We start from the raw sequence: 126744 nt of genomic DNA on the forward strand, positions 1-126744 counted from the left end.
TGAGACCTTGCCCTTGGAGGAAGTGTTGCTGAGCTGTGGGTAAACTCCATCTTGGCAACTTCCAGCATGACGAGCTTGTAATTAGCATGTGGGTCTCAGCATTTACATTTCTCAGAGATAAGTATCCCTGCATTTCGTGTTTGGGAGCTTTGTAAAAATGAAGGTCAACTCTGGAGTTGCTGGGTTTAGAGTCACATTTGTTTAGTCCCCAGGGAAAGGCCCAAGAAGAAAGACCTCCCAGCAGAAGCACTTCCACAAATGTGAACCTTTAGAACACAGAATTGCTTAAGATGAGGGAAATCACATTCCCGACCCTTCCCATTTCAGATTTCTTCCCTTTTGCCCGCTTTGTTCCCCTTTGCTCGGGGACTTTTGACCAAGCCAAGCCTAGCCACTCCCTCTGGGGAAAATCCTACAGGGAAGTACTACCAGTCCTCTACCCCCTTGTCCTATCTCTAAGTTGAAAAGAAAAAAAGAAAAATTGCAGCTTTTTTTTTTTTTCTTTTTTTTTCCCAATGCCCTAAAAACTATTTCCAAGCAAAAGCACTGTCCCAGGTTAGCTCCTTGTGAGCTCCAAGGATGAGCTGTCTCCCTGCAGGTCTGCAGGCTCTGACACTTCCTGTGCAGGTAATCAAAGCACAGAAACAGAGATGTGCTCCCGTCTTCCCAAACCTGGCATCCCATCCCTGTGTCCTTCCATCTTCTGGTTCCCCACTTATCCAAAGCAGCAACTGGTTCTACGGCTTGCCAGCTTTCCCACCCTGCTGATCTGTTCGCTACTTCCCCAGTCCAGGAACTCTGACCCATGCAGTGTTCTCTCCTTAATTGCCATATCTGGTCATACTCAGAATTATCCTGAACGATATCATGAAATTAACGTCATTAATAACTTCCAGTTTTACTCTGCTGGTTGATTTGGGTTTTTTGTTGTTTGTTTGTTTTTGGTTTGTTTCTTTTTCTTTTTAATAGGCTTCATAAGACTAAAGTGAAATTTCCTTTCTGCACATTATCATGGGTCTATTCATCAAGCAGTTCCCTGCCTGAGCTCAGAGAATGTTATGGGATTTCAGTATTGCCAGTGTTCTGTTGGGTTCTAGAGATAACCACAGCCTAAGTTGAAAAGCAGATCCTATTCCACTGCTGGAACACAGAAAATGGGAAGGACCAACCTCTGTTTCCAGTTCCTGGATTTGTTATACAGAGATTATGATTATAAGGTTTTGAGGGGGCCCAGTATGCACATTTAAAAGCTGGGGTTCCTCTTGCTTATCAGGCTGTTTTAGAAAGGTATTGCTTTGTTTTTATTTAGGTTTTCTTTTTCCACCAGAATTTGCTCAAAGGAGAGAAATTCCCATTTCATCTAAGCCCACAGGCTGGGTAACTTTCATAATAAAATGAGACCCAGACAAAATAAACATCTCTGAGTAAGTATTGAAAGCTCAGTGTATGTTTTTCATCTGAAAAAGATTAAATACAAGGTTTTTATCAGAAATGTTAAACATTGATGTTTTGGGAGAAAAGTCAGTAAAATATTCAGAAGGTATTTGAGTTCAAAGGAGATTAATTGAAGTCTAATGGTATGATTAGTCAAAAGTAACATAATTCCAATCCAATGCAGCAAAAAATCGATTAAATGCTACTAAATGATAGATTTCCCTACACAGCCATCAATGGGAAATCCTTACAAAAGGTATTTCTCTTTCAGTTCTTCAACCCTTCCGTGAAGCAATTGTTTACTGAAGTTTCCAGCTGCAGAACTAGGCTGGGACACTCCTTTGCTCCACAGACTTTATGCAAAGCAGATCAAGCCTTAGTTTATGGACAAAGCCCTGGCACAGGAAGAGAGGAGGCTAGTCACACATGCCAAAGGAGCTTCGAAAAGCAGCCCAAAACTGCCCAGGGCTTTATATTTGCCTGACTTAGCTAATTTGGATGGGCCCAGCTCACCACACTCTTCAGGATGATTATGCCTGTCCTCCCTCTAATTTACCTCTTCAGTCATCTTTTTGTATTTGTAAATTAGATCAAGTAATTCTGTCTTTATTTCATTACTGCTAAGGAAAATATTGTGACAAATGCTGCAGCTCCAGCCAAAGCATCTTCTTAAATAATTTTCTGTTCAATTTGGGGCATTTTTTTCATCCACTTTAGTGTATCATGGCCGTTTAAAGGAGAGTATCATGAGGCTGTAAGTCAAATTTAGGCTGATCATAGTCTGAATGTCTTGTATCTTTAATTCTGGAGAACATCTACAGAGGTTGTAATCCCAAACTTGTAATCACCTCAGAAAATACTACTTTTTTTTTTTTTTTTGGTCTCAAAGAGACATGCTGTGTAACTATGGAGTAAAAAAATGGCTCTTACTGAAAGGATATTCAACCCAGTGCTGAAATGTATCATGAAAATAAATAATTGAAAGGCAAAGATGCTGCCAAGAGCCAGGCTTTACAGTAGATGGAATGGGTAACATGAGGCTCATGACATGCCTAATACCAACTTTTTACCTTTATTTCTATGAATAGAATAATTATATCTTTATTTCTATAAAGATGACTCTTTCTATAAATGGAGGTACTTCTTGACAAATAAGCAGATCTAATGCCTGACCTCTTACACCTTGTCCCCAGGAAATTTGTGCCTGAGGCCTTCATCTCTTCAGCTGATTTGGTCTGAGACTGTCATTAGAAAAACAGTGGGTTTTGCTAATTATATTCATAATTTATTTGTCGCTGTAGGACACGCGATGACTCACACAGACACAGCTCCCGTATAACAAGGAAAAAACTGGTTTTATTTTACAACCTCAGTATTTATAGATTTTCAGCAATGACCAGGGATTGGATAGTTAAGTTACCACCTTTCCAATCACACTGGTTGTGCGAGACGTCCATCAAAAGACATGTATCAGAAAGAATGTATACATATCTATGTTTACAGTCACTGTCCTGGGAAAGTTTTTAGAAACTATGTCAACAAGGTCGAAAAACTGAGTTTGCAGGGTGACATTTATTCATGCTCACAACACGTGAAAGTTGCCAATTAAGCCTCACACTCCCCAAGGGACACGCCAGAATCTTCCTGCACATCACATACATAAGAAAGGTAAAGGTGGACTGAAATTGGAAGTAACTTGATGTGAAGGGTGACTGGCTATTTTATGGAATCCATAATGTTGATACAGGACAAATTTCTTGCTTGATACCTCCTTTCCTTTTGACAGGGAATGACTGGAAATTATTCTTTACATAGACAGGCTTTGCACCCACTTTACTGTGGTTTTCATTTGAGTCATGATTTCTTAGGCTGCTTCTGAGTTGTGGGAGAGAGTATCAGAAACCTCAATAAAGTAAGGAGATCTTCCCCTTATTTTCCTCTGCTTCTCCTCTGTCCATCTGCAGAAGGAAATGAAATATCCTGTCACAGTTTGGTTGTGGCAAATTCATGTTGGCGGTTACCTCCTTTTTTTCCCAATCACTTGGCATGTTTAATGAATAAAGGTAGAGCATCTCTAATTTAATTTAGGAAGACCTAAGTACACAGCTTAATTTGCAGGTTGATTTACATCAACTTAATTTTGTTTCCCAGTTGAAAAACTCTAATTTAGAGCTTTCAAATAGTAAAGTTTCTCCCAGAAGCAGCTGAGGTGAGGGGATGCCTCTGCAGTCTGAGTCCTGTGCTTGTTTGTACTGACCTGCTTAGCTCTGGCTGTATTATATAATTTACATTTCTTAACCCAATATCTGTTTGACGGGTCAGAAGAGGACAAGAAATACTTAAAATCTCTTCTACAAAATACTCTTGTGTGGAGAATAAAAGTATTCTTAGTGAGCATGGCTGAAAGAGCTGGAAGTAAACAACTCTTAACAAAGGGCAGGTACAGGTTGTATCTTCCAGTTCCACTGTGCAATCTTTGTAATGTAACCATGGAGCAAAAGAGAAGAAAATCACAGGATGTTTTACCATTTTCTTTTCATCCTATTTAAGCCCAAATCTCCTGTCTTTTGGAGGTGCTGAGGATTTCTCCTGTAAGTCAGGTGTATTTTAAGGTTGATAATATATTGACTGTATTTGAGTATTTTTCTGCCTATCTGTGAGATGGTAGAGTCTACCCATCAGCCTGTTTAGCAGAGAAAGTGATAACAGAGATATCATTTCCTCACAGTGAACAGAATTGCATCTCACAATAAACACTGGCATGAGGAATGCAGAAAGCCTTTACCCCTGCAGGATGAAAGACCTCCAGCCCAGAGGAGAGCAAGGAAGAGCTGGCAATTCTCACACTCCAGTCAGTACTGGAGGCTCAGCTGGGCTATTTTGTGGAAGACTGATCCCAGACCCAATGCTAAAGAACAATTAATCGTTCTTTTAAACAAGTATTTCCAAATCTGTTGGTGTAACTGCCTTTCCACATGTGCTGGCTCCAGGAGTGCCCACTGGCACTGCAGCCTTTTTCCTTCCTGTGTGCTCAGCACTCTCAGAGAAATATATTTGTGTGTTTCACAAGGCAATATCCATCCCAGGGAAGCTGAACTAAAGAATTCTTCCACTAAAACTTCCACCAAAGAATTGCAAATGCTTCAACATGAAAAAAGCCCCAAACAGACAAAAAAAAAAAAAAAAAAAAAAAAAGCCAAACAAAGCACAACCCCCCAAGCCATAAAAATAATGTGAAAACAGGTGAGAAGATCACCTACATAAATTTGGATTTATTCCTAATCTTTGCCTCTGGTTCAATAGTTTTTTACTTGGAGTCCAAACTCTTCAAGTCCGCTGGGCAATTCTATTCCCCAGCACCCGAGTGATGAATGGATATAAATGTGTTTCAGAAGCTCTAGAATTATTTACCAGGTATGTGCAAACACATAGGGTAAGACCCTGCTGCAGCAGAGGAAATGAGAAATTTGAGAACAGCTGTCCCTGAGGAAGCTGGAGCACACCTTGCTGAGGAGCAATGAAAGATTTAAAGTTAAAAAAAAAAAAACAAAACAATGTGTAATTTTGATTCACTGGCATTAGTAACTAAAACATTGCAGTAATAACACGTTACACTCTGAGAACTGCAGTGGCAGAACAATTATCTAATTGGAAAGTAAAATTAATTACACTATATTTTAATGACTTAATAAGCAAGAAATTGTCATCAGTCTGGGAAATGTCATGAAAAATTAGCAGGGAGTGCAATTTGCTGGCTAACAGAAAGTTTTCCTGGCAAACATGAAGTCTGGGAGCTGCTTTGCATCAGCTGATCACAGAGCCACCACTGAGCTTTGTTTTATGTCTTTACATCTGTCTGGACCACAAGAAGGCTTGGTGGACATGAAGAGCTGAAAAATGTAGGATTTGGAATTAATATTGGGGATACAATCCTTACAAACCCAGGATTTTTTTGTGAAGGATTCTTACTGGATGGATTTCCCAATCTATTTGGAAAGCATCCTGATGTTTAAAGTGATGATGATGAAGAAAGCAGCCATGAGGAGAAAGGCAGTCAAACAAGAAGGCACAGCCTTAAAATAAACAACATACAAAAATAAAATATGCATTCAAATAACGTGTGTGTGTGAAGCAGGATATTTGTTTTTGTGGACAGGTTGCAATTAAACTGTGAAAAGGGATGTAAATAATACTCTTTGCAAATATTTCCATGAATATTCAGGAATATCACAGGGAATATCACACGGACATTCCAACCCAACACAAAGATTTTGTCATCACTGTCTGTGGCATGTTCCTTGCTTTAATCTGTCCTTTGGTCTGGGAGCTGCCAGATTTCCGTAACTGGGTCACCCAGTTCTTTCTCAACTTTTTTTTTCTGCTGTGAAATGAAAAATTAGCATTTTTCTGTGACATATATTCAGGGCTTCTGTGAAGACCTTGAGTGGCCACTCCGGAAATCAGGAATCCTGAAATAGGTGGGGAAATAGACAGGAAAATATTCATAGCTGTGGATAAGATGAATTTTCAGTGAGCAATCACAGTTTGGATGAAAGTTGTTGGTAGTTCAAAAAGTGTATATTTTGTTATATTTGTATTTGTATGTTTGTTGTGTATAATTACAACAATAATTATAACCTTAATTTTAAAATATTTTTATCTCTGAGATGCATGAGGCACAGCGAGTGATTTATTAATTAAAATTGAGAAGACGGAAGGTGTCATTAGCAATAGTTGCTCTTTAACCACTAGAGAGCGTTCAAGAACTGCTATAAAGCTCCGTTTTCAGCTCATCCCTTGAGCTCCAGGATTTATCTGAGGGACACGGGACAGTCACGGTGGTTTGAAGGAGATACAGGGAGACGTCTCAGTTCTGGCTTCTGCTGGTGATGAAGAGTGTGATGAAGGAAAGGAGTCAATCCTCGATTATTTGGCGTTTTTCTGTGATTATTCCCGGGTGTATCCATCTCTAGTGACCAACAGCATATCAGAGATGGCTGCTTGGAAAAAATAATCTTGGAAGTGTTAGAGAAAGTGAAGTTTTTGTTTCAGTTTTATTAGGGGAAGGTCTGGATTGCATATTCCAAGGACGAGTAAGCAGTACCATTGTATTAACTCAGTGCTGATAAAATTTTTAATTATTTTTAAAATTCATCATCCTATGAAGATTTTTGGCTAAAACTGGAGCAGGATGCCCAGAGAAGCTGTGGCTGCCCCATCTCTGGAAGTGTCCAAGGCCAGGCTGGACAGAGCTTGAAGCCACCTGGGATAGTGGGAGGTGTCCCTGCTCAGGGCAAGAGGCTGGAACAAGATGTTCTTTAAGATCCCTTCAAACCAAACCATTCCATAATCCTAAGATTACTACTGGGACCTCCACAGAGAATTAAAAAAATCCATGGAGTCCTTCAGTCCCATGTCTGCTGCGCTTTGTCCTTCCTCTTCAGATGCAGTTTCCAAAGGTGTTTGTACTTTATAATCTGTGGAGTTAGGGTGAGAAGTGAACACAACAGTCATTTTGACAAGTAAAAAACCGCAAGATTTCTGCTGGAGTCTTGTTAATAATGGTGTTGAGGAACCCAAAGCTAATTTTCCATTCAGGAATTCTCATTCCTGCACTGCTTTCCTGTCTTTTCCCCGCTAGAAGGCAGAAGAGAGGCTTCAAGAACATATTACCAAAAAACCAAATTGCCCAGCAGGAAAATTTTACAGCAAACTGACTGCTGATGGTTTTCTATGGTTTCATCACCTTCACACTTCCCATTTTCCAGCGTGCCAGGGCCTCCCCAGTTCCAACCCAACACCCGGGCTCTGTGCAGCACCCGTGGTATCCATCGGTGGCTCTGTGGTGGGCTCTGCCTCCTCCAGCCTCACAGGGCATGCATGGAAGGATGCTGAAATTTCCTGCAGAAACTTCAGGGGGAATGTTAAAAGGAGGATTGTAATTAATTGAGTTGGAATTTGGCCAGGGCAGAGACTTTAATATGTCTTCTTTCCTGGCTCTTTTTTTTTTTTTCCTTTTTATTTTTTATTTTTTTTTTTCTGCAGGCACAGGAGTTGTATAACACCCTTGTCTAGAGCTTTGACAAATTCCTGGCAGTCTTATTCCCGGCAGGAAGGTCCAGCCATGGGGCTGGGGGATCCATTCAGCCCTGTGGGTGTAGGAATGTCTTTGCTGTTCCCTCATCCAGGTCCCTTAAAGATAAAATTGATGTGTACAGCATGTATTTAGTAAGAGCCTATAGAGTGCTAGTTCTCCCTTTCAGCACATTGATGCTTTCATGTTTTAAGCTCTTGGCTAAGCAAATCTTTGTACTTCTTTCTTCCTTTTCCTTAGCACCAATTAAACTCCCCAGGCATATTTATACAAAAATCCCTGTTCTTTCCCAGGCAGAAACACTTTCTCTTTCTTTCCAACAGATTTTAAACCTCAAGATGACTGCAGCAATTTTTCCTGTTAGCAAAGAGAACCAATGTTACCTCATTTCTCTGGCAATTCTGCAATGCCATTTGCATAATGGAAATTTAAATCTTCTACTGTCACATGCTCCCACTCATTTACCACCCTAATGTCCATTGGAAGTGCACGATGGAAGTGCTGGAACATTCCTATTTCTTTGTTTCATATCAGACTTGGATTGAACCAGTTGCTTAATTTTCCCCAATTCCTGCAGCACTGCAGGAGTTCCCAACATTTGTCCTCCCAATGTGCTTATCTGAATTGCTGTATTGTTTTTGCTGTGTTCTCTAATGGCTCCCTCTAAATAAAATGCCTTTATAGCATCAAGGAAAATAACTAAAAGCACTTTTAAACCCCATTCTTCCCTACTCCCCCCCCCCCCAATAAACTGTAAAAATCTGCATATCTGATTGATGCAACTTCATCCTGATCTGAAGCCACGCTGCTTTTCTCTCACCACTCCCTCTAAAGCTGTCTCTGATCTGCTGGCTATGATTTCTGCAGAGTTACTTTTTTTTCCTCTGTACTGACAATAAACTTTCACCTCCATAATTATTTTGATCAGCAGAGTCACCTTTTGCCAGGATTGAGGCAAGGATTGCCTTCAGCCAGGCAGCTGCGAGTCTCTCACTCCCACAACTGTTTGTAGTGGTGTTATTTTTGTACGTGTTCCACAGCCTTTCTCATTTTTAACTGATTCGCTGCCCTGGTGTTCCTATGATCCCGGCTAAATATGGATTCAACACTGCCTCACAACCTGACGAGTCTGTTCTTGCAAAGTGTTGCGGAGTCTTTCATACACAAAAATGTGCTGGGTCTGATCCTTCATGTTTAGTATGGAACCACAGGGTCACAGAATAACAGGAGGGTTTAGTTTGGAAGGGACCTTAAAAATCATCCACCCCCTGCCATGAGCAGGGCCACCTCCCACTATCCCAGGTTGCTCCAAGTCCCATCCAGCCTGCCCTTGAACACTTCCAGGGATCCACAGCTTCTCTGGGTAACCTGTGCCAGGATCTCACCACCCTCATAGGGAAGAATTTCTGCCCAATATCCAATGTAAACACTGACATTGTCACATGCCTTTTATGGGAAAAAAAAATTAACATTAATTTTTAATTGATAGATATGTTAGATATTTAAAACTTGAGTTTTAAAGTCCTTTTGTTTATTGTTTCTATAAGCAGGGTTGATGACAAAAGCAAATGTGCTCAATTCCTCCTGTAATGGATATGAAACCATGTGGCTTCTTTGTGTTCCAGCTACGTTTTGGACTTTAACTATATATAGCATCTCATTTCTTGGCTTTTCTCTCCACTGTGGCCCTTCACATACTTTCATTCTTATTTTCCCTTTGTCTTCCCCCAGCCATATTTTCATTTTTAGAGCTCTCCCTCCTTTGAACCCCTCATTTATTATATCTGTGTGTGCGCCTTGAGTGAACTCTGAGCCCCTGCAGCTCACACAGCACTGAGGTGGATGTGGTCAGCACTTGCTGAGCAAGGATTTGGGTTTCCCAGAGCTCAGGACATTTCTGTACACTTCCTTTTTCTCTTGTCAGTGTGAAATATATGTGACAGATAATGTGATGTGTGATGGGAGGGTGTATGAAAAAAACAGATACCCTCAGAGGTACCTTCAGGATGGTTCTAAGGAAAAAAAAAAAAAAAACGGCAGCAGTAAATAAATAAAGTCCTGAATTTTTTGTTTTTAATTCTTTTCACAGGCTATTTCTCTGTTGGTGCCGTTGCTATCGCTTTGAAGGGTGTTTTACACGCCCCTGTGAAAGGGGTGTCTGTGCCTCTGGGGACGCCGATAAGGGCGGCTCGGGGGCGGTGGGCTCGCCCTGACCACACAGCCTTTCCCTTCCCTTTCCTCCTGCTCCGAGGGGCCGCGCCGTGCGGCAGGAGGGATGGCCGTGCTCTCATTATCACCCCTGTGCAGAGGAGCACCGGCAGCATCTGCCGGGCTGCGCTGCCTCTGTTTGTCCCGCGCCTTTCCAGCCCCGTCGTTAAGTGGCTTTATCAGCTCCTTCAGGGACACGGGGAGTGCCCGCCCAGGACACGGTTTGGGCAGCCCAGATCTCCAAAAGGGGGTGCTGGGTCTGGGCCAGCAGAATTGCTCATTTCTAGGGATTTCTATCACTACGTCTTCAGGAGACCAGGTTTCCTTCCAGCAGTTTCCTTCAGCACTCAGGGGTGTGCCAGAAATATCTTTTCATCCTCCCACCATCCCTCTTCAAAAGCTTTTTCCCTTCCGAGGAAGGACCTCAAGGGAATACCATACACAGAGCTGATTTCCTCCCAGCTTTGCACAGCTGGGATCCAGTGGGAACAACAACCTCCGTCCTCAGGGAGTCCCCACCCTCCCAGGTATCCACAGCCTTAAATGGGGGGCTGCTTTGGATGGCTGGTGAGCAGGCAGCCATCCCATATTCCCAGGGACACGGCCCAGTCCCTCTGTGCTAATCCACAACAACATATTTTACCTGGCTTAAATATCCCACCATGGAAATTCTCTGAAGTAGCAGTTTTGAATACAGAAACTGATGTTCTGCTTATCAGCATGCTGCTGACCTGGAACCATTCAGGAACATAAACATCCAAGAGATTTTACACAGTCCTGTTGAGTTCCATCCAAATTTTTGCACATTTTTGTGAGTTCTTTAGGACTAGGTTTTCATCTGCACAAGTTTTAGGCCAGCAGCTGTTTTTTGCAGTGTGGCTGGTATGATAGGTGAACACCTGAGAGCTGAAGCCTGTGCAGACTGCTGTGATGGTATATCATAAAATCATGGATGATTATAGATGTATGAAGAAATTCAGGGAATAAGGGAGGAGTTGGATCGTGGTTCAGGTGACAAATTTCACCCAAATCCCTTCCCTGCTGTGTCACAGACCACGGGGAGGAGATTTGTTTTACTGGATGCATGTACATGGTATCAGCCTGCATTGGAAAACTTTTTATTTTATTCTCAGTTTTATCTCCCAGTAATCTTTCAAGTATTTCTACAATTGAGCAGATGTTTAATACCCAGGGACAAGTCTAGAATTGAAGGAAAGGTATTTTCCAAGTAATTTGGGGGAACCTGACAAGAATCCCTTAGTGCTGGCTGCTAACTGTGTTTTCTTCCTCTTTTGATAGATCTGGTTGTGTCAAGGAAAGTCTCCATGGACTTGGTCTAACAAAGGCATGATGGATCTGACCCTTTGTAATCTTTGCCAATAAAGCTGGAAAAATGTTATTTTTTTCCTCTGTTGCTACCCTGCCAAGCATCATTTTGCTCCCAGAAAAGACTGGCTTTGTATCATACTCAGTGCAATAGTTACCCACCTGGGCTTGTATCTTTTACCCAAGCATGCCAACTATTTTTTTTTCCTGTTTGTATTGCCAAGTTTTTTTTTTTTTATTTATTGTGCCTCTGTGCTTTCTGAGGTAACATTATTAACTTGAAAGAAGATTTTCCTGATCAGTTGCCATAATAAACAAAGCAAATCTGCCTTGGGTGATTGCAGACATTAAGCATGCTTGGATCCCTGTTGCTCAGGATTTATTATGGACCATAATGTATCTATGGGATGCATGGATAGGAAACTCAGAGAGGAAAAAGGGCTCCTATCCCAATTAGGCTGGTGAAACTAAGTATGGGAGAATGGTGAGAGATGCAGAAATAAGGGTGTTACTTCTGATACTCTAATGAAGAAGGAGAATCTGCTCAAGCAGCTCTTCCAAAATGTCACTGTTCACTTAAAATGTGCTTGCTGCTTGTTTGGAACAACCTCCCAGGTCTGCTGGCACTTTGTTAATTACTGACTCAGAAGCTGTGTGAAGGAGGTTGAGGATTTAGATTCTTTGGACAATACAGAAATTCTGCCTAGAAATGCGGGATGTGCCGCACAAGTTTATGGCTAATGGAGGCATAGACTGCAATGGGTTGGAAGGGACCTTAAAGCTCATCCTATTCTCACCTCCTGCCTTGGGCAGGGACACCTTCCACTAGACCAGGATGCTCCAAGCCTCTTCCAACCTGGCCTTGGACACTTCCAGGGGTGGGGCAGCCACAGCTTCTCTGGGCACCCTGTGCCAGGACCTCACCACCTCACAGGGAACAATTCCTTCCTAACTTGTGACCGAAATCTCTTCTCTTTCAGTTTGATTTGTCTCTTATTTTTTATCTCCAGCACAGCAAATGAGCCCAAAATGACACAAAGATTTAAAATTACATCTTAGTGCAGTATTTCTAAAATATTCTAATGCTTTTGTCTGGTTGAGCTGCTCATTTTATAAATAACATTTCCTAATTTATGTTCTTCCCCACCAGATCATTCATTCCAGTGTCCTTCTTTGTGAGCCCACCTTCAGCTGGGACCGCAGTGTGACAGATGCTATGCAAACACAGGTCTGGGATGGATCCTATAGTTCCCAAGGATGAGGCAGGGAGCAGGTGCTGGGAAGGGAGCAGCATCATTTGATTGTGCAAGTGAAAAACTTCCAGAGGCACACAAGGCAGTCTTCCCAAGAATACCTTGGGAACCTCTAGCATAGCCAAGAGCTGAATTAACATCTCCTGAGCCCTTCAAAGATGATCCCTTCTCCCCACATCAGTTTTATTTTCTAACAGAAAACCAGTGGATAGAACCCTTTGATTTCAGTGATTTAGGCAGAGTCCCAAATGCTCCCAAAAATCCACTGCTGCTCTCCCAAGCCACCTTATCCAATGCAGAGAAGAATTTTAACCTCTGTTTCTGTTGAGTTCTGACTCAAAGTCAGGGTAAGGGTGGTGGCTCAGCAGGAGCTCTGGCCTCTCGCTGGCAGTTCTATGAAAATGATTTATTTTTGTCACTTCTTGTGATTAGTCATGTCTCACATGGGGTATGTTGGTACCATATCTCTCTCTCTCTCTATTTGCTCTGCAGTTTGAACTCAGACATGGAGTCAGGTTTTTTTGCTCAGCACACATCTTGTATACAGAATACTTCAAGGAAAGCCTTTTTCTGACCAATCCTTGTGATGAGAAGACCCAGTGTTCAATCTTTATCATTCCTAATAACCAGAAACCAGTGGAGGCAGATGCTAAAGTTTGTAGCCCACATTTCCAAGAAAAGCAAATAGCCCACGTTCTCTTCCTCTGCTCTATCCTTATTCTAATCCTTGTGCATTTGCAAAGGCTTAAAAGCAAAGCATGTGGGAATGCCCATGCTGAGCCTGTTTGGTTATCAGCTAATTCATTCTCAGGAGTAAAGCCCACACTGGTGAAGTCATCCCGGGTAACTGGGCATCCTGAATCTTTCTTTTTTATTCAAATCAGTCACTGAGTGATATATATTAATTTTTTTTTTTGCATTGTCAGAAAAAAAAAAAAAGCAGCAGCTTTCATGTGTCACTCAGTAGGTTTTTCACGTCAGTGGTGATTCCCTTACATATTTGAAAATTCCCACACGCAAATTAACTCATGCAAGCGTGCTTTTCATTCATGTTTTTCAGAGAGAGACTTCGAGCAAAGGCATGGAGTGATGGGAGAAGGGGGAATGGTTTTAAAATGAGAGAGGGTGAGTTTCAATTGGATGTTGGGAAGAAATTCTTCCCTGTGAGGGTGGAGAGGCCCTGGCACAGGTTACCCAGAGAAGGTGTGGATGCCCCATTCCTGGAAGTGTCTAAGGCCAGGTTGTAAGGGGCTTGGAGCAACCTGGGAAAGCAGGAGGTGTCCCTGCCCTGGAACTTGGTGATCTTTAAGGTCCCTTCCCAGCTGAACCCTTCTGGGATTGAGTGGAAGTTGGCCTCAAGGCCCCATGTGCTCAGGTGCAGTGGTGACTGATGGCCAGAGCTGGCGAGGGCAGAGCAGGTCACAGGTGGCCTTTCCTTGTCACACCATGAGCTGCTCTCCTGTCAAACCCAAGGAGAACAAAAGGCTCTGTTTGTTGCTGAGCTGCTGCCCAGCTGTGGCTGTGTCTAATCAGAGTTAATTACAGCAAGTGAAGGCTCTGTAGTGCTCCTGGTCCCCGAGCTCCCAAGGACCCACCGCTTCATTCTGGTGACTCCACTGCCAATTTTGGGAGCTGCCTATTATCAAGCACCAAAAGGTAGAGATTGCACAGGATCCCTGGCAAGCAGCACAAAGTATCCCAGCTTAATACTAAAGCAATGACTAATCAGGGCATCCCAGGAGGAAGCTTTGCAGTAGCTCTTGCAAGGGTAATGAGGACAATTTCCATAGCTATGACACTTTCAGCCAAGTAAAATGCCACAAATCTTGTTTATTCTTATTTATTCTCTCCTGGAGTGGCAGGTAACACAGAGCCAAAAGAAAAGGACTTTTCCTGGGGGAGGGATTGCACCAAACATTTTGCAGGATGAACAGCCAGGCTTGTTGTTTTATCATGGCAGCACTAATAGCTAAATTCTATTAATTGCTGAATGTTATTTTGTTTGGCAAATACAGGAAGCAGTTTACATGGCTACGCTAGTGCTCTGGTTCCCAGTCCTTCTGAAATGGTATTATTGTAATGGGATAATTCTGATTAAGGACAGTTCCCTGAGGAAGGAGGGCCTTTTGATGACTGAGTCATTTCCTCTCCCTGCTCAACTCCAGGGTGATAGTGCTTCTCTGCCACAGGCACACACCCTTTGTAGCCAGGGACTTCTCCACAGAGGAGGTCCAAAGCACAGCCACAGCCTTAGGTGGAAATGCCAAGGCCATGAGTCCCAAAGAAAGCACTGGAGCACTAGAAATATGCCACAAGTCCAAGCAGAAGCTACTTTTTCCCCCCCAAATATTTTGCTTGCCAGTCCCTTTTCAAAACCACTGTCTTTGGCTACAGTGCTGGAATTACTCTGCTGGAATAACCTGTCAATCCCTTAAAACTTCGATTTTTGTTCCCATAGAGATTTGTCAAATTAATTTCCTAAAAGGCAATAACACCTCTGTAAACCATGGCATTTCAGCCTTCACCTTCTGGATGTGGTCACCTGCCACCAGTGACCACCAGAGCAAGGCCAGTAATAGCAAAACTGTTCACTCCTGAACTAGTGAAAATTCAGAGTAAGGGCCTAGAAGGAAAAGATTCCATGTCCTCTCACAACCAATGGTCATCAACGCTTCCCAACCATGTGAGCACCAGGGGATCTGATCCTAGTGCAACATGGTAGACAAGAACAGCCCTCAGCCTCTCCTTTCTCTTTGATTTTTGTCACGTATTGTCATGGGAGATGCTCGAATGAGCTCAAGTCTAACCACGGCATAGCAAGAAAATGTTCCTTTTATCACTTCCGAGCTCAACCCGGGCCCTTCTCAACGTTTTCTCTTTTGAGGTACAGTAATTGCTCTCCGATTAGGCAGGAAACTGTACCAGGGTTATTGCTCTAAAGGAGCCAGTGTTATCAAAAAACAACACATCAGGGCCTGTCCTCACAGGAAGGGAATCATAAGTAATCAGCAGTGCTATAACGCAATTGGCTGCTGCTCCCTCCCCGCCGAGCACAGAAAAAAAGCAGCATAGGACTTTTTTTTTTTTTATATAGCCAAAGTGTTTTAAAAGAGCCCTGGTTCCTCTTTGCCTCCCTGTTTGGCTTCTCTAAACATTGCTGTGTTTCCTCAACAGGACATAAAAAACCCTTGGTGTGTGCAGGGATGGGGCAGGGGGGCCTTCCTCCCAAATTTTGCAGACTGGTACCATCCCTACCCTGAGTGCTGCCCCAGTTTGGGAGCAATGTTAATCGAGGGGAAAGAACTGCCCTAGAGCAGAAACATGATGAAAATCCTTGGGTGACGCCCTTCCTGCGCTTTATTCCCATTCAGGTTACCCTTGGAATTTCCCTTGGAAATTCTTTCTAAAAATAGGTGTTCCCCAACACATATGAATATACACACAGGAGCAGTGGTGGGTGTAACACTGGTTCTCTTACACAACTACTCGCCATAATGGCCTTTTAACCCTGTCCAAAGTGGCAAGATGAATTCATTTCATCCATCAGGAGCTGCATCAATATAATTTCATTGAGCAGGACCTCCATCCATCCATCCATCCATCCATCCATCCATCCATCCATCCATCCATTCATAATACACCCAGAGTGTGCACAGGACTTACACCTGGGTTACAGAGCTCAGCATGTGCTACGAAAGGAAACAGAAATATTGAATTTAGTAATAATACAAAATCCAATTGGAACAGGTGGCCAGGGAGCAAAGGGGAGGCAGGTCAGAAAGGATTTCCCGTATTGCTGGATGACAGGTGAGGATTTCAGGGTCCCACCCTGGTCAGGTGGTCAGGGGACATAGGGTGGTGGTGGTGGAGGAGAAGCTGTGAAATATGTGTGAGAACAAATTCTTCTGGAGGAGCATTTTAACAGCTCTTCCTGCTCAGCTGAGTCTGCCCTCAGCACAGAGCTTCTAACAATCCCTGATGGATGAGGAAAGGAAGGAATAAAGCAGAAAACAAAAAATTCTGTCAATAGACCATTTTGGAATGTTTCAAGATTTTGCTGTTTGGTGAGTTTAACCATGGGTAATGAAAAGGAGAATACATGAACCTTGAGCTGGCAGAGAAGAGGCTGGAAAATCAGTTGTTATCAGCAAGAAAGGTCCCAATGTTTTGTGTTTATCATGTGTCCCCAGAAATAGAAATATTTGTCCTTTGGTTTCTGCTTTTCCTGTCTTTTTTCCCCCCCTCTAATAAACATGGAAGTCCTCACTGCTTAATCAAACCCCTGGATGAGTTGGAGTCTGGACACATCCCCCCCACAACCTCCCAACCCTCCTGGCAGGAGCCTGGGCTGCACAGATCTCACAGACAAAAGTCTGAAGAGCCCAAGTAGGAACATCTGCTTTGCCAGGAGTCACAATTTCCCCATTTGGTCTGATCCAGGGGTCATGGTCCTTCAGACCTCAGCAGAGAGCTTTTACCTCAAGGGGTACTTCGAGTCCTGACTGCTTTTACATCTCAGCTGCTCTCCCTGAAATGACTTTTGTCAGTTTTGTTGTTTGTTTTAGTGGTGATGTTTTTAAACTAAAGCCCGTGTGCTCAGGAGGCACATAAAATAAGAGGCTTTTAAAAGCCAGAGGATAAATAAAACACAACCTTGAATAAACAACAAGCTTTTGTCCTAATTTCCTCCCATTCCTTAATGGATGCTGATAAACTATCTGAATTTCTCTGTGTATTAATGCCACAATGACAGCAACACCAAACCCACAACTTCACAATGGCAATGATTTGACCAAATCATTGCCTTTGAGAAAAGCAAGCGTTTCATTCCAAGCAGGTTATAGGATATCATGGCCTTACCAGGTTGCTCCTTTCTCTACCCCATCACAGATGGTTTCAGTGAGAGGCATTTGTCAAGGGAAATCTACTCGGGGCTAATTCATTCCATGGAAAAAAAATATCTTGTTTGCTCAGGTAAGACCATGCACATCATGCTTCGTTACTAATTTTATGTCCAGCACTCTTACAAAGTGATACTGTTAAATTTCACCTGTGCTGGTGTGCCTGCTAAAGTGCCACAATGGCTCCAGTACTGCCTGGTGTCCTCCATGGTGACTCTCATCAGGAAGAACTTGCTTTGCTGTTTCTGGTCATATGTTAATTCCTCCCCTTACCCAGGTTTGTGTATTATGGACTTTTCCCCGTGAGGGTGGTGAGGTACCCGCACAGGTTGCCCAGAGAGGTGGTGGATGCCCCATCCCTGGAAAAACTCAAGGCAAGGTTGGATGGGACTCTGAACAGTAAGGCTGGATGGTCTAGTTGAAGATGTCCCTGCTCATTGCAGGCGGTTGGACAAGATGAGTTTTAAGGTCCTTTCCAACCCAAACCATTCCAGGATTACAGATCCATGACCTGTGTTTAAACACAAGAACTTCTGCACTGTAAATAACAATGAGCCTTCTTATCCCTTCAGCCCAGTGGGGATCAGAGCCTGAGCCCAGGATTTCTGCTCCTAACAGCTTCCATCCATAAGCCCACTCACAAAGTGATCTCGACTTTGCACCAAGGGCAAGTCAAAACAGCCTGAACACCCACTCAGCACTTTGTTTGGATAACATTCCCAGGACATGTCACGCCCAATCCATTTTTCCTTCTGAAAGTCTCGGAACAAAGCGGGCGATGCTCGGTAACATAAACACATACGCACCAAACACAGCCAGAAATAGGCAGCAAGCAAAAACAAAAGTTACAAGCAAAACAAATTTACAGAAAAATACAGCTTTGGGCATGTCTAGACACAGCACTAATTTGGTGAGTGTATGCCCTTAATCTTTATTACTTGGTTAGAGAAATTGTTCCTCCTCTGTATCAACCCATTACCTTTTGTTTTTTATTTCAGGACATGTATATTTTTTACTGAAGGTGGGGGGTGGGATAATTTTCACAACCAGATTTAATTTTGCTTCAGAAGCAAGCAAAATGTTAAAATGGGCCAATTCATAAAAATGCACTAAAATATTTCGTGTAAAATGACCTCACCACCAGGGATGAAAGCTGAGAATTCACATGGCAAGCACAATGATTTGTTACAAGGGGAGCAGATGGACATCATCCTAAAGAGCAGGAATATTTCTCCATTCACTGTTTCTTTCCTAAAGGATTATTTTCTCATATAGCAAGAAGAGAAGCTAGGCCTTACATCATCAGAAACAATCTCTGGGCATCCATGTCAGAATTGAGAAGAGCATGGATTCAAGTATTAGAAGGAATATTGGGTGGTTCTTCAACTCTGATTTTAGAGTGAAAAAGGGCTGAAAAAATATATTTTTAATTTATAATTAATAGGCATTCCAATCTCCAAGGGAAATTAAAGTCCTCCTATGTGCAGGATTATCCCAAACCCAAAAGAAATGGAAGCTGAGCATTCCCCTTCTAGTCACAAGCCTTTTCTTCTTGATTCCCTAAAAGCATCCTGGACATCACAGCGTGTTCTCAGTCCATCCCTGGGAGCTGATAGCCTGGCACAGGAGCAGGGCTGGGAGCACCAGGCCTGGCTGTGTTATGGTGAATTCTCTGTTTTAATGATTTGGAGGAAAATATTGTTCATGAACTGCATAAACAATTTTAATTGGCTCAGGCGTCCAAAATGTGCTTTTTTTGTTTGGCTGCCAAGGTTGCTTTCTCGCTTGCTAATTATGTTTCGCTTTAGCTTTCAGCAAAAACAGGAAATAAAGCATCCATTACTCGAATGACAACTTTTCAACAAGCCAACATTTCAACATCCATTGTGTAATTTCCGACCCGGAGCCAGCTAGGAGCTAAGTGCCTTTAGAGCCATATATCCCCTCTCGCAAGGGCCTTTTGGGCCCCTCGTGCTCCTAAATAATGTTTGTGTGTCTGAAACAAGCCAGACACATTTGCTGCTGCTACTCACTGCCCAAGGATCCTGAAGATCATCTTTTTTTGCAAGGTCATGGAGTGATGGGAGATGGGGGGAATGATTTTAAAATGAGAGAGGGTGAGTTTAGATAGGAGGAAGAAATTCTTTCCTGTGAGTGTGGTGAGGCCCTGGCACAGGGTGCCCAGAGAAGCTGTGTTTTCCCCATCCCTGGAAGTGTCCAAGGCCAGGCTGGACAAGGCTTGGACCAATCTGGGATAGTAGAAGGTGTTCCATGGCGGGGAGATAGGGATTTGATGGTCTTTAAGGTCCCTTCAAAGCTAAACCATTCTATTATTCTGTGATTCCAGGTGTCAGGCCATAGGCTGCCTGCATGTCTGGAGATCAAACCGCAGAGATTTCATGGAAAGATTAAATGATGGTTTCTCCTCCCTCAGGTGAAAACATGGTGGTCCCAAGCCCCAGCACCACAGAGGAGGACTGGACTGATGTGTGTGTCTGTTTTTACATCCCTGTTCCTGTAGTGCTGGTATTGATTCTAAGCTCTGATTTGTCAGGGTTTTTTTAACAAGTCTTGCAAGTTAGGCTTTTTTTTCCCCTCCTGAGATGCCCTGTCTTTTGTGGTTTTAAAACACACTTTCAAAAGCATCCAGAATGGATACTCTGTGCCATTTCCCAGCTCAGCTGTTGAGGAGAAGCTCTTCTTCTTTGTGTTCAGCCAACTGAACTGTTCTTGGCAAAGCAAGCAATAGGTACCTACCACATGGTGGGGGTGAGTGAGGATGCCCTTTAAATTACCTATAAAACCCTTTGATTCAAACTGCTGATGTTGCCATAGGCAATTTGCTAAGCTTATTGATCATCTTCTGTTTAAATTAAAGTTTGATGTCCTGGAACAGGCTATTCAGCACCGAGAGCTAATGGGATGGGATGAGATACAGGGAGCCAGGGAAACATGTACATGGGGGAAATGGATTGTGGTCAAAAAGAAAAAAAGAGGGTTATATGCTGAATAGGTTCCATGGGTCAGTTAGCAATAAATATTGTAAAAGAGTCCAGTGTGGATGTTGGAGGTTTGTCTGTGTAATTAAAGGCAAATGAGCAGCTTGTTAGAAAACTAAAAATTTCAGGGAAAGAAAGTGAAAAAATTAGTGATATAATTTATTATTAATGTGTGCTTTGTGCTATCTGCTGGAAATTCCAGCTGCCCCAAGTTTTTGGTAAGTTGGGAAAGAGTTGAGCCAGTACAGGCAAGAGGTGATTGAGGTAAACATTGGCCAAGGAGATTGGGAGAGGTTGTCCCTGGTAGAAGTGTGTCTGTCTCTCCATCTCTCAATCAGTCATACGATCAGTCATACTCACAGAAAATAAAGCTTTAGAACGAAGAAAAATCAGGCTTTCATGAAGAATTAAATATTCCTTGCCAGAGCCCTATCCAGCAAGACTGAGGCTTTTTTTTCTCCCCCATGAAAATCAAGGTTGAGTTACTGGTTTTAGATTAGTTTTCAAGCTTTTCAGTATTTTCATTACACACCACCATGTTTATCCTAAAGTTAATGGCGCATGTACTTGCTGAAGGAATATCAGTATAAATTCTATGGCCAAGTTACCAGAGGAGTAACTGAGAGAACAGTGAAACTTTTCCAGCCTAGGCACTAAACTTTGCCCACGCTGACCTAGGGAGCAGTTTCATAACCCCCCAAACTTATTAAAGCTGAAATAGTATTGTAAATAGTGATCCTGCCTGATGTTCACCAGCAACTGGAGCAACCAGGGCTATGGAAGGTGTCCCTGCCCATGGCAGCAGGTTGGGATGAGGTAGACTTGAAGGTCCTTTCCAACCCAAAGCATTCCAGGATTCTATGAACATCTTGAGATAAGCTGACTGCTGATGCTGCTGATTCGGGCAGGAAACCATCAGACATTCTTCTTTATCTCCAATATTGGTGTAAATCTGTAAGCCCATGAATCCTTTAAAAAGGAAAGGCTTGTAAGATATGGACTTATGAGCCATCTAAGCATCCAGAATTTTTGTTTCTGAGCCCACCTGCTTGGCATCCACAGCTTCCCTGGGCAACCTGTGCCAGGGCCTCAGCACCCTCAGAGGGAAGGATTTCTGCCCAATATTCCACCTAACCCTGTCCTCTGTCAGTGTGAAGTCATTCCCCCTTGTCCAGCACTCTAGGAGCCCTCTTAGGCACTGGAAGGGGCTCTAAGGTCTCCCCAGAACCTTCTTGTCTCCAGAAGAGAAGAATCCAGGAAGCCTCCAGAGCTTCATGTGCCAGGGGGACCCAGCGGGCCGTGGTGGCCGGGAGGAGCTATCACAGGAAGCCATCTGTGCACAGGCAGCTCTGCAGGAAACCCCACCAGCCCAGCACCCATCTTTTATTATTATTATTTCCCTCTCTGACAGTTTTTCTCCTTGACACGTTCCCCAAACAACACCGGGGAGGAACTGAGTTGTCAATTGAACATCATCGCTTGTTCCTAGCCGTGGAATGCAAAGTGCTTTAATTAAGAGCCAGTGCCTATTTATTGGGCACTTGTTTCCTGTAGGCACAGCTAACAGGAAGTCTATTGGAAACAGAAATAGTTAGAAAGCTACAGTAGGTGCTTTCAGAATCATAAAAATCATGGAATCATGGAGAAGACCTTTAGGATTGTCAAGTCCAACCACCCAAGATTTCCTGAGATGGGTGTTTTTTTTCTGGCCAGAAATTCATGCTCATTGTTTTGGTGAGTTCCCAAAAACACAGAAAGTTGTGAAACGGGGAAAAAAATCAATTAGTGGGCAAAGCCTGATAAAAACTTCCAGCAGATTGGAGAAAAGCAATAGTGCAGAATGTACCTAGCATAAGCAATAGTGCAGAATGTAGGATCTCAGTGGACACTCCCCTCCAGAAGCCAGTCCCTCCTTTCAAACTGAAGTTATATCTTTTCCACCGATAAATAATGACATAAATAAACTTTAATTCTACAAGAATGGCCATTCATTCTGTAAAAGCCACAGGGTAGTGGGAAGAAAACACAGGAAATGTTGCTGAGATTGCAAACCATCCTATTGATCATATTGTCAGTGCAATATTAGGGCACCAATCCCACCTGGAAAATATTTTTTCCTCTGCCCAGGCCACTGGTTATGCAATTATTAATTACATCTCACATTACATAAAACAACAAAAATATCTTTAGAATATTCTCTGAACAATTGATAAAAATCTTCATCAATTGAAACTGCAAATCTAAAATCTAAAAAAATCCCTAAGCAAGGTTTATCAATTCAGTGTAGATAACATTATTCTAGGAGTCTGGTGATTCTGCTTGTGCTATCTTTAAAAAAAAAGGTCATAATTCAGCCTTTCCCCTAACATAAGCTTAGAGTAAGCTTAAAGCCTGTCATTTCTGCTGTACTCTGCTGTGGGGAGCACCGCTGAATTTTGTTTCACCCGAAGAAGGCAGCACAAAACTCCTCAAGAAGATGCTCCAGAACAGGCTGCCCAGGGCAGAGCTGAAATTTCCATACCTGGAGGGATTTAAAAGCCATGTAGATGTGGCACTTGGAGACACGGTTTAGTGGGGGCCTTGGCAGTGCTGGGAAAAGGTCTTAGAGGTTTTTCCAACCTAAATTATTCCAAGATCTAAGCTGTGGCTGCACAGTCAGGATTTTGCTGGGGCCATGTAACAGGCAAATATTCCCCATTTAGGTCTGTCCCAAGTTTCCTACTCAGCAGGTAGTAAAGGAAATAGGAAATCAGACCTCAGGAAGGCCAAGAAGACATTTCTGAGCCTGAAGGAGAAATTTCCAAAGCAGAAATCTCTCCGGTCAACAGCGATGTTGGGGACGGTCCTGCCCTGCAGCAGCCCTGCAGCTGCAGCATAACCCAGCTGCAGGGGCAGGAAGGGCAGAAATTGTGCAAGAAGCTCAATCGGCGCTGAAATGAGGAAGGAAATAATGTGTTAAATGATTTAATTCTCTGAGCTCACTTTGTTCCTTACAGATAGACCCAGAATCGGGGCTGATTACAGTGCCTTGTTTTGATTAACGGAGGGAGATCTGAGACGGAGACATTTCTATCAGTTTCAAAGAGTTCCCACATCTTGTATTTCATTTTCACAGTGGGGTCAGGAATTCAAAGAACATTTATCTTTCATTCTTTGTAGCTAAAAAATTATTTTCAACGATGCCAGTTTAATGCTAGTCAACCCCACTGACCTTATTATACTTCAGTGGAATTACTCCAGATTTACACCAGTGGAAGTAGGTGGACTTTATATGATGCTAAATGAATTTGTGGTCTTTGAGTACTCTCTATATCCTTGTTCCACTTCTTGGGGAGTTTGATGGGATTTAGGGGTGATTAATTATTTTAGTTGTGTTTCAGCTGTACATATTCCATCAGTCAGGTAATGCAGCCAGAATTTGGAAGTTAATGGGCCAAGTGCAGCCTCAGATGCAGCCTGGGATGCTGTTGAGGCCAGGTTCCCCATCAGACCATCACTCCTGCTGCCAGCAGCTGACAAATACGAGCTCCTCTGTGCTGCTGCAGGAGATTAAAGCAACATTTCTTTTGTACTGCCCAGTTATCTTTATGTTGGGTGGTAAAGTTAATGTACGGGATTGTCACTCAACCCATTTCACACCAAAGAGCCCAGAGCAGCTCTGAGCCAGCAGTCTGGAGGTGAGAGCATCACCCACTCATTCCTCAATTTCAGAGGATGTGTGGAGCCGCTAAATGAATCATTAAAAAGAATTGAGAATTCCTGAACTGTTGTAACTACTGAAAACACCTCCACTCTCACGAGTCTCCAGCTCCCAGGAATGGCAACTCTCTCTCGGCTTGGTGGGAGAAATGTGTTTTAAACAACTCAGTTCTTTAGTGTGTTCCTGTTCACAAGGAAGGGGAGACAGGCTTGCAGAGCCCATTAGCTGTTCCACATGCACATCCATTGGCAAGGGGAATTAGTTTCTGGCCGGCACACAGCCGCTGGGTAACACAAAGGACAGACTCCTTTAATCTTCGGCAGCAGCATAGTGGTGTTCAGGCTGCAGGAGGAGTGATGGCCGTGCTGCTGACAGCCTTCTAATTGGGTAGTAGAAAGCAGCTCTAAAGGATGTGTTTGTGCCAACAAGTGTGGCTTGACATCAAGAGAGATCTGCCGAGGAGCCGAGGGGGGAGCGTGGCAGCGCTGGATGTGCTCCGAGCCCAGTGGGGCTGGGGTCTCGCAGCCAGAAGAACTGAGCTTGGCTGTGGTGCTGGAAAGCTCCAGCAGGGAACACATTGCTTGAGTGCAATCAGGAGTGGTTGGCCTGGATGCTCTGCCAAAACAAGCTGTCTGTGTCCTTGAGCTCCAGAAAATCAGGGAAGAGTTTGGCTTGGGAGGGACATTAAAGACCATCTCGTTCCATCCCCTGACACAGCACAGAAGATGGCAGGTGTGAGAGCCACAAGCACTGGAAACCATTTGCCCACCATGGGTTTGCCCACTGATCCTCCCATACCCCTCGCTCCATACCCCACAGCCACCAGAACTGCCAGTGCTGCCTGCTGCACTGCTGGGATCCAGCAGCCAAGACCTCCTGTCCCAGCCCCTGCTTCTCCAAATCCACTGCAAAGCAGCACCAGAGCTGACAGAAACTTCATGCTGGAAAACACAGGTGGCTGTGTAACACTGCCTTGGCTTAAATATTAATAGGGGATGCTGAATAATTCCACCTTTGGATGTCGCTGGAAGGCTGGCTGATAGGGAATGTGTGATAGGAGCTGCTGCTCCTACCTGTCACTGTGCTTAGGTGACTCTCCAGCTCAGTCAAAGGGGAATTGAAACCACAGATTAATCTGAGAGCTCTCAGTGCCTGTGGTTTTGGAATTAAATGCCTGCTCTAAATATAAATAAAGGCTGAGGGACTCGCTGCCTAAAATATCTGGGAGAGAGCTGTAGCACAGGCAGGGCAAGAGGCACCTGGCCTCAGGTGCAGGCTCTGGCTGGGACAGAAAATGCAGCCATGCTTCCCAAGGCTTTGTTGTTACTGCTGATGACCAGGAAGAGAAGCTGAAACTCCTGGGTGCTTACATCAGTGAAAAGGTCCCCAAAGGGTCTTAGAAACCAGAAAGGAGAGCTCCAGGGAAGGATTCACTCCAAAGTGGATCTTTTTCTTCTTCTGGGCTTATCTCCACCTGAGAGTGGCCCAGTGGCACCTGGTCCATACAGGGGAGAAGAAAACTCATCAGTGGGTAGATAGTGGTAACCAGATGGGGTGGGACAGGACAGGATGCTCTGCCAGCAAACTTCTCAGCATCCCAGCTCTCCTGCTTTGGCACACACCTGCCCTCCCCACATCCTGCCAGAGCGGGGACATGGCACTGCTGGCAGCTGTGCAGGTGCTCCAGAGGCGAGCCAGGGGCTCCAGAGGTGACTGGTGTAGAGAGAAGAGGCATGAAAATTGCAGCAAGAGGACTTCACTGAGACTGTCTGTTTAAAAAATGTGTCAGGATTGATGAATACTTCATGATTTTGATAGGATCACTGTAAAGAGATGCAGGAACAGCGTGGAGAGACCCCAATTGTGCTGGAACCAATGCTCTTTTCTCTCTGAAATGACACTTCTCCACAGACTTGCGTGTGTGGGGAGGGAGCCAGACAACTCATACTCATGGCATCCAGAGGCAGATAATAATTCCCTCAGTGGTGGAGTGCAGCATGTTCCACTAATATCTGCAGTAACTGGAAATTTACCCACCCAATTTTCTCCTCTCCCCCAGTCACAAAGGGAGACCACTCCAATTATTTTTCAGACAGAATTAAGGCTGATGTTTACCATTATCTCCCTGGTAACCCTCTCCTCATGACTACATTATGCAGCATAATTGTAAAGCTGCCTCAGCTCACTGGGGTTGTTATTAAATGCACTCTGCTGCTTTTATTTTTTTTTTTCTCCAAGGTCAAGGTTAGTAATTAGGTGGCTGGTATGCTTGGGACAGAGCCTTGTTAGGTAAGGGGAAAATTAGAAGGAATTTAAAAGATGCATCAGGCATTCCCAAGTAATGAAATTTCATCAGCAGAAGGTAGGCCAGTGGAGGAAGGGGAATTAGGGGATGTGAAGTGGTCCAGCATACAGGTCTGCAGATGAAACTTGGACAGACTCAGGGCATGAAATGTGTCGGATGAATTTCCATAGGGAATGCGGGAAAGCAAGCCCTGATATTGCAAGCTGAGGTGAGCGTGGCTCCTCTGGGCTGCAGCTTTAATTGGAGCTGGTGGAACAATAGTGAATCGAGCTGTTTGTTTTTCTTCTGGCTGGTTTTTCTCCAAAGGTCCATGGTGCTTGCACATGAAGTGTCAGCACCTTATTGTGCACGGCAGGGGGGTTGGAACAAGAGGGTCCTTCAAAGTCCCTTCCAAGCCAAACCACTCCGTGATTCTATGATTGTACAGTCCCAAGGCCATCTATTCTTGGGGATTTGCCTGTGCAATGGGATGGGGCAGCCACTCAGCAGGAGTTCTTGCTGTTTCCCTGGTCCATGTGAACTAGGTGACATCAGACTTCCTCATTAAATCCACCTCCTAATACACTTAATTAGGGAATATTGCTTCATTGCATGTTGAACCCTAGAAGGAACTAAGAGCAGAAATAACAACATTCCATGGGGGAACAAGAGGACTGATGGGTTCCAGGAATGATGTCAGATTTCCTGGTGATATTGCTGGTTAGTGCCAAGGTTGTTGAATCTACCTGGTGACTCTTCCTGGTGGTAACATGAAGGAGTTTGTTAACTAGAGTCTGTAATCTGGAAAAGCTGATTTTGTTGGGAGACAGCTTGGAAAGGAGCACAAGATGAAGACCTGCAAGTCTGCAAGTGTCTCTGTTTTCACAAATACATAATTATATATATACTACATAGAAATATGTAATAAAAATCTAACAACAAAAATATATAAATATATGCATATGTGTGTTTGTAGATACACACAGGAGAGCCTGAGCTACAGCCTCCAGTTTTCTATGACTCCCTCTGAAATTTTCCCTGAGGGAATTGCATTCCCAAGTCACCGTTTATTTTCTAAACTGGAAGTATTTGTGGGTCCAGCTCAAAGCACATTTTGGTTCAGATGTGTCTCTCCCTTGACATGAATGGGTTGGGATGAGATGTTTAATGCCAAAGTCAAAACTCTCCCCAGTGCCCTACAGCGGTCATTCCCATGCATGAGCATAGGAGAGAGTACTTACCATGGAAAAAGGGAATTACTTGAAAGAACTGTACTGTAGAGCAGTAACCTTATGAAAACCATGACACAGTAATTGGATCTGGCTTGTGTACAAGGCAGCAAGAGAAATCAATAAAAGAAGAGGGAGGAAATGGGGAAGGGGAACCTTTCACGTTTTTGCAGTGAAATATCCCTTCATCTGACTGCCTGTAACTAACTTTTCATCATCCCTGATATGATCTGTAGCTGAAGATTTCTCTGGGCTATAACCACAGTTGCTGGGCTGGGTGTTTTTTTTTTTTTTTTTTCTCTTGTCTTTGCTGCTTGTGGGAGAAAATAAGGTAAAACAAAACAAAACTTCGTAACTGCCCAGACCTCTTTATGCACCAGGATCCTTATCTAACGTCTGGACCTCACAGTTCAGGGCAAACCTCACCCTGAGTGTGGTTTTTATTGTTCTGGTTTGTTTTCTTCCAGTTCAAAGGAAGGGTTAAGCCCCAAAAAGAGAAGTGTGTCCTTGGTCAGAAGTCTGTAAGTTCTCTGAGTCACAGTTCACCAAAAGCCTCCAAAGTGTGTTCAGTCAGTGCATGTGGCCATCACTCAGTGACAACTCCTTATCCTTTCTATTCACCTCTGTCCTTGGGGAGGTTAGGAAATGTGCTAATTAGGAGAATGATGAGGAGGGTTTGATAGGAAAAAAAAAGAATACCAAGAAATGGAAACAGCACTTGTGGAGAGCACACAGACCAGACCAGAACTTACTGGTTGAAACAACATTTCCAGATTCATGAGAAGGGAATAAATAAAATTTTTTTTTTTGTCTTTGAATTATGTGGTATCTTTCATGCCATTAATATGACACTGTGCTGATATGAGTAACTATTGATGCAGCATTGGTTCTCCAGTCCCATCTCCTTGGCAGCAGCTGGTTTGTATAGAATCATGGAATCACAGAATGGTTTGGCTTGGAAGTTCCAGTTCCAGCCTCCAAATTCCTCCTCAAATATTCTGTATACTCTCAAATGTTCTCCAAGAGAGATCAAGGTTCTTGTTCTGTGGTGTGAAATTTGGGTTCAAAAAACTCAAACCAACCCAAAATTTACATTACTTCAGAGCCTTATCCCAGGGGCTGGCAGGTCAAGGCTTCAGTCTAGTGTGTGGTGGGAAAGAGGATTCTTGCAAATACGTGGATTGGAGTAGTGATTCTAACACCAAATGGTGACTCAGCAGCAGAAGATAGCCCAAATTACGGAAATCCTGATTCCTTTATGCCATTTTTTTGTGTTAATTGTTCACCTTTAGTCATGGTCCTGACTTTTCTCTCCCACAGAAAGCATTAACAGAAAATCTAGGCCACCATCACCGAGATTTAATTCTTCCATCTATGCAGAGACTTCAGTCTTCATAAACTGCATTTTTAGGCAACCAGCATTACTGGCTGTTGAGGGCAGCAAAGTTAATCTTACTGAACACAGACTTCCCTAAATGAGGGTGAGCTGAAATAGCTCAATAGTATCCATAAACTATAGGGGGGATAAAGCTGGGATATACCAAGGGAATAAAGGTAGGAACAACCTGAGGCTGAGTGCTGATGATGGTATTTTGGCCTTCCAAAACCAAGCTGAAAATACTCACTGAGTGCAAGAGAGGATGTTTCTTTGGAAACAGACACATTGAGCTATTTCTTTAGATTACACCACTCATAGAAATTACGCAGTTTTACATTAAATTCTTATGGAGAAACATCTAGAAAAATCCAACTGACTTATTCATGGCACATTATTCCAAGCCCACAATGCTAAATGTAGTCTCTAACAGCAGATTTGACCTCAGCCATACTCCAATAATTAGTGTGTAGCATGATCTTTATTAATAAAAGTTAATTGAAACCAAAGCTCATCCCTCAGGATTTTCAATCAATGAACATGCACATGCACATGCACACACACACACTAGAAAAAGGAAAAAAAAAAAAAAAGCCACACTAAAGAGCACTGGAAAATCCAGCTTCACAGAGAAAGAAACAATGGAAAGAAAAGCCCTCACTAAAAATAGTGCTGGTCTTTTTGTGCCTGGGCAGGAAATGTCGGCACCACCAATTCCAGCGCTGAATAATGCTTTGTCTTTGGGAACGTTATTCAGCGGGAGGCAAAAGTAAATCAACAGCCAATTCTGCTGAGGAAAGTAAACATTTGCAGATGGGAAAATTGAGGCAAAGAGGTATTAAGGGACTTGCTCAAGGTGAAGAAAAAAAGAAATCCTTCTTGATTACTGGTCATCTGTTCTGGTGGGACAGAAAGTGTTCAGCTGGAAAGGCCAAATTTCACTGTCCAGAGCAAGAGTTTATTATATATAAACCAAATAAATGAAAATGGAATTGTCCCAAAAAGGTGTATGTCTTTGTTCCTCAGAGATATTTGAAGATGCAGCTCTTGGTCAGCATTTTGAAGACCTTCTTGATGAGCTTTTCACTGCAAATCCAGCTTTTTATCACTTTTCTTTGCTCACGACTTTGCCTGGCATCTCTCCTTCACAGGACTGAGAGAAGACAAGAAATAATCTCACAGTTTTAATTACAATTACTTTAGATGAGAAGACAGATGGTGCTTGCAGGCCCATGGAGTGATCCCAGCACTATCACGAGTTCTGAGCTTAAAGATCTGACTTCATCTAGGAAAGTTTGTTCTTGATCTGACTGAAAAAATGAAGCACATACAAATTGTCCTCCAGCTTCTAGAGTGCACATTGCTCCACTAACTTTATGCAGAAAAGCTTTCTGCAGGTGAAGGGATTGATCTGGCAATGCAGAGAATGTTCCTGGTCCGTCCATCAGGTCTGCACATGCTCAACTACAAATATGAGTAATATCTCATTATCTGCCAGACCTGAGGTGGTCTGAGCAAAGCAAGGAACTGCAAAACCTTAAATACTGTTTTTCTCCCAGTAATCGCTGGCCACTGTGTATTGTAAGTCCTCATTTTGATGTTATTTTGCTAAGGAGTTAAGTAATTCCTTATGTGCCAATGTTGACACTCTTGTCCCTCACCAAAACTTTTGAACTCTTTTAGATACACAAAGGCACAGGGGTCTTAAATATATTAATTTCCTGTGAATTTTGGGAAAATAAATAGAAGGGGGGCAGCAGGCCAGTGAGTCTGCAATGTGTGCACAGCTTCTGAGACCAGAATATTTACTGGCATTATGGAGTTGCTCACATTATTCCATCAGGGGTTTATCAGAATATGAGTACCCCAATCATCAGGGAAATTTTGCCTTTTACATTTTAAGAGTTTATATTTTATTAAACCTTCAGACAGGAGAAACCAAACTCATAAAAATGTCTTGGGTTTTTAAAAACACATTTGATGTCCATCTGTGTGTTTTTGAGCCACCTTTAATTCAATTTCTGATTACTTTTTCAACCATGTGAAGTTCCTGGTCATTTTTTTTTTTTTTTGGTGTAGTCCTGCAAAAGTTTAGTTATTCAGTCTTCTGGCAAGATTTACATTTGTTTTAGTTTTCTGATCACAGGGTAAACACGCCAGAAATTGAATAGTCATCATATAATTCAGTCCTGTCTGCGAAAACCTAACAAAAGAGCCTTTTCCTTCAACAGACATGAGAGCGACTGTCCTGCTGTAATAATTAAAATAAAAATTAAAATACACTGGAGATAATGTGTTTAAAGAATAAGAAAGATGTGTTCTAATGACAAGTGATAGCTCTAAAGTATTTCAAGACCTTGGTTCAAAGCCCCTTGAAAGAAATAACAGTCCTTCTGCTGACATTACTAATCTTTGGATCAGGCTCATTAATGTATTGCAGATATTATATCCCCAGCTGCCAAAAAGCTGAAAAAAAGGGGAATGTAGTCATAAAAATAGACATCAAATACATTTCTCTTCTGGGAATTAATATAGAAGCGAAATATTGCTGCTACTACTACTCTCCGGGGCTTTATTGCAGATATTTCTTTACTGTTTTTAAAGGAATTAACAGGGCAAGCAGTTCATCTCATCCAGACCTCTGCCTCCAGCAAGGGCTGGTGTCTAATGCCACAAAGCCCGGCAAGGCTTGGATTGCTGCAATAGTTTTCACTCCGGAGCTGTAAATCAGTCCTTTTTGGGATGTGCTGTGCTGATGGAGAGGAGGAAGTGTGGGAGGTAAAATAGACATATTCAGGCAAGACTTTCCCCATCTTTGGCCTCTCTTGGCTTAATTACAGATAGATACTTAGAACTCGCCGGCTTTCATACCTCATTAACATCACACGGTGCCAGGGTGTAAATTTATTACACAGCTTGCCAAGAATCTGGGGTGTCTGTACGCAAACGTTCACTCGGGGCTATAAATGAGACACAACTGAGCTGACCAGTTTGAACTCTGGGTGGACAAATAATGCTCGGGATCTTTACCTGCGGCTCTCCAAGTGCCGTACAAACCCATGTGTGCTTGTGGGCATGTGCATGTTCGTGTCAGAGAGGGAGAGGGCGAGGAGAGGGATGGTGAGTGCCGCTCCTCTGTGCGGCTGAGAAGGCGGCACAATCCGGAACCAGGCGCTTGTATTTTTTTAGCTCTTGGGATCATTCTCAGGTCGCCCACCTGCCTTCCCACAGAGACAGCGTTAGTAAGGGAATAATAACGTGAGAACGCCTCGGCAGCCCCCAGCCCTGGCTCTGGGGAGCCCCGTTCTGTCTCTTTAAGGATCCCAGCGAGTCGTGATGCTGCTGTTTGTATTGCCGAATCCCCAGGAGTGCAGTTAAGAAACGGGCAGCTGTCTCTTTAAGTGTGATTTCCTTCTATTGTATTTGAATCGTGATCAGGAAAAAGGAAATGAAACCAGAGAGCCGGGGCTGAGCCACGGAGTAATAATAATCCCGGGGATGCGGCTGCCGCCGCTCGCAGCGCTGCCGCCCGGGCGCGGAGCGTGTGCGGAGCTGCCCGCGCGGGGCCGCTGAGCGCCGGGCGCGGGGCCGCGGTGGGCGCCCCGGCCGCCGCCCCCCGCCCGCCGCGGGAGCGGCCCCGCCGGCCGGGGCGCGGGGGGAGCGCGGCGGGGATGGGAGGTCAGCGCCGGGGGGGCCGTGCGGGGCCGGGGGGGGGAGCCGTGTGGGGCCGGAGCGCAGCCCCAGCCCCTGTCTCTCTCTCTCTGTCTCGGTGCTGCAGGAGGAAATCCTGTGAATGTCATCGCGGGGCGGCGGGGCAGCGCGGCTGGCGACAAGGCTCCGCGAGCAGACAGCCTCTGCGGGGGCGGCGGGGGCAGAGCCCACCACCGGCACGCCACAAAGGAACCGGCCCTGCCAATGTCATCGGCCATCGAGAGGAAAAGCCTCGATCCTTCCGAGTAAGTGCGCGCTTTTTCTGCCCGGTCCCCCCGCTCGCCATCGTCCCCGCTCGCCTCCCGGTGCCACCCGTCCTCCCCGACGGAGCCGCCGCCGGCATTGTGTGCCCGGCTGCCCTGGAGGGCTTCGGCGGCAGCCCCCGCCGCTCCGACCCCCCTTCCCCCTCACTGGACACCGGGCTGCCCCGGTCCCGTGGGGCTGACGGTGTGGGGGAGCTTGGGGAGAGCCCCCCAAATTGTGGGAAGGAGCAGCCGGGAGCAGGGAGGTGCAATTCCCCCCGGGCAGGGCATCTCCTACTCGCTCATCCCAGCGCGGGGTGGTGGGGAGGCTCGGCGAGAGAGACAGCATCCCGCTTCCCAAGCTTTCAGGTTTTCCATCCCGAGGGACCCTTTCTGCCCCATCCCCGATCTGCCCAACTCGCTGCAGCCCATCAGTGAAAGGTCAGGGCTGTTATCTGCGGGTGCCCAACTTCCACGTTTTCATAATGCAACTTCCAAGAGCTCGTAGAAAGCTTCGGTGGGGGCTGGGTGTTCTGCTAAGGGCATGTAGACAGACTTGATGGACGGGATGTAGGGAGATGAGAATTTCCCTCCCTGGATTTCCCACTCAGGGAAGGGACCAGCTGCAGTGTCCGGATCCAAGCTTTCTCCCGGGCTGTGCTCACGCCGTCCCGTCCCTGCTGCACACCTAGGGATGGTAACTCAGCACAGACCCAGGTCACTTCAACCCTGAACGTGCTAATTAACTTCACTTAGGCTTGTCTGGGATCGCGATAAGAGAGAAGAAAAAAAGAAATAAATTATAAAATCTCCGTTTCCATGTAATGCTTAAAACATTGCACTCAGTAAATTGAGTCATTTGTGGTTTGTTTCCTGTGAGATACTAAAATTGCCATTTCTTGGAGCCCAGAGCAAGCACATGAGAACCACTGCTTTTGGGGATTAAATCACTTCATTCCATGATGTTTTACATGTTACATTTTCTTTTATGATGTTTTTTTAAGAAACACTAGTCCCAGCTCCTAACGATGTCCAGTTTTCAATCAAAGATTTTTTTAATCTTTATTTATTTACCTGCCTTGTGTTCTGGTGGCTTAAGTGCTGGCTTAGAAATTCATGGACATCAAAAGCCTAATGTGTAAACCAGGAATGCTGTTCTGCATAAACATCCGTGTTCCGGAGCTTAGGGCTCTCAGAGAAACCTGGCTTGGGATTCCCAAGCACCCCTCAGGATGAAATATTTTGGGGTACACTCCAAAGTTTCAAATAAAGGATAATGATGTGTGCTTCCTTCTATTGGAAAGCTCTCCAAAGTTGTCAGCATGGAGCCCACGTGTTAGGAGAGGGAGTATGTGGGCAAAAAGGAAAAATTTGGAAAATGTAGGGCCTAATCATGAGTTCCCTATGAAATGAAATTAAATGAAAACTCACAGGACGGAGAGCTAGCAGGAGAGGGGTGTTACAACACAGCTTGCAGGGCATAGCAGTTTAAACTTAGAAGGGAGAAACCAGAGCAGAATAGAACCAGATAATATCTCAGGGCTCAGCTTGCCTAAATAAAAACTGCAGGATCACTTTCTCAGCCCAGAAGTTCTTGACCAGAGGTCGTTCCTCCCTGCTGAAGAAAGTAATTTTTGCCCAGAAAACTGCTGACCCAGTAAATAAGGAGTAATACAATTTTTTTTCCTGTTGCGTGCTGAAACTGGGAGAAGTGCTTCTTCATCAGTGTAGATCTCCTCTGCCCCCACCAGCCCAGGGGAGGACAGACCAATGACAGAAGCAAATTGCTCAGGGACTCTGTGCTGGAGCACTAATCCAATAATATGAAAAAATTTGGGGTCTACTCTATTAGCCGCAGGTTTGAAATGAAACAAGTGCTTAAGGGATGGATCCAGTAGATTTTTTGATTAACTTCTCTGGCATTTGGGTGAAACCCAAAACATTAGAAAACTGAGTTCTGGCGCTGTTCTTTTAATTTTTTTGCTGATCTTTCTTTCTTTCTTTTTTTTTTTTTTTTAAAAGACGTGAAATTACCCCAAATGACACAGAAGTCCTTAAGAAAGTAGCTTTGAAGAAAATTATCACTTATTTTACCAGAATTATCCTAGATCTCCAAGTTTTTTAGAAAAAGAAAGAAGGTGCATAAAGAGTCAGTGCTAATATCACAATAAAGATTTGTGCCTCCTTTCATTCATGGATGTGTAAATCCCAGATAATTGAGGTATGTTGGCATAGCCCCATCCCAGGGGATTCATGTCCTTGGCTAAGGGAAAAAAGAAGTCCTGCAGCAACATGAGGTAAAATGCTGGCTTTATTGAAACCAGCAGTGAGACTTAAACCAGTCGGGCAACAGAATCATCTGTTGTGCTTATTAATTTTGTGCTGTTCTGAGAAGTGACACCATCAAACTTAGTCTCCAAATTTCCATTTCCCAATGAAAAGTGTAAAATCCCTTGGGTGCCTTTCTTAGTCCCAGTGAAAAGGAGCAAAATCGAGGACACCATCCTTGTCCTGACCTGTCCAAGCTTGTGATTGACTTTGCTTTTCCTTCTTCTCACATGGATGCTCTCGGAGTGGGTTTCCCTCATCCAATGTCTGTCTCGTTCCCTCAGGGAGCCGGTGGATGAGGTGCTGCAGATCCCCCCATCACTGCTGACATGTGGGGGGTGCCAGCAGAACATCGGGGACCGCTATTTCCTGAAGGCCATCGACCAGTACTGGCACGAGGACTGCCTCAGCTGCGACCTGTGCGGCTGCCGGCTTGGCGAGGTGGGCAGGCGCCTCTACTACAAACTGGGCAGGAAGCTCTGCAGGAGGGACTATCTCAGGTATGCATCCCACTCCTCACACCCTTCCTCCCTCCTTCCCATCATTCACTGAGCACAGCTGGGAATAAAGAATTCATTTGGAATGGCTCTCAAAGCCTGGCAATGGGTGTAACAGTGTCTGCAAGCTCAAGTTTGCAGTATGGGCTCCTGTTGTGGAATCCCCGAATCGTTTGGGCTGGAAAGGGACATTGCAGCTCCTCTTGTTTCGGCCCCTCTGCCACCTTCCACTAGGACAGCTTGTTCCAATTCCCCTCCAACCTGTCATTCCAGGGATGGGCCAGAGATTTGCAGCTTCTCTGGGCAACCTGTGCCAGGGCCTTACCTCAGTGAAGAATTCCCTCCCAATATCCCAACTAAACACACCCTGTCACTTTAAAGCCGTTCTCCCTTGTCCCATTCCTCTATCCCTTGTCCAAAGTCTGTCTCCAACTCTCCTGGAACCCCTTTAGGCACTGGAAGGGGCTCTAAGGTCTCCCCAGAGCCTTCTCCATAGTATACAGCCCCAGCTCCCTTGGCTGTGTTGATTAGATAGAGATTATCTGTGTTGGTTAAATAAACAACTTGCAGTTGTTTATAGTTAAATCTTTAAAAGTTTGGGGGAAAGAAGAAAAGCATTTTTAATGTTAATGAAAGCAGTACTACACATTGTGGATGAACCAGAATTATTTGATAATGTGAAGAATACAGAAAGAACTCCTAGGACTCGGAGCTGCTGGCATCTGTCATTCTGCACAGACATAACCCCATAGCTCCAGGTGAAGGGTTAGTGTGGCATTCTGGAAAGCAGACGTTGGGAAAAGGGGCTGAATTCCAGCAATCTCCCACTGAGCTGGCAATGAACTGATTCCTCTGAATGGTTTTAAGGAGTTTTCTGTTTCTCCAGTATTGCCTTGGAACTTAAAGGTGTTTAAATGCAGGTAAGAGGTGAAAGATCTTTTGGGTTTTTGGCATTCTTTGGCCTGGTGCTGAATAAGCAAGAATTTTCACAATTTGCAGAATCAGATCCTACAAATACATTTGCTATAGGTGTTTTCATGAATAACTCTCTGCCTACCTGTTTTGCTGAAATTCGTAAGTAAAGAAATTAATTTGAGACTAAGATATTTCACAAAAATTGATAACAAAGGATCTTTATATTCTTGATTAAAATGTATTGATCTTTGCTGTGCTGGTTGTGTTCCATTTCTTCTAATGGATCCCTAACATGTCTGGAGGTTTGTGGAACAGAATAATGATATTTGGTGTTTTTCCAGCTTTTTTACTGAAGGCTAATTTACCTGACAATAAAAACAAAACCAAAATCTCAGTGGACTTCCTAATGATGCTGCCCCTGGGTTTTGCTGATGGGAGTTTTGCTGAGCAGGAATTAAGGACTGAGTTTTGCTAATGGGACCACTTGTAAATCCAGCAGTGATTCAGTGTTAATTACACTTCCCAGATACTTTTCATCTTAAAATGGAAGCAACAGGAAGTATGGAAATACAATTAATGCCTTTTCTTGCAGTGAAATCCAACGTTTTTATTTATTTAATAATGCAACAGATAATATCTTCCCTCATTAATGAAAAATTTGGCAACCTTTGTGTAACCTTAGCGTTACTTTCACTGGGCAGAAGTAAACAGTGACATCTCCTGGTAGACAAAAGGAATTATGTTCTTTCTCCTTAAAGGTCTCTTAATTTACCAGACATCCTTTTTCTGGTTCAGAATATGACTTAGATCAGGCACAGCACGTGCAGGAGATGTGTAGCATTCGGCCCTTTTAAGAATAAAATATCAATATATCAAATATATAAAAATACATATCAAATATATATGAAATATCAATATAGTCATGCCTCTTTATTACTGATTTGACTCAGTAAACTCTGCAGGGTATTCATTAGAGGCTCCTTTTCATAGACAATATCATAAGGACCTCAGAGGGTTTCTCCATGAGGATGAAAAAGCAGTCCACAGATAAATAGGTATCTCATAGGTATCTCAGAGGTCCTAGAATGTGTCCTTCTGAAACCCATCAGGAGTGACTTCAAGGATCAGGAGAGCCTTCATGGATACAGAAATGTTTGACAAAATTGCTAATGTGGAGGCACAGACAAAAGGCAGGAGAGCCTCAGACCACAGCTTATCCCAACTCCTTTCTGTAAATCACAGAGCAACATCTTAAGAAAGGCAAAAATAATTAACAAAAGGTAATTTCTGTTGATCACAGAAGTGGAAGTGTTAATATTGCAGAACTTTATGCAGTGCTCTGGGCAACCTTTGCTCCTCCAATTCAGGATAAGGTCGTTGATCAGAGAAGCCAATTATATTGATAGATTTGACTAGCTTTAGATTGGATTTGGGGAAGAAATTCTTCCCTGTGAGGGTGGTGAGGCCCTGACACAGGTTGCCCAGAGAAGCTGTGGCTGCCCCACCCCTGGAAGTGTTCCAGGCCAGGTTGAATGGGCCTTGGAGCGACCTGGAATAGTGAAAGGTGTCCCTGCTCATGGCAGGGGGTGGCACAGGATGGACTTTAAATTTCTTTCCAACCCAGCACAATCTGTGATTTTATCCAAGGTGAGGACCTTGGATTTTCTGTTTCAATTTTTGGTGTTGCAAAGTTTCCAGTTCTTCAGGGCAGCTTTCCATGTGTCCTCTCTCCAAATCAGCACTGATCCTAATGGATCAAGGGTGTTTGCTCTCGTTTTGATTCGGCTGTCCCCAGCTGGCCAGCCAAGGAGCTGTGCTCACCTCTGTTCTGTGGCGTTGCAGGCTCTTTGGCCAGGATGGGCTGTGCGCCTCCTGCGAGAAGCGGATCCGGGCCTACGAGATGACCATGAGGGTGAAGGACAAGGTCTATCACCTTGAGTGCTTCAAGTGTGCAGCCTGCCAGAAGCACTTCTGTGTGGGGGACAGGTACCTCCTCATCAACTCAGACATCGTGTGCGAGCAGGACATCTACGAGTGGACTAAGATCAACGGCATGATCTAGCACAGACGTGCCTGGCGCTCTGTGACAGACACCTCCCGGGCCCAGCTGCACCCAGGAGATCATCCTTTGGTCTGTGGGCTTTGAAACAGGGGGAAACACCACGCAGTCGGCCCTTGGCAGGCAGTGCTACGTAGAATATAAACTACACCCAGTTGAAGGAGGGAGAGCAAAGCAATAGTAGCTAGACTGACTTCTGTTCACAGTACGGACAGTAACTGACATCAGCTGGCAGCCGGGGACAGACACAGCACCATAACCCATCCTCCCAGCTGGAACAGAGTAGGGACTTCTGTAAAGAGATGTTATGACGTTGTCACCTGCAGACTAGGATTGTGCAATTCAGTTTTCTTTCTGTCTTGTTTTCATTACTGAGTTTAGATGACAAGCTCTCACAGTAGGCATGATGAGGGAGGAAAGAGCCATCCCTCACATGCTCATTCCATATGGTCTTACACTTTGGGTGGGAGTTATTTTTGCATGGATTTTTTCTTTTTCCTTTGAGAATGAACAGTGCATCCTCTAGTCCCAAACTGTTCTTTTAAAAAACCCTGCTGAATAGTTGTTTTCAGGCACTGCTGTCTCAAGGCGAGATGTTCCCCAGATCATTTCTATACAAATATAAATCTAAAGAGTTGTTCAACTATTTTATTAACTTAGATTATATCAATAAAATATTTGTTGTGTGTAGTAAGACTCTGCAGCTTTAATAAAAATAATGAAATATTTGAGTGTTATTTCTTTTTTTTGGGTTTTTTTTTGAGTTGTGATGGATTTTTTTGTTTGTATTATTAATTTTATTTTTTTGTAGCAGAGTTTCTACTCTTTGTCTACAGCTGGATGCACTTCAGGTTGTGTTTCAAAGTACAAATGTGAGGACACCGAGAGCTTGGTAAATCTTGTGCTCTTCATGCTGAGAAATTAGATTGTGCTGCCAGAGAAATTAGTGTTGTGTGACACCAAGGCACTTGGTGTTTATGAGGATATTTTGAGGCTGGTTCTGGGTGTTTTGCAACAGATTGAGTCTATCTGATCTTGGAGATCATGTAAGATTTTGGTCTTTGAGAAAGGTAGCTCATCCTGGTGTTGCTCTGGATTATGTAATCCAGGATAATATCACAAGAGCCAATAAAGGTATTTAGAAATAATTAATTTCAGTCATCTTTAAGGTTCCTTCCAACCCAAACCATTCCATGATTCTATGATATCATAATGTATCCAACTTATTTTTCCTGAGGTGAATAATCTAAGTGTCTTTTTGCCTGAAACCTGTTCCATGCCTCTGATAAACTCTTATTTCTCATCTCTGGTTCTACATCATTCTTTCTGAGACTGAGACTACAACTGCATGTTGTGTTGAAAGGCACTAAAAATTAAAGCTTTTCCCACAACTGAGTAAGTCTGGCACCCACCCAGAGGGTGCTTGGCAGGTCCATTCACCATTGCTGCAGTGGTGTTAATAGTGTGGGTTTGATCCCATTCCTGTATGGGCCATTCACTAAGAGTTGTACTAGACGGTCTTTGTGGGTCCCTTCCAACTCATAATATTCCATGAATCATACTGACACGTCAGGAATAGCACCTAAACCTGTGGATATCTACTTGACTATTCTCAATAAACTTGTCAGCCAGAGGCTGTCCCAGCCACCGATCAATGACAACGTTTTGCATTTTACAATAGATATTCTGAGAGCTCTTTCTTGCTTTTGCTGTCACAAGTAGAGTTGGAGACAAATCCTTTAAATCTTGTTATCAGTGAAATTGGAAACTAAATGAGAACAACTTGGAAAGCATAGTTTGAGGGCGCTGATGTTTAGCTATTTTCCAGTGATATGCTGACCTCTGGAGGCCACAGGCAGCTAGCTATAATTATAATTATTAGCCTGAATTCCTGCCAGCAGAGGCAAGGAAAGGCAAGGAAAATAAAGCTATAGCTCTCTTCATTCACAGTGGCTCCTTGCAAATATTCTGTCCAGCTAGAAACAAAGCCTAAAGTCATTAATGAGTTCATTTACAAAGCTTGGTGGGTGTAGCCATGATGCTGAGGTAGGCTGGAGATGCACAATGGTTCTCCGTGTCATGTCACATGTACACAGAGTGTTAGTTGTAACAGGGCTGATTTTCATTATTTCACCTCACAGAAAACTTTGACTGAAAATTTAGGGCAAGTGGCCTCGTTTACATCTGGGCTGTGATCAGGGAAGAGTGTTAATAGCTCAGGGAGACCTTGTAGGTTTGCACTAAGTAGATCAAGACCTGTGTTTTGTTCTTACCTCAGAAAGTGACTTTTGGCAAGGTAGTTCCATATTTTGCTTCTCATTTACCCATTCATAGAATGGAGATTCACTTATTCCATAAAAGTTCCTAATGCAAAAGCACTCATTATTTTGTGCAAGATCTAGTTTACACAGGGAAATACATTTTTTAGACCTAAATGTATGTATTTTTAAAGGAAGGGTCCACAGCAGGTATAATTTTTTATAAGACCACCAGTTTTATTTAGTCCTTGTAATTTCAGAAAGAGCTTAAGCTGAAGTGGAAAGTGCCCAAAGAACCTCCACCTGAGCAGCAGTATAGCTCTCCCCAGATAATTATACCAATCTATTGCTGGACTTTTCCCTGACAGATTCCCAGTGCTTGCTCTCCAGGTCCAGGAGGAGAGAGAGCAGATTTCTCTTGGAATTAGTATAAGCAACACTTCACCTCATCTTGATTCTATTCCTTACAGTAAAGACTCCTTCAAAAAGAAAATAAAATGTTCCAAAAACAATGGCAAAAAGGAAAGCAAAACTGATTTAAAGTCCTAAGCAAAAAGCACAAAAATCTGAATACAACTTCATCACTGATACTCAAATGCATCGTCCTTTCTGTATTTTCACTATCAGCAGTATTTTATAAGGCGTACCATCCGTCAAGATTCCCCTTCTTTGTTCCCATTATTCAGTGTCATGGCAGGAAGATGAGAGCATTACCATCGATATCACTTTTTTAATTCCCTGCCCTTGAATAAGGGCAATAAGAGCCCTGCATAATAGAGTTTTCAGCAGAGAGAGTAAATGGGAATCGGTTGTTAATTCAATACAGGATCCAGAAGCCGTCTCTCTCCCTTCTCTTTTCTCAAGGTAATACTCTGCCTCCAATTGTCATTATAGCTGAGAATGAAATTATTTGAATTCTGGACACATCAGCACAAAACCCAAGACTCCCTGCCAATTTTGTTGCCTGCTTGGAAGAGAACATCAGAGAGCATCACTCATTTATACGACTGCCAGACTGAGACTGTAAATTCAGAAAACAAGGAGGCCTCAGGTGCTGCACTTTAACAGGTCTTTCTGCTCCTGAATCTAGCCCCCTCACACACAAGGTAACATTTTATGTCTGAAAGGCAAAGCTTTCAAGCATCTGCCAGAGCACACGCTCTGTAGGGCTTGAATCTGAATTGAAAATGAGACTATTAAGTTTATTAATTGGTATCAGTGACTTAAGGCTTTGAAGGAGATTCATGGCACTTGGGAAAATAATCTATAAAGATTTTTGTTGCTCTAAAAATACAGTGCAGCATCAGCTTATTTCACTTGCAGCAGGTTCATCTCTTTTATGGAGCACATACTGCACTGCAGGCAAAGGGAATTTTAATGGACACTGGAAAAAAAATCTATTCCTCTGTCCCACAACAACTTAAAAAACATAAAAAGACACAGAACAGAGAGATTGAGATACGCTATCACAAAACATTTAAGGCATTATAATTAAATTAAGATTCAGAAGTCTGTCAGTGAGATGAAGATTAAACTGGCAGAAAGTTGGACCATGTTTGAAGCAACTTGTTCCCTCCTGCTGAGGGTTGCTTTTAATGAGAAGGCACATCTCAGAAAGGTTCCTAACAAAGCAGCAGATCACTGATGGTAATTAACGTGGTTTGCAGGAGCGTACACCATGTGCCATTTTCAAGTGCCTTGCAAGCATTAATTAATGTGTTACCGTATTTCTTGTTCCCATTCTAAGCCACAAGCCCTGCCCCATAGCAAGCAAAGCCTGACAAATTTAGACTTTTTAATGATGTTTCGGTGAAGAGATTTTTATTTTTTTAATTTAAAATTGAGTGCACCTTTTGCTAAGTGCTCTGTGATCACCTCTGCTCTATATCTGGCATATTCTGGTTACATTTACAGCTTGGCATAAGGCAGCAAAGCCTGTAGCCAAGGGGGAATGGACTGCAAGAAGGTTGATTCCTGTGGAGGTTCTGGAACTGGAGGAGAGGCAACAAGAAACGTTGTAACAGGAAGTGATTAGGGTGATAGAAAGCTGATGCTTTGAGGTGTTGAGAGAAATAACTTCTGGAAGCCGTGACCCAGGAGAAATAACTCCTTCTGTAGTCCAGTAGCTCTGTACCAGCTACACTTTGTGTGATTCCTGAGCTGTTTCCTCTTTGGGGCTGTAACTTCTTGGGTGGATTAGCTGGTAAAAATTCATAGGGTTTTGGTTTTCTCCTTTCCTCAGATGTGTCTTGCATCTTGTCTCAGACAATTTTACCAATGTATTTTGTAACAGCTGTGAGCTGGTTTTGAGATACAGAAATGCTTTACTTATTTACTTATATTTTGAAGAAACGAAATAAAAGTGAAATTCTCCTTCAATAAGGCACATAGTCTCCAGTCTGGCATTGTGACAGCTCCCCAAACCAGCACTTATCATGTTGCTATCTCATTAAAAAGATCCAAGACCTGCAATATCAACCTAAAGGCGCTTTGCAACACCAGGAAAATCCTGGTGGACACTAAGATAAGGCCCCATCACAAGGTGGCTGTGATTTTTTGCAGCCCATGGCTGCGAGCGAGCGCTGAACGAGCGGTGATGCAGCCACCCTGGAATTCCTGGAGCTGGCCCAGCAGTGAGTGTGACCCACCATGCAGGAGAAGCATGCTGTCCAGCTGATAAGGAAGCGTGCATCAGCAAATACGGCTTGTTTATCCCATAAAAACCGCTTTGGAGGAGTGCAAGCAGAAAGAGGCCAGGTCTGCACTACACAGATAAGAGCTCTGACCAAAAGGACAACCAAAGGTCATACCAGGCCTCCTGGAAAGTCCCAAAGAGAAGCTTTCAGTGGGAATGGATGACTAAGGGAATTGCAAAGGGCTTCTGGAGGCTTTTAGCACACTGTCTGTGTGCTACCTCTCCAAATGCAGATCAGCACTTCAGTCATTTGCTGTTGCGTGCTCTGATGAATGTGTTCTGGCTTGAGGAGTTGGTAGCCAAAAAACCCCACCACTGCAGTGTGACCGACTGCCCACCTCATTAACAATCTCAGCTAATGACCTAAGGACAGTGTGTGTGCAGCTGAAAAGTGAGCTGCTATCTGGGTCATACACATGTGGGGTTTTTTCAGGTCAGGAAAGACTCAATAGCAGTTTTCTCCAGGGATGCCTCATTATTCTCTATGTTTCTCAGTAAAGGAAGATCTCCTGAGCTCCCACACAAAGCAAGCAGGGTCTCGGTACTTTCCATGGAATCATGAAATATTCCTGCAGCCCCTTTAAGTGGCGTCTTTCACACCCCCTAGGCCATGAACCACATCATGATGCTGTGAAACAGTGCAGTGAAACTGCACTTTCACATGCAGTAAAACCGCTGGAATTGTGTGAAATTAGAAATACTTCTGAGGCAAGAATCATGCCTTTCTATGCCATCCATGCTCTCTAAAGTAAATAAACTTTACTTTTTATACTTTCCCAGGCAACGTATCCATTTGCAGTAGTATCTTCTATTTGATTTATGTGAGAGGATGATATGGATTGAAAACCAACTTGGAGCTAAGCAAGGCTGTGAAAGAATAAAACTTGGCTATGCTGGTTTGTGTCAACATGGAATCTTTGATCTGAGGAAAAAAACACAGTCTATCAACATTGCTCTCCAAGTGGGATTCCAAGCTCTCCAAACATACATAAATATTTCAGACCCGTTTTGGAGCTAAGAATCTGAGACAAAAAGATTTGCTAATAACCAAAGACAAGGTTGAAGCCACCTTGATGCAGAGTGGGGAGGACCAGATACGACTGTTTGGTAATCTCAGGCAACTGATGCAGGCAAAAGCATCCATGTGGGAGATGGTTCAGAAGGATGAAAGCTGGAAGCAGACTCCAGTTGCTTTGTAAGCACCAGATGAAGTCCATTGGTTGATTCTTGGAGATTCCCTGGACTTCATTTGACTGTGGAGCTGTCAAGGCTAATTTACCACCATGTGAGGTTCAGGAGGGGTTTTGTTGGTTTATCCTGGGTCTACGTGGCTGTAACAAGGCAGGGATTTTTTTCAGATGTTGTTTCATTGTGTCAGGAGGCAACTCTAGTCTGTCTGAGATCCCATTTGTTACTAAAATGTCCAACAAGCTCCTGTGCACTACTTAACTTATTCATGTAGACATTTCCCTGAAGTTCTGGCTCTGTTCCCTCCCTGTCATCTCTCACATCTCATCAGAGATTCACTCTTGTGAAGCCTGAAGATGCAATTTGTAATCAGTTCATATGTAAATCCCCCACTATTCAAAGGACTGCTGAACTCTCTTTATGTTTGTGTGATTCACTGGAGTCACCGCAGGATCATACAGCTCCCGTTTTGAATTTTCCTACCCTGCTCTTTCCATGCTCTTTATTACAGTCACTCATTGTGTTCTGGTTAATTTTACATGATCAGATTTCCAAGCCGAGGTCACTGCCTGGTTATTCCTGTGAAGACCTGACCTTATTGCATCTTTGCTACAGCAAAGGAGAAACCCAAATTAGAACAGTAATAATAACAACACAAGTTTTCTGGACCTCAGCTTCTTTCTTGCTACCAACTCCCCAAGCTGCCTCCTCCCCTCAAAGTCTCAGTTTTGCCCATGTATTATTGTCCATTTAGAACACTAAAAAGCTGATCTTAGCACATTAGCTGAATTTCCAGAGACACTTGGCACCCGGTGGTGAAGATCCCCAGTGTGTCATTTCGTTAGACTTTCAAGGAGTAAAAATAAATGGAAGGATGCTAAAAGCCTCATCATCTCTCATAGGTTATACATGGGACACATGGAGCCATCTGAGCAGTTTTCAGCCTGATGAGTACATCTATTTGGCCATTTGGGCTACATGGTCAATGATAATGGAAGAAAAATTAGGCTCCATTATTAAAGTGGAAAAGAACCTTTATGTCTAGGCAGAGCTAGGAAAGTTCCATGATGGGACTGTTCCATGACTGGTGTCACAGTTTCTGCAGCTGTCAGTTACTTATTTGATGGACGATGCAAAGGCTGCAGTGAGTAAAACATTGAAATACTATAATTTTGAATGGGTTTACATTTGCTTTTGGTTCTACAGGTTTTGTTTGGTTGCTTGCTTTTTTGTCTATTTTTTTTCTTCAGTCTCAGCAACAGATATTTCTGTTTTACCTTTTTCTTTCTTTCTTTTTTTTTTTTTTAATAATTGTTAGGACATCCATTAGGAAAATAAGATGCCAGTCATTTCTGCACTTGAAGACCCTCTATCCTGACCAGGGGTGATAATCAATTTTTATAACTAACTCCTATAGCTCCTCCACCTCCGTCTTTACCACTGCCTAAGCCCTTGAATAACAGCTTGGATCTATGCAAGTGTTAGAAGCAAAATTATCCAGGCTTTTGGCAAAACCTGAAAGACATAAAGAATGACAGACCTTCTCTTGGCTCTGCATTATTAGATTTTCAAGGGCAACAAAGCCAAGGACAAACATAAGTAATATCATTTTATTAGCATTTAAAATATACTTTTGCTATTGTGTTCTTCTCTATGGAGAACTTTACAATAATAGAAATAATAAAGGACAAAAATCTCCCCAACAGCTAGCAATAGTGCAGTCATAAAACCACCCCCTTTTTCCCTTCCATGTCTTATTTGAGCAGTGCTGCTAGGACAATGAATTGTATCATTAAGATCCTACTGATGCCTGAAAAAGAAGAGAGAAAAGAATTTCTAGTGTAAAATCATGCAGAAGAAGTAATTCCTTCTTTCACGTAAGAATATTTAACTCACTAAAGGTGAGGGGAATAAAAAGAGTAGAATCTATTTTTTGTGCAGCTGTTCCACCCTGAGTGGTTTTTTTCCTATAAAATGTGATCCTGAAGATGCAACATTTTTGTTTTGTTTCACTTTGTTTTGTTTTTATGATATTCAATTCAATAAGTTTATTTTCCCAGTCTCTGATTTGCCCACGTATTATTGTCCATTTAGATTACTAAGCTGATTTTGTTAAAAGCAGACCATTCCCTGACCAAGACCCATTGGCACATAAACTGAATTTCAAGAGACCAAGGGCTGAGTTCTGAGGGCTCAATTCCAAGGACTGAGTTCTGAGAGACGAGTTTTGAGTTCTGAGGATTTAGGGCTGAATTCTGGTTCGGAGTTCTGAGGGCTGACTGAGGAGTTCTGAGGCTTGATTTCAGAGTTTTGAGGGCCGAGTTCTGAGTGCTGATTTCGGCGTTCTGAGGGCTGATTTGGGAGTTCCACGCGCAGATTCCGTATGTCCGAGGGCAGATTTGAGAGTTCCGAGGGCTGATTTGGCAGCTCCGAGAGTTGATTTAGCAGCTCCGAGCGCAGATTTGGGAGCTCCGAGGTCGCCGTGGAGCCACCGCCCCCGGGAGGCGCTGCGCTGGCGGCGCGAAGGGAGGCGCGATGGGCGGCGCGTCCCGAGGACGTCTGGCAAGATGGCGGCGCCCCCGGACATGGAGCTTTCCCCAAGCCTCAGCCTGGAGCTGCTCCCCACAGACCCGCTGCTGCTCATCCTCAGCTTCCTCGACTACCGGGATTTGGTGAGGTACGGGCGACCCCGGGGGATGGCACGGGCGCGGCGGGCAGAGCGCTCCCCGGGATGTGGGGGAAAAGGGTTTGCCTGCCTCCGGAGGAGGCGCTGAGGGGAGGACACAGCCTGAGCTCCCTTCCCTTGCAGCAGCAGCAGCGGGCTTTCCCCCCTTTTACCTTCATCTTTCTAACAAAAATGAAATGTTCCCTCTTACTGAGAAGGGGATGAGGCCCTGGCACAGGTTGCCCAGAGAAGCTGTGGCTGCCCCGTGCCTGGAAGTGTCCAAGGCCAGGTTGGACGGGGTTTGGAGCAACCCGATCTAGTGGAAGGTATCGCTGCCTATGGCAGGAGAACCGGTTGATCTTTAAGGTTCCTTCCAACCCAAACCATTCAATTAATGTGTTTTTCTCTCCCTCATTATGTGTTTGTACCGAAATGGAGCAATAAGTAAATTTGTGAAATCAGTATTTCCCCGATGCTTGTGTTTCTACGGGCAAAAGAAGGGTGGTCTTGTTAGTAGATGTATTCCACCGTTTGAGGAAAACCAAACGAAAAGAAATAAGGTGACTTTTCAAGGAGAAAAAGTTGAATGAAAGTGGCAGGTGCCTCTTGGGTTCGGTGGCTGAGGAGCTGTGAGTCATACAGGGAAGATGAGAGTGTGGTTTTGGGTAAAACCTCAGCATTCAAGTGTGAGGTTTGTCAAGTGATTGAAACCACAGTGTTTAATCAAAGAGGGAGGAATAAACGTAAGAAGAAAACAGAATATTACCAGAAATGCGGGGGGAGATTGTATTTTTTTATTACCCCTAATAAATATTAGCCAAGAATGATGCCAGGGAGAATTCTGTTAGGATATCAGCAAAAAAGACATTAAGCATAAGCAAGTACTGTAACAGTTGTTAAGGTGGCCCCTAGATATTTGATAATGTGCCAACTTTGCCGTTGTTTGTGTAATTAGTGAGAATGGCTTTAATTGCACTTTTATCACATTTGAAAACCACATGTTCCTGTGATGCTGTGGTGACTTACTCCCTTCCAGAAATTACCGGCTTAATTGATAAACACCAATACAATAGATTTCCACAAGGGCTTTTTCACTTTGGGATATTTCAGTTCCCCACCTCCCAAAAATATAAAAAAAATCCATGTCATTAATTTTTTGCACAGCCAGATGTCCAGATGCAAAGTGAATGTGTTTGTGGGGATGTGGATGGAAAGGGTAATGTCAGGGAATACAGGAGAATCACTTTGTTGAGGTTGATTTTGAGATACAAATACAATTCTAGTTTAAACAGTTTATAAAACCCCAGAAAGCAGTAACTGGAACCTTGTTTGGTACCCTCATTTGGGGTGAGGGTTAATTAGATGTTAATTACAGCCTTTGAAACACACACTTGGCACACTGTAAAACAAGCTACCAGAGGAAGTGATGTTGCCACATCTAAACTGATGATGTCTTTTGGAGACTTTCTTCAAAGTTTGTTATTTAAACAATTTAAAGTGGAAGGTAAGTTTGTAATATTCAAACTGTGCGGTTTCTGGAGCTTATTTCTGTGGAAAAGATAAGGCAGAGCCTGACCATCCAGATAAAAAGGGATTTAAATCATAGCTAGCCTGTGCTACTGGAATGCTTTCCACTGGTAGAGTGGAGTCATGCTGGAATCTTTCAGGCACTGTTTACTGTGGTGTAGGTCTGTAGGGTGACCTGCTTTACAAAAGTACTTAATTGCTGCCAGTTCTTTAAGTGTGTGGAAAAGTAGTTCATGACTTACCCGACTGTGATGAGGATCTTTAACTATTCTAAGCACTGCTCTAAAAGGACAGCTAAATAATTTTCAAACTCTGCATTCATTTATTTCATGAGAGTGTGATGTGTGATACAGCATTTCTCCCTGTTTGTTTTACTGCAATCACATTTAATGATTTTATATTTATAGTTGCTGCTATTTAAATCGAAGATTAAATCAGCTATCAAACCATGACCCACTGTGGAAAAGACACTGCAAAAAATACTGGCTCATTTCAGAGTAAGCGGGATTGTTTTAAGCTTTTTTTCCTATGAAAATGAATTTCTAAGAGATGTTGTTCAGACGATTTTCAGTCCATCTTACATCTGCCTCATACTCTCAGCTTCTCCATAGCTGAGAAAAGCTGAGTAATGTAGGATGTAAATTAGCTTTTCACCAGCTCTAAGGTTCACTACCAGACAGAGCTCTGTTCAGAAGGCACTTTATGTAAAGGAGTATTGTTTCTAAATTTTCCCCTAAGTACCCCAAATGTTTCCTAATTCTGTTCCAACTTGCTGTTGAATAGATGCTGGAATTAATTGAGTTTGTGTAGCTTCGCATGGCACAGAGTGTTCCTGGGTTAATGTTATGCATCCCATTCCTGCCAAATAACAAATACCAACTCCTCCAGTTTAGAAGACTTTGAAGCTGCCATTTAAACACACTTTCTTCTTGGCTCCTTAGGGAGGAAAAAAGCCAACGGAATCAAGGCTGGAGAGCCATCTTCATCAGCACCTACTCTGATTTAGGAAGATACATCCACTACTATGCCACGTTGAAAAAAGCCTGGGATGACCTGAAGCAATACTTGGGGCAGTGGTGTCCACGCATGATCAGCTCTTTGAAAGGTACCCTGGCACACCTGTGAGTAGGTTGGCTCACCCAGCCCTGCCTGGGTTATTAAGTCATATGATGCTTTCATGAAAGGTGTGTGCCTTAATTAGCAAAGTCCTGAAAGTCAGGTAGAGATGCTCTCCCTTCCTTGTAAACACAGACAGAGTCCTTGCCCAGTTCCTGCTGATCCATGGATTCCCTGAAATTAAGATGATTTTTTTTCTAGTGTCTGCTCTGTCTTTATCACACTTTTAGGTTGCTATGACCTATTGTTTGTTATTAGTGTAGTAACTCCATTCCTTCAAGGACCTGCTGGTGGGATTGTATTTGTGAGGTTTTATATGACCTCATTAAAACACTGTCACGTGGAAGCAGTCATTTTAATCTGAAGCCAAACAAAAAGGATGTTGTTGGGTTTTATTTTTTTCTGTAGGTCTTACAGTGGTCCAGTGCTGGAACAGTAGTTTTTCCTTTTTTTTACTCCCCTGCAAGATTCAATTTTCAGTTTCAGTTTGTATTTTAATACTTGAAGTACTTCCAGTGCTCTAGGTCACAGCTACAGTGAGTTTGGGCTTTTTTGGTATAGGGGACAGAAAAAGTTTCTACATTTTCAGCCACATTTCAGTTTTCTGCATGAAGTTGACTTTCAGACCATGATGTCTAATTTAACCTGATCTGTGAAATTAAGAGACAAATGATCTCTTAAGAGACAATATTAAGAGACAGATTATCTCTTTCTCATTTAAACCTTGCATTTTCTTGGTTTGCTTGGATAGTGCTGGATTCTTACGTTTTGCTAAGTATTTTTCAAAATAGAATGTGAAGCTTTTATTTATGTACAGAAAGACAAAAATTAATTTCAAATTACCAATTTCCACTCTTACAAAATGATGGCAAAATTACAAAATTTAGACAAAATTTAGGTCTTTTTCATACCATTTGTAAGGGATATCGTTTCAATGTATTGTTAATTTATGTCCTGTCAATGAAACCGATAATGAGTATGAAAAGAGTTTTAAAAAAATTGATTGGAACAGACCACAGAGGCCACCCAGTTGATTTTTGCTGAAAGTGAGGGAGTTGGAACTCCCCTGAAGTGTATGTGGAAATGTAAGAATAGGTCTTCTCCATCCCTTTGTGTTGTTGATTTGAAAATCCCCATTTTACAACCCATTTATTGCTTTGGATTCCAGGTGAATGGGGGCTGCAGCCAGCATTTCTGTGCCACTGATTGAGCTGGAAACTGACAGAAGCAGCCCTTAGGGTGGTGAAAGAGTAAAATCAATACTGCCTGAGAGCTCTAACTGGGACTCAGTTATTGGCAGTGTTGTGGGGAAAAGGTTCATTCCACTTTATGAACATTTGCCACTTTCAGGCCTGTTGAGGTTGCACTGGGCTGAGATGGGTGCTGTATTAAATAATCAATTATAGTCATAATTTCCTTTCCAAATTTATGTGATACTCATTGTGTACCACCCAGCATACAGTAAAGCCACCAGATACTGACTTGAGTCAGTATCATGGATGAGGGCATTTACAGATTTCATGCTTTACGTTTGAAGTACCTGAACTATCCTTTTTTTTCCAGAGAGTGTGAGGGAGGAAGATCTGGATGCTGTGGAAGCACAAATCCGCTGCAAACTCCCCGATGACTATCGGTGTTCATTCCGTATCCATAATGGGCAGAAGTTGGTTGTTCCAGGGTAAGGACTGAAAGCTGCTTACCAAGTATTAATTCCTTTTGTATTTCTTAGTCACTTCACTTACTAAAAGATGAAATGTCCCCTGAACAGGATAAATTAAGCATTTAAATGTATTGTGACTGAGTCACCACTTAAGTGACACTTCTAGAATTGGCTGTCTTCTAATCTTGGAAGTAATTGGAAGCCCAGCATGGTTTTCTAATTGCTCAAATTACTCTTACACTTTCCCTTTTCCTAGTAAGAACCCTTGTCAGTTTTTTGCAACAACTCCAAACTTCCAGCTGTTAGACTTGTAATCACAGCACTGCAAGTTGCTCCCCTGAATTTTGACTTTGTATTACAGAAGTAAATTAGCCCCTTGCACCCTTCAGGCTTCATTCTTTAATAATTCTTTTATTCTTTAAGATGGTTAGGGAATGACTTAAAATCAGTTAGTCATATTAATGTAGAATCAAATTTTCAATTCTGCAAATTAATTTTTCTCAGTGGAAGATTTTACTATTTTATGCAGTTTCTGCAGTAAAAAACCTCTCTTTTACATATAAGAAGGCCGATGCCCAAAGTTTCTGGTATTTCCACTGTAGAAAAGTTAGGTTTTTGAAGCACCTGATGAAGTGCTGCAAATATTAGCAAAAGATGGAGAACTACAGCAAATCTTTACAATGTCTGTAGGGAGGAATGCACTCGTATTCCTCTGCCAAAAAGCGTAAAGGTGCATCTTTATCCATGTTGAGTGTTTTATGTGCAGAAGGGATATAAGAAACTTTTATGAAGAAGCTATAAGGACGATTTCTAGTTCTGTTTTCCAGGAGAGACTTGATTTTTTAGAGAGGAGATAGGTGTCCTAGGTCTATAGATTTCAAATGGTGCTCTACAGGTTGTGTACTTCCTCTCTTCCCACTGTTTCGTTCCCATGAAGCCTCTACTGTAATGATGCGGCTATGGAGGGGCTGCAGGAGCAGACACAAGGCTCTGAGGAAGTCTTCAAGGTTGGAGAAAGGCTGCCAGGGGAAGGTGTAGTCCCACTGGTGGGGAATGAATGCTGGGAAGATCAGGGGTAGGCAGTGGAAGTTTGTGCAGCAGGTTGTTAGATCAGAAATGGAAATGATGTGGGACTTGTCCTTGTTAGATGCTTCAGGTTTCTGTTGCTGGGATGTTGGCACTGCTTCTGTAGAAGGTGCTAATTCCAAGCCAGACTTCCTAAGGGGAAGGAGGAATGGAACCTGTTGCCCAGGATGGGATCAGCTTTTAAGATGCTGACATGTGGCAGCTTGCACCTGACTCACTGCTTTCATAACACCAGTGGAAGCTTAGCATCTGCAGGAATTTACATCTCATTTGCCTTTCCCTAGTGTTCCCAGCTGGGAGTGTGGGTGTGGACACCCAGGTTTGGGTGATGCTTCCACAAAGCTAGGATGATGTGAACTAATAACCTAGTTCAGCATACAGATATTCGACTTGGATTTCACCTCAGTCTAATATGCATCTAGAGTACTGAAAGAAGCAGTTTCCAAAAGATTACAAGCAAACTTTGCCTTGTGAATGATGTCTCCTGTTCATGTTCCCTGTTTTTGTTGTTCCCAGTCTGATGGGAAGCATGGCCCTGTCGAACCACTACCGCTCTGAAGACCTGCTGGACATCGACACGGCAGCTGGAGGCTTCCAGCAGAGGCTGGGGCTCAAGCAGTGCCTGCCCCTGACCTTCTGCATCCACACTGGCCTCAGTCAATACATGGCCCTGGAGAGTGTGGAGGGACGAAATAAATACGAGATCTTCTATCAATGTCCAGTAAGGAAGACATGTTTATATTTCCCAATGTACTTTTGTGCTCACTGGTAGTGCAGGAGCCTTAGTGGGAAGTTGAAGCTGTAAATTCGGTGGTCATGGGCGCATTCATAGGACAATCATGTGAGTTCTACATGTCTGAGGATCTGACTGGAACTACAGTGTTGTGTCAAGCAGCCAGACTTCAGGTTTAGTGAATACAGGGGAAGTGTTCCCTGTGTTATTTAAATTTTAACCTTGAAAGTCCAGTGCTCTCTAATACATCCTTAAACTTCTTTCCCTTTCAGGACCAAATGGCTCGCAATCCATCTGCTATTGTTATGTTCATTACAGGTAACACTTTAGATTAAATATTCAAAATAAAATAGTGTGGGATTATCCAACATATTTAGAAGTATTCCACTTGGCTTAATCTTGATTTACCATGGGGTGGAGGGGAAGTTCCACACAGAGCATTTCTCTTGGCATTTTGAAGGCGGCAGGTAAATAGATCCACTTCCTCCTTTCAGAGCTACTTTTATACAAGGTTTGCATTTTGCGGATTAGTGGTAGGAAGGAGGATAATAAACTTGGAGTCCCTTAGAATTCCAAAAGATCAAAGGACATCACACACAGCTCATGCTCTAAGGAAGGAGTGGTAAATACCCTTAATCTAACAGGAGTGGGAGTACTTGATAATACATCAGGGAAGGCAAGGATAATCATTTCTTGGTAGCTCAGCTTCAATCCAGTTCTGAATCACTAACATTGACAAACAGTTGAACTCTCTACTTTTCTATTGAACTCTGTATTCAATACTTGGAAGATTTATGGCTGAAAAATTATTTTGCGGAGAGCTGGTATGTGAAACACCCTTCTTTGAGAATTAAATATGACAGCTTGAGTGTCTGCTTAGCAATCAAGCTGTTCCAAAATAATGGCTGTGGGTGTATGAAAAGCTGTTCTCAGACAATGGCTGCAAGTATATAAAATCTCAGAATGACATACAGCCTTAGTCTTCAGAGATTGTAGAGGAGTGCAGAGTGTGTCTGATTTATCCCTCTTTTGAAGGAAATGCTGCAGTGTTTCTTAGAAGCTTTCCATATGGAATCCAAGTGATGAGACACCACTGAAGACCCTGATTATAATGTTAAATACTTACCTAAGAGTTTCTTCATTGGCTGTGTCATTTCTGGAGGATGTACCCTGAACTCTTCAGTTCTTAATTGGTTTCTCAAAATTATCCTTAGTGGTAGAATGATCTGGAATATTGATTAACTCATCTCAGTAAGCCTGAGAGGTTTTTATAAAAATAATCAAAGCTTTAAGCTTTTTCCTAGAAGTATTCACTGTAATGTGCTCAGTAGTAAATTTGCCCATCCTTAGGAATGCTTTTCTTTCTTGGCATCTAGGTACATCTTACTTGGAATGGTTTACATCCTATGTAAACAAAGTTGTCACTGGAGGTTATCCTATCATCAGAGACCAGATTTTCAGGTATTGTGACTGGGATTTTTAACCTCAGTGCCAGGTTTTGGTGCTGCTTCTACACATACTTCTCCCCAAGTAGTTTTGGGTATCTGATACAAAAGCTGGTGGTGGGGAAAGGAGAAAGCCCACGAAACTACTGAAAATAAACATGTAAACCAGAATGCTTAAAGCAACTTCATTTTTTTAACCAGAATATTCAGAACTTTTCATTAATGGCGCCAGAATATTGCATTATAAGTGATCCAAAGTTTAGCAAACAATATGATATTTATTCTGTGTGCCATGAGTATGTTTTTGCTGCAGGACTGTTCAGAGTTATTAAAAAACCAAATGTTTCAGCTAATTGGTCTCTTGAGTATGTAAACAAGCAAGTTCTGGTGTTTGAATCTTCATGCACTTACAATTTCTTCTAAATACAATCAAGAACCTTAATTCTTTCAAACTGGGATGCTGTAGAACCAAGTCCTTTGATCTGTAAATAAATTTGCTGCTAGAGTTTCTAGGTTGTTATTTTTTTATGACACATCCCTATTTAAATAAGTGTTTTTATTAATTATTAATAAAAATTAATCACTATGTGTTTAGTTTTCTGTATTGAATGTGCATAGCAGTCTGCAGAGTTAATGCTCTCCTCTCTGTAGGTATGTGCATGATAAAGATTGTGTTGCTACCACAGAAGATATCACTGTGTCTGTGTCCACCTCTTTTCTACCTGAACTCAGTTCTGTACATCCACCACATTATTTCTTCACTTACAGAATCAGGTAAAAACAACTGAATTAATTCTTACAATGCAGGATAGACCTATGGAATGTTCAAAGCAAATTTATGCACAGCATTCAGAAATGTTCTAAAATGAACAGGAGGTGCACAACATGCGCTTTTTAATAAAATAATCCTAATCATTACTTGGTCAGGTACATAAAGTACCAGTCAAATTGGTAATTGCTGAAGTGATGGCTGGGGGAAGAAGTTAGAAGCAGCTCTTGTGATTTAGAAAAGGGTAAAATACAGTGAAGCATGGAGACGGATCTTGACAACTGATTTGGGTTACCTTAGTGGGTGTTTTCTTTTCCCAGTCTACTTGTTGATCCCAAGGGCACTAAAGTGTTTCTTGAAAGGAATGTACTAAGTATGTTCTTTGGCTTCTAGAATTGAAATGTCCAAAGATGCCCTTCCTGAGAATACCTGTCAGCTGGAGAGTCGATACTGGAGAATAACAAATGCCAAAGGTGATGTGGAGGAAGTCCAAGGTCCTGGAGTAGTTGGTAAGTGAAAAATTACTGGAGAGAGTATTTAATGTTCTTGTTATTAAAATTGTGTTATTGCCTGTTCGTCGGGTTGTGGGGTTTGTATTGAAATCAGAGAAAAAGAGATGTATCCATCTGTTCTGGCTTTCAAGTTGTTTTGTAAGGAGTATCTGAACATCCTGCTACTTAGCCCCTCCCCAGTTTTTTATAATACCAATAACTGCTGAGCATCAATTTATGCATCCACTGGAATACAAATTGATCTGCCTGAGTCTGTTGTGGAGTGTAAGTCCTTTAGCAGCTGCTAAATGGTAGTTCTCCATCAGTCCTTACTACTGTAAGGACTAACCCTAATATTTCACCCACAGGAGAGTTCCCAGTTATCAGCCCAGGGAAAGTCTACGAGTACACCAGCTGTACCACATTTTCCACAACCTCTGGATACATGGAGGGCTACTACACCTTTCACTGCCTCTACAACAAGGACAGATTCTTTAACGTCACAATCCCTAGGTTTCATATGGTGTGTCCAATGTTCAAGGTGTCTACAGCATGAACGGTAAGCAGAAATGCAGATGGCTAAAACAAACCCCAGAATGATAAAAATGACCAGAATTACAATGCTGAATTCGTATTCGTATTGCTGATTCCATACAAAACATGCCCCATGATTCAGAGCTCCTCACTGGTGCCTGCAGACGTGGCATTGCACGAGCCACTTGGATTTCAGAGCACCCTCCTTGGTGGGAGCACACTCATTCATTTTAGCCATAATAATGTATCTGCTCTATTCAGACGTGCTCCAGTTAATAGCGGTTTAAAAACTGTAGTCTGTGATGTGCATTAGTTCTTGCTGAAAGTGCATTTCATAAAGTCACTTAATGACTTTGCAAATCACCAAGATGCTTCTCTTGCTGTTAATTATAATGTAGTTTTAGTTTGGAGATTGTGGGTTAATGATATCATTTCTCTCTTTTCTTTGACACATTTAGAGAAGGGCTCTTGATTTATTTTATCCCCAGTTTTTGTGCAAGCAATGAGGGGCTGTGAGCTTTCCTCAGGAGCAGGCAGCTGCTTGCACACTATGACAGGTTTATCCCAGGATTTCAGACACTCATTCCCAGTGGCTGTAACAGTAGGTGCCAGCAGATGTCGTGCTTCTAACAGAAAATGACATCTCTTAACTTTTGCTCCCATTTTTGGGAGTTGTAACTCCCTTCCTGTCTAACTTCCTTCCCTTCAGCTGATTGGAAAAATAATCTGCTTTTCTCTCTTGCTCCACCCTTGTTTTAAAAGTACTAATGACCCTTTTGTTTTTAATTTACTTTAGTAAAAAAAAACCTAAACCACCAAGAAAATGGGTACAGCTGAGCTGCTGAACTGTGGCTTTGCATAATTGTAGGTATGCAATATTGAAACCAAATGAATCCTTAGGAAGTGAAAGGTCAAGTAGTTTGGCAAAATGATCTCTTGCAAATTAAACTTGGTTTTAGGACATAGATCATAGTGTCTTCTTCAGCTAATGGGTGTGATAATGCAGCCCAGATTTTTCTAGGCAACTGTTAGTGCTTTCTTACAATTACCTGGAAGGGAAGATTTTAATTAAACCTGGGTGTGTTTTGTATTAGGCAACAAATCCTAATGAGTCTGCAGTGGATGAAGACCAGGATTCCACAGGCGCTGATGACTGCTGAGATCCACGTAGAGTGTTGGACGTTCCTGCACCCTCTGGATGCTGCCCATGTCACACTAGTGGGATTTTTTCCCAAACAACCTGTTTGCATAAGCTGAACTCTTCGGGGCTAGTGCATAGGAATATTTCTGACTGTTGTAAATGAACTCTGTTGCACATCAGGGCAACTAGCATGAATGTTGGTGCCAGTTCTCATATTCATTAGAGTATAACTTTTGTTTCACTGGTTTGGAAGTGGGGGAAGAGGGAGGAAAACGGGGAGGAAGAGGAAGGTGTTTGGGCTTTGTTCACTTATTCCTGAAGTGTGAAACAGTTTGATAGTCCAAGGTACTCATATCTTACATTTTTAAAGTATTGCCTATTTATGATCATACTGCAAATATGGTGTGGGTATTTGGTTTTATACAAAGCATTAAAAGGGTGTATCCTGTTGTCCTTTCTCGTGAGTTTCTGCTCTGGATAACTGCTGCTAAGAATGAAACTTGCAGTTTGGTCTGAATATCCCATTTGGGTGAGATTAGGTGCTGTTCTGCTTTTTACTTATTTTTTTTAATTAACATAATAACAGCAAAAAATTCTGGTCTTCAAAATGTATAAATTAGGAGTGAAACTGGCCTTATTTTTAGACAATCTGTTTGTCAGCTGGATTTTATGCTAAGTGACTCTGACTGGAGAATGCCTCTGGGAATGTAGTGTCCATGCATAATCTGCCACTCGTTAACTAAGGAATTTCTCAATGACTACAGAGTATGGATTTGTAAATATGTTTTGAGGGTTTTTTCCCGTTACATGATGTTTGCTGTTGTCATAGGTGACAAATCTATGTTATGTATCATGTTTTCCTGAGCCCTGGATGAATTTTTGTAACTGAATACAAAATAAAAGGAAAAAAAGGGGGGGAGGCTGGCAGAACAGCAGATGACTAGAAAATTTATATTTAAAGAAGTATCTGTTTGCTTTATCCTTTTTGGGTTTTTTTGTTGTTGTTTTTTATTTTTTTTTTGTCATTAATAAACAACTTGACTGCCTGTTTTGTTCTCAAGTGCTACATAGGACTGTTTTTGCCAAGACTTGAGCAATAATTTTGTGACCAGCATTGGTGTAGTCAGTTCTTTTGACAGCCAGAATTTGTAGGTTTCATGAGATAGACTGGTATATTGTTGTTCCAGCTCAAATTTTCCATTATTGACTAATTTCCAGATTTCTCTTTTTTTTTGCAAGTCCAGGTATTGGATTCTTCATGTGCTCAGCTTTCCCTGGTGCATTTTCCACAGTGGCACAAGGTAGAAAAACAAATACTGAGTCTGATCCCTACCACAGTTGCTAGGTGAAACATCTCCAGAAACAAAACCAGCTTGTGTTGTCCCTCACAGGAGTCAGAACAGCACTGAGTTGCTGGAGTGCTTCCAAAACATAAGGATTTTTGAGGATTACCACACAATTACCTGTGAGGGATAAGAAATTACCACCAAAGTTTTGTCAAGGGTTAGTATGAGAAGGTTTTAGTGGAGCTAGAATTTTCTGCAGGGTTGTTGGTGCACTGTGTGTTTCCAAGGACAGATAACCCTCATGGTTGGAGGCTGTTCTTGGGAAATTTCCTCCTAGGATCATTATGTTCTAGTACAGTGGAATCAGCTCGAGGACATGGGACTCTACACAACAAACATTGCTAACTCTTGGCAATTTCACTCATTTTTAGGGAGTGGTTCTCCCTTGGATTGTTACAGATGAGATGGAATTCTTGACTAAGAAGTCAAGATGCAGGACAGTGCTGTGCTTTCAGCCTCTGAGAGCTGCAGTGCCAGGGTTTGAGGCCTCAGCTCTGGGCATAGCTGGTGGCAGAGGGGTCTGGAGTGAGGAGGGAGCCAGGCAGGGAATTGAGGGATTGCTGCTCCTCCCCTGAGCACAAATGTGTTTGTAGCAGGCCAAAGGGTGTTTCTTTGCTTCAGGCAGCTATTTTAGCACAGGGTTGACAGCCTGGAGCTGCCAACAGCGCTGCAGCTCCTCATGATGTGCATTTGAAGTGGGGCTGAAGCCAGTGGCTCTGCTTACCTCTCCCAAGAGGTGTGAATCACAGAATCATGGAATGAATGTGAAATGAAAAACAAAGGAGTTGATGATGGTTGGCAGCACTGCTGGACTGTGGGAACGTTCACTGATCAGCAGGAGAGAACTGAGTCGAGGTCCTGCTGCTGCAGACAGCACCTCACTGTTCTGGGTGAGCAGAGGTGTGGGACAGTGTCATTCCAGCACATCCAGCTGTCCAACACTCCCTGTAGTTACTGGAATCGTGGGAATGTCCTTCCCTTCGGCCACCATCCTGCAAGCTCAGCCTGAAGCTCTGCCACCTTCTCCTGACTCAGATCTGACAGATGCTTGGTTAGGACTTCACCTGGCCAGGTAAAACCAGCCTCATTGAATACGTCTAGACTCAGCTTGTGGTGAAACCCTGGTACATCCAACACAAACATGTACCTGGTCTGGTCCTTTTTCTGTCCCTATGCTGACAGTCTTTATAATTACTTTGTAGGATTCCTTAAACATTTTTGTGGGATTTTGCTGGCTGAATAGTTTCATTGGAGGGGACCTTTGGCCACAATTTCTTTGCTGTGACTGCATCACAGAGAGAAAAACAAGTGGTGTGCCAGCCAGTGAAATAAAAAAAACTACTGAAAGTTGCTGTGCAAGTTATTCCAGTGTTCTGGTGCTGGTTTTATTTTTTCCTGTCATTGCTTAATTTCTCAAAATTTATGCAAAGAATTTAAGGTGGAAAATTCAGATCAAGTTTGAAATAGCATTTATCTGTGATGATACAGATAAATGTGGGCTCTTACAGATAAATGGAGGAACTGTTGCCAGATTTTGGGAAAGGAAACCAGGTAAATGTTCAGCTGTGGCTGAAATTCCTCATCTAAGTGAATTAATATGAGATTTTTTTCTATCATATTAATTGAAGGGATTCTCATTTAATAAGCTGTGTCAAATAATCCACAAGCATCTTACTCTTACATCCCTTTGCTTTTATTTATAACTTAAACAGAGGCAAAATCTTTTAGACAGAAGATCGTATGTTGAGCTGACTGATAATCATCCAAGAGAATCTGATCTAAGTTCTGAGTGATTTAGGGTTTGCTTTAGGTTTAGTAAATGAATTGGTAGTTTTGGTGTGGTAATGAAAACAAATACAAGAATTCCTTTTAAATACAACTGGTAGTTTTACTGGTATTTCATATTGTTCTCAAGTCAGCACTGAACTTTTTTTTATAGGCACCATGGATCTAAGTATTAATAAAGTACTTTTGGTGTCCTCAACTACATTTCTATTGCTTTTCAACACTTTTTTCTCATTTGTGAATGTTTATATTCAGGTACCTCTGGAGGAAAGTGCCACTTTCCATTCCTGGTTGTTCCTTTGTGTATTCTAAAACCCTTCACTGTTTTCATTAATCTATTAATTCACACCATGAGGAGAACTTGAAGCCCCTTCCAATACTGAAAAGGCATCCAAGAGAGCTGGAGAGGACTGTGGACAAGGACCTGGAGTGACAGAACAGAAGGGAATAGATTTTAAGTGATGGGGGTAGGTTTAAATGGGATATTGAGAAGAAATTATTTAATCAGAGCAGGGTGAGGCCCTGATACAGGTTTCCCACAGAAGCTGTGGCTGCCCCATTCCTGAAGTGTTCAAGGCCAGGTTGGATGGTTGGAGCAACCCGGGCTAGTGGAAGGTGTCCCTGCCCATGGCAGGAAAGTAATTACCTTGAAGTTCCCTTCCAACCCAAACCACCCCAGGATTTAACCAAAGTGGCGATGGCCACAAGCATGGCCACATGACTCGTGAGCGAGGGTGGCACACGCGTTCCTGGAAGCGTTCCTGGAAGCGTTCCTGGAAGCCTTCCCGGCCGGCGGGAGCAGGGAGCGCACAGCTACCTCGGCCCGCCCGGCCTGAGAGAGCGCTTCTGCCGCTTTCGGCTCCGTCAGCGGCTGCCGGCCGCATCCCCGCCCCGCCCCGGGGGCGGCACCGCCAGGAGAGGCATCACCGGCAAAGGCAACATCGCACCCCGCTACCCGCGCACGCCAGGATTTGCCCGAGGAAGGTGAGCGGGACGAGCCCGGAGCAGCGGCGCCAACGCCGCGGGCCCGGCGAGGCCAAGCGGTGGCGGCGGGGGGAGCGCGCAGGTCCCCGCTGTGGGGGAGAGAAGGGGGCAGAAAGCGGGGAGAAAGGCGGCTTTTCCCGGGAGCTGCGAGGAGCGGGGGGCAGCGTTTGGGTAGAACTGTGTGCTTGGCCCGGGGCAGGTGTGCTCTGGCCGTGCCCTGAGTCACGGCGGCCGCACCGCAGTGCGCTGCGCTGCGCGGGCCGGGCGCGGGGCCGAGGGACGGAGCGGCCGCGCACGGTGGTGGAACGCGGCCAGGAGGCAGCGGCACCTGCCCCGCCGCGCCCGGGCACGGGACACGGTGAGCCGCTCCCCGCAGGGATGCGGCTCGGGGTCCCCTTCGCCCTGTCCCTTCCCCTTTCCCCCCGTGCTGTCATTTGCGATGACAGCAGCAGCCGGTCTTGTCCGCCTGCCTTCTCCCAGGTGGGACTGCAGAGAAATTCTGTTTCACAACCGGGCGCTGAGCCTTCCGTGCTGTAGCAGTTGCTGTTTCTTGTCATTGAGATGGGTCGGATGCTTGACTTATAAAACTAGTTTAGAAAATTCGGTTTAGGAGATGTTTTCTGCTTTCATTTCTTTTAAGCCATGTTGAGAATTGCTGCTTATATATATAGTAATTATTTTTCAAAGGTCTGAATTTCCGGATGTCTCACACAAGAACAATTACCCATTTTCCCAAAAATAGATGCATTGAATTACTACTGTTTGGTTGGCTCTGAGGATTTTTATTCATCTGCCTTACATTTATGCTGGTCATGACTTGGTGTTGCTAAAAGGCAAAGCTGTTTTTGTCTGCCAACACATGGGTGACTGAGGACTCCTGGAAGATGGAGAGATTCCCAGGGTGATTCTGTTTGCTGCCCAGAAGGGCTCCTGCTGTATCCACCAGACTTAACAGTGCTCCTGTAGATCCACGTCACTGTGGGTCCAGACTCTGGCCTTGAAAGGCTTCTTGCAAAGTTGTTTACCCCAGAAAATAAGCTCATCTTGCACATTATGGTTTTATTTTTGATGTTTTCCCCTCAGCTCAATAGTAAGTCATACAGAGAGAAGAAAAAAGAGAGCAGGTTGGGTTTTTTAGTCATTGGATGGGGTTTCCTAAAGTTATTTTGGATAGGTTTGGGTTTTTTGTCAGTAGAAAAATGAACTAGACTTAGGGTTGAGAGGCATTTAAATACTTTTTTGCTGTGAACCCATCTTTTTAAGTCCACAGTCACTGTCCTGGGAGGAAAAACTCCATCTTAACATGGTTAAGGTCTGTCATGCTAAAATCTTACAGCTGCAGGCAGAATTAAGAGCAATGACACTGTTTCACTACAGTTTTATCAGATGTAAAATTTGTTATCTGAATATTTTTAATATCTTGGAACTTGGAATGTCCCTTGGGCTTTATAGACAAACGTAAATCATGTCCTCCTAGCACAAGTATGTTCCTTCTCTTCTTGCTATGTCTGCTTGATGCCTCCTTGGAATATCCTACTCTGCAATAGCAGAGGTTTTTTCGTAGGAGCTGTGATTGTAGCTCAACGAGCAGAAATCTGTCTGTGAACTCCTGCTTTGGAGCTGCCTATGCTTTAAAAATTCCTGACCTTCCCATCTCAGGCTGCTGCCTACGGATTGCAGCAGCCATGGTGACCTGAGCCACTGCTGCAGGCACTTGGTGAGTTATTGCCTGTGTCAGTCCCTCAGTAAGAGGGACAAATTTTTGGGAGAGGAGAGGCAAAACCTCCTGTAGAGCAGCCAAACCTCTTGCAACCCCATGAGAGAGGAGAAAGGAGAGCAGTCTGGCTCCAGGGTTACTGGGGAATTGCTGAAAGAGAAAAAGCATTTGAGACCTTTCGTTTTGTTAGGTGCATTTGGAACTGTGAGAAATTGGGAGGCCTGTTGAATGGTGTAATCAGAGAGGAGAGAGGAGACCCCTCTGAGCCTGTCAGGGCTCAAATATCAGTTCTGAGAATAAAAATCCTGTTCTCAGAATAAAAATCCTGCCTTGGAAAGTGCAGTTATTTTTCTCTCTTGTGTTTCCCTGTTTTTCCTGGACAGTGCTTTCAGTTTCATACTAAAACAAGTCTTGAAGCCTCAGTTCATCAACAGGCACTTTGTTTCTAAATAGAATAAACTTGTAATACCTCTTTATGCCCTCAAATTAGGCAAGAAGCATGACCAAGATGAACTGCATCCTGCTGACCACTTGCATTGTTCTGATTGCTTTTTGTGGCTCTGGTGAGTAGAAGAGAGGGACTATGTGGTTTCATGTTATGACAGAGGCCGAGAAAATCATGGAAAAAATGCCAGAGGGAGGAAAAAGAGTGAGAAAGCCCTAGATTATTTAATACCACTGTGGGGAATGTCAGTAACCATCAAAGCAGGGCTCAGATTCTGTTCTGATTGTCTTGGGTCAGGAGAGAGAATTGGGGTCAGGATGTGGTACTGCTTAACACAACAGAAAACTGGTATTTTGCTGCTAGAAAATGGGATTCCTCCTGTGTGAATTGGAAACCAGTGTGTAGTATGGGGAGAGGGAAAGGAGATGGAATTTAAAAAATTGATAGAATAAAACTCAGCTGTATCTGCCATTGCCTGGAAAAGGCAATCTTCAACATTTAATATCTTGCTCTGCAGGCAGATAATGGTGTTTTTAAAAGTGACATAAATACATGCTTCAAGCTGTGCCTATCAAAATTTCCAGCCTCAATTGGTACACTGACATAAGCTTGTCAATTTTAACTAAAGTCTTGAGTTTAACAATTTTAGCTGAAGTCTTGAGCTTAATAACCAGGCATATGTTTCGTGACAATTAGATGCAGTAAGTGATTATTCTTTTTTTTTTCTTTTCCTTTTTAATGATGCTGCTGCTGTCTCAGTAGTTTATTACTCAGTGAAGATAAACCCTTGTTGTCTTAGGTTATACCTTAAGATGTTACCACTGTGACAACAGCCCTACCGTGTGCAGGACCAACAGCACCTGCTTAACAACTGAAGACACTTGCTTGCAGTTGAAATTTGGTATGTACAGTGTCCCACAAACCTAAAATAAACCCACTTGGATCAGCTTTCATTACCTCTAATCTGGCCCTAGCATGCATTTCTCAGCCTCACTCAAAAGGAGCTTGCAAATACTCTTGAAGGTCATACTTATATCCAAGCCATAATGTGTGATTTAGATCGGTGAGTTGTAGCTGTACAAGCATGTACATAGATAGCTGTATATACAGATTTAGAAAATAAGCAAACAAATAAACAAAAACACACACAAGGGAGCTTGAAAAAAAATAAGACATTGAATTTAAAATACAATTTCTTATTCTTTGTAAACAGATAAAGGATGCCTAGCCCACAAAATAAAGCTGCAGATAAATGGCTCAGTCATTTATGAATTGACACTATTAAAATAAATTCTCTTTTCCTGAGGGTGAAGTGATTCATATCTCAGGAAAGATATCTTTAACTAGATCAGGTTGCTCAGTTTGGCCTTGAATGTTTCCAAGGATGGGACATCCATCACCCCTCTGGACAATCTGTGCCAGTGTTTTACCACCCTTATCTACTTTTCTGGCTCTGTCTTCTGCACATTTTTCAGAGAGCCTTGTCAAGTGCTGGCCTAGGCTGCTCAGGGCAGTGCTAGAGTCCCCATCCCTGGAGGGATTTAAAAGCCATGTGGATGTGGCACCTGGGGACATAGGCTAGTGGAGAGCTTTGCAGTGCTGGGTCAAAGATTTGACTTGATGATGTCAGAGGTTTTGTTTAGCCTAAATGATTTTGTGAGTGCAGGCTGAGCTGGCTGGTGATGCCAGGTACTACTCAAGCTCCACCCTGTATTTCCCAGTGGGTGAATTGGATACACACCGCTAAATTCCCAGTGGAAGCAAATTTGGAAACTTCTAAATACCTGAATTTAAAAAAGCAAGTACATGGCTGTGGCAAAAACAAAACTATAAGGCTGAGGCTGGGGACACAAATGCCCCATGAACTACGGGACACAAGACTTTACAAAAAGTGTCCCTCCTGGGGAGGGTGAGAGGCCAAGCCCAGTGATCTGTCCTTGAAATTTCATGTCAAATTGTCATTCCCAGTTTGCTATGAAATTTGGGGGTACATTTTATATCTTATTAGCCACTGCTGTGCAAAGCACTGTGGGTGGGACTGTGGTCAGATATTCCACTCTTTGTACAGAATATTTCTTACTAGGAGGTTTGTGCAACACATTTCTGAGTGTGGGGTCAAAGAACCAGACCATGCAGCTTCTGCCTCCCTCCACTGCCCCTGATGCCATGGCAACACAGACCGTAAGGCCTCCATCCAATTTCTGTGTTTATACCATGGGCCCTGTCACAGACTAAGCTTTGCCTTCTCCTCACTCTTTTATTCTCTAACAGTGGCAGTCTAAGCATTGCTTCTCTCTCCCTACCAAAAATGGTGTTACTGTCAGTACTCTCTTAATCTGTTTAATTTTTTTTTGTTCCATAGGTAAATTGAGAACTTTCTCCTGCTGGAAGGCATCCCAGTGCAGTGTGAATGAAATTGCAGATTCCTTCCTGTTGGATAATTTTGAATTCTTTTGCTGCCAACACGATCTGTGCAATGAGAGTGTGATTACTGGGGTTAACAAAGCAGCCTTCAGTATTGCTTCTGTAATGGCCATGTTATGGATGCTCCTGTAATAATCCTAGTTTGTAAGCTGTCCTTTCAAGATGAAATTACACAAAACCATTAACTCTTTTCTATATTGCATATTTTCAGCTCCTATCCGTAGCAGAAACATTCCCATGTAATTTTAAGTTGTTTCCCAAGGTTCTGTCTGTTAAATCACTGTCTCCATTAATGGGAAGGAGTTGTGTGTTGTTACCATCTGTTTGGATCTGTTCCCCTGTTCATGGGGAAGATCAGCTCTTGTGAAGTGGTGTTATCTTGTGGAGAACCTGGGCAAACTCCAGTGGGTGATGTGAAGGAGAAGGAACACTGCAGCTTTTCTGCTGGAAATTGTAATTTTTTTCCTGTCCCATAAACTGTCATTATTTTTGGTTGGCGTTTCTGTGGGTTTTGATTTGTTTTGCTTTGGATCCTCCTTGTCACAAGCCAAGTGGTAGATTTGCCCTCAACACAAGATGTGTTGGATCATAAGTGTACCTTGCTGCAGTCTTGGTGATGAATATGGAAATATTCAGTTTCAAGTCATGTAAACACTTTGTTCCCATCACTGTATGTTTGGTTTTTTTCTACAAGCCAATGATATAACCTTGTCAAGTGCTGTTATTTTGGGTGAAAGCATCTACATTTCTTAAACCAAAACCAAAATACTGTTACAAGTGAGAAACACTTCTCTCTTTTTTTTTTTTTTTTTTTAAATATATATATTTCTGTGAGCATGTAGACAACATGTGATTAACTTCCTTTTTTGATATTCCTCATACATTATCCAGGCTTAGGATTTTAAGTGAGCATGTGCTTTGCACTGAGTATTTATTGGTATACAGAAAATCAATTATAATATGCTAAGGAGTTGAAATGGCACATGTAGGTTACTTCCCCACTAGCTTTTGGATTTTGTTTAAAACAGTGACATGTAAACTTAACCCTTCAAGCTTCCACCTAAGAGTATTAAAATCTTGTAGAACTTTCTTTCCATAAATACCAATGCACAGTATAGGTGTGTATTTATATAGCATGAATAAAACCTGCTCCATCTGTAGGTGTGAGGGGTCATATACTGAAATACCTGCTGTGGTGGAGACATAGCTTGGGACATCTCTGGTACCTGGGGACCCTCTCAGTCAGGTGGGATGCCAGATCCTCCTTTTTCTTCTTCTGGAGCTGAAGATATCCCTGCCAGAGTTGTGTCCATTGCCAATGAGATACCCTCTTCTTGAGGACTCTTGCTTGTGGTCTTGACACTTGTGACACCAGGTCACCAGTCACAAGGGTGAACAAGGGTGTTGTTCCAAATCCCCAATGTATTCCACAATGTACCTTTTGGTTGAGCTTATTGTAGCTATGAAAGTGTCCTGGGATCTCTCCCATCACTTGAAATACGGAAGTCGTCCTGTCTTTGATTAATAAAAATGTCAAAAAAGAAGAATGTGGAATGTGTGGTGATTTATTGGTATTTACAGTTGGATAGAACTCCAGTGGTTTCCATGGGAGGTGCATCCATGCTTCCCATCCAGAGACCCAGCAAGTTCCAAGTAGACTTCTCTCCTTCCTTATTTCTATTTCCCACTTGATTAAAAACAGACACTGGAAGACAGCAATTTCTGCACAATGCCTTTTTTGCTGCAGCACCATTTGTCAAACTCAGGCTCATTTCAGGTGAAAAAGTATTAAAGCACTGACTCAATATAAATTGGGGGAAAGTTTGTTGCAGAGAGGTATCTTTTGTTGGAAAAGGTGATAGATTCCTGAAGTTTAAGTCATCCTGATGGCAGCAGTTTTTCTCCATTATATTACCAATGTCTTCTTTGATGGTGGTACTTTTAAGCTTGTTTCATTGCTGTATGGCCTGCATATATAAAATATTCCTCTTTTTTGATAAGTGCAAAAAGAAGCTCTGTATTTTGTGTGTCTAATCTTCAAGCGATGATTTTTGCTATTTCTTTTTTCATACCCTTGAACACTTTGTCTAAATTATCATACTTTTTTTTTTGTTTCTCTTCTAGAAGGAGTCTAAGCAATGAGTCCTTATGTTTTAAATGTGTTTTTTTCTTTTTGTAAAGATCAACCAGAACATGATTTAATTCCTGTAAGGTTTGCATTTTCTGAGTCTGGCTGTGGTGACTACTGAGCCCTCTCCTGTAGTTTGAACAGCGACTGCTCCTTGAACTTCAGCATTTCTCCCCCTGCAGCTGCTGCGTTATGCCCAGATTTGCTGGCCAATCCACAAAGAGGACCATTAAAACCAAGAGAGACATTAAAACTTTAATTAAAATATTAAAATATTAAAATTTGTCCAGGTCTGAGTCCACCAGGACTCCCAAGTCCTCTGCAAAGCTGTTTTCCCCCGGGTCAGTCCCCAGCCTGTGCTGGTGCCTGGGGTGATTCCCAGCCTTTGGGTGAGCATCACAAAGTGGTGCCTGAAACCCAGGCACTCCTAACTTTCTGCCTCCTTCAGTGGGAATATCAGCCAGAGATTTTGTGTGGTTCAGCTGTGCCCTGTAAGACCCAGGAGAATGCAAGATAAAGGCAGGGTTAGTGGCTGTGCCACCGTGCAGAGGTGTTTTGTTGCCCCCTGCAGTGAATGCTGGGTAACTTGTCACTGTTGCCGGGGTTGTTTTGGTTTCATTTTGTAGTTATCTGAGTGTTTTGCTTTGTTCTGAATTAGTGGCATGATTAAAACCTGATCCTTTGTGCTTTTTATGCCACTACACATAATTTATGTACTATTGGTCATCTGATCATCCAAGAATATTCTTCCCTACATCTACTTCTCAGTTGCTCTCGTAACCAGCAGTCTCTTTTGGGGGAGGACCACACAAGTTATATAGGAACAAGAAAGAGAAGGTAACAAATAGAAGCTTCAGCAACAGCAGGAATTCATTCTTGTGATCTGTTTTTACCATGAATTCCTCCTCCAAGTCCTCATGGTGGTGACCAGGTGTCCTTTGACTTGAACTTGGGCATGGAGAGAGCTTGGAAGCCTCCTGGTACTGGTAGGACTCTGGGGCTGGTACATCTGGTTGAGAAGAGTTTAGCGTTATCCCGTGTGAAATCCTTCTCTAGTTTTACCATCCCTCATCAAAGATGAGGTGGGATGTCTCCATGTTATTTCAGGATGCAGGAAATTGTGAAAAGAAGCAGATGCAAGTGGAAAAGCAGACAGGCAGGGCAAGCAATTTCCTCCCACTGCTTTTTGGTGTGACAGGAATGAGGAGGCTGACCAGTGAACAGCTTTATTTTGTAAAAAGGAGCTGCTAAGATAACAGAATAGTCCCAGCAGAGAGCTGCACATTAAGTAACTCGCTGTTGCACTAAGAGGGGCATCTGGATACTGCTATTATTAATATTAAATGCATTTAACAACAGTGGTATTCCTCCAGGTGGAAGTGAGTTTATTGTGTCTGAATCTCTGTGTCTCCAAGGGCTTGGATCTCGCTGGTAAATAATCAGTCCTAAGCTGGCATCACCGCGGCAGAGTTTGGCTGTTCCTAAACGTCCAAGAAAGCATTGTCTATGAGATCCCCATGTTTATTGAGGCAGAAACAAGCACACTGCACTTTCTGACTCCACACAAGGTGAATATTGCACTAACAGCACAGTGCTAACACCATTCTGCATTTTAGAGAGGGAGAAGGGAGCTGCGAAATCCCCAAAAGGAGTGCATTGTCATCTCCACTCCCATCTTTCGAAGAGTAATTTATACATTGGGGTATAATGAAGACCTGCAGATGATAGTATTTTTATGGGTATGACAATTTACAAGCATAGGGAAAACTGTCCTGGAACCTAGGAAAGAGCAAATTAAAAATATTTTTGGTTTCTTCCTAAGTGGAATGAATTTTAAAAAACAGGATTTGGAGCAAAGTTCCTCTCCTGAATAACAAAATCTCTGCATGTGATCCAGTGTTGGTTCTATTTAAGGGATAAGCAGTCTTGAATTGATTGAGATGCTTCTGTACCCATATCCCAGCACCTTGCGAGTCCAGCTGAGTTATTCATGGCACACCAGCACTGTTCAGGAATGACAGCTTCACCATTCTTCACTGCACAGGGTTGGTTTGATGCTTGATACAATTCAAACCAGTCCCTTACACCATTTTGGTAGATAGGGATGAAAGTGAAGCAACTGCACTCCTGTTTTCTCCTCTCAGAGGTATTTGGAGATGCTGCTGTGAGGCAAGTTTGGAGAAAAGCTATGGAGACACTGCAGGATGTGTGGGATCACAAAGGTTACAGGTTGAGAGGATGGATGTTGTAGTCAGATTCAGTATGGAATTTGTTTTGGAGACAGCTGTAAACCACAGAAACCTTATTCTCCAGAGGAGAATATCCTTATTCTCCAAGGAGCGCTCTGTGCCACATGCAAGCACACAGTTCTGGAGTTCATTCCATGCTCAGAGTCCTATTTCCAGAGATGCTAAAGTCTTCCAGGGAGCTTCAGGCATCAATCATCATCAGCTGTCTTGCTCCTAAGTGGTCAGGGCTTGGGTCCTGAACAGTGTCATTGTTTAGCTCGCATCTGAAATGAATGACGGTAAGTGTTGCACCAGGAAAAGATTAAAGTGATTAAAATGACAGCCACATCTTGAAATGGAATGACTTTTACAGTCTGATGGGTTTCTTCTTTCCTGCTCCCAGTCATGGTAATGCTGTAGGATCCTGTGAATTGAGGTTTACTCTGTTCTGTGGGATGAAGTGATTCTTGTCTGGGGAACAGTGGGGCTGTAGCCTAGAATCCAGTGCCAATTATCTCTAGAAAGCTGCAGTTTGCACACAGATAAAAAGACTATCTAAAATATTACAAAATGGAAAATAAAAATGCTGCTGCTTTCAGATACAAGGCACAGCTTCCTTTTGTACCTGCTTGTTTTACCCTATAGCAAGCTGGAGGTGGTTTTCTTTTTTTCTGCTTAGAAAAAGGATTTTCAGTCCACTCCTCTACCTGAAAGTGAGATCAATACAACTACTGTTATGAAAATTCCCTTTCTTTACAATACAGCAGCCAGTTTTTCTAGTATGAAAGTGTTTTTAAACTTTATTTATAAATACCTCTCAATTACATTATACACTGCAATGTTCTGAGGTGGTGGAATTTTATTGGAGACTTTAGCATTGCTCATGCGTAAATATAACAAACCAAAGGAGAGTCTAATCTGGAATGAAGGCCTTTGTCTTGGGGTAATGGCTTTAAATTGAAGGAAGGTGAGTTTAGAGTAGTTATTAGGAAGAAATTCTCTTCTGTTGGGGTGGTGGTGAGGCGCTGCTCACCTCACAGGTGAGCAGTTAATAAATACGTGGTAGTGTGTAGGGACAAGTATGTCTGGCTTGCAGGTCCCTGCTTCCTCACAGAAAAACGGGGGAAAAGTTTGGGAATTCCAGAAAATCGGCAGGCCTCGGAGCCAGAGCGCCCTGTGGGAGGCAGCCGGTCCTCCGCGCCGCCAGGGGGCGCTGGGGGGAGGGGGCGGGGCCGCTCCCGGCGGGCGCGGCCGAGGCTGTGGGGCCGCAGAGGCGGCGGCGACGGGGCCGCGTCGGGGCTGAGGGGGGTCGGCGGGCTCGGGGGCCGTGGCCGCCCCTCCGCCGCCCCACAGGTGAGTGCGGACATCGCGGCCGCGGCAAAACCCTGCCCTCCGCCGGCAGGCCCGCCCGGGCCTCGGCCGGAACGAGCCTGCCCCGCGGAGCCCCTGAGGGGGGGAGGTGAGGGGGTCGTGCCATCCCATTGCCAGGCGCGAATAGAGCCGGGCGGGAGGGGTTGGAAATGTGGGAAAGGGTGGAAATGACTCGTTGGAGTTCTCTACGCCCCAAATGCACCTGCGCTGCTCTCATCTGCTGTTTCTCCACTGGGTCATTCTTACAAAACAATGCTTCCCTTGTATTACATATATATTTTTATATAATACATTTATTATGAAAAGTAAGTAACAATTCATGTTAATATTTAAATGTGGTCATTGTAACTAAGAAATCTTGTTTGTAACAGGTGCAGGTAATAGCCATATGAATGTCTCAATATATTTTTACAGGGTGTGTGTGGTTTGGTTAACACTGCTTCAGTTTGTGCTCTGTGTAGTATGTTCATGCAGATTTTGGCCAAGATTTTTTACAGGAGCTTTAAGTTCGTGTATGGTGCAGATCTTTTGAAAACAAATTTAGTTTGTTCAGCAGAAGAACCAGCATCTTGGTGGGTAAAAAAGCAAAATTATTTTCTTACTAGGAGGAAATAATTAAATAAAAATGGTTTTCTTTCAGTGAGTGTGTTTTCAACACCAAATTGTTTCGGGGAATGGATTTTAAATAATATTAGGCTTACCTGGATTGTTACACAGTTTGTTTTTCTGCTGTAGGCCTGTGGCAGAGAGGAGGGAGGGGACTGCCATCACCTTCCTCAGTAGTGAGAGCTGGATTGAGGCGCTGCCTAAATCTGTCATGTGCCCCTTGTGCTGCGCTCTGTGGTCTCTGACTCAGGGGACTGAGGAGGCTGGCAAGTGCCCAGATGAATAATACATGATTAGGTTTTTTTAGCTGGATTTGGCTGCAGCTGGTAGGGAATGAGTTAGGAAGACAAAGCTGCCACTGGGGCTTTTCTTTTTGGTAACATCCTATTGTGATCAGAGCTGAAACCTCAGTTGTACTTTGAGTATTAGGAGAAAGTTGTTTTTTAAAATTAAGCAGCATCTGTTGTGACTCATGGAAGTTGTGGACAATAACGAGTTGAGGGATTGCAGCTTTAACTAAAGATTGCAGCTTTAACTTGCTGTCTCTATGCCATAAAAAAAGCAAAACCCATCCTTGGTTGATTTCATGCTGGGTAGGAAAAGCCTGATCAGTTTTGTTTCCCAGCCTGATTTGGAAAACTTGTCAGTGTTTAGTGTCACTGATATAAATAAAAAAAACACCAGGAAGGAGCAGTTGAAGTACTCAGGTAGGAATGCTGGCACGTGAGACCAGCAAAATGATTCCATCAGTTAGAGCTGGAAATGAGATGAAATACTTACAAATGCACCACCGTGTTCCATCTAGTGAGTCATTCTGGCCTCTTTGTACCTGGGTAATCCTTTTGTGTGTCTGGAAGTGAAATGAGCATTTCACTGGGAACAGGTTTTTTGTTACAGCTCTGGAGTAGTTACGAGAGGAGGGTTTTACTTACAGGTTCTGCAAGGAGGATCCAGTCTGGCCTTGTAGGGGTTGTCTGCCATAGGTTGCAGTCTGTGATTTCTGGATTGAGCTTTGAAGTGATGAACTGTTTTTAAAACAGCCTCTGCTATCAGGCTGCATTCTTTCAAAGATAAGCTGTGTGTTAATGCTTACTATAAACTGCTGTCCAAATTCAGGCCTGGTCTGTGGATGTGTAGTTCAGAAATCTGTAATACAGAATGGGAAGGACACATGATATTTTTTTCCTCTGGGTGTTCCTATTTGAGAGTGACAACTACTGAGCAGGTGCAGTGCTGGTTGTACTTTTCAGATAAGCATCAGTCACAGCAATTTAAGCAGTTTGATGTTATTTAATGGTTTTAGCCTTAATGTGTGATTTTTTAGAAATCTGCATTGCTGTGATCCCTGTTTTCTTACAGTGACAGGCAGTGTTTAAGGCCAGGTTAAATATTAGGCAACTATATGTGGTTTGTATCTTCTATTTATATATTGGAGAGGCAGCTGTGCTGAATAATACTCCATGGCATTTACTCTTTACAGACTTCTCTGGATTATTTTTGGAAGTATTGGCATTTTACTGACTGGCAGTTTTTAGAAAAGGCACATTATGCATATTTTGTACATAATTAGAAGTGTTATTTCTCAACAGCTGGTGGTATAGTGGAGATCAGAGGTGCTGTCAGAGCTGAACAAATCACTCTCAAGCATTTCACAACAAGATACATAGAAGTATGAATTAATTATAGTTACTTGAGTCCTTGAGAGTTACTGTGGTATTACTTCATTTATCTTTCCGTAGCCATCGTGGAACTATGTGGAAATGGGGTAGTGGAGATGATTCTCCTTCCAAAACAACAGTAAGTACTGAATTTTTATTAATAATCTTTTAAGACTCTGACACAGAGAATCTTTCATTTTTCATACACTAACCATATGTATTTTCTCTTTTATAAAGCAGTCGTTTGACTAGTTTACCGGGACAGTTTTAGGGCTCTGAAAGTCAGGTTGTATCCTTGTTTCTTATCTCCTTGATATTTAATCTCTTACGCCTGCCACAGCTGCTGTGCTTGTCCTCACTCTGCTTATCCTGCCTTAAGGAAACATCTGTAGGAGTTACATAAGCTCCATCCCCAGGGTGTCTTTGGGTAGAGTAGCTTCAATATCAATATTTTATGGATATTTATTTTATTTAGCAGCACTGCTGGCTGTTGCAACACAAATCCAGTGAATGAGGAAGTTCAGGTGTTCATACCTAGAATGCTTGGATGATTTTGCTATATTTCAAGCCAATATTGCTTAAGCAGTTCATAAGGTTTAGAATTCCATATGACTTGGTAAAAACAGCCTGCTGTAAGTATATATAATCCATGGAAATTTTAGCATTGCATTTGCTGACTGTTGTAATGAAGTGAGACACCAAGTGCAGGCATTTGCAGAGCAGTGCAGTGCCCCATTTGGATTTTTGAAGGCACCCTGAATCTCCCCAGGCTGAATATTCCCTGAATCTTCACAGCACGCAGGCTCCGGGGACATGGAAAGCACGGTGGTGACGGATCTGACAGAGCAGCTGACAAGCACTGAGCTGCTGCTGGCACAGCTAAAGGAGCTTGTCAGGGAGAAGGATGCCGAGATCCGGACCAAAGATCTTCAGTTAAAGGTACTGTGCATGTGTTCATGTCAAAACCATTGTTTAAAATTACCCTTCAGTCCTTTCTGTTATGTTTTAGAGGCTTCTAGTCTGTTACAGCAGCTCTAGAATGGTCACAAGGAGCTATTCTGGAGTCTGGACATTGCTGCTTGTTCCCAGCATGTGTTCTGTTCCAGGATTGAACTAGAAGGAGTTTATATCTAATATCCTGAAGGCTTTTTTGGGTCTTGTTACTCTTTTTAAAAAAATCATAAGGTTGATCTCTTCCTACGAGAGATTTCTTTCTGCCCTTTTTATCTGTGGATGTGAACAACAGAAGTGTTAAAATACTGCATGTTTTAAAACTCGCTATATATTGAGTTCTCTTTAAAAAAAATGAAATAAGCTTTTACACTGTCATGAACGTGTCTTTTTGTATTTTTTAATGAAAAAATAATTAATTCTTCTTGTAAAAAAATCAAGCCTAGAATTTGTATTGTTGTGAAAAAAAATGGAAATTTATATCATAAAGTTTTGAATTCTATACAGTAATAATCACCATATGCAGAAAGCTTAAATAAAGAAGAGAAAATTTAAATAATGAAAATGAAACATTGTAATGTCTCTTCAGGGAAGATATTTTTTGTTAATCACTTCAGATTTCTCCCTCTCTCTCTTTTTTTCTTTTTTTTTTTTAATGGAAGAATTGAAGCAGGCAGTTGTCTGTGTAGCTAATTTAGTCCATCATGACTTTGATGTTTGTAGGAGGAGAAGGAATCTGCTGATGCCAAACTTTCCAAGCTGAAGCTGCAGAACAAAGCCAAGGTTGCATCATTAACCTCGCAGCTGGAGGAACTTAAGAAGCAGTTACCAGTGGCAGGAGGCTTAGAGACCAAAGCAGAACCAAAGAAGGTAAGGTGTTCACACATTTGAAAGCAGATACAATTTCTGGGGTGCTGTAGGTTGTTTTCCATGCTCAGCTCAATGGGGAAATTCAAATTTTGAGCTGAGTTGGGTTAGGATCAGGGTAGACTGAATGGGTGCTGTCAGTTAATCTGTATTTCTATTTAATTCTTTTATTTTTCAATAGAAATCTGGAAAATTGCACATTCCCTTCAAATTGTTATAGTAAAAATTTTTCACTCTTCATCCTATTAGCTGCTCAGAGTTTTGACTGATGTGTATCAGGCAGATAAGAAAGGAGAAGAAATGAGAACAAAACCTGTCTTGTTCCTTAGGAAATGTAAAACTGTCCTTATTAACAAAATGTAAATTAAGTGTTGGAAAGTGACAGGTGTTTTACTGTTAATAAGAGAGTCTCAGATATGTTTGTAGTAACACAATTGTGCAAGTAGACTTGCAGTTCTTCAGAGTAGGACTTCATACAGCTTCTAAAATAACTTTAGTGAGGCTTTAGTTTTTCAGGGGGATCTGTATTTTAAAGCTGTGCTGGAAGGGAATGGTAACAATCAGTTTATTGCAATCCCCAGTTTTCCTCAAAAATGTGCAGTAACTATTTATTCTTCTGATCTTTTTTTGGCTAACAAAACACACTTAGCAATTGCTCTTGATTTCTTGTAATGGCAGATAATTTCTATAAAACAGCAATTACAACTGTGGAAATTCTGATTAAAATATGCTTAGGAATGGTTGAATTTACATTTTTTACCCTAATAGTCCTGTTTTCCCTCTGATATATATGGACTACAGTTGCCAGATTATTTGAGTTTCAATTGCCAGAGGAAGTGAATCTCCTTGCTGCATATTCCAGTCTACTTCTTAGTAGTAATTATAATGAATAATTTAAATACAAAGACTTTTATAAGCTTAATACAAATTCTGTGCCAGCTTCTACATGGAATATGAAATACATAAGAGAACTGAAACACAGTCTATGAGTAAAGTCTGCTTTTTTCATCACTATTATCAGTAGATGTACAGAATGCAGGAGTTACCTGTACATGGAATGCAAATCTCCCCGTTTTTGCAGGCATCAAAAGATGGAGACCAGGAAAATGCTGCAGCAAATCGAGGGAAAATAGTAGTGCTGAGAAGGAGAATTGAAGAGCTGGAATCCCAGATTACACAAAAAAATGAAGAGTTACAGAAAAAGGTGGTGTTTTACATGATGTGACTTTTCACCTTTGTGGCGTAGGATTATGTTTGAATATGTTTATTTAAATGTGTATTCAATTGTGTGCTACTGAACAGCCATCCTGGGAGTTTTGTGTTGAGGAACCTCAGCAAGGGCAGTAGGAACTCTCTAATTGCCTTCAGTGAGCAGGGAATCCTGGATGAATGGAATAGGATACACAAAGATGAGCTCTGTGGGTCAGTGTTGTATTTAAATCTCGTGTTTGAACAAAAATACTGGTTTGCTTCAATTTTCCTTATTGAAAAAGTAGGTCATAACAGGAATAAATGTGAGGCAAGGACTGATTTCATGTTGTGGTGTTTTGTGGACATAACTTCCCTGGGGATGCAGGAATGGGAACGCTGCAGAGTTTGAGAGAGAAAAGTTCAGTAAATAATGATTACACTTTAAACAGAACTAGTTATACATCTGATTGTAATTTTTGGAGTACTGTAACACAGGCAGTAAGGAAGTGATGCAAACCATTCTCTGCTGGAGACAGAAGCACAGACCACAAACAATTCTGCCTTTTCATGTTCAGGATGCTGAGCTGGAGGCGCAGCGCAGCCGTGGGGCTGACATGGATGCCATGCTGGCAGAGAAGGAGAAGAAGCTGGCTGAAAGGGATGCTTACATCAGGGATTTGCAGGTGGCCTGTGGATCCAGTGGTGCTGCCAATGAAATATTCCTGCCTAATGAAGAATTGAAGGTATGTTAGCAGCTAAGTTATAAAATCTTTATAGAGTTTTCAAGGAACCAATGAATTCTGATGTATTAAGTAGTCAGTCCCTCTCTGAAACACTGTCAATTAATTTGAATAAAAATTCTTTACTATGGTCATTTATATATATATTTACTTACTTATTTTGTCCTTACCAAGGAAAGGCTTCCTGATTGCTGTATCATTTTTCTGCTAATTGTCTTTTGGTTTGCATTGTAAAGAACCAGCTGGCAGCTAAAGAGTCATCGCTGCAAAGCATGGAGATTCTGGTGCAGAACCTTACCAAGAAGGTGGGAGACAGTGAAGAAAAGTGCAGCTTGTTCCAGGAGCAGATAGAGAGTCTGAAAAATATTCAAAGCAAGGAAAGAGAACATTTCCAAGGGAAAGAAGCTACATACATGGAAAATGTAAGTAAATGCAAGATTCCAAAAGTTGTATCCAGTTCTTAGGAAAATGGTAAGAGAGCTATAAACCACATTAGAAGAAGAATACAGGTGTTAGAGGAAGAGACTACTGTTTGGGCTTAGTTGGTGGAAACTTAGTAGGAATGAATATAAGTGACTGATTAGTGTATTTAATATTACTGGAAACAAAATTCAGTCTTAATTTGGAATCCATTATCTTGCTGTACCTTTAGTTAGACAGTTCAGTGTGGTTTTGCTATAGTTTGCGGACTGGTCTCATATTTATTTTCTTGGTGGTTTTAGGTACGTGTGTTTCAAAATATTATCCAGGAAAAGGAAAAGGAGCTGGAAGCACAGAGAGAGAAGCATGAGCAGGAGCTTTTTAGATTAGCTGCTAAATCTGATGCAAGTGCTGACCTAGAACAGGTACGTTGCTCTGGAAACTCAGCAGCTTGAATTGGGAATCATGTAATTACTAAACTCTTTGACACAGTTCAAGTGTCTGGTTGGGAGAATAAAAATAAGTCTTTTATTGATTGCTTGATTATTTAACTTTTTATTTTTGTTAGCTACTAAAAGCTTTGAAACAGAAGCTCCATGAAAAGGAAGAAGTCATGCTGGGAAGGACACAGGTGATTGATGTCTTGCAGAAGGAGCTGGATGCCAAGGACCAGCAATTGAAAGTAAGATATGCCATAAGTAGGAGTACAGGTATAAAATCTGATAGTGGTAGGAAAAATACTTTGCATTAAAATTATAAATATTTTTTGTGCTGTGTTGTTTGTTTTTTTTTTTTTAAACAGGAGATTAATGAAAACTTGAAGCGTCTTCTGTCTGAGAAAGAAAACCTCCAGTCTAAACTGGATGCTGAGAAACATGTAATGAGAGCCCAATTAAAAGACATGATGGAGAAACATGAGCTTGAAATGACAAAAGTTAAAGAGAAATACAGTGCTGAACTGCATGAAATTCAAGAGAAACATGAAACTGAGCTGCAAGAGAAAGACCAGGCTCTGGTTGAGCTTCAGAAACAAGTGGCAGAGTTGAGTGGTGGTGGACAGAGTAACTCCAAAGAAGTCAAAGATCTGGGGTCAATAACCAAAGAGAAGATGGAAGATTTGGAAGGTATCCTATTTAAACAGTTGTCACTGACAATATTAAAAGTTTCTTTGCCCCAGACTTTTACAAATTTTGAGGCAATTTCATAACTACTGCAATTAGAACTACATGAAATTTGATGGAATATTATTGCCACAGTAATTAAAGTGATTAAGTGCTATAATACAGAGGGTTAGAGGATTACCAAGATAATCACATGAACTATAAATTTCTCACTGTTTCTAATTCTTAATGTTTTTCTGTAAATGCTGTTGTCTTGTGTGTGTAACTTCCAGTTGCTAACGGAATTACAGACAAGGTTTGTATTTATAATCTCTCTGCAGTTTAAAATAATACCTGCTTCTTGTTTCTTAGTCCAAGTGAAATTGAAAACAGAAGAGGCCAGCAAATCTGAAGCCAAGTTTTTGAAAATGAAAGCTTGGTCTAAATCAAGAATCAAGCAGCTGGAGGATGAACTGAGAAATGTATGTGTAGCTTTGTGTTTAAGGGTCTTTGTCTTTCTCCAACTACTGTGCTTGGAGATTTGATTGGGAAAAACTGTGGGGTAAATAAAATATTACAATAATTTACTTTATGAATTAATATATGAAAATTGAATGGACATAAAGTTTTGATACAAAATGTAGTTTAAATAAAAAATAATACAAATTGTGTTACCAGCATTCAGGAGTACATTTGTTAGAGATGAGCTGCTGTATTGTACTTTAAATATTAGAGAAACAGCTATTCTAGATTCTACTGAAGAATAAGAAAAAAAAAGTACTTTGCTGCGATTTTGCTTTGTTTGAAACCCCCATAACTGTATTTTCTTTCAGTTTTCCTCAAAGAACAATGATATATCTGCCTTAAACAATCGTGTGTCAGAATTAGAAGTTGAAAATGAAGAACTACAGTCAAAACTGCAGTCATTGCATGAAATCAGAACTCAGAATGGTAAATGAAAACCTTTTGCAGATGATCCAAAGTAAAGAGACAAAAGTAAATTCTGTCCTCATGAACCAAATTTATTATGTTTTTGTAGAAGAGCTGCTGAAAAAGCTGGAGCTCTATGAAGAGCAGCAGAGGAAGCTGCAGGCTGATCTCGACCAAGTTACAAAGAGGGCAGCTTCACAGGTTGACTTGAAAATTTATTTGCATGAGTTATTGATTAATGGTGCTAATTGTCATGAAGCATGTCAGCTGGATTTTGGAGCTGAGAATTAATTTGTTGATAGATGGAATTGTTAGTTTCAGTGGCTGTTCAATTGGAGAACAAGATGACAGGTTTTGAATTACTCAAAAAGATTGATTTCTGCTTACTTTGCACACACTTTAAATGACATTTTTCCAGGCAGTTTTATTTATTTAGTTATGTTTAACATGAGTCATCAAAGTGTGCCTGTTATTTTGTAGACAAAATAATTTTAATATTTTTTGAAGTTGTGGGACTTGTTTTTAACATAATCTACAGTATCTGCAATCTACACTGACCAATTTAATAGATTTTTATTTACATAAAATGGTGAATTATGATGTTTTGCCAACTTACAAATGTATTTGCATTTGCAGAGGGGTGTGGTAAATTTATTTTAATACAGAATTTCTCTTGTTAGGCCAGTGAATCAGGTAGTGTGGATGAATTGCAGAGTCAGCTCTTGGAATGGCAGGAAAATGTCTCAGAGTCAGAGGAGGCCCAGGATCAAGTCCGAGAAGAGAAATCTGCCATGGCCTTGAGAATGGCTCAGATTGAGGAGGAGAGAGAAGGTGAATTATTTTATTTCCAGTACAACAATCCCGTTTTTTTTAGATCTGTGTGTGTGTCTATTGTGCTTCAGACTGAATTGATAGCACACCATCGTGACTCATTTCTGTAGTCATATGTATAGTTAGTGAAATTGCTGAAATTTACAATTTCTGCTTTTTCCTATTCCCTTGAGTTTGTTTTTCATACATTCATCTTGTTTTATATAATTTTTTATTAAGTAGATGTGCTGTTCTGTTTGCCATTTGAGCTGCTGCTCTGTAAGACTGCTTGGAAGGCTTAATGTCTGCATATGATAGACGATAAAAATGATAAATCATATTTTATCAATGATAAATAGTTCCCCATTGAAATATTAAAGCTGCCTGTCTAGAGAACTGGTGAAAGTGTGGGGGTCTGTAGTGTTGGTTTGAATTAGAGGAATGTAGGTGGTGCTTAAGCAAAATGTACCTGACATGAAGTTTGTTTTCAAGAAATTTCTCATTAATTCTCTTTAGGTATTTAGTGATCTGTTAATAGGTGCCACTGGTATAGGCCAGCTGAATAATCAGTGGCAGTGGCTTAGAGGTGGTTAAAAATATCAAATTACCTATAGAAAATATAATTTCAAATAATGTCAGGTTTTAGAGCTTGCTAAAGTATTAATCAGCTGATGAGAAACTGAAGTAGCTTCTATTAAAACTTATAAAAGTCTGGTTAAATTTTAGGTAGCTTTTATTGCTCTTTCCATGCCATCTGAACTAAATTACAGTTTTTGTTCCCTTAGTTAACTGCATGGGAAATAATGGCAAATTCTAATGCACATGACCTACCGTCATAATTAATCCAGTTAGATAATTTGAGTCTTCTCTTTTCAATCGGTGTCTGAATTACTTTTCATTTACATGATCCATTTGAAAGTTCAGTTTATAAGCACAGAATGGTATTAAGGATCACATCTCTTTGTTTTGAAGGATGTATGCTTTGGTATTGAAAGGGAATAATACCCCTCCATTAAATCTACCTGTTAGCTCATCTGTGCTGGCCACAGAGCCACATGCAATATTAATAACACTTGTAAAATTTCCTCTGCCTCAGTCCAGGTTTAATTTTGCAATTTTTTTCCCCTTGGGAATAGCATGACCTTTCTGTTTCTTTTTCCTGCCGTTCCACCTGGTGAGCCCTGAGCGTCCCTTCCCCTGCCACTCCTACCCTCCACTGCGATTTGGGCAGCCAGGGAGAACAGTTTCCCATCAGTTTTGTGCATGCAGGTTCCTGCAGCAATGGCCCCTTGGAATATACTGTTGCCGATTTCTCCTCCTCTTGCTTCTTGTGGAGAAAATTGCCAACAGTACCTTGCAAGGTCTGCCATTGATGGTTTGTGGTTTTTAGCAATACATGTAACAACTGCTGGGTTTTAACTTGAGTTTCTCCTGCCTTGCCATACCTGTTTGCTCTTTTGTATTAATGAAATCTTCTTAATTTTTTCACGGTAGTAACAGTTGACTCCATATTTATACTGTATCTAGAGACAAATTTCTTGGCTTGCCACAAGTGATTGTGACTAAGAAAGAATCAAATTCATTCTTAGAACTACCTGAAATTCCGTAGTATTTAAAAAAAAGAAAATATTCTATCCCATAAATTGCTGAGGTTTTGCATGCATTAATATTAGCTACCAATATTTTAAGCCATATGTGAGTAAAATGTAGCATCAATAGTGACTGAAGAAAGTACAGACACATCATAGTTTGTTTATGCGCAGTGCATATCTGAAAAAAGGTATTCTGGGAAGGTTTTAGGTTTTTATGTTCAGTAATTGCAAATTAACAGCTTCTTAAGCTGCTGTAAAACATTTGAAAATGTATTTACTTACTAATTGTTGTTAAAGCAATGCTCAGTTTAACTGGAAGTGTTTTAGCACTTGTCTGAGTATGCTACATTATTCTGAACTCCAATTTCTATATTTCCATTATTCTTGTGGCAGTCGTAGTAATTTCGTTGTTTTTTTCATTATCATATACTTAGGAGCCTAAACATGCTGCGTTCCTACATTACAGTGTCAGAGAAGGGGTTAAATTTTTACCTGGAATAGATCTTATTCTTTGAACCCCTTAACTGGCAGTTCCTGTAAACAGAAGTTTAAGGCCTGAAATCAAAATTTGGCATTTAATTTTACAGCCTTGAAAAAGTATGTATAATCATGAAAAAATGTAAAATCTAGAAAATACACAAAGGTGTTTAAAACACTTAAAAACTGACAGTGCAAGAAGCCAAAGTGTAATTGAAATCAGAAGTATAATCAAATTTATCAATCCCACTTGAAAAGGGTCATTATTTTTTCTTTACTTTTTTTCCCCACTAATTTTTTCTGACAGGACATTAGGTGTGTAATTTTGAAATATTACAGGAAGAATTTAAATCTAGCAGGTGCTGCAGAATTGTGAGTTAAGGAAATCTGTGGTATAGGTAATCCTTGGCCAATTAAGGTAAAAGCAGAGTATTCCCTGTAGGGCTGAATCTCCAAATAGTTCCTGATGTTGACTTCACAGATGAATTGACATCAATTCTCTGATTTTTGTTTGCTGTGAGGACAACTGTGGGTTCATGTGGTTAAACTGAAAGCCAAATTGGTAGTTATCCAATTAATGTAATTTTCAATTAAAGTATGGAGCCATCTTTACTTTCCCTCCCTTTCCCTGGCTGTGCTGTTGCGTCTGCTTTGCATGAAACATGTTGTTTCCTAAACTTTCCCCTGAATGTGTTTCGTTGTATCACAAAACAGATGGGAATGCACTTCAGATGACAAATCATTTCTAACAATGAACAGGATGTATACCTAAGCTTTCATAGTCTTGGTTTATTCAGTGTGTTTATTTACTAGTGATTCTGTACTTGTCCTGAAAAGAATGATGTTACTAATTTGTGAGAAGATGGTTTAATGCCAGTTTGCAGTATAACATGTGCTTGTGACTTCCTCAAATGATCTGGCTTTAGAGCTCATACTAAAATTAAAGTTTTTATAAAAATGAATGTAATTGTTGAGATTAGAAAAGCATCAGCTGAAAAAGCTGTGGTTTTCATCATACAAAGCTGGTATATTTGAATCTGGTAAATTGAATTGAGATGTAATTTGGCCTTTTAATTGATTGGCTTTCCTTCTTAGTATGGTATAACCTCACCCTTTCCACCCTCCTGTATAAAGTCTTCCTTTAGAGCTGATGAAGAAGTGAAGTTAGACTTCAGTTTGCTTCTTCTTAGTGAGATACTCAGACTTTATGTTCTACATAGCAATGTTGGAGGGAAATCAAAAGGTAAACACAGTGGATTTTAATCTTTAATCTTGTTCCTGTCAGTCATTTGTAGGGACTTCACCCTGTCCCTGATCTCTTTTCATGTAGTAGTGTCTGATATAGATGTAAATGCTTTCCTGTGGCACAAAACTGATTGAGGATGACTGGTTCTTTCCTGGCTGCTCCGATCCAGCCATAGTCTCAGGGCAGCAGGAGCTGGAGGAGGAACTGGCCACAGTTCAAGGAATGGGCAGGCTGCAGCAGGCAAGAAGAAAAGGCAGTCAGACCAGCAGGAAGCTGCAGGTGGGTTCAAAGAGATGTGAGTTGATTTTTACCTGTCTGTTAGTAAAAATGTGGAAAGTGCTGTTATTTATGTGGTGCTTTAGTCTTCAAAACATTAGGAGCTTAAGAACATAGATTGGAACTGAAAACATTGATAAATGTAATGATCATGTACATAGCCAGAAGATGATTCCAGTGATTCCAATGGCATCACACCTCTTACTCCTTTCCACTGAAAAATCACGAAGTTCTCTCTGGAGTAATTCCCATGCCTGAGGCCATGTGTGTGCTTCAGATGTTAAAGCCATTTTTTACTTCCATAAAATCTTTACAAATCTCTTTGCTGGTGGAGCTTTACTGAATAATTAGTGTCACTTAATTCAGGTGGACTTCTAGGTAGGTGGTGCTATACCTTGCATGAAAAGATGGTAACTTCTATAAGAATTAGGATGTCATTGTCTCATTAACAAACCATTGGAAGAATACAATTAGTTAACTGATACTTCAGAGAACTGTTAACTTTAGAGATCAGGGTGCAAATTAAGATACCCAAACATTGTTATCCATTAACTTCTCAGATAGCCAGGGGTGTTTTTAAAGGCTTGCAGGTATCTTAAACAATCTGTGGGAGACTTGGCTTTTCTGGAAGTAATAGCTGGAAGCTGGGCAGGCTGCTCTAATCCACAGCAATCCCACATCCTTACATTTAAGTGCCTGAATCAGTGCCGAGTTTTGGGATTTTTGATTGAAACTGTGGTTTTAGTAGCAGAATTATCTTGCCCCTGCTTGCTTCCTTCTTTAAGTTAAACTTCCTTCTCATGTTTTGTGTGTAGGAAGAATTTCCCTTCGATGGCAAACAATGCTTCCAAGAACTGAATGTCACCTTGGATAGCACTGACTCAGCTGAAGGAGAAAACATGGGAGGTTGGTGGCCAGAGTACCCTTCACCCAATGCAGGTGTGATAGCGACTAGACAGTTGATTAAAGCATGCACACAGCATCTGTGTCTATTTTTGTTTTCAAATTCAGCTAACAGCCCATTTGTGGTGTATTCTAATCTTTGTTGGATTTTTTTGGCTTGTGTTTTCTTCCTTTTCATTTACAAGCATGTGCGTGCTGGATGAACTGCCTAGTTCTGGCTCACAAGTACAGCATCAATATGGAATTGGAATTGGATGAACTTTGATGCCCATTAAATATCCCATGTGGCAAGATCATGTGTCTGTTTTAAGTTATGAGTCTTGTTCCTGTGAATGTGTTTCCAGTTTATATCAGTTATGTTGCAAACCAGAATTCCATTCCATTGCTGCTTAATTTAAAAATACAATACTCAGTTTTTAAAGCTGATGTGTTTATATCAGTGGTAAAGATTGCAAATACATCTTATTGTTTAAGATGGAATGGGCTCACTTGCAAATTGTCAGTCCAGGCCAGTTTATTAATAATTACTTATTATATGCTGCAACCACCTGATCAACTTGTGGTTAATGTAACATGAGCCACACTATTGGTTGAGCCACAATAGTCGTGGCTCAATATTAGACTATTTCTACCAGGTCCTCTGAGTTCATGAGCTCTGCAACTTTGTTTTGGTTTTCTAACAGTTAAGGATACTTTGCCATCTAAATTTTGGGGAGGTAGTGCCTCAGGCATTTCCACTAGAAATGGGTGAGATTTATTTGTGCCCAACACTGATAAGAATTTTGAATAAAGAGCTGCAACCATTTCTAGACTTCAGGAACTTCGGTAGACTTCTCTTGAAAGAATTTTCCTTCTTTAACCTGAGTAGGTTTACGGAGTGTGGTTGAAGAGTTGGAATTGGAGAGAAACCAACTGCAGGAACAAATACTATTTCTGGAAGAGCGTTGTCAGGATTTGGAAGACAGATTTCAGCTTCAAGGTAGAATGGAAGCTCTCCAGGTGAGCTCTGGAGTTGTGGGGAAACCTGATGATGCAAGAGAATCATTCTCAGTTTATGTTCTTTATATCACAACCTACAGTAAGCCAAAACTATCAACTTGCAGCTGGCAAAAAATGGCTGAAACGTAATTTACACTCATTAGTTATGTTGTCAGAGAGTGTGCACGTCCTATATTATGCTTTGAGGTTGAACTGTGTTGTTTTTGTTCAGCATATGGAGAATTATGATTAGGATTAAGCTTTATTTGTTCTAGAAACATAGTAATAAGACAACATGATTTTCATAATTCTTGGTGGAGGTCTTTGCCAGAAGGTCCGGAATTAGATTGGTTATGAATCATTTGAATTTCCCACTCCTTATATCCCTCAAGTTTCTTCGCTGTGTATTTAATTTTTCATATGTATATGTACATATTTTTAGAGAAGAAGCTGCTTACAGAAAAATGATTCATAATTTTATATAAATGTATACACATGCAATCTAAACTCCAGATATTAGCTAGACACATAGTTATATTTTAAAGCCATTCAATGAAGGCCTCACAAAGAACAGTCAAAGAAGAACTTTTTTTAAAAAGGAAAAGTTATTTTTAGTATTGCCTGACTGACAAATTATGTGGTAATTTGTGAACTATATTTTCACTAAGTCATACAACTGATCTTGTACTCAGACTCTTGGTGCATTACACATAGTTCTTCATCTGTTAAGCTGCACTTGTATAAAATGGAATGACTGGTTTTAAGATGAGAGACAAGCTTACATTAATTATTGAGACTCTTGTAACAAAGCCTTTCAATGCAGGTAACGTTTGGTGTAGAGGAAGAAGGGCAGCTATTGAGGGCGGTGCAGGTGTGTTCTGCCTCCTCCAAAATGCCGCCTTCTGTTCATGAATGGTGACAAGTTTGCCACGTTTGTCCAACTTGCTGTTGATTCTGGATGTGTTTTGCTTTTGGTTGTTGGTTGCTGTTTTACAACTTTTTTTTCTTTTTTTTTTTTTTTTTTGTGGTTTTATTTTTGAATTGGTGCAGTGGATCTGACTAGAGTAGGAGATTTTTACTGTTTGAAACCCTCCAAAAGCTGTGTGAACAAGCTTGCTTCCTTTTTTCTTCAGTTCCATCATGCTTCTCTGAGAGTGATAATGCTCTTTATCATTGCTTTGTTGCAGAATGAAAATGAGCGTTTGCAAACTCAGCTCACCCAACTGCGTAACCAACAAATGCGAGATGTGGAAAAGCATCAGATTCTCATCTCTGGCTTGAATGAGCAGCTTAAAGGGTAAAATGAAGGTTCTTCACAACTCCACACACCATTAGCTTTCTCTGCTTTAAACTTCAGCTTCTAATGAGGAGTAAAATCTCTCAAAATACTTGAAAAATCAATTACTGGACTCATGTTTCTGTTTGCAGTTGTGTTATTTTTATACTTTGAAGATTAAGTGAAAAGTGTAAAAATAATGATTCTCTTAGTTTGGAGTTAGTAAGTTTAGAAAACGCAAGCTTTGTTCTCAAAATGTCTAAATACATATTTTCTTCTCAGATTAAGTGACAGAAATAGTTTCCTTGAAAATTCACTTGGAGAAAGAGAGCAAAAATTGGTGAGCATGACAGAAAAGCTGGAACAAATTGAAACTTTGAGGAAGCTACTTCAAGAAAAGGATATTCTGAACAAAGAGCTAGGGGAAAAGTTTATGCATGCTGAGCAAAAAGTAAGTTAAATTTACAGTTAGTATTTCACTTATTAGAACTGAAGAGCTTTAACCATAACTTTTGATTTGTGCCCCAACAGAATGATTGCTGTTTTCCCAGTCTGAAAGTTTTTACTCTGTCTTTACAGTTTTGTTCATTTAATTGCTTTGCTTTAAGCTTGGTGTAAGGATTTCTTAGACCCAACACAGCTTTGCATGAAAGTATTGACATTTTATTGGGGTGATAAGTTATTATTTATTAATTTCAAAGTATAAACCTCACTCTTGTGTAAACTCAATATTATAACTGGTAACATCACAATTTTAATAGAATTCTGTGTATTTCTGTCATGCAAACTTCTACTTTTAATACTTAGCTGAATGAAGCCTTAAAGAAATGCAGTGTGTATGAAGTGGAGAACATTGAGCAGAAAACAGCTATTAGTGATCTCACAGAAAGAGTTGCTACACTGAAGGAAAAGGTAATTCATAAAAATTATGTAAGAGAAGAAATTCTGTGTTCATTTTTTCATGGCCCATTTAAATGTCAGCAAAAGTGACAGCATGAGCTGCTTTAAATTTCATAAACTGAGCTTTCTGTTTGCTAACACAATCTAAAGAACATATTGTGATGTTCTTCACATCACATTGTACATTGGGTACAAGCTGATTACCTTAAATGCTTTTTCTATGTGTGGGGTGTAACTTCTTCCTCAAACAGGTGTTTGGAGTGTTCTTGTAACATTATTTTCTTGATGTTTTAGACTTTGAAACAAGACAGCATGGTGGAGTCCATGCAGCTGGACCTGGACCAGACAAATGAAGAACTTGACAAATTGAATTCAAGCCATTTGGAGGAGAGGTCTCAACTCATTCAAGATCTGCAGAAACGTGAAAGAGAAATCGATAATCTGAAAGAAGCACTGGCAGAAAAAGACAAGGAGATGTCTGTTCTGTCTCTAAACATGACAGAATATTCTGAGCAGATTATGATCCTGAAGCATCAAGTGCAATGCAAAGAGGAGGAAATGCGAGGTTTGGAAGAGGCTTTATCAAAGGCTGAAAGGGAAATGCATTTGCTGAAGGAAGTACAGACAGCTGATGTGAGAGATGCCAGCGTGAAGATCTCTGCCCTTTCTGAGCAGAGTGACACCATGAGAATGGAGCTGGAGAGAGTTAGAGCTGAAAATGAAGTTAAAATGAAAGAAAACGAGGAATTAATAAGGCAGAGCACTGAGAACAGCATGACAATTAAGGATCTCCGCTCTGAAATCAAGGCCAACAACGTTGCGTACCATAACAAGCTTGCAGAGTGTGAGTCACAAATTACCCTGCTGAAAGAGCAAGTTACTAAATCATCTGAAAAGCTGCAAGAAACAGAGGATAAACAAAGAAAAGAAATGGAATATTTGAAATCTCAGTTTGAGGAAAACAATGCTCTGAAGGAAAAATGGAACAGCCTGCTTAAAGAGAAAGACAGCAAAGCACAGACCCTGGAAAATGAGTTAAAGTCAATTAAAGATTCATACAACAAACTGGTTTTGGAAAACACTAAAAAAGATGAAGAGTTGGCTGAGTTATCCAGAAAGCTCACAGAACATACTGATCATGAGGAAACAGCTAAAAAAGAGTTACAAGAGAAACAAGAGCTCATTATTTCATTAGAGCAGAAACTTGGGGCTTTGGAGAAGCAGAATGAAGAGACTAAACTTAAATTAACTGGGGATCTGAAAGCCAAAGAGACATGTTGCAAAGAACTTAATGACCAATTAAATGAAATACATAAACAAATTAAAAAATGGGAGATGGAGACACAGGAGAAAGCTTCAGCTAATAACCAGTTGCAGGCAGATCTTGAAGGGAAACAAGAAAAATTGGAAGAGCAAATAAAAGCAAATGAATATCTGAAAAAAAGTATAGGTACAAGGGAAAAAGAGAATGAGCAGCTAATCAGAGAAAATGAGAATTTGTCCAAACTCCTGGATGTAAAAAAGTGTGAGTTGTTAAAGAAAACTCAGGCTGTGGCAGAATTGGAGAATAAGTTATCTCTTAGCACTGCTGAGTACGAAAAAACTCTTTCAGAACTGAATTGTGATAAAAACACTCTGGCAAAAGAGATTGAACAACTGTCAGTAGTTTCCAAGCAAAAGGAAAGTTCAGTTGCAGAACAGCTGGGGGACAAAACAAAGGAATGTGATATGCTGGCTGAGCAGTTGTCTGAAAGCAGGGAACAGACCCAACAGTTGCATGAACAAGTGCAATCACTGCTCATTCAGCTGAAGGAGATTAGAGATGAAGAAACAAAGAAAGAAGAAATGTTAAATAATAAATTATCTGAATGCAGTGGTCTAATCCAAGAGCTCAGCCATAGCAAGGAAAATAATTTACTCCTGCAGGAACAAATTCAAAGCATAACTTTGAATTTTGATACTGCAAATAGGTCTCTAGAAGAGATGAATCTTCAAAATGATTCATTACGTAAGGAAGTGGAAGAGAGTAAGCTTTGTGTTGTAGCATTGCAGGATGAAATAAAAAACCTTAAAGATGAAAAAACTAAATTAACTCAGTTGGTAGAGGAAAGAGACCTGGCTGTGAAAAGTCAGGGTTCAGAACTTGAGAAGTTTCGGACGCAAATTTTTGAAAAAATGGAAGAAAATACAGTGTTAAATAATCAGCTACAGCTATTGAGCAAAGAAGTGGAGGTGCTTAGGCATGAAAAGGAGGACTTTTCAAGGTTATTGAGTGAGAAGTCACATGAATGTAAATGTCTCCAGTCTGAAATTACTTCAGCAAGGCACCAAGCACAAACAGCAGCTCTAGAAAATGAAAAATTGAAAGCAGATCTAGAGACAGTTAATGTTACAGTAATCAAAAAGTCAGAGGAAATAGCTGCTTTAACTTCACACCTGTCCCAACAAAGTCATAATATTTTGGATTTGAAGGACCAAATTGACAGCCTGTTGATGGAGAAAGAAAACTTGAAAATTACCTTTGAGGAAAAAGAAACTCTCCTTTCTGAAAAGGAGGCTATGATTCAGGAAGTGAAGGATAAACTGGCAGGAGAAGAGCGATACGTGGAATTCATTGCAGATCTGCGATTACAAATACAAGCCCTGAACTTTGAAACCAATGAGCTCAAACATGCATTGCAGGAAAAAGAAAATGAATTGAAGAGGCAAGCCCAAGAATTTAAGTTATTAAAAGATAAATCTGAAGAGTCTGATGTACTTAGGGTTCAACTGTCTGAGAATATGGAGGTTATTTCTAACCTTCAAAGTCAGCTTAAAAACATGACAAAACAATTGTCCCAGTTGAATGATTCAATTGTACAGAAAGATGCATCTTTAAAACAAAAGGTAAATGAATGCATCAGTTTAAAAGCACAGCTTTCTGAGGTACAGGATTCTTGTGTTGTGCAGGAGAAGCAGTTACAGCTTTTAGCCTCTGAATCAGAACAGTTAAAAGTACTTGTTTCAGAAAAAGAATCAGCCATCAACAGTATTTCAATATTCAGTGAGAATGTAAAGATGCAACTGCAAGAGAAGGAGACTGAGTGTGGTGTCTTAAAGAAACAGATGGTGGAGCTGCAGGAAATGAAAGAGAATTTCCAAAAAGAAATAGAGCATCAGAAGAATGTAATAACTGAGATGGACCAGTCCTTATCAAAAAAGGAATCATCTCTTGCAGAAAACAAGAGTCTCCTTGAAACTCTGAAGGAGAAAGCAAGAAAAGATGAAGAGAAGACACTTTTAATTTCTCAGCTCCAAAGTCAGGTCCATGAACTAACACAAGAACTACAAAACTCTAAAGAGCTAGTCCGTGAGAAAGAAAATGCCTGTTTGTCTCTTCAGGAGAAAACTGAAGCACAGGATAAGCTGAGAACTGAGTTGAATGTGGCTCTTGGGCACAAAGATGAAGTTATTGCTGGACTGCTTAATTCTTTAAAGGAGAAAGATGCCAGCATACAGTTGGCAGAGAGCAATGTTAATGCTCTTTCTAGTGAGATTGATGTTCTCAGATCCAAATTAGAAGAAAGTGGAACAGCCATGAAAAACCTGACTGAAGAATTTCAGGAAAAGAACGAGAAGCTTGATAACCATCAGAAAAAAATCGATTCTTTGACTGTTGAACTTGACTCTCTTAAAAATGAGCACCAAAAAGCACTAGACCAAATAAATACCCGGGAACAAGAACTACAGCAGAAAGACTTGGCTGTGGAATCTCTGTGTGTGACATGCACTGAACAGGCAGAAAAATTGAAATGTTTGGAGTTCAACAATGTAAATTCCAAATCATCTCAAGACTGCCATGACAGCGCGCTTTTAATAAATAGTCTGCAATGTCAGGTGGAGTCTTTAGAGAAAGAAAAAAACCTGTTGCAAGAGGATGTTGGTAAACTGATGGCTGAAAACACACAACTTACTGCATCTCAGACTGATTTGCAAAAAAAATTGGAAGAGCTCTGGAAAATCCATGAAAAACTAGAAACCAGTGAGAATTATTCAAGGATGCAGATAGATGCTGTCAAACTGCAGATGAAGACTGAAAAAGAGAAGTTACAGATGCAGGTTAGTGTGAAGGGTGAAGAACTTTCTAAATTAGAACTTAAATGTCAAACTCTAGAACAAAGTCTGCTTGAGTCAGAAAACAAATGGGTGACAGAACTTGATAGGGCAAATTCACAAAATAATGATCTTATTGAGCAATTGAGCAGTTCAGAAAGTGAAATGAAATCAAAAGATAGCAAAATCCAGTCTTTGCAGCAAGAGCTGGATCTTATAAAAGAGAAATTAACTCAGAGCTTATCTGCGTTACTCGGTAGTAGGCTTTTATGTAAAGAAAAGAAGGCATTAATTTCAGATTCTGAACTGCAGCCAACCAATTTCCAGTTGGAAAAATTCTCCAGTCTGGTAACAGCTATTCTAAGCAAAGAAACAGAAGGAGAATGTTTGCAACTGATGCTTTTAGAAAAGCAGAAAGAAATAGACATCATGAAAGATGAATTAAGAAGTATGGAGTTGCTTGAGAAGCAGAAGGAGGTGCTGCAGAGTGACATGGAAAAGATGAAAGGCAAATACACGTCTGAAATTGAATGTCTGTCAAAAGAAATGGTCTCACTCAAGGAAACATTAGGGAAACAAGAGTGCCTCCTGAAAGAAAGGGAGGAGTCTTTGGCAGAAACAAATAAGCAGGTGGAATTTCTTGAAGACAAGATGAATAAATCAGAAGAAATGTTAAGAACTAGTCAAGAAAAGCTGCAGGCTGAAGGTAAAATAGTAGCAAGTCTCCTTGAAGAAATGGGGGAAAAAGATCACCTCATCAAAAATTTAACTTCTCAGGTCAATCAGCAGAAGGATTTAATTTCTGGTCTAAGCCAGCAAATGAAAGAAAAAGACTCTTCTGTTACTCAGGTCATGGAGTCATTGTCTAATGAAATGCTGAATTTTTCTGAAGAGAGGAGTACATTGAATGCCAAACTGCAAGACCTTGAAGCTGTTCATAATAGTTCGGTGGCAGAGCTAAACCGAGTATTGCAGGAACTTGGGGATTGTAAGAAAGAACTGGAACATAACCAGGTTATGTTAAGCAGTAGAGAAGCTGAGTTTAAAGATTTAATGAATGAAAAAGAGGAGATGAAGTGTAATCTTGAGAAAATGGGCAAGGAAAAAGAGAATCTGAAAAAGAAGCTTCAAGCAGCATTGATAGTAAGAAGAGATCTATTGCAAAAAGTTGGGAAATTAGAAAAGAGTGGACAGGAAGAAATAGAAAAAGAGCAGAAAAAAGCAGGGGAGCTTTTGAAGCAAGTTAATGAATTAACAGACAAACTAAAACTAATTGAAGGACAAAGTAATGATCTTGAGTCTCATCTTGGAACTTTGAAACAACAACTTGTAGAAAAAGATGCTAAGATAAGTGATCTGACCAAAACCTTATGTTCAAGAACATCGTATTTAGAGGAACTTCAGCACAGTATCGCAGAACTGAATGATGTCATAGGTGAAAAACAAAATGTTTGTGAGCAGAACCTAAAATCTTTAGGGGAGAAGGACTGCATGCTTGCTCATCTGCAATCTGTGCTTGATGAAAGAACAAGGGCATATCAAGAGGAACGTTCTCAATTGCTGTTGACTCTTGAAGAGGTGAAGTCTGAACTTAAAAAGAGAGAAGAATTGTTGAGAAATTCCAGTTTAGAAGAGCCTGGTTCAAGTGCTGGAGACAGGAATGAGTGTCTGAATCCCAACAACAGCGTTAATGCCATGAATCAATTACAAAAAGAAAAAGAAGCTTTACAGAGGGAGCTTTTGGTCATGAAAGAAGATATGAAAAAATTCCAGCAGGAAAGGGAAGAGCACCTTAAACTTGCAGCAGATTTTGATGAACAAAAAACCCACCTTGAGCAGCTCAGGCAAGAACATAAAGTACTCTGGGAAGTTCTCCAAACAAAATGTCAAGGGCTGGGCTTTAACCAGTTAGAAGGGAAGGAGCTGGTTCCACCCAAGGCACTGCTGGGAGAAGGCCAAGCTGATTCAAGGAGTTTGGAATCAGACAAACCAAGAAACAAAGTTCAGGTTGGATCCTTGAAAGAATCAGAAAACATGATCACTTCAGTGCCAAGTGAAGACACCGAGCTAAAAGATCTAAGAAGTGATTATGCAAAACTTAAGGAGGAAACAGAGATGTTAAGGAAAGAGCTCAGAAAAATATTGGTTGAATTTGGTGATGATCAAGAAGAAACAATCAGTTTAAAGTCTTTGAGACAGGAGGAGCAATGTCAGGGTAGCTTGTTGGAGAACATAAAGCATCTACAGAAAAACCTTAAAGCACATCTGACTGAAACTGTAGAGCTCAGGGCAGTGCTTGAACATGTGAATAATGAGAAAAAAGCACTTATTAAAAAAAATGAAGAGGATTACAGGGTGAGCCAGGAGGAACTGCAGAGGTCAAGAATTGAAGCTAAGCAGGAGGTTGCAGGAAAGAATGAGGAAATAGAAGCACTGAAACGTTCACTTACGGATTTAAAAGAGAAACTTGGTCTTGAAAAAGAATTATTAAACAAAGCCATAAAAGAGGGGCAGGAAGAAGCCCACCATTACAAAACAGCATTTGAAGACATGAAGGGTGAGAAAGAGGAAATTCTCAGCTCTTTGGAAAAGTCCGATTTGGAACTAATTAAGATGAAAAAGGAGGTAGAACATTTCAGTGAAGAAAACAAAAATCTTGTGGCAGAGCTGTGTATGCTGCGTGAGAAGGCTGGGATGAGTAGACCTGTGGTGTTGGGTAAAGAGCTTAAGGAAGAAACTGGGACTGAAAAGGAATTGGGAGAGGTTGGTTCAGAAAGTAATTCCTGTCAAGGGAGTTTGGAAAGAAAAGTCACCTCTTTTCAACTGTCAGAGACTGATTACTCTGGGAAAACTAAACTGAGAGAAGCAACAGAATTTGAAATCCAGAAACAAATGCAAACAATGGAAGAGCCAATGGTAAAACCTGCAAATTTAAATGATTCCAAAGCCCAAGAGCAAAGAGCTGTAACAGAAGACAGATCCAGAGAGCGCCTCCAAAGGAAATTACAGGCGGCTTTAATATCACGTAAAGAAGCCCTGAGAGAAAATAAATGTCTAAAGGAACAGATTGATCAGTTGATGTTGGAAAGAGAAGAACTGGTGAACAAGACAGGAATGATGGAACACTTGCTAGAGCTTGGCAGAGAAAAGCAGAGTTCAAGTGCTGTGGCACCATTGTCTGGAGAGGAGAGCCTTGCTTCAGAAAATGCGAGGCTGCTGACTGAAAATGAAAACCTCACTGCAGCATGTGAAAGTCTGAAATCCACTATGGAGTCCATAGTCCAGGAAAAAGAGGCCTTTTCTTTCCAATTAAATACCTTAAAAGATTCTCAGACAGTTGAATTGACAGGATGGAAGGCTAAACATAGCGAATTAAAGCAAGAGTATGAATCGCTTCTTCAGGCATATGAGAATATCAGTAGTAAAGTGGCAGATATGAGGCAAGTCATTGATCTCAATAGGAAAGAGAAGCAAGAGGCTGTTCAAAGACTCAGGGAAGGACAGTCTGAAAAGGAGGCTCTGCAGAAACATTTACAAAATCTCCTTGATGAAAACGAGGTTATTAAGAACCAACTGAAACAACTCAGTGAATCCAAGAAAATGGAGGTCGAGGAGTTACAGAGCAAAGCAGAAAGGCAAATCCATGAACAGGAGGCCAGGATGCAGGAACACCAGGCTCGTCTGTGTGAGCTCACTGAGCAGAACCATCAGCTGATGGAGGAGAATGAGCAGCTGAAACAAACCTCTGAAAACCTAAAGCAGGCTTTAGAGAAAATTCAGAATGAGAATGATGTCCTTCATAATAACATCACTGTAACTAAAGCAGCCTTGGGAGAACTGCAGGTTCAAATGGAAGTGTACCAAAATGATACACAATCCAAAATCAGTGATGCATTATGTGAGAATGAATCACTGTTAAAGAACATTAATGTGTTAAAGGATAAACTCTCTGAAAAAGAACAGGCTGTGCTTGTCCTAGAACAAGAAAGAAAGTTAATTTCAGAAAAAGCGCAAGAAACTGAGAAATCTTTGCTCCACAAAAGTAATTGTCTAACAAAGCTGGACACAGAATGTAAAAGTCTAACACAAGAAATTGTTAGTCTAAATGAAAAAGTTAAGATTTTAGAGGATGACAAATGTCTGTTACAGGAAGAATTAGAAAATGTACAAGAAAGTTCTTACAAAGTAAAGAATGAGAGAGAATTTCTTGAGACAGAATTGCTTAATCATGTTAAAAAAGTTGATCATCTTACTGATAGGATGAAATCGGCAGAGGTGCAGAATAACTTGCTGTTACAGCAGCTGGAAGAGTTAAAGGCAGAAAAATCTAATGTGGTTAGAGAAAAGGAAGAGCAGCAGCTCCATCTTGTAAAGATGTTTGAGGAGAAGGTGAAAAGTGCTCAGAGGGACAATAATGGGACTAAAAACAGAACAAAAGAATTGCAAGAACTCTTAAAGGAGAAACAGCAGGAGATCAACCAATTGCAAAAGGATTCTATAAAGTTCCAGGAGCTGATCCTAGATTTGGAAAGATCTATGAAATTGTCACAGTCAAAAAATGAAAAATTAGAAAAGGACTTAAGCAATGCATCAGAAAAGCTGGCAGAATCAAATGATGAAATACTTCATCTCAAGGGAAAGCTTTCTGCGCAGATGAACCTGTTGGAACAGTCAAAGAGGGAAGTGGACAGGCTTAAAGATGAGAATCTAAACTGGAGGAAAGAACTTCAGAAGAAGGGAGATGAACTGCAGCTTCAAAAGAGAGGATATGAGAGAGAATTGGAATTTCATCTCCAGCAGCTGAAATTGCTTCACAAAAGTGAAATTTCGAACCTGAAGGAAAGACATGGTGTGCTTGAGAGGGAAAAAGATCGGGCAATGAGTGAGGTTCAGGGTTTGCAGGAGGAAGTTAGCACAAAGGACACGCAGAACAAGCAGCTGCAGGCAGATCTGAATGCAGCTCTGGCACGATTGGCTGCTTTCACAAAGTGCATGTCCTCCCTTCAGGATGACAGGGACAGGGTCATCACCGAGATGAAAACCTGGGAAATGCAGTTCAAAGAGGCCATTCAAAACAAGGAGAAACAGCTGGAAGACAGTAACAAAAGAATAGTGGCCTTGCAAAATGAATTGAAAGATAAAATTACTCAGATTCAAGAACTAAATATCAAATATTCTGTGGTAGAAGAAACAAAGGATGAACTGTACTTGAGGCAAAAGTCTGTTGATAGACAGCGCTATGAAGAGCTTTGTAGGATAAAGGAAGAAAATACCTTCTTTTTTAACAGACAGCAAGAGCTAGAGAGTGTTCTTCAGTCCAAAGAAGAAGCTTTGCAAGCACTTCTGAAAGAAAATAATTCTCTTAATCATCTTATAGAGAATAGTAAGAGTGCAGGAAGAGAGATAAAAGCTCTGGAAAGTAACTTTACAAGACAGGAGCAAGAATTGCAAGAGCTTCTAGCAGAGAAGGAAAAAATGAATGCTGAATTGCAAAAGCAGATTACCATTTCTGAGCAAATGAAGATCATGCTAAATAATAAAGACAAAGAAATTTCCTTACTCATTTCTTCAAAAGGGGATGAAATTTCAGATTATCTGATTCAGGTACAGACTCAGCATAGGAATCAGATCAAAGACTATGAACTTCAGGTAAGGTCTTTGCAGATGGAGAGACAACAAGCTGAGGAGTCCTGTCAGAGGCTGGAAAATGAGCTGAGAAATCTTCAGGTGAAAACAGAAAAAGCAGGTCAGGAGAAAGCTGTGATTGCCAGTGAAATAGATGCCTTTAAAAAATCCATGTCATCTCTCCAGAACGACCGGGATGATCTTTTTACCAGATACAAGGAGCTGGAACATCTTCACCAGGATGTGTTAAATCAGAGGGACAGTCTTCTAGTTGGCAGTGCAAGTGAGACTAATGCTTTGAAACAGGAGTTAAGGGTCCTCCTCAATAGGATAGATGATTTGCATTCTGAAAATGCAATGCTGAATGCACAGCTGATAAAATACAGGGAAGATCTTAATCAGGTTTTATCTCTGAAAGACCATCAGCTGAAGGACTTACTTAAGCAGAAATTGGAGTGTATTAAAAGCCTTGAGCATGAAAAATACGATCTTCAAAAACAAATAAAAGAGATGCAGCTTTCCAGTGAACTGCAGAAGGGAGCTGCTATGGCTTTGGAACATGAGAATAAAAAACTGGCATCTAAAGTAAGTGATTTAGAATCTTTAATCACATCACTAAACAAAGAGAAACTTGTTTCTGAATCTGGAGAGAAGCTGCTAAATAGTGAGAGTATTCAAAAAAAAGAATCCAATGGACAGCATGGGGGAAAGCTTCAGAAAAAGGTTCAGGAACTCCAGAAATCCAGAGGCAGAAATGCAGATGAGGAGTACAGTGGGACTCTTTTGACACTTGAAGAAGGAGATAAACCTGATGCTTCTGCGGAGAAGATGCTGCTTGAAGTTCAGTCTCAAAACAGTGAGTTGAGATCCCAAAATGAGGCCTTTGGGAAAGCAATGACTGCTCTGCAGAATGACAGAGATCGGATCATAGAGGATTTCAAAGTTCTTCAGAGCAAATACACCTCTGAGCTCAAGACTGAAAGAAAAAAAGGGGATGAACTTGCAGCTGTATTGGAGGGGTTTAAATCCCATCTCATGAGTATCCTCAAAGAAAACTCTCTTCTGCATGGGGCTGTCCTTGATGCAGATCAGGTTACCCTTGCTCAGGTGGCTGATGACATTGGAAACGTCTGTAGGACTTTAGTCAGTCGGGAGCTGGAGGTGAGCAGGCTCTCAACTGAGTGCAGGAATTATGTCCAGCAGATTGAAGCATTTGCCAAGGCTATGGCCAGTCTTCAGGATGACCGAGACAAATTGCTGCAGGAGCTCAGCCATCAGAAGGTAACTTCTGAAGCCAAGCATGGCACAGCTTAATTTCCCATCGATGGCAGCAGCATCAGTGGGAGAAATTATTTTAAAAGTAGTTTGGATGTGCCTCAGAACAATGGGGAAATGTTGGAAAGTTGTAATTAGCCACATGGCTCTGTAATTTTATTCATGCAGAGAATGCTTTGAGATATGATGGCTTTTAGAGTTTAACTTTGTGTGAATGCTAAGATAGCACTGTGGACCCAGAGGAGGTGTGTTTTCAATTTTGGGAGTTTAGGTAATTACCCTGTTAAACAAAGCAAATGGGGAAAACTTTAGTCTGTAATTAGAATTTTAGCACTAATCAAACTTCACCCATCTGGTTTTCATTCCAGTTCATTAATGATGTTTATTAAACCTAGGCTAAAGAAGGAGCCAGCCTTGCAGCTGTTGAAATATCCAAACTGAAGACCAAGGTTGATGATTTGGAAAAGGCTTTGCATCAGACAAAAGCCTTCCAGGCAGAAACTGAGAGAGAAATTACATCATACCAGAATGAGCTGGCTGGATTAAGGTAAAACAGTACATCTTTATCCTCTTCATTTATTTGTATAGAATATGGAATTACTTAGCATCTGATGTTTTATGTTCAGAATGGAAAAAAGCCTCCTCCTCTCCGAGTCCCAGGCACTGAGGAATCAGTGTCAGATCACAGTGGCTGAGAAAGACCGGCAGATTGCAGAGCTCCAGAGGCTGCAGCAAGACATGATTGGGAAGAAGTCACTCCCTGCTGGCAGCAGCTACCCAGTGAAGGTAAAAAAATGGAATGTAGCAGGAATATAAAATGCAAGGTAGCAGTTTATTATCTGAAATTTGCAGCCTGCTTCTCAAAAGAGCAGTCTGTAGTAATGTCGTAAGTTATTGTCTTAAGTTAGTTAAATCCAGAATATAAAAGGAAGAAGTTGAAAAAAATTAAATGGGTTTATTTCTTTCAGAGTTATTATGGCTGTAACCCATTTTCAGGGACAGGCTTTTTAAGGGGATCAAAAAAGAGCTTGTGGTTTTACATGGACAGCAAGTTTCACAGTTTGTATAGTTGATGTAGAGAGGTTTTAAACACCTAATGAAGCTCATCCTTCAGATCCTAAATCCATGTCTAGTTATTGAAAATTGGACTAGGACATAACTGGGGGAGAAAGGTGAATGGAAGTGTTCTTGTCCTTCCCCTGAAGCAGCTGCAGCTGGCTTCAGCCAGGAACAAAATCCTGCATTTAGAAAGGCAGCAGCTGACATCCAGGCTGGCAAATGCTGTTTCATAGACTCTCATGAAAGATTCAAGGAAAGTGCTATTTTAGAATAATCTTACTTACCTTTTCTGTGCCAAAGGAAGGAAGTAGTATTCATTTAAATGTCATTAAAACCAGCATTTTAGTTGCTGAAGTTTGCATGCTGTTCATTTTCTGTGATTACAATAATGAGTAAGAGCTATTGACCAGTAATGTCTGTGGGTAATGAAGTATTTTATGTGGTAAAAACCTTTTTTTCCACGATTGTATGAGTGAATAGATTCCATAAAGCATTAGAGATGGCACATATCCTTCCTTTATTGGCCATTAATATCAAAATGTTGAGCTGCCAGAGATAAGGAAGGCCAAAGATGTAAATTGGTAATAATTTTTTTTCAAAATGGATTCTTTTGGCTTTAAATTTATATTTACAAAACAGCTTTTTTACAAGTCATGAATACAAGACTTTATTAGCTTGAAAATAATTTTTGAAAGGTGTTTTTTATTAATCCTTTTCTATTTTTAATCCTTTGTTATATTTTTTGGGCTTCACATTATTTGCAAATTAAAAATCTGGTTGGGTTGCCTTTTTGTGGTAATTTTTTGTTATTTTTTAATGCAAATTATATTTGCATTAAAATTATAAATTATATATACACTATATATAATATATATATATATATATATACTACTATATATATATATAAAAGTAGTCTTGTCTTTAAAGTGTTTTTTAAATATGGTATTAAGGTGTGAGAAGAAAACAATCTTGTGAAAAAGGAATTCTGTAGGGTCTATTTAGTGTTGGGGTTATGGATTATTTAGAGAACTCCTGTACCATTTACCCTGAATATCCTGATATTTTTAAGGCTTTGGAAACTGCCTCCCTTGCTGGAAGTGCTGATGGAGCAGAGGAAATCAAACGTGTTCTGGCTGAGAAGAACCAGCTGCAGACTGAGCTGCAGCGCTGCCTCCAAGAGATGCAGCAAAAGGACCTGCATTTCCAGCAGATTAATTCCAAGGTACTTTGGAGTAACAGCTCTGATCCTGAAAAGCTCATGTCAATCTGGGCTGGCTTCATGTTGAAATATTGATGAAGTGGTGGTGAATGGTATTTTACTTTGAAACACAGATATTTTAAAATAACTCCGCCTGGACATTCAAATTAAATGCCAGTTTTCTTCTGCCAGGCTTTCCTGACTGAGAGGTCAGTTTATTTGACTCTGCATGCTGAAGACATTGATGAACCTCTGAACTTTACTCACCATCAAATATTTTTCATTATAGACTGAAACAGGTGTCTGTCTTAGCTGGAACAAGATTTCAGCTTCTGGTTTGGCAGGGAAAGTCATTGCTCAGCATTCATTATTTCTTCTGCTCATAAAACATCTTAAATCCCAGCCAAACTGTGACCTTGCCAAAAAAGTGGATGCAATTTTAAAACAGCAGTTCTCAAATCTGCAGGGATTTCCTGGGAGAGCTAATTTTAGTGACTTCAATGTGAATTTCTCTCAGGTTGTGCAGTCAGCAGAGGAGAATGCTGTCCTGTCTGCCCAGCTGAAGACTCTTTCCCAGACTCTGAGGGACAACCAGCTTCATTACACTGATCTACAAAATCGTTACTTAAGGCTGGAAAGGGAATATCAGGCAATGCAAGTGACATCTTTCCAAGGCTCAGTCCAGGTAAAAAGATACATGGAAGGTTTTTTAGGTTTCTTTGTTCTGTGCTTACACTTTTTCTGGTTTTCTTGCTAAAAATGAAGTAGAGTACTTTTTGTTGTAGTGACCTGGTACTTTTCCTGGCCCATGACTGAAGATAACTGTCTTTATTGTTGTTAAGCTGGTCTAATTTGACTTTTCATTTAAGGAAGCTGTTTTACATATTTTTTTGTTTTGAAACATCTTTTTTGAGTTGGTCTGCAGCTGGCAGAGATAATTGGATGATCACTGCTCAGTGGATCAGGAAGTTTAGTGATAGAATCACATCAGTTGTGGATCATTTTACATTGCTTGAGTAATATTTTCAGAAGTGAGATCTACATCACCAGTTCAGCATTTCAGTACCCTTTACCAACCCCTCACACACACCTGTAAGATTATTATTTGAGGTTGGAACTTGATAATTTTTAAGGTCCCTTCCAACCCTGTCCTTTATGATTCATCATTATTCCTTTATTTTTAAAAACCTTTCCTGTACTGCTTGGTTATTCATTAACAATCATTAATAGAACACCCTGAAATAGCATATGGATACATATAGAAAACAACCCTTGCTCTTCCACAAATGGAAATAAATCCAAACAAGAGCTGTAAATGAAAAATAAATGAATAGCTGCCTTGCTTCTGGAATTGTGGATGTGTAGATGCATTTCTTTCCCTTCAGACATTGTTGAGAGATAGAAATGAAGACATTAAGTGGCACAATGAATTATCTGTTCCATTGTTTTGTGGTGCTTATGGCTTCTGTAATTGAAATAAAGACTTTCGACAAGTAGAAAAATGGTCGCTTGTTCATTTTGGGTTTTTTTTCCCTTAATATTTTCTAGGATGAAATCAGAGCAGAGGTTCCCCCTGGAGCGCCACGGGAGAGATCTGGGATTATTGTGGAGATAGACAATATGGAGCTAAATGAGCTCAGGAAAAGGTCAGGACTCAGAGCATGTATTAGCAATATTATTTTCCTGACAGCTGTGTTGTGAGTGTGAAAGTAATGCTTTTCTATCCCTCTGAGGCATTTCTGCAGAGAAGGGAAAGGAGTGGATTTATAGTGGATTACGTGAATCATAAGCCATATTCTTGGAATTGTTATCATCTGGTAATAATTGTGGTTTGTACATAAATCAGTACATAAGTATACTGATTATTGGTGACTTTATCTCAATATTTAGGCTAAAGCATCTCATTATAATTAAGTGTCACAAAAAGGAAGATTTCCTAATAAAAAAAGAACAAGTAAGTAATTCTTTGGGTCCATCAAATACTGATTCCAGATTTTATTTTGTCCCAGGCTTGCAGAGACGGAGCAGCAGTATGAGTCACTGCAGCAGGGTCTCTCCCAGCTCACAGAAACACTGGCAGAGGAGAAGAGGAGGAGAGAAGCTGCAGAAGAGGCTCTTGGACTCTATGAGGAGAGAAGTAACAGGTAAAATACAGATTGTTTGCATTCTGTTTTTAGTGAGAAGTTTTCCTGTGGGTCTTAGAATTTTTTTGAGATACTACTACTACTTAATAATAACAATAATAATAACAAACAAACCTGTGTGTGAGCCCACAGTGCTCAAAGCAGTGAAAATCCATGTATTAAAGAGCTAAGTTAAACACTGGATCAGTGTTTATAGGCTTTGGGATTTTTTTTTCTTTATTTAATTTTTTTTTCTTTATTTAATTTTTCATCTGTTAGACTCAGTAGTCAGTGCTATGTCTTTTTTTCCAGCTTAAGAAAAAAATTTCCCATATAACAATTTTAGCAGAACCACTGGTTAGATTGAAAATACCAGTTTGCACCTGCCTAAATAAAGTGTCCCTCACTATCATCACCTGAAAATCACTGTTCAGTCAGCTGGTGATGATGTGGATTAATTCTAAATAAACGAAACACCTTGCGAGTAGATGGTAAATAGAGACTGAAAAAGACCTGGCAACAGAAAGTGAGTCAGCTTTTTGTGGGGACCTTCCTTCAGTCATTTTAAGTATGCAAAATAAAGTTTTTTGTGTCAATTCAGTACTTAAAAAAGGAGATAATTCAGCAGTGCATATCTCTGTGCCTTAATTTTTTCTTTAGATATGAAGTAGGCAGTTACAGGTCTGTCCCCAGTGACTACACTGTCCAGATGGAAGCTGAGGAGGAGAGGGAAGCCTTAATCATCAATCCCAGGGAGCACGTTGTTGTGAGAAAGGTGAGGGAATGAAAGTCTTTTAAAACCCTAAATTAGCAGCTCCTTAAAAGTGATGGGAAAACATCCTTCATTTCTTTCTTTTGGGGCTATGAATCCAAGACCAGCAGCTGTGTAAACTGCCAGAAAACACACTGCATATGTCCAGGTTAAAAAATGTATGTAACCATATTTGTACTACACCTGTGGCCATTAAATGATCTGTCTGCATTTAATTATGCATGCCCAAAATGCAGTATGCATATTTATGTGTATAGAGTTGCATAATACACAGCTTGGATTCATTCCTTTCCCCTCTCATTAATGCTGGGTTTGGGGCCTTTAAATCATTTATTGCTTTGGTGTTTGGGGTCAGTTGCTGTGTCAGAGCCAAAAGATTTGTAGAGCCTTGGAAATCCAGGCTGCAGTGGAGCTGTTCCTGGTTTGTATTCCTGATTCTTCCTGTGATAACTTTTGTCTCTTCCTCAGATGAAAGGAGGAGCCCTTTCCTTGCGCCGCTGGCTCCGGGGGCGAAGCCTTTACTGCTCCAAGCTGCTGACGGCCCGAGCTAAATCCCGCTATTTATTCCTCACCTACCTGGTCACACTACACCTCCTTGTTCTCCTGTGCCTCACTGGTGTGCTCTGAATCCGCTGCACTCCCTGGCTGGCTCCTTTCCCTGTGGGCAGTGCCAGTCCCAGCCTGGAGACTCCTCACATGCTGCTGTTCCGCTATGCACTGGACACAGTCGTACAAATCCTTGGGACACTACACGGAATCTTGAGCTTCTCCAGTGAAATTCGTGCATATCACACTTGGCTCCAAAGTTGACTTGAATTGCTCTTTAACAGTGGGATATTATATTTGCTAAGGAGAAAATATTCCCCTCTGCCCTATAAGGAAACTGCTGCATACAAGTTATTTAATATTGTTTGTGGGTACATAATGGTTGATTACTACTGAATGGGTTGTAAATGATATCTTTTCTATACAAATTTTATTTTAAGAGTTAAACTATAAATTCTAAAGGAATATCAAGCTATTACTGTATATTGGCTTCTTGATTATAACAAGAAGTTTTATGGAGTGCAATAAATGAAGAACTACTGGATATTTTATTTTCTTTGGTTGGGTGGGTGGTTTTTTGGGTTTTTTTTGGCTGAAAATAAAAGAATTAAGGATGTTCTTCTTTCCCATTCAGTTTGTAAAGAAATCAAGATGCACAGATCTGTGTGTGTTAATGAGGTAAGCTGATGATTAAAGATTCAGTAAAGATTCACAATTGAGGTGACATAAATATCTCCAACTTCTTATATTATTTTCATAGTTTTTTCTTTCTGTAACTTGTGGGGGTTCTGTATTTTTTTAATTTATTTGCACTTTTCTTGGTGGGGCTTAGTTACTGCCTGTCTTGGAGGCAAAATGTTCCTCAGCTGCAAAACACATGAAATGCAAGCATCTAGAGACACATGCTTACATATTTTACATGTTTCAGCTTCAAGACACAAATCAATAAATTCAGCTGAGAATCTTGTGGGAAATAAAATATCCAGTGAATATGGAAAAGGAAGGATTCCATCAGCTTTACTGATGAGCAGGAACAAGGTTGTCTTGGAGATACTTTAGTGAAGTGATTTATCTGCTTAAGGTATTTACCCACTGCTGCAGGTGAATACTGTAAACCACCTTCTTTTGATGGTCTTTAATATTTCTTAGTCTGGAAAAGGTCTGTATTTTTATATAAATCAAATATATTCTGCTATAGTTGATTTTTTTTTAAATAGTGATGGTTCATCTCCTTTGGCTGATTCAGTCCCTGTATTCAGCTCTGGTGTTACCCAGATACTGAGATAACTCATAAAACACCAGGTACAGTGGGAACATCAGTACTGATGATGCTGACTTTTCCCTTCCCAGCCCGTAAATGGGTGTTAGCAGAATGATAATGAGATTTTATTAGCTAAATAATTAGCTGTGTTTTAATGAAGTAGAATGTTTTCCAAAGGCAGCAATGGCCTTTCAGTCCTTCCAGTCTTACTCATCCAGTGTGGGGGATTTTTGACCTTGGGGGAGAGAAAACAACCCTGTGTACTGATGCTTAGTGAGTGGGAAAGGATCCTGAGGTGTTTGAAATTCTGTCCTTTCTCCAGGCCTTTGTACTGTCACTGTCATAAGCACAAACTGGAAAAGAAGAAAAAGATAAATGGCTTGACATGTAGATATCCTCTGAACTGTTCCAGAAGCTGATAAAAATGTATTGGGAGGTGAGCTCATGTCATTTAGGAAGTAGCTTTTCCTTGATAGGTACTACCCTGAGAGTGTGCTCAGGTTACAGTTCATGATTTAAATGCTTGGTTTCACTTGGTCTGAGATCAAGCAAACTGAGGAACTTTGTTTAAAATTCTCTACCCTCAAATTCCAGTGTCTCAGCTGATGTATTTAAGAATCAAATTTCCCTCTGGTTTGTGGTGTTGGAGACAGTCTGGGTGCAGTGCTGAAATGTTGGATACTGCTGGTAAATAATTGTTTTATTGCAGTCCAGAGCCTTTTCCTGAGGATTTTGGGAGAAAAGAACAGTTCATGGCATTGTGAATGAATGTTGAAACACACCAGCTACTAGAACTAAGGGATAAACATTCCCACATTAAAGCTCTTTCCAAATTTATGTGATAAAATTCTTTCTTGCCTTATTGGGGACAAGAATTTTGCTGGACAAGTGGTTTTTCATTCCTTTCCCATTTCTGAAGTACCTTTCCTTACCGAGTGAAGTTGCCAAAGAAGGAAAAATAAAATCTTTCCCTTGTATCAACTTCCTAAAGAGGCAGTTTTCCAGTCCTAAAAATAACCCAGGGATCCATAACCAGGCCTGCCCTTGGTGAGGGTTTTGCCATGAATTTCAGGGAGACCAGGTCTTCGAGGTGTTGGCCAGCTCCTGAAGCTGAGGTATTCCTGGGCGGTTGTGCCAGCTGCCTCTGGTTCTTTTTCCCAGAACAGCCACTTCCATAAAATGTTTGCCATTTACAAATATGGAATAGGTCCTGGAGTGAGCTCTTCACATTACAGAGTGGCTGCCACTTAAAAACACATAGCAAATGCTTCCCTGAAACTTTTGCTGGGGGTTATTTTTAGTTGTTTGAGATTGGTGATCATCCTCTGAAAAAAAACAAAAACAATTTCAATGTTCCATGAGGGAAGAACCACAGTTTTTGAAGTAATAGATGTTTTTGGTGGTTTATTTACCATTAACTACTGATGTAACAGCTGGTATGTGCATACAATCAATTAATTTTAAGCAAAGGAACTTTCTAGAAGATAATTTCCCCTTGGAAGAGATGGGATTTATACTTAAGTCCCAATAGAGCCAAGTGTGTGTCCTATAGCTGAGCTTGCCCATGGTCACGAGGCCAATTAAAAGGATCACAGGACCCTGGAGGCTGCAGCAAGAGATTTCCCCTCCGGAAGAAAGAAAAGGCTGCGAATGTCCTGATTAATTTGCTTTGTGAAATCCTGTTCAGCTGGGGATTTATGTGGATACTTGACATGCTTTGTAAGATTCATTGACTTTGCTGGTTAGGTTTATTCTTTCCCAAAAATACTGTGTTTTAATGATACGAAGGTGTGTTATGGAAGAAAGGCTCCACCAGTTGGAATTTATTCATATCATGAGTCAGATTTTGTTTTTTCTGGGCTGTCAAAACTCTCCCCTGAAGTTCTGTGTGATAAATAACATTTTACCTGATGTTTTGATATTATTTGGGGCAAGCATGACAGACTTCCTAATGCAAATGTGATAAACTTAGTAAAATCAGTATTTAATAAGTGATTTTTTTTTTTTAGAAGATCTGTCTCTACTTTATATTAATTAGTGAGTTTTTCAAAACCATTTGACTTCCAGCAAGGGGAACCTCACTGTTTAAAGGCCAAATAGTGGAGCTACTTAAGGGAGAGCAACCAAAGAAGTGAATCTAGAGAAATCATATTTTTTCCCCTCTAATTCCTTCTCTTAATTCCTTTGTGCAATGACAGAGCACCCATTACTTGTGGAGAACCGTGAGTTTGCTGATGCTCACCTTGGCTGGGCTTCTGTGTGAACGTAAGCAGCACTACATTTTTGAAGCTGCCTCGGTCTTTCTGGGGGGTTTACAGAAGGAATGATAACAAAGCGGTTACCCACACATTTTACATACTCACAAATGTTTTAGTTCCTTGCATGTTTTGGGGGCGTATTCTGTGAGGGCAGGAGCAGGAACAGTATTTCACAGGAAGTTTTAACTTAAAAATGGTATTTCGTCCCTGATGTTCCTGACAAACTGCATTAATATTGGAATAATGTCCTTTGCAGGGTGTTATGGTTGGAATGGGTCAAAAATACAGCAATATAGGGGATGAAGCATGAAGTAAAGAGGGATCCTGACACTGGAACATCCCACTGAATGTGGAATCATCACCGATTGGGATGATGTGGGAAAGGTATGTGTTTTATTTATGTTTAAACATACTCGGCTGCTGCATTCTGCAGCTGCAGGATCATGTCCAGGGAGGCTACAGGTACTGGTGACTGGTATGGGACTTCAACGAGGCGGGCTTCTGCTCAGGAAACCATTTATTCAGCACAGGAACAAACTCAGTTTAGATCCAGAGACAGCCCAGAACAGAGGCAGGGTGATGGGTTTTGTGGGACAGAGCCAGGGTGGAGTTTAAGGTCGGGGACTAATAGTGACAGAGCAAGAGAGAAACCCCAGGGGCTCAAACCCAATCACAACACCTGGGCTGCCACCCCACCAGGGGTCCGGGGTGGGGCAACTCTTCCTGGGCTCACAGGGCCCATTGCCGAGGGAGAGGGTGGAATTTACTCTTCCTGGGCTTTAAAGCCACGCCTTTCCCTTTAACACTGTTTACCTAAAATTAAATCTTTGCCTCCCTGGACAGGGGCACCTCACAGTCTGCAGTCATGAAGTTCCTACTGAGGCAAAACATTTGACAATGATAGAAAAGAGCTAAAGTTAAAAAATAATATACAGGTTTCAATTCATCAGAGGTGAATTGGAGAAATACTGAATTATTGAAGTTGGGAACAAAACCTGTGAGATGCGGGGGGGTGGGGGTGGGTGGGTATTTTCTCTCCTCAATACTGGCCTACATGAGCAAGAGGATGGGTGGTACCCACATCTCACATTCCATGTGACATTCTCACTGTCATTTCCAGAGGAAAGGACAGGCTGGGGCTTCCTCTCTCTATTCTGATCATTTGGGAGGGGGATTTTTTTATTTTTTTTCCTGAAGCATGTTTTTCTGTTGCCAAAAGTTAACTTTTCATGTCTGGGTGGTCAGAAGGCATCTTAATTCCCCATTCAGCACCACTTCCTTGGCAATGTGCAATGACCTCTCTGAGAAATGTCAGTTCCAGGATGTCCCAGGTGCAGGTAACAAGATGCTAAATATCTTCTATATCCCAAGTGTCCTGTCTTTTTGGGAAGCATCTGGGTCTGTATGTGAAAAATACTGTACTGTTTGGGGGGAAGATCCACAGGGAAATGCTTCTGGTACTGTTTTCCTGTGGAAAATGCTGCTGAAAGGGAGATGCAGGGCTTGGTTTGTTCTGTATTCTGCTTGCTAGGATGAGGTGCAGTTACAACCCATGTATCTGAACTCAGTTACTGTGCCATATCCATGGACCCAGGGTGTTCCAAATGAACAGAACAAAGTTGATCCAGGTGCAGTGGGAATTCCTCAGTTCATATTTGGAAATAAATTGCCCACGTACTCCTCTAGATGGAAGCACAGGACTTGGATTTCATTCTCTCCTTGCTTGCTGCAAGCACACTTTTCTAACTACATCCCATTATGTTTTTCTACCTCATAATTTTCCTGCTGTCTGCGTTCAGCAAGAAATAACATTTTCCTGTAGGAAAAAAATAATTCATTGTGGGCCCATATTTTATGTTTCCTCATCTGCATCTGGCAATTGTCCTGTGCACAGCACACACCGGTGCGTGTTCCTTTGCTGGATGCAAGAGCAGACAATCTGAAATTGAGTTAGAAAAAGGAATTAAAGAAGAAGGTTAAAAAAGTGAGATGTGCTTTCCTGTAGTGTGATTATTTTTAGGGTATAACATGATGGAGGCCTCAGGCACTGCTTTAACTCAAAAAATGGTCAGCTACTGAATGGGCTCTTGCAGCTTAAACTTTCCTTCTTTTTGTCTCTTGGATGCTGGAATTAATTGTGGAAGTGGCTCTCTAGCCCAAACTGGTAGGGAAGAGACAAGAAACAGAGCTGATAGCTGTTGCGATTACTCCAAATAAGAAAAAAAAGGGTGATTTTGATCTAAGCCACAGATTTCTTCCCAGTGATTGGAAATCCTACTCCTGAAAGCACCAGGATGTGGAGGAAACAAGAGAATTCCTGGGTAACATGCCAAAAATGGCACAAAAGCACAGTAGTACAGTGCCCAGCCATCCACAGGGTACAAAAGGGGGGAGGTGTCCCCAAAGGCTGAGACTGGGTGTGTGAGGGAGAGCAGGAGTGGGAATGGTGCAGGATGCATGGGGGACGGTGGGAGTGGAGGAGAAGCACAGGCAGCCATAGAATGAACATTCCTGCTCTCTCGTGCTTCAATTCACAATATTCCAACTGAAAAATAACACAGGCCATTGTCCATCCCTGGACATTTGTTCCCAGGAGCTGACCTGACAATGGATAGGAGGGAAGGCATCAGTACCCATCATTTTCTGTCTTTGGTGACAACATAAGTGTTTGATAGAAATGCTGGGATAATTTGGGATAATTCCTCCTCACTGATTTCTCTTTGCTAGCGTGCCTGCTGCTCACATTTAATTCTCATGACCTATAAAATCAACACTGGATTGTTTTGTTTCCTGTAGTATCTATTAACACTCTGGCTATCATTAGGTCAAATTTAATGGGCTATGCAGGGCCTGATTGTGCCTGGTTTTGAGGGAAAACCTGGAAACCGTTACAGATTTAGGCAGGTTCTTGCTTTATGAGTCCAGGTTTGTTCTTCACTGGTGAAACTACCAGTACTTTGGGAGTTCTGTAAGCACAGAGGTTTTCTTCTTTTCTCTTATTTCTTTCTTGTCTGAAATAGCAGTATTTTTCTACTTATATCTGAATTTTTATTTATTTATTTATTTATTAAACTTTTACGTAATTGCTTTCTAGTTTAATCAACTTCTCCCTACATTTGTATTCCATACCTTCAAATGAAGCATGGTCTGGCATCCCAAAGCCCAGTTCTGGAAACATCTGATTATTTATTTTTCTTAGGAGATTGATACAGAATTGAGTTGTTTTAAACAGCTGGTGATTTTAATGAATAACATCCAGCTCTGGACAGATATTAATATTGTAGGTGCTTCAAATTTAGAGCGGATATCTTTTCCATTTAAGTTAATTTTGGGGCATAATAACACTTGTTTCTAGGATATAATACTTGTTTTTAGGATATTCCTCAAAACACTTACCCATAAAACTATCCTGATGTTTTGTGTTAGGTCAGAAAAAAAATGAGTTACAAAGAGAATAAACACCCAACCCACTGAATTTGGTTGAATTTGGTGAATATATGTGAGTTCAGCAGATTTGCTCTTGCATGCTTTCTGTCTATGTTAATATGGCTGTTAAAATATCAATAAAATTTTAAAAAAGCAATTATTTTTATGATATGAAATATATTCCATGTATTTAAAATATATTATTATTTAATGTAATTTAATATATTACTGAAAGTAATAAAAAAAAAATATATTACTCAGGCTGTATTTGAAAATCTTATGGCTTTTGGCCAAAAGTCCCCATGGTAAATTTAGCCAGGGATAGAAGTGTGATTTAAATACAGAATATAGGTATAGAATCACCTGGGGAAAAGGAGATGTGGCTCTGCACTTCCCTTGGTGCCCACTTTTGGCAGATATTTAATGGGAAGATTATGCATCCATTTAGCAACAGTGTAAATAAATTAATTAAGTTGTGAGCTTGACAGCAGGAATGACTAGGCGAGAATACAGCTGGGAGATAAAAACCACCACCAGACCATCAGAACAGCCCAGTTTCTAACAATGAGGAGGTAGAGCTCCTACAGGAGACGTGTCTGGGGCTGTTTCTCTGTCATTACACTGGAATGATAAATCTGGGTTTCAAGATTGTTTAAAGGCTTGTTGTTTATTACTGATGGCATAAAATCCGTTACAGTAATTATGAATTATTGGTAATTTACGTGTTCTTTAATTGAAAGCATTCTTTTCATTAAAAGTTGACTTTATTGTTGAAGGCATTAACTTCTGAAATTCAGAACTAGAGTTTGTGTGTGTTTGTATATATATATATAAACCTTAGATTGCTGCATTGTTGCAGCCCTGCCAACAGTGTAAAAAAATTTATCCCAGGGTGTCATCTCAAATTAATACTGTCAGTAAAAACCTGACCTGGGTTAATGGAGAGGTATCCACTGGCTTGGTTGATTTTCCTTTTAAATGAAATCCAAAGAAAGCATGACTTGTTCTTCACAGAAGAACCACAGTTCAGGAGGGGACCCAGGAGTAGTGACTGTCAGTATTCATTAAAAAAAAAACAAACTTGGCTGGCCTTTCAGTTCATGTTAAGTGTAGATCCTAAAGTTTTTCCAACTCTTCCTTCCAGATCCTTTTGTAGACATTCCATGTGACAGCCATGTGTGTCTGAAATCCAACTATTTGTGTGCAGGCTTGGTATCAGAAATGCCTTATTCATTTTGAGTAGAAAACGTGTACTTCATGTTATGTGGCATTGGATTTGTAAAATGAAACAGCAACTGCTGCCTTCTCCTCCTCCTCCTCTCTTGAAAAGGGCATGGAGCTTCCTGATGGACAGGGGAAGGAATTCACCATTGGGAATGAATGGTGCTGATGCCCAGGAGTATTTTGCTTGTATAATTACAATGCTGAGGTTACAAAGGAGGTGAGTGGAAGGTGCTATCCTTGTCCTTGCTAGGTGCTATCCTATCTCCTAGCCTCACACAGCTGTTTTTTTTCCTGGAGTTTTCTTAGGGAGACAGCTTGGACTGGTGAGCCTTACTCTCATTTTAACAGTAGGAAAAAGAAGGGGATCAAGAGAGAAATAATGCATTGAAACTTCTTTCCACTCAGGGCTGGAATCCACAGGTATCCACATAATGACTTAAAACGTTGTGGAATGCGATTTTGATTTCCGTAAGTATCTCTCTGGGAAAAATGTCCTCTCCGGAGGAACCACTGTGTATCCTGGGATTTGGGATCATATGCAGAAAGAGAAGACAACTTTGCCTCCAAGTATAGTGAAGATTTAGGTGATTTTAAACAACTTTACTGCTGCCAGTTCCATCTTGAGGTGATTTTTCCTTATTCAAATGGTCTCTTAATGCTAAATGCTGCAAAATCTGTCAAAAAAGGATGTTTCAAACTTCTGCTTTAGCTACCTAAAAGTGAGAGGGGTTGCTCTTACCTTCATTTCCCCTTTTGAACAGCAGTCAGCTCAAATTCCCAGTATCCATGTATCTTGTGAAGCAAATGGAAATCATAAATTCCTCAGCCTCTGTGTGAATTTTACTTTATTATTCTCATTTTGGTTCGTAGGACTGCTCAGGTTGATAATAAATCACCTGACATGTAGGAATAGCACTATTAGCTGGCTTTATCACCTGCCTGAGCAACGTAAGTTACATTTCAATCTTGACCTCTTGTAGGTGTGATGGTCAAGAGCATCAACCTTGGTCCTTAGATCTCTGCAACCAAGTTACATTTGCAGTCCCCATAGCATCAAAGCAAAATTCCATTAAATTTGCTAAGAATTTGCTTGCCCTTGTTTCAGTATTAATTGTGAAGGATGTTCTTGAGGTTTTCAATTTTTAATTTTGGTTTAATACAAATTACAAATACAAATACTATTTTGTTACTTCCACAGTTGCTTCTTTTTAATTTGTAATAAACTTCCATTAATTCTCAAAATTGCTTTAACAAGGAAAAATTGTCATCATCATTTAAATGTTATTCTTTCTAAATGGAAGGAAAATCTTTCCAATACAAAATTTCTCCTCACATTTCTTTTCGAAGGGGAAACATCTTTTATTAGGAGTAAATTGTAGGGGAAAACATTCATCCACATGAAGGTTACCTTAATAAATCAGCCTGGGTGCAATGGCTTCTGTGGGTGCAATTTATTAAATCCACTGAGTATTTTACACTGAGATATTAAATGGGAGTTTTGAAAGTGACTGCTGAACCTTCAGCCTCCTCTAACTCTGCAATTCAATTCTGAATTTCTCATCAGGGGTGTTTTCCTGGTAAGTGATATGAGATCTGAGGGAGACACTTGTCATCAGTTATGTCACTAGTCTTGATGTTCGCTTACAAAATACAAAGAGCAATTTGAAGGTTTTTTTTGGGGGAGGTTTCCCTTCATTTTTGCTTCCGAGTTAGATGTTCCATCTGCGGTGAAATTTTCTTGGAGTTAGTGAACTCTCTATTACGGCTTTGCTGACATTTTAGGAATCTCTAAATACAAGAAAACATGTTTTTATAAAAGCGGCAGTGTTTGCTGCACAAAATGGAAATGGCAAATTCTGAAACTAATAATCAGCCATTCATTAAAATGGTTGTTGGTCATGTTAATTGAGGGTTGTGGGCTTTAAAGGAGAAATGACATCTGCTTTACCTCATGTGTGCAGAATAGAGAGGGAAAAGAGAAAAATAAAAGAGTGAAAGCAGATCACCTTGGTGGAAAAGTTCTTGAGGTCACTGAGGACACCATGCTTGGGATAAACTGACCCCTTTTTCTATCTGGCAAACTTTTAATGAAAGAGGAAGATGACCTGGTGATCTTTTGCTGCAGAGGTTAATAATGCATGATTCTGATGAGCATTTCATGTAAAAAGCAAAGCCTGCAGATCTCATTACCTGGGCCTCCCAATTGTGCATTCCCATCCAACAAGAGGAGTGGAAAATATACTTGACACAATTAAAAGGTTATAGTGGGCAGCATTCACATTTCTGATTCCACTCCCAGTGCACTTCCCTTCTTAATAGGGATAGAAGAGGCCCCTGAGGTCATCCAGGCTATCTTCCCTCACTCTGCTGGCTGGGACATGTGGCTGACTGCAGTGAATGGCAAGGTGAGAAAAAGATTTGGGTCCCAGTTAATTGATTAGCAGTTGTCGTAACTATAAATTGCTAAAATTCTATTTGGCTGCATTCATTTTCAGCAAAGCTCTTGATTTCTCTGCAAATTTACAGCCAGAAACTCTGGGCAGAGGTGCTGAACCTTGTCAAGAGTGATAGTGTGGCCAAGTCTCCATCACACTGACCAGTGTCCAAAGCAGAGTAGTGAAAACCACCCAAATTCTGCATCCCTCTCTGCTTGTTTAACAGGACATTCCAGAAAACAACAGTCCTGACACAAACAAAACCAGAATTGTAACACGGTGACAAGCAATGAAAGGTGCAAGCTTTGAGGTGAATTAAGTTTGTGAAGGTGGAGGCCAAGCCCAGCGACATGAGAGGCTGCTGTGGAGGAGAATTAAATTAACAGGGTAAAATATCTCCTGTTTAAGGTTGGCCTCAGGCAAGAACGAGTTTGTCAGTGTAATATGTTGTTGAATTTCAATATGGAAATGTCTCCTGGCATGTATTTCAAACACACTACAAACAATGATATTGATCTAACCTTCAATTAATGGGAGAGGTCCCCTGTGAAAATTGGATCTGGGTTTGAATGGCAAATAGGTTTAATATTCTGATGACAGTGGATCATTTGCACAGCTCAGTAAGGACTATAAATCACCAGGATTAGGGCTTTTTTTTTTATTATCATTTTAATGCAGGCTTGTTTTCCCTGGAGCAAGGGGCCAGGAGTGTGGTAAATCATTAAAAAGTCATGGAGCTGGTGTCAGAAGGTATGGACAACAAATAATCTACTTGTGCTAAATGAATTATTTGAAATCCATTCACTCCTGCTCTCTGTTGCTGTGTTTTTTAGATATCTGCTCTCTTTTGGGATAGAATGATTGCTCTCCCTTTAGCTTTTACACAATCCATGGGTGTCTTTCCTCTTTTGGTTTTCACAGAGCATCCATCCTCAAGGCCATTTTTTTAGAGCAGTCTGAGAGAGATCCAAAGCTGATTAGTCCTTGAGATAGGAGTAGCCAGATTATTCCTCATGGCTGCTTCTAGCTGTGTCTTCTGTACATTTTTATGTGTGTGTGTTTGTGTTTATGTATAAACCTTAGATTGTTTCATTGTTGCAGCCCTGCAGGGAACAAAAAAAAAAAAGAAAAGAAAAAAGAAGCTGTTGGCAAATAACCCGTCTTAGCCAAGAAGTAACACATGGTTTCACTGAAGTTGGTGTTGATATTGAGCTGTTTTCTAGAGAGCTGTTCATGATCAGGCTTTGAATTTAGCAGGTTTACTTTTAATTGATTTCCTAGCTGGCTCAGTGAAAAAGATGTTCTTAAAGGACTTGGAAGCCTCTAATTAAACCAGAGAAGAATTTCAACCAGATCTGGCTTCCACTGCTCTATGAAATGCTCAAGATGACAGGTCAACTTGATTGTGTGCAATTCCCTGTCCAGTCAATCTCTCTTGGGGATTGTCAGGAAGGATTTCTTTCTGGAAGCTCCTTCACTGTCATTGTCCTGTAAAGAGCATTTTGCTGTGCAGGTTGCTCCCTAAATCAGACCCTTGGTTCTCCCCCGGAGCTGCTGAATTAACATGATGTGACCCAGGGATGCAAAGGGATTTCTTCCATTATCAGGGCCAGGATGCTTGGGAGAACACAAAGATGGGTTTCCTAGACAACAGCTGATGTCAGTGGCAACTGGGAGAAAGTACAGAGGCTGAGAGAGGAGTTCATGAAGAGCAGGGATCAATTTAGGGAAAAAAAAAATCTGAATAGCAAAGTTATAGATTTTTACAAAATATAAAACTCAGCAGAGAGACCTGTTTCTGAAGTCTGGGAAACATCTCTTGGGATATGAGAAATAAAAATCACTCACAAAGAAACACAGTTTAAAATACAAGTATATCACCTCCTGAAGTATCTACATGCTGCAGTTTCAAAGTCACAATTCTCACTGAGCTTTTTCCCCAAAATAAAACAATCTAGAATGATAATCCTGCTGGAATAAACCCAAATGGCACCATGGACATGATTTCATTTGGATAATGTTTTACTTCAAATTCCATGCAGGATAAATAAATCATCTCTCCTCTGCTCTGGATGTGCTCATAGTAGGAAGGCTGCTGCAGACTTCTGGTTAATATTTTAGTGGCATTCCTGACAGCAGAGTTCTGTGCATCAGCTTGACAAACCAGCTTCTGTCTAGCTCTGTGGTTCACATCTGAAAAACAGGTTAGAAACTTGGATGCATCATTCATTTGCATCAGCAGCTAGAGGAGGATTAAATTTCCCTCATCTGACCATTTTTAAATTATTTAAAGATTTTTTTCCTGTGCTTAAAACAATAGCCCTTTGGGCTAACAATTGCTTTAGGGAACTATTTTAGGACTAAAGGTTTTGAGGCTGTAGTTTCCCAGACTTCCAAGCTGATCTGTTGGTTTGCTGCCATCAGCAAGGCAGGGGCTTTTCTTCCCCCTTCAGCAGTTCTCCTGCCATTCCTTTTGCCTGATCCAGCCAAACAAAAGGTCTGCTTTTGTTCCATGTTGACTAATTAGCTTCCAGATGGGGTAGTGAGTGGAGTTTGTCTCATGGATGGTCCTGGCAACCATCATGACTGATGCCAAGCAAAGTGGGAGACCAAGGGGGTGTTGGCTGCCCCATCCACTGGCAGGATTTTATTGCTTTGTCCTCCTGTTTTGTGGAACTTCAGCATCAGGGGAGGGAATGTGGTGTGTGCTGAGGAACAGAAGTTCTCATCTGTGGCCAGAATTCAGTAACACCTCTTTCTGTAGTCTTGGACCTAGACTCTTGCATCATTCACCTTTTATAATAAATTCTTGTGAGTTAACTAATATGACAGGAAAAAGGAGGATGGGAACCACAGGTCAGTCAGCCTTGCCTCAGTCTTTAGGGAGATCATGGAGCAGTTCCTCATGAAAACTCTTCACTGGCACATGAGGAACGTGAACTCCAAAGGTCTCTTCCAGTCTAATTTTTTTCTTTATCTGTCATTGCTTTGCCTCTTTTACAAATGTAAAGTCACTTTGAACAGTGCTGCTTTCAGTTCTGTTTATTAGAAAAAGGAGGAATAGCAGTAAACACCTCTGACTTTATTGCTTGCTTTGAATTAAATCTTTTTCTCTCTCGAAACTATTTCTTAGGCAACTGCCACTCTGAGGATCACATTGGGCAAATATGTTGGTAAAGTTTGCTGGAATAAGAGCTTACATAAATTCAGAGCTCTGGGACACTGCAGTTTCTTAAGCTGCTTGCTGGATCAGTTTTCCTCTCTACTACCTGCCAGAGGATGTCACACTTACACAAGAATGGTGCAATAAATGAGCCAAATTTCTACTTGCACTAAAAAAAGTGTTCTTTCATTAAATCTTTACAGTCTTCTGCAAGAAAGCTTTGACTTCAGCAGGAGGGTAGCCTGAGGAAGGGAACAAAATTCAGCCTAGACTGTGTATTCAGTGAGGATTTATTTTGTGCTTTATGAACCTGGACTAAAGGCTTCCTAACAGATGTGATAGATTTTACTTGGAGGAATTGTCAAATCTCCGTGAGAAGAGCTTTCTCCCTGGTTTTATTAGTGAGCTGTATCCATGCAAGGGAATTCTGTGGTAAATGGAGCTAAAAATGGGTGTCACAGTAACAGTTTCATCATGATTTTATTGTCAGGGGAATGCACTCTTGGCATTTGCTTCTAATTCTTTTCATTGTGACTTTCTGTGATCTGTCCCAGCAAAGCATCAAGGCAGTGAGGTGCTGCTGCTCCTGGGCTTCTGTGCCCTGGCAAAAGTGGTGTCAAGGTTATTGTGAGAGTTGTATTTAAATTGGGAAGCATTTCAAAATGAACACAGCTTCAAATGGTATTCCCTGCAAAAAGTGAAGTGTCCAAAAGTAGCTTCCAAAGACACTTCTGAATGCTGGAGAGATGAATCCCATTCCCCGAGGCACAAGAGTCTTAAAAGGCTTAAGCAAAAACTGCAGGAGTTCATTGTGAGAACCCTGGGCTGCTGCCAGGAAAACTAAACAATTTTTTTTTCGTAATTTTTTTTTTATTTAATTGCTGAAATCTCATGGATTAAAAAGCACACCAACCAAAAATAAAACAAACAAAAAACCCCAAGCACAAAAGAGTTAGTGGTTAAATTATTTCTGTTGACTTTGCTGTCCAAGATACTCTCTTGGAAACCGATTCTCAGAAGCTAAAATTAGATTGGCATCATATTTAGAGCCCTGGGATTTGTCTTGGTAAGTAGAACTTACCAATATAAAATATGAAATAAAAACAGTTGTCAGCAACCTTTCTTTCCTACAGAGGTATCCTGCTAAAGTCTACTCAATTATACATCATTTATCAATCATAATGGTCATGGTTATATCAATGGTGTCATGATTATATTAATTAATTGCTAGGTTTAGTCAGAGTAAACTTTATATCTCTCCAAACAAAGAGCTCTTTTATTATAACAAAAATCAATCTCACTTATTAAACTTCTGCATTGAAACATAGCAAGTTCTCTGCTGTTTTTGTTTTTCCTACTACTACAGCTCAGCATTAACACAGAGCTTTTGGTTGTCATTAACTAATACAGATGTTAATTAATCATGCTTGCATAGTTCTCTATTAAATTGCCATTCTACTAAAATTCATCCTTTCTGTTCCCTAAGGGTATTTGGTATTTCAGTGAGGTCTTCTGTTAATTTTCTCTTTTCCACAGCATGTTTAACCTTCTTTTGCTGTCATTTAGAGGCATTATTATCTCAGTTATCCTCTCTTGAACCTCCTGTGTTGTCCATTTTTTTCCCTTGTTCTAACCAGAGCTGTGTAGTTGCCCCAGATTCTCTTCTGATTAAGTGTAAAAAGGAAAAAAGCCTGAATCAGGGTTAACTCTACTGGAAGTCAGATTGTAGAATTCAGACCTGACAACTGGTTCATATTAAGATGCAATTGCTTTGATTTGTATTTATTTTTAGTAAGATTTATCACTGTGTGTGATTAGGCATTGGCTAGTAAATTGTGTCTAGCTTATGTGGAGAGAAAAAAAAAATCAGGAACTTGGAAAGATTAGGAAAAAAAAAAGATTCCAGGAATAATTTGGAATCTCAAAATCATCATCAGTAATGAGAAACTATAGAAGTCCAACCTACTCCAAGATAAGGGAACTTGGAGAAAAGCTGTAGAACCTTCAGGGAGAGGATTTCAGAGCTCTGAAATCAAGCAAAATGCGATGAACCCCAGAGTCTGAGAACTGGAGGGAGTAGTTCAGGGTACATTTCAGACTGGCTGAGAGTAATTATTTTATTAAATAATTATATTATATTAATCCATATTATATAAATGGAGATATATTCTAATCTAATGGAGATTAGAATATATCTCCATTATTCTATGGAGAATTTGTTGAAGTATTTAAATTGAGACTAAGTATTTTTCCTAGATACGTGTTTGTTCAGCCAGGAATTACTGGGTGAGATTTCTTGACACTGCCTCCTGTATGAAGTCAAGATAATTCATCACAGATTCTTTCATCCTTGAAATGTAAGGCCCCAAATGTCGTCTGCTCAAAACCTAATTGTGAAAAACGAGGTTCACTTTTTTGGTATAATTAAAAAAGTTTAATAAAAAGACAATTAGGATACAGAAATAAAGCAAAATGAACAAATATGGCCAGGTGCCTCAGCATTCAGCCAAGAACACACCTTACTAACAAAGGATTGTCCCTTAAAAACACCAATCTCTTGCATATTCATAAATTCTTATGCATGATTCAAACAGTCTTCTTAAGTTTTAGATGTTCCTTTGTTTAGCTTCAACTCCCCCCTCCCCAACAGATCAATCTTCTTGGCTCCATTGCGTCTCACACTCCCCAATAACAGAGGTTCAATAAATTCATCTCTTGGAGCTCTGGTCACTGCTGTCTTCATCTGGATAAAATAATCTAAGAATGCAGGGGGAGTGTTTTCTGACTACCTTTTCATTCTCTGGGTTATATGAACAAAAGCAGTCTTTATTTTAATACCATGCTACAGCTTAAAAAATATATATGTTACACCACTATTTCTAAGTTTCATACAGCAAAGTTTTCCAACATTATAGATATAACATTAATTTTAATATTTGTGAAAAGCCAATAATATAATATGTATCTATAACACTAATTTTATTTTTTTCTAAGTGTTTGGAGGGAAACACAAAACATCTCCTCTCTTGGGGTTCTTGCCCACACACATTCCCCACTGTTTTCCTGGGAATACTGCAGAATATGCCTTGTGATTCAAGACCCTTTACTCCTGCCCTGTAATGTAAAATCTCCTTTAATTTATTCCTGTTCTTTGCTATTGCACTGGCTGAAGTTTGATTGTGGTGGTTGCTCTCCTGTTGATGTTTCATTTCCAGCTGGTTTTATATACATATAAATATGTATGTAAATAAAAATGTTTCCTGCAGGCCATGTAATTATACCTGCAGATTTTCTCTCTGCCAAACCTTTCCCGTTATTGCTGCTTCCTCAGTGAGGCAGTGGGAGATTTGTTAGGCCAGCTCTCTGTGGGTAAATCCACGCTTCAATTTAGGTATCATTTGCTAAGTGTTCCATGCAAACTATCTCCTGCTATTTTTATTATCCAAATCATGCTTGTAGAGCTGTCTGGTTTCCTTTTTTCTTTTTTTTTTTTTTTTCTTTTCCTATACTTCTTGATCTCTGTAATAAATGTAACACAGGTTACATTTATTACATCCTAATGTTCTGCCAATCCCAAGGAATCTCTTCATGCTGTTCCAGCTGCACAGCTTTGGCTGATTTCTGCCAAATCAGAATTTGAGCTGTCATTTCTTTGCCTCTCCTCCCACTTGGTTTTGCAACCCCTCCTCACTCTCTTTATGTAAACCAAGTGAAGGATAATGAAGTTTTATGCCTCATAGGACAACTTTATTCTACTTCTACCTCTTTTTTTTTTTTACTTATCCACACACCTGCTTTTTTCATCTACCTGTTGCTCCTTTCCTGGAAGCACCACCCTGCTTGGCATTTGGCCTTCACCTTGATTGCACAAATCCCCTTCTCTCCAATGTCCTTGCTATAAAACAGTGTTTTAGTGCTACCTGTGCAGACAAACAATGCCCACCCACAGATGAAATGCTCTGGCACTAAGCAGCTCATTGCTGTTCCCTGCACCTCATGTCTGTGCGGAAAGTGTAACATCTCTTCAAGGAAAGGATGTTGTAGCCTCTTGCTAAGGCACTGATAACCCATTTTTATTTTCCCTCGTGCTGTTCAAAGACAAAAGAAGGTGAGACCATCTGGGGAAGTTCTCATGATTAATTGGTCTCTGCTACCTGTCCCAGAATGCAGATTGGAACTGGAACGCGCTGGCTCCCCAGGCTGAATTCACAGAAAGCAGCTGGGGGCTTTTCTAATAAGCAGCAGCAACACACACCTGCCACTAAATGTGTGAATGGTCTTTGAAATACTGGCTTGTTTCAACCCATCAAAGCACCTCTGGCTTTAGATGCAGTTATTTAAGCTCATTTGCATACCCTCCCTCGTTGTCTGTGCCAGCCAGAGAGAGGCACTTTCAGAAGGATGCTTTGCTGTGTGTTACATTCATGTTTCAGTTTAAAGCCATGAGAGGTGCCTGATTTCCATTCTTTGGACTGCATTCTCCCTGATGAACTGGTCCTTTGGCACATTAATACCGGGGAATCAAACGAACTGCAGCACTTGTGCCATCATTGTGGTGCTTCAGCAACCCACTGCCACGTAGGAATTTGTTTTCCAATACTTAGGAAATGAGAAAAGTGGCACCCCTTCACATCAATGGGGAACAGCAGCACAGAGATGGGGAAATGAATCTGTGTCCCTGGAACAAGGAACATTGGAATCACCAGACCTCCTCACAGCAGGCAAATTTAGCATTCAGATGAGTGTTGGAAGAAAGCAGAGTAGAACAAGCTACATTTTCAGCCCAGGAACATAGAAAAGATTTGGACAGATGAGAAAGGGATCTCCAGAGCCACTTCCAAGGCCCTGTGGTCAAATGAAGTCTCACTTTAAAAGACTTGATGGGAGAAGGGGCAGTAGGAGATAGGGAATAATTAACTGAGACCTTTGAAATCTTTTAAAACATGGTTGGTAATTTGGTTGGAAAATACTTTGCAGTGACTTAATCTACTCTAAAATGAGGCTGTTTCTTGATCCTTGTTTATGGGTTTGCTTCTGGGAGGGTGGGCAATGTAGGGGTCCTGATGGCACTTTTAAGGCACTTTTACTTCAACTTTTATTCCCTTTAGAAGCCTCTGAACACATAACATGTGGTCATGCTCCACAAGTGTCACCAGCTTAGCAGATGTTGACATTTGCAGCATGTTGACTCGGTGTTGCAGGAAGAAATTGCGTTATGCTTTCCCTCAAAGCCTGAGGCTTTATCCTGGCTGTGCTGCTTTTATGCCTGGGGGAAACTCAACTTTAAGTCAGAAGTGCTGGGTCACCAGGTTTCAAGTTCTTAATTTGGATGGAGGAGTTGTGCCTCCAGGAGCAGGCTTTTGTTTGGGGCAGATTGCCCCAATTGCTCAACTCTTACCCCATGATGGGTGGCTGAGTCAGAACTCCACCCTTGCCACTATTGACAGCATGATGAAGTAACTGATAGCCACATCCCAACCTTCTCTCTGAGGATGTGAAAGTGGAGACCCTGAATTATTTAAGAGTGTGAAGCATTCTAGGGATCCAACCTGGCAGTGCAAAGCCTTTCCTTGTTTGTTTTCAAATGGATGCATTATATAGGGAAAGTGTAATACAATATAATATATATGACAGATATATTCACAGAATCATTTAAATTGGAAAACCCTTTAAAACCAGCAACTCCAGGCATTCCCACAGCACTGCCAAGCCCCCCACTAACCCATGTCCCCAAGTGCCATATCCACATGGATTTTAAATCACTCCAGGTATGGGCACTCCACACTACCCTGGACATCCTGTTCCGATGCCTGGCTATCCAGATATTTGAATGTGTATCTATATAAAATATACATATGGCATTTCAGCATTTCAGTAACTGCAAGTGGTTGGGGAGTGTGCTGTGGTGCAGAAGACACTTGAAGCAGTCAACACCTTGTTTAAAATCCCAGCATTATGACAGAAGGGGTAACTTCAGTGAAGGCTGTGGTGAGCACAAATAACGCATCATGATGGTGTTGTACATGGCTGGGGCTGTGTCAGACCCTGAGGAAACCCAATCTGCTACAGCCCTTCCAGAGACTACTCTGCCACTGCTCATAAGTTCACTTTAATGCTTCTGTTTGATACTCAGCACTATTGGGACACTGTATCAAAGGTGCAGCAAATATTTCCCATATTTCCTCCAGAGCTCATCCAGCCCAGACCCTGTCACTGTAGTACAACCCAGCTGCTGTCAGGAGCGTGGGGATGGCAGTCAAGGGGAGTGTTTAGCTTCTTATTTCTGGGTTATCATGAAATGAGCTGTTCTGCCCTGCAATCCACAGACAGACAATCTGGGACAACAAGGCACATAACATCATTTAGATATTTTGAGAAATGGGGACAAAGGAATTAGAACAGTCTTGTTGGCTGCCTGCCTTTGAAATTTCTTTGTGACAGCCACTAAGAATTTTTCAGTAGTGAAAAAATTCTAAGCTTTTTAACAGTGTTTTTTTTAATGCAAAAAAAGGCAATTTATTGACATTTTTAGCAGTAAACGCAGCTATTAAAACAAATTAAAAAAAGGTACTACTCTGAGCCTTCTAGCAATCAAACCATATGATTGCATTTCCCTCATCACTATAATTTACTGCAAGGACAATGTTGATGAAAATTAGATAAGATTTAAAATTTTCTGTCATGCTGACAGGAATTTAGTGTCAGTTTTAATGGTATTACACATCCCAGTTTTATAACACAAATTTAACTACAGAACTTGAAATCACTGTTGGATCTAACATGTATAAAATTATTAAACAGATACAATTCAGTTTGACTTAATAAGGGACTTGATGTCCTGTATAACAAATTGTGAATTATAGAAAAAAACACCACTCTTAGGGAATTACTTTTTCTGCTGCTTTTGCTTTTAATCCACTTTGCTGTTGCTAACTTTTACCAAATATAAAACCTTAAAAGCAGCATGCAAGCAATACATCCTGTGCAGGTCTAAGTTGTCTTTACAGCACCATTTAAAAAAGAAATTATTACTTTAAAACAGACAGAAAACTCTGTGCTGTGCTGCTCTGACTCT

At 41.2% G+C, this 126744-nt stretch overlaps 4 protein-coding genes across 8 annotated transcripts; all 4 read left to right on the forward strand.

Annotated features, from left to right (window-relative positions):
- The first annotated feature begins 32124 nt into the window (after window positions 1-32124).
- LMO2 (LIM domain only 2) lies at window positions 32125-39283 on the forward strand. Of its 2 annotated transcripts, none has more exons than XM_088058196.1 (4): window positions 32125-32176; window positions 32582-32759; window positions 35369-35584; window positions 38339-39283. In XM_088058196.1, exons 1-4 carry the CDS (start codon window positions 32140-32142, stop codon window positions 38556-38558), a joined length of 651 nt encoding a protein of 216 aa, XP_087914322.1. In that variant the 5' UTR covers window positions 32125-32139; the 3' UTR covers window positions 38559-39283. The 2 variants fall into 2 exon arrangements, with proteins under 2 accessions (XP_087914322.1, XP_005531832.1); XM_005531775.3 differs by lacking the exon at window positions 32125-32176 and adding an exon at window positions 32460-32481.
- Window positions 39284-46925: 7642 nt separating this feature from the next.
- On the forward strand, window positions 46926-58826 carry FBXO3 (F-box protein 3). 2 transcript variants are annotated; one of them, XM_005531776.3, is made up of 11 exons: window positions 46934-47373; window positions 49296-49385; window positions 49830-49993; window positions 51568-51682; window positions 53267-53471; window positions 53756-53801; window positions 54860-54944; window positions 55580-55702; window positions 56091-56206; window positions 56557-56747; window positions 57817-58826. In XM_005531776.3, exons 1-10 carry the CDS (start codon window positions 47264-47266, stop codon window positions 56742-56744), a joined length of 1242 nt encoding a protein of 413 aa, XP_005531833.1. In that variant the 5' UTR covers window positions 46934-47263; the 3' UTR covers window positions 56745-56747; window positions 57817-58826. The 2 variants fall into 2 exon arrangements, with proteins under 2 accessions (XP_014115883.1, XP_005531833.1); XM_014260408.2 differs by lacking the exon at window positions 49296-49385 and having other exon boundaries at window positions 46926-47373.
- A 2966-nt stretch (window positions 58827-61792) lies between these two features.
- On the forward strand, window positions 61793-68111 carry LOC102114082 (CD59 molecule (CD59 blood group)). Of its 2 annotated transcripts, none has more exons than XM_005531777.3 (4): window positions 61793-61978; window positions 64186-64258; window positions 64940-65041; window positions 66503-68111. In XM_005531777.3, exons 2-4 carry the CDS (start codon window positions 64195-64197, stop codon window positions 66694-66696), a joined length of 360 nt encoding a protein of 119 aa, XP_005531834.3. In that variant the 5' UTR covers window positions 61793-61978; window positions 64186-64194; the 3' UTR covers window positions 66697-68111. The 2 variants fall into 2 exon arrangements, with proteins under 2 accessions (XP_005531834.3, XP_087913666.1); XM_088057540.1 differs by lacking the exon at window positions 61793-61978 and adding an exon at window positions 63504-63695.
- A 4054-nt stretch (window positions 68112-72165) lies between these two features.
- Window positions 72166-106653, forward strand: LOC102102042 (uncharacterized). Of its 2 annotated transcripts, none has more exons than XM_014260414.2 (29): window positions 72166-72273; window positions 74637-74694; window positions 75351-75494; window positions 76230-76376; window positions 77455-77577; window positions 78140-78307; window positions 78541-78726; window positions 79027-79149; window positions 79293-79406; window positions 79527-79848; window positions 80197-80306; window positions 80658-80775; window positions 80864-80955; window positions 81435-81585; window positions 85049-85158; window positions 85971-86094; window positions 86927-87057; window positions 88224-88333; window positions 88595-88763; window positions 89120-89224; window positions 89507-100210; window positions 100600-100751; window positions 100831-100990; window positions 102333-102485; window positions 102979-103146; window positions 104010-104107; window positions 104471-104605; window positions 105245-105359; window positions 105825-106653. In XM_014260414.2, exons 2-29 carry the CDS (start codon window positions 74650-74652, stop codon window positions 105981-105983), a joined length of 14436 nt encoding a protein of 4811 aa, XP_014115889.2. In that variant the 5' UTR covers window positions 72166-72273; window positions 74637-74649; the 3' UTR covers window positions 105984-106653. The 2 variants fall into 2 exon arrangements, with proteins under 2 accessions (XP_014115889.2, XP_014115890.2); XM_014260415.2 differs by having other exon boundaries at window positions 85971-86061.
- Window positions 106654-126744: the final 20091 nt, after the last annotated feature.

Source organism: Pseudopodoces humilis, chromosome 7, assembly GCF_049639895.1.
Source record: "Pseudopodoces humilis isolate 2021_Gansu_Grassland_sample_001 chromosome 7, ASM4963989v1, whole genome shotgun sequence".
NCBI lineage: Eukaryota > Metazoa > Chordata > Aves > Passeriformes > Paridae > Pseudopodoces > Pseudopodoces humilis.

Coding starts and splice junctions, on each gene's coding strand:
- LMO2 (XM_088058196.1), top strand. CDS start 32,140: ATGCTGCTGTTTGTATTGCCGAATCCCCAGGAGTGCA. Junction 32,760..35,368: donor AAAAGCCTCGATCCTTCCGA/GTAAGTGCGCGC, acceptor TCGTTCCCTCAG/GGAGCCGGTGGATGAGGTGC. Junction 35,585..38,338: donor TGCAGGAGGGACTATCTCAG/GTATGCATCCCA, acceptor GTGGCGTTGCAG/GCTCTTTGGCCAGGATGGGC.
- FBXO3 (XM_005531776.3), top strand. CDS start 47,264: ATGGCGGCGCCCCCGGACATGGAGCTTTCCCCAAGCCTCAGCCTGGAG. Junction 49,386..49,829: donor AAATACTGGCTCATTTCAGA/GTAAGCGGGATT, acceptor TTGGCTCCTTAG/GGAGGAAAAAAGCCAACGGA. Junction 55,703..56,090: donor TTCTTCACTTACAGAATCAG/GTAAAAACAACT, acceptor TTTGGCTTCTAG/AATTGAAATGTCCAAAGATG.
- LOC102114082 (XM_005531777.3), top strand. CDS start 64,195: ATGACCAAGATGAACTGCATCCTGCTGACCACTTGCATTGTTCTGATT. Junction 64,259..64,939: donor GATTGCTTTTTGTGGCTCTG/GTGAGTAGAAGA, acceptor TTGTTGTCTTAG/GTTATACCTTAAGATGTTAC. Junction 65,042..66,502: donor TTGCTTGCAGTTGAAATTTG/GTATGTACAGTG, acceptor TTTGTTCCATAG/GTAAATTGAGAACTTTCTCC.
- LOC102102042 (XM_014260414.2), top strand. CDS start 74,650: ATGTGGAAATGGGGTAGTGGAGATGATTCTCCTTCCAAAACAACA. Junction 88,764..89,119: donor TTATGCATGCTGAGCAAAAA/GTAAGTTAAATT, acceptor TTTAATACTTAG/CTGAATGAAGCCTTAAAGAA. Junction 100,752..100,830: donor AATGAGCTGGCTGGATTAAG/GTAAAACAGTAC, acceptor TTTTATGTTCAG/AATGGAAAAAAGCCTCCTCC.